Here is a 144,179-nt window from a genome sequence, read left to right as displayed (position 1 = left end):
GCTTCACATGCATAGTTATGCTTCCTCTTCTCCCTCAAGAGTGGCGGCTGCTGCTGTTGCTAACTGGAGGTAGTAGAGAAGGTAGGTAGAGAGATCTTGCAGCACTTTTGAGACTAACTGAAAGAAAGAAATTGGTAGTATGAGCTTTCGTAGACTTCAGTCTACTTCCTCAGATAGTGATTCAGAGTAGTAGTTGAATTCAGCTTGGAAGAAGGAGAAACGAGGATACACTCCCAGATGGCATGCACACTTTGTCCTTCCCCTGAGAGCATAGAGCAGTTGTATCATCATGATCTGAGTTGCCTTCCCTCCCTTTCCTGCCAATGAGCAGCAGCAGCAGCAGCAACTGCACCTGGGGCTTGATAAGTGTCAGGGATTGATTTGGGATTGAAGCGCAAGGCCATGATAATAGACTCCAAAGCCCCATCCAAAAAGGAACATATGCATGCATAAGCTGTACATATCATTACTAGAATGATAGTTATTGTATGACATATTTTGAAAGGATCATGTACAGTAAAATCAGCAGCAAACATTCTCACATGAGATCTTTTTTCAGACAGATCACTTCCACAGTGTATTACATTAGAGTACTGTGTGTGAGGCTGCCTTTGAAGACTATTCAGAAACAGCACTTAATTCAAATGAGAACTGTTAGGATGGCTTTAAATTGGTTATGAGACTCTTGCTAGTAGTTCAGAGCACTGGCTTCTAGTTCTAAATCCTACACAATGAAGGCCTGTTTACCAAAATAATTATCAGCTTCCATATAACACTGTCTGAGCACTAAGGTCATCTTTTAAAGCCTACCTCTTGGTTTCCACACTTCCTAATTTCATTTTTCATAGAGTTGTGAGGTAAATAAACTAAAGGTGTTAGATCCTGTCTGAACTTGGGAGCTAAACAGGGTTTGCCCTGATTAGTACTTGGATGGGAGACCACCAATGAATACCAGGTGCTGTAGGCTTTATTTCAGAGGAAGAAACTAACAAAAATACCTCCTTGTCTAAGAAAACCCTGTGAAATTCATGGGGTTGCCATAGGTCAACAGGAGACTTGAAGGCATGTACATACACACACAGAGGCCATCATACCCTCCAGCATTTCACAGATGAAAACCAGGATATGTGAGGCCAAGCAACAACAGAATATTGTCAAGATGGCAAAGGGTATTAATGAGGAAGAACACAAGCTAGGAGAGGCTGGAGCAGTTTGCTTTTCCCTGAGTTTACAAGAAAATACAATATTTCCCCCCTTCTGTCTTCTGCCCCAGGTGAGTAAAGTGCAAACTACTTTTGCACTTTGATCTCAGTTTGCAGCAGTTGAAGTAAGCTAACGACAAGCAGGTAAAATGAGAGGAGAAAGCAGCTGAAAACAGTTGGAACGTATGCTCTTCTAGTTCAATCCCCATCTAATGCAGCTATCTCTGAGAGCTGGCCAAATCCAATCTCTGCTTACAGTCCAACAGTTCCCATTAAAGTTCATAGATAAATTATTATTATTATTATTATTATTATTATTATTATTATTATTTTCTTATATCGTGCCTTTCTTTCAACATAGGGACTCAAGGTGGCAATGAACAGCTGATGCTGTTAGAAAGCTAGAACGTTTAGTGAAAATCCCCATTCTTGCCATGTGAATCAGTGGATTCCAGGTCTGCTTCTGAAGAAACAAAGAAAAGGTTTGTTCGGTCATGACAGTCCCTTAAATACAAATCATGGGACCTCTTAGTTGTCATTTCTACAATCTAAAGAGAACAGTAGCCTTCTCGGTTGTAGTGACCTGCCTCTGGAATACTGTCCCAAGGGATGTTCAGCTATGTGGGATAAAGCAGCTAAGCCTTTATTCTTTTAGTGGTATGCAAATACTATTTTTAAAAATCCCTAAGGCTGTTTAGAGCAATTTTTTTGTAATGTTAGCTCTGTTCTGCCAAATATTGCCTGTTTTAAATTCAGGTCTTGATATTATTAGTTATTGTGTGGTTTTATTGCTTCAGCCTTCATTATCCACCCTGGAAACAGTTGCATTACTGGCAAGATATATAAAATGAACAATACCGAAACACTTTGAAGTATGTTCAGTGTTACAAAACAAATGCCATTATAACTGCAAAAGGGCTGGATGAATGATGCTGATACGCCTGCTTTGGTGGATGGCTTTCTGGGGATGAGTATGGTAGCACTTGAGATCCCTAGGACAGAACAATATAAATGTATCTTCACATTTGTTGTGAACTGGGCCTCTGCCATGGGGCAGATGGGCTTTGGAGTCCTTGTTAGCATCATAGTCATGTTATAATAGTCATAGTCCATTTCTATTAATGATCTTGTTCAATACTTTTTGCATTGGCTTGGCATTCTGAGCCAAGAAAAAGACATGAAGCCTGAGTGCATTTTCCTTTGTTGCTAACTTGGTTGTATAGTTCTAAAAAAAAAAAAGAAAAGAAAGGAGAGATGAGTCATGCTTGCACACTTTTTCTTTGTTTGCTTCTGTACTGTATAACCCTTGGGAGTATATCGTCTATCAACCTCAGTGGGGAGAGAGTGTACTCCAACCGAGGTGCCCCATATAGCCAACAATGGGCAATTTGATTGTCAGCTGGGAACAGTCTGGATCTAGGTAGTTTGGGAGCCCAGTTATAGCACTGGCTGAGCAGAGATGCTGACCCCAATGAAAGGACTGGAATGCCTGTCTGCTATGTATCATCTGCTGCATCATTTACCACCAATAAAGCTTTTGCTACAGCAGTAATGTTTGTCAGTATTTGGCACTGAAAGAACTCTGGGGGGGTGGGTGGGTTCAGAATTACACCCAGTTCTGGCACAGAATAACATTCAGTTTATACATTCTTAAGAACTACTATGTATATGCTCAAGATACTGTTCTTAGGACCTTATCGCATGGGGTTAAAACCTCGGCTTACCTTTCCTGAATTCAGTCCTAATTTGGGAGGCAGCCAGGTATTATCACAAAGAAATCACTGCCAAATTGCCACCCGAGTCTGTCCTGAATGCAGCCCGGGTCCTGCAAGCTGCTCCCGTGGACATTTTTAGAAGCAAAGATGTACCTTCTTCCATAGCAGGTAACTGGCTAAGAGCACTGTGCAACTAACTGCTTTATCACACCAGGGGGCAAACAGGATTTAAACAAGAGTTAAACTAGAGAAAACCAGGAAATGCCATGTGATAAACATCAGGTATTTCCTGGTTTTCTCTAGTTTAACTCTCATTTAAATCATGTTTGCCCCCTAGTGTGATAAAGCAGTAACTGACTCAGCAGGCAACTGGTGCCAGTAGCCTACTAGCACTGGATACACTGGAAGGGCTGCAGGAGAACATCTATTAAAAAGAAAGCAGTCATGGCATTTTGAGCCTCTTTGAAATGTACACCTTTTCTCTTAGTCCATCCTCATGGAAACAAGCACTCAGTTTAACATATGAACATAATTTTTAATTGTGCTACTTGCTAATAATTCACCAAAACTTAAACTGATGCACCGTACATGATTTGGATAATAGTGGCAAGTTTGACTGCCTGGCTGGAGCAGAGAGAGAGAGAGGTGGGGGGAGAGAGAGGGAGAGATAGATAGAATGTGTATCTGTGTGTGTTTTGTGTGTATGTGGGTGTGCATGTGCATATGTTGTGTGTGGCTTCACACATGCAAAAACAATAAAAATAGCAGACAAGGTTTGTTGTTGGTATGACCTCAGAAAAACTATTATGAACTCTGGACTACTATGTATACTTGACTTATAAGATGACCTCATGTATACACTGAGGGCAGGTTTTGGGGCCAAAATTATGGATTTTGCCATAACCCGTGGATATGTCGAGGATAAAATTTGGAGGCTCCTTCAGTGTGTGTATGTGTGCCCATGGCAAGAGGGACTCTAACTGAGGCTTTTTGCTTCAGCATTTCAGCCTTTGTTGCAGCCTTCATTTCCCAGACAGCAGTAGCGCTGGTGGGAGAGGAACTTGTTTGCAATCAGTCCCTTAGGACTCTTTCTGCTTGGCTCAAGAGAGAAAGAAACTGCTCTCCCCACCACATGGGGGAATCTGAAAGAGCTGCTATCACATTACCATACTGACCTGCAAATAAATCGACCTGGGATTTGGGGGCCAATTTTTGGGCATAAATTTTTGGACTTATAGATGAGTATATACAGTATGTCTGCTTCACAAATACTGGCTACATTATGCTAAGTTCAGGCTTTGCAAATGCCCCCTAAAGTGCATGTGTGTGTGTGTGTGTGTGCGCGCGCGCGCATGTGCGCACACGTGTCTGCTTGCAGAGACAAAAACTCAGTCCCTTGCATGAAGGCATTCCTCTCGACACATCGATTTGTCTTTAGCGTTTAACCTTCCAGCATAGACAATATGCTACTCTAATTGCAGGAACTGTCAATCAAGGCATCAGATTGGTTCCTCTCCCACAGACTGAGGTGGCTCACTATCCAACTAGCCGCATGACTAGGAAGCATCTTGAAAATTCATTCCATATGCTTCGAATCTAATGTCACAGCAGGCTGTGTCTGGGGCAATGCACTGCTACAGGGCTTCCACAGAAAGAAATTAAGAGTCCACCACTAACAGCACAGCATTTAAAAGGAGCACTAGAGGCACAAGCTCTAGCTCTGTGGGATTCATTCTTTTCTTTGTTTCCATAGTTAGCTTGTGAAGAACCCAGCAGAGGCCCTTATGCTTCACTCAACTGGTGTTTTTTGAACATAGTATTTTGGAGGAAGGCAAAATGGCCTCACACAGTTCATAGCTGATGTTCTTTCTAATCCTTGGCTGAAAGATCCCACCTCGTGTGATGAACCTCTGCTGCTTTGTGGTAAAGCTGCCATGTTCCTCAGCCCTTCAGAGTTGACGATGAAGTGGCTCTAGATTCATCAAGTTGTGCAGCTCAGCAGTACTTGCAAGGATGACACTGCCACAAGGAAGAGCATCTGGTAACTGCCAGAGCCACAAAGCTACATGAGGCAAGAAGGGACCTTCTCTAAAACAGTGAATGAACAGAGTTACAGGAAAGCAGCAGAGTGGGGCAGATGGTGTAGAGAAGATGTAAACTCTTCCTGTGTTACGTAGTGGTGGCCCAGCACTCAGAACTGCAGAGTGCTGACCTTCTCAGGTGTATTGTATAGGCCCCTTGTACAGGGAGGATCTAGAGACAGGCCAGCTAGGAGTCAGAGACACAGAGAGCTTCCACTGCATCACTCAGGCCCTGGTTCACTCCACCTACGGCCAGAAGGCAGTTTTTTACCACAATGTTGGAGCAGGCACATCGTGGGGTGGGCATAGGAGGTAGGCTCTCCCATTTGTTCTTCCCAGGATGAAAGGCCTCAGCTGATTCCAGAACAGTTGGTTGGTTTCCTAAGGGCAGGGAAAACAGAGATGGAGAGATAAGATTATACAGAGAGAGAGAGCACAGAACTCTTCTTCTAATGGGAAGCATGAGATTCCACCATCTCCCCTCCTTTCCTTTCTGTTGAGTTAGAATCATAGGCGGGATACAAACCGCCGCTTTGCGGTGTTCCCCCGCCGGCGCCATTTGCTCCGTGCGGGAGCTGCAGCAGCCAAACCGCGCGGCTCCCGCGCGGAGCAAAAAAGAAGCTCCATTTCGGAGCTTCTTTCCGCGGCGCACTGATGACGTCGCGAAACGCCAAGGGCTCATTCGTGACGTCATTAGCGCCGCGACACGTCTGGACGCTATGCGTCCAGTACGTAAAGATGGCGGCGCCCATGCGGAAGCACCGCCCCTTCCTAACCCTAGTACGTATACAATACGTACTATATGGCGGTTTGTATCCCACCATAGAATCATAGAGTTGGTAGAGACCTCAAAGGCCATCCAGTTCAACTCCATTCTGCCATGCAAAAATACACAATCAAAGTTCCCCTGACAGATGACTATCCAACCTCTGTTTAAAAACCTCCAAAGAAGGAGAGACCAACACATTCTTTCCACTGTTGAACAGCCCTTACTGTCAGGAAGTTCCTCCTAATGTTGAGGTGGAATCTCTTTTCCTGTAGCTTGCGCCCATTGCTCCAAGTCCTGTTCTCTGGAGCAGCAGAAAACAAGCTTGCTCCCTCCATAATATGACATCCCTTCAAATATTTAAACAGGGCTATCATATCACTTCTTAATCTTCTCTTCTCCAGGTTAAACATCCCCAGCTCCCTAAGTCATTCCTCATAGGGCATGATTTCCAAATGGAGTACAAACTACTTTGAATTCAAAAACTCCTTTTGCACTTTGAACTCAGTTTGCAGCAATTGAAGAAAGCTGAGGACAAAGGGGGAAAGGGAGGTAAGGGGGGAGAGAGAGAGAAACTGGGGCATTTTAAAAGCAACTGAAAAATTGTGACAGCAGAGGATTAATTGGGACTATCCCCAGTTGGAGAGTATGCTATAGAAGGACATCAATCATCCTCACCTAATCCTCCAGCTATGACAAGTCTCCCTTTCAAATAACCAGCTATGAAATCAGCCCGCCGTTTCTTCAGAAAGAATGAATGCTCAGTCTTCATCCATCCTCCTGAAAATCAACCAATTATGTGTTACATTAAGTAATAATAAGAAGAGAAGATGTCAGTATGTTTGACTGCAACAATATCATACTTTTAGCATATAAATATTTGGCCCACATGATTGAACAATGGCAGACCTGGTAACAGCACCAAGTAGATTTATGCAAATGTAAAGTCCCAGGACATCAGCAGGGCCCACCACTGCTGATGGTGGGTTTAATCACCTCCTCTTCCCATTATTTGCTTGGTGCAAACAGGAGGACTAAGCCTATATGAATAAACGTAATCCACTGCTATTCTAATTCTGCCAGAATGCAATACTATATGGTGGTGGAGTAGTCAAGCCACTTGGTGTCAGTTGTTAGATGGCCACACACCTCCAAGCTAGTAAGCCCTTGAAAGGGTCCAGTTTTCTAGGAGCACTACTGAAGGCTATCATTGGGATGGGCATCAGAGAATAATTCTCTCAAGGTCCCCTTAGAGGTGAAGCCAGGCCCTGAGTGGTGGGCAGCCAGTTCAAAATGTGTAATCTGATTCTATCTCATAACACTTGTCCACCTTAGCAAGATGCTAGTGTAACAATCTGATGCTACTACAAGAATTTACTAGGGCCATCTTCCAAACTATAAAAAGACACCACACTGTAGTGCCACTCCCATCAACCCACAGCAGCATGATCATGGTTGCTGGAAAATATATTATTTGTGGGCTGAAATCCTTTGGAACGTACCAGGTGGGAAAGAGAGCACAAGTATAAAGGATGAGCTCTCTCTGTTTTAGTGTTTAGTTACAGCACACAGAAAACATGGCTTCCTTGAATTCTTTGTGTCTATGTAAAGACAGGTCTCTCTCTGGGTTAAATCTGACTCCTGGACTCATTATTTTCACAAAAGGTCTTTTCTGTTTCCCTGTTATAGTGGATACGTATTCATATGCAGATTAGTTTAATACAAAGCACAGGATGAGTTAACAGTATAGTGGGAACAGCAGGTTTGCCTGGCACAGACTCAGGGCCCATAGACTTTGCTACTATTCTTTTTACTTCTGTAGTCCTTGAACATCCACTGTTCTGAAATAAGCAGAAAAGCTTTCATAATCCACATACATACATTGATAGCATAAACTGACTGATGGATTTTATTAATATTTATGAGCCAGCATGCAGTCTGGTTAGATACATCGAATGTCTGTAAAAACAGAAACAGCAGTGGATAGGAATGAGACATTTCCACATTTTGCTTCCTCGCATATTCACATATTTAAACCTGAAGCATCCACTCCCCCCACTGAATGCAAAGAATTTTATGAATTTTGGTAGATTTAAAAAAAAACAATACCAAAAACCCGAAACTACTACTACTATACTTAATAATAATAATAATAATAATAATAATAATAACGTTCTCCTCCATTCTGCAAAATATCTCAGTTTTAAACTGGCCAAACTGAATAGGTACAACTGTGCTCAGCATGGAGACCACCATAGTGTACCTATAAGACATACAAGGTCACCACTAATATGGTTGAATGCCCAACCATTCAGACCTTTAAGAGCTATATGCCCAGTCTTTTGAAAATGAATATACTTGCAAAATGTTGGACAAATTTTGTTACAAATAAAATGGGAAAACCCTCGCTCAAATGTGGGTCTTTATTACCATTACATGCTGCACCATATTGTCCTTTTTAAGTACTATAGTAAAGTCAGTATGGTGAAGTAGTATTGAGTATTGGACTAGAATTCTGGGAGTCCAGGGTTCAAATCCTTGCTCAGTCATGGAAACCCACTAGGTGACCTTGGGCAACTCCCACTCTCTCCATCTAAAAGGAGGGCAATGCCAAATTTCTTCTGAACAAATCTTGTCAAGAAAATCCTTTGACAGGCTGGCCTTTGGGTCACCATAAGTCACAGACCACTTGAAGGTACAAAGCAGGCCTGAATAACACATGGCCAAATCATTTCCTGCAGCCCGCATCCTCAAACTTACCCCCAACCTACCTCCACCACTCAGCCTTCTCTCAAGGAGATGGCTGGGCTGTGGAGAAGGAGGAATGGCAAGCACACGTCCACAACCTCAGCAGTCTCCTTGGGCCTGGGCTGTGGAGCAGTAGCATCACTGGGATTGGTGTCAGCTGGTGGAGAGCAGCAAAATGCCTTAACCTCCCCCCGCCCAGCCATACCACTGCCCCACAAGGCCCTCAGAGTCCCACATAGCTGCTGCTGTGCAGAACTCTGAGGGCATCTCCATCCCAACCCCCCAAGCCCTCTCTTTGGTCCAAAGAAGTTAACCTATTTTAATTTTGGCCCCTGCCTATTGCCAAGTTGTACAGGTCTGTACAATAGTAGTGGGAATTAGAGCGAGACCCTGAAAGAACTTACCTTGTTCAATGTCAAACACATCCACATTCTTCATGAATTTAGGCTGACGGTATAACCTGCCTTGCCGTAATCCCCCAAGGCTATAAATGTTATTCTCTGTGCAGACAAAGCTGGAGAAAGCCCTTTTGCTGGGGATGTTGGGAAATTTTGTCCAAGATCTGGTCTCCGTGTCAAAGACCTCAAAGGCATTCACAGCATATTTGGATTGTCTTCCACCTAGGAGGGAGAAGGGATCTTGTTCAGCCATGAAAAAGTCTGCCCTGCTCAGCATTTTTGCTAAAATCCCACAACCATCGGATGCAAGGTGGTCCATCCAAAAATGTCCAAGGGTCACTTTACTGCCTAACCAATTTTAGATTTCATCTAGATTAGATTATAATCCTATCTAATATATCTATGAATTTACTTTTTTCCCACCCTAGTACAAAAAGCTCCAAAGCAATCAAATTGTTTACTCTTATTATTGAGGATGCTTTTCCAAATACAAGGCAAAGTACATTGACAGAGTATCAATTCCTGCAAGAGGTTTATGCCCTGCTCATTGATTATCGATAACTGCTGATAGACCAAAGGCTGTCTATGTTGATTCGTTTGACATGGCTCACCATCTTTCTCCAGTTTGGCTGGCAACAGTTCCTTATGATAAATTAAACAAAAAGGTTATGGTTCCTTGCACAAGTTTCAAAATGTGATTTGATCACTCAAGTACTCTTTACATTCTGCATGGCTCACACAGGGTACAAATATTGTTGGAGAAAAGCACATAGAAACAATTCTCTCATCAAGCTTGCAGAATATGGGTAAGTCCATGCTGCAGGATGGGATGACCACAGAGAAAGAAAACTCATATAGTCTGTCAATGGGAAAGGAAGGAGATGTGCTGCAAACAAGATACATTTTAGACCCTGTTCTTTGACATACCTTCTCTCTATCATAGATGGCTGCCATCACCTCGACTTAGATTACCCCCCTATTTGTTTTCCTCTCCTGCAGTACAGGGAGAGAACGAGCAGGCAATATAGCTCATACAGAAAACAGTTTGTTACCTGGCAGGGCTACCATTGATTCTGCTGGGTCTGTTCTTAAACACTTAAAAATTACTTGAGGCTGGAATTTAATGTTTTATGTACTATAGGGATACTGAAAAACAAAACATCTGCACCAAGTTCTAGCTTTCTCTCACACAACATGTAGGGATTTGTGATACAATATAATCATTTTTGGACACTGACCAATCTTTCACACTGTTGCCAATGATGGGTGCAAGAGTGGGTCAGCTTAGCATTACACAGAGTGAAGCAGCTGATTTGGGGTGTCCTGAAAAAGAAGCAAATTAATATTTATTTTTCATTATAGGCTTGAATTCAGAGTATATTAAATGAAACTGGGTCCTATTGACATCAGCGGATCATGACTTTGAAATCAATAGGACTAATGTACAAGTCATTTACTTCTGACTCCAGCCCTGAGATGGGAAGTGATGCCTGTGGGATTTTCAGCCACATGTGCCAAAATAACTTGACTAGCCTAGAGGAGCAATTATCCTGACTTTAGCTGCATCCACATGTCTACGTTCTGTCTCAGGCAGCAAAATACTTTCGCCTAGCATTTAACATTCACAGTATCTCTTTATATTACAGACAGAATAGATATTTGTGTGCCGAAATATTTAGTGGGGTAGCATCCCAGCTAGGAAGAACATGATGTTTAATGGTATCTGACACCCATAAATTCACCAGGGGAAACATTTTCTAGTAGTCATTTTTGCCTGATGAATTCCTAGTTGCTCTCAAGACTGCTATTAAAGCCAGCAAACAGAGCCAGCAAAATCTGGTTCCTTAATCTTTTGGATAAAACTGGATAGAAATCTAACTGTATGTAGATGTTTGTACAGCCAGAAGGTAGAATCAAACTGAACAGCCTTCCAGAAACTATCAAGCATAAACAAGAAAGAAGTCTTATGACACTTTAAAGACTAACTGATTTATTGTGTTATAAACTTTTGTGTTTATGCAGCAATAGATCTGTTAGTCATAGGGGTATCACAAGGTTCTTTTTGCTTCTGCTGTAATGCGACTATTCTTCTGTCGTAGTCATTTGGAATAAACTTTGTAAGGCTAAAAATAAAAGCAATTGGAATTGTGGCACCAAAGTGTTTGTTTTACCTCTGAATAGCTTTTAGAAAAGTGTGAGAATCAATTGCATTTGCTCAAAAAAATATACATTTGGGGGCAGTGCTATGTGAAATATAAAACTTTTCATCTCAGAATAATCAGTTTTCCCCTTTAAAATGCCTGTTTAAAATGGCTGGCTGTTACTTATATTTTTTTTTTATAAAAAAGTTGATGGATCTCAGTATTATGGATGCTAGACCATCTCACACAGTCTTTGCTTGTATTTAGCATTTTCTGTCTACCTACTGATGTACTGTAGGCATACACTGGCAAACATGTCAACCAAAGCACAAGGAGTTTGAGCACAAGGAGTCTGAAAATGAAGTGGATTATAATCTGCCAAAGAGCATGAAATTAAAGAGGTACTTGTTACCACAAAACAGAGTGTGGTGGCCCCTTCTAGCAGCAGAGTTTGGACTTGATTTTGGACTTCTTTAAAGACAGCAGAATTTGTAAGATCATACCATTTTCTTGGGAATTTGTTACAACAAGATGAAGGAGCAGACACCATCTTAGATAGCTGTAAAGGGGCACTGGAGGATGGTACTGTCAAAGTATACTAGTTATATTGGCTATATATGAATGGCCTGTACCAAAAGTACCATGTCTCTGCATATCACACTAGTGCACACTACTGCATATCACACTGTTGCATCCTTGTCCTGTTTATTAGGTTCTCAAAGGCAAAATGAAATTCAAAACATCCACCGGATGGCACCAAGAGAGTTCGGGGGGGGGGGGGGAGGGAGAGACTAAGTGCAGGATTGTGAAGAGATGGCCAGTTATTCTTTTAATGACAGGAAAGAGGCAGTTAACACTGCAGAAAGAACTTCTTTTCAAAACAGGAAAAATGTTCTTGGGTATATGCTGCTTTGAAAGTTTGTCCTAATAACATGAGTCTTTCATAACAAGATATGTCATTCATACCTCACTTACTTCTTCTTTGCAAAATAAGTAACTATACAAAAATGTGCTTCTTTTGCAAATTAAATATTGGTCACAAGATCCAGCTACTTCAGGTGCAATGAATGTTGACTTCCCTTCCTACTGAATTTTGGTTTCCTTTAAAAGAAAAAAAGACAGACAGGCAGACTTATCACATTGGTTATTAAATTGATTTACCTCTCTCCAATTTAAAGCTGAATTTGGGCAGCATCCTGATCTTATTAGACTTTATTGCTGCCAGATCAGGGTGCCACCTGAATCCAGCTTTAAACCAGATAGAGGTAAAATGATTTAATAACTAATGTGATAAGCCTTACAGTACATAAAACAAATGTGGAATAAATGGCAGCTACATACCCTCCAACTGTCCTGATTTGGCAGGAGGAGTCCCAATTAATTCTCTGTCACCCAACATTTTCAGCTGCTTTTAAAAAATCCCAGTTTCTCTTTCCTCCTTCTATTTTCCCTCTTTGCCCACAGCTTATTTCAGTTGCTGTAAACTGAGTTCAAAGTGCAAAACTAGTTTGCATTGAGTCAACTCAGCAGCAGGGAGAGAAGGGGGATGGCAAAATCTTCCCCTTCCCATCCCAGTAGACACAGGCAAAAGCAAACTGCAGCAGCCTCTCCTAGCTTTTTCCTAATTAGCTACGTCTTCCTAATTTGTCATTTCCATCACTTTTCCCCACATGTCCCAGTTTTTGTTTATGAAATGTTGGAAGGCATACAACCTGGAGGATGGGATGAGAACTGCATGGCCCTCCAGATGTTGTTGGATTGTATCTCTCAGCAGTCTTAACTAATAGCTATGTTAAGCAGGGCTGATGGGTACTGCAATTCAACAACGTGTGGAGGACCACACAATCCCCACTCTGCAGCAGATCTTAACCTAGAACAGAGATATGCAATGTATGGCTCTCCAAATAGTGTTAGATTCTGCACCTGCCCTTCATCCTAGCCAGCATGGTCAATACTGAGTGATTATGAGAATTGTAGCCTAATAGCATTTCAATCAGGATAGGCAAATGCAGCCTGGGGGTCTCATGCAACTCCCAAAGCTACTTTTGTACTCACATTTCCCTGCAAGCCCTGGTATCAACTTATACAGATTTCTGCAGGCCATATTTTTAACATTCCTTTTCCTGGTGTGGTTCACAAGTTGTGTACTCCTCACCTACAACACATGTCCTGAAATCCTAGCTTACTCACTTACTGACCAGTGTTGGGCAGACACCAGACACTGATGCAGGTGAAATAGTACGAATAAATCAGGGACGTAGCCAAGGGGGGGTTCTTGGGGTCCAGACCCCCCCCTTCCATTAGAAAAATGAATGGTGTGTGCTGCTGCGCCACCGCACCCAAGCCCCATTATAATGGTGGCACTTAGTCTCGATCCCCCCTTCCTAAAATCCTAGCTATGTCCCTGAATAAATTCTTCCAGAACAAATCCAAATAACGCCCCCCCCCCCAAAAAAAAAAAAATCACAAAAAACTATAGAACAGATTTTGCCATTTCAGGAGTAAAACACTGGAAGAGACATGTCTATGAGGGCCAATTGTGCCCACACCTAAAAGGGGAGAGCTCCAGTGATGAACCTATTATTTTCCTTTATTTTGTACAATCAAACCAGCCCATGGACTTCAATAGGGTGTAGTAGTTTGAGTGTTGAACTAGAACTTTGGGGATCCAGGGTTCAAAACTTCACTCAGTTATGGAAATGCATTGGGTGACCTTGGGCAAGTCACACCATCTTAGCCCCAGAGAAATGCAAGGGCAAACCTACCCTGAACAAATCTTGTCAAGAAAACCCCATGATAAGGTTGACTTAGGGCTGCCACAAGTCAGAAATGACTTGACGGCATACATGTACTTTTGAAGAAATAGTGATCTGGAGATCCAGCTTCCCTCTGACATTACCAATCCCAGGCAATCCCAGAAAATGCACTGTATATTAGAGGGGCGATGTTATAGGCATGAAAAGGAAACTTTCTGAATTTCCTTGAGAAGACATGAAAGGGTTAAGATTAGATTGATGTCCACTGGTCAGTCACATGCATAATAGTAGATCAGTTACATGAAAAATGGTATTTTTAATGAATAAATAAAATAATGTGTTAATCTTTTAAGCCTGTTTTAACTTGTTAATGTGTTCAATATGTTTTTCTCCTTGTATATCATTTTAATATTGTTTTAAATTATAAGAATTAATTCTGCCTATACATCACCCTGAAATCTTTAGATTGAGTGCAGAATAGAAATAGTGAAATAAATTAAAATAAAATATAAAAATCAATGGAAAGGGCCTGAGATCAATTCTTACCGAGCACATAGATCTTAGTGCCCCGCAGGAAAGATGTAGCAGCATATCTCGGTGTTGGCATGGTTGCCAGTGATACCCAAATGTCCTTTAGCATGTCATAATGCTGCATATAATTGTGTGGGCGTAGGTCCACTCCCATTCCACCTGCTGCATAGATCCTGTAGTCTGGAAAAGAAATCAAGTGAAAATGACAAAAATTCAAACACAAAATGAACTTCTGAGCTATTTATTAAAAGCTATTTATATTATATTTATTATTTATTAAATAAAGCTGCTTCGGGTCACTTTGGCAGTGTGCTATTTAAATGCTAATGTGTCCTAAGAGGCTGGAAGTCACACCAAAGCCATGCTCCAGTCCTAAGGACTGGAGCACAGCTTTGGCACAGTTCCTCTTAAGATGCGTGAGTCATTTAAACAGCATATCTCCAAAGTGACCTGAAGCAGCTTTATTTTGGCCTGTCTGTTCAGGCCCTCAGCAATCTAAGAAGAGCTTGCCTCACTCTTCCCACTCTGTGTGGGAGGGGGAGGCAGGAGTATGACATGTAACACACAAGTTAGAGTCCTGTCCCCCCAACACACACACATGTACACCAGACAAATGAGGAACCCAATGCCTGCCATATTGAAATAATGCATAGTGAAATAAGAACCTGAAATATTTATTGTCCAAAGGGGAACTGGGTACTGAGACTCTTTATTCCAGGCTGAAATAGAAAGTAAAATAGGTGTCCAATAAACCTGAAGACATGGTAACCAGAGCACACCCTTCCCCGAAACATGCACATGTGTGTGTGTGGAGATATATGGTCCTTGGCCTCATATGACCGCCTGGGTGGTCTCTTGGATCCTCTCCTCCTATAGTTGGCAAAAATGAGATTGAAATGGACAATTGTAGCTTCAGAAGCCTACACAGGAATTGTCCATTTTAATGCTGTTATCCTCAATATCACTTTGTTGAATTTAAGGGGGCAACCTGCAGATGTCTTGGAGTAGAGCAAATGAGACTTCATCGCCTCCCCAAATGCCCACTTCATCCTATAATTGTACTTTTTATCAGGAAAAGCAGGATGAAAAGCATTTTCCTTACTAAAGAAAAATACTAAATAATGTACATATCTGCTTTAAATAATATGAAAATATAAAGCATGGAAATTTATGGCCCTAAAGACATTGTTGAACTATAATTCCCAGCATTCCTCAGCATTGGCTATGGTGGCTGGGGATGATAGCAATGGCATAGGGAGGGCCACATGATTTTATCTGCTGGGAGTTTGTTAACACAATTTTGCAAGCACCACTTTTTATGAAAAATGCTTGCATCATCAAAGGCTATATTATCAGTATATTGAATTTATCTGTATAGCAAGAGTTATGGTTTCTTTGAGCATGGAGAGTAGCTAAGAGAATAACGGTGAGTAGTACAGCATTTTGTTCCAATACTGGCTTCAAAAATCCATCCATTCTATTTGAAGTAGTTCAAAAGCAGCTCTTTAAGAAAGGCACAGAGCTGCAGTTAAGGAGATGGAATGCCTTACAAGAGATATACTGCTTTCTGGACAATGACCTTCACTTTCACAGTTCTTGTGCCCTGCTCTGGCAAAGCCTTTTAATCTGCCTCATCCACTAGAAAGCACGGATTCTTTTGTGCTTTGACAATGAGTAAAGCTGTTCCGCAAACAAAAACCAACAAACAAGCTGTCCTATATATTTGGCAGGAATAGAGAATGTGCCTGTCTGTTGTTGCTCTTTTTTCTTTTTAACAAGCAGAGAGGAGGTCAGTGAAACAGATGGTGCACGCCAATTACAAGACACATTTCGCAGCCAGTCCTAGACTACACTGTTAAAAATCACCTGACCTCACCCCAGAAATTCAGAGATGGTCATTCCAGCACCTCAGGCACAAGAGTCAAAGCCAAGCCATATTCACAGTGAAGGGGAAATTGACTGATAGCTTCTCACTGGCTAGATCTGTCTCTGAAGAAGCAATATACTTGACCCCACCAATCAAATTGCTTGGAAGGAATACACAGGGGTGGGGGATACTTCTCTAAAAGCCAATATTATGTTGTCATCAGCCCTTTTAGTAAAAGGATCTCTCTTGCCTTTCACTGTCACAGAGATCCCCATCGAAGCTTCCCTCAAGGAGTTTCGTTTCTTCCACTTGCCCTCATCTATGTTGTACATTTCCACAATCTTCAATGGCATCTGGTTAGCTCCAACACCTCCGATCACCATGATTCTCTTGCCCAGTGTAGCTACAGCAACCCCAGCCCTGGCTGTAGGCATTGGGGGAAGAGAATTCCATTGGTTCGCTTCAGGGGAGTACACTTCAAAACAGTCCATGGGGATGCCATTGTCATCACAGCCACCAATGGCAAAAACCTGACCCCCAGCCTCAACCAGGGAGCAATAGACTCTTGGGCTGGGCAGGGGTGCAAGAGTTTTCCACTGAAAATCCTTGATGCTCGGCACTTCCATCTCAGGGACAAGACGGCATCTGTTAGGTAGTCTTCTTAAACTGTGACAAAGCAAAAAACAAACAAACAGAACAAAGTCATTCATATGAAGAAAATCAACTGGAAACTGAGATTCTAAATAATTAGAGAACTAAACAAGCAATGCATCTCTGTTCTCATGGCCTCCATCAGCAATATCCTATATTCTTTATATCCTTTACCAACTCAATGCCTTACAGATGTGTGAGGCTATGATTTCTACCATCCCTATCCAGGATAGCCAATGGCCATGCAGGATGGGGATAATGGTAGTTGCAATCCAAAAATGTGAAGAGATTCAGGTTGAGGACAGGATGTTCTATCTGCTCGACATATACACAAAGCAGTGCTCATACCTTTCCTTGAGTCTCTGTTAATCCTCCATTTCTGCATCCCCTGGCTCCTGCTCCTAAACAAACAAACAAACAAACAAACAAACAAAGCAACCAGGTTGGTCTCCTATGTTTCTGTTTTCTGACATCCAGACATACCAGATCCTTCCCTGCTCCAAAAACTTTCCTTCTGAAAACTTTATTTCCCTTGAAAATCCCACTGTCTGTCTATATCATCCTAGACAAGCTACAGCCACATCCTTCCCATCCCCCATATCCTGACTCTGTCTTATGCAGCAGAGTGCAGAGCTGTAAGTGTGCTAGAGAGCAGCCCATTAGTTAGGACACAGTCAGAGTCACAAGCGCCTATCACAAGCCAAGGGATTATTTTTTGCTCTCTTCCACTGAACAGCTGACAAGTATGTAGATGAGAGGAATAAATGTAGGAAATTGGAGCACTGTATTGTCCAAAGGGAGGAAGCTGCTCCACTAGCCCCTCATAAATATAAACAGATCCAGACCACCACCCCCACAGGTTTATTGCAGAACCTGATGTATTAATTTTTTTTTCTGTTTAAAAGATTATGCTTGCCTTTAAATGATGTTATTATCTGCTTCTCTGACTTCCTGAAAATACTACAGTAGCCACTCATTCCTAATTCAAGTGTCCTCATGTATATTGACTGAAGGAAAGGTTTTACACATGTATAACACTGGATTACAGTGCTACATAATGTAAACACTCTTTATTATAGTGGAGGGCTCCACTTCATCTCCCATGGCTGCCACAAAGATCCATCTTATCTCCGATGTTGTTTAGTACCTGTATAATGTTATTGGGCAAGGAGTTTTGAGTTTGCATGCCAAGAATATGCTGAGGACACTCACCTCCCCTTTTTCACTGGAATCAGTTGGTGCTGGACTAGTGCCTGGATGCTATAATAGGCTAAATAAGGGCCAATCAACTGAAGCTGCATCCCCATAAGAGGAATTGAGGACTGCTGGTTCCCAGGCCTGGGAACTGAGTAAAAAACTTGCTGTGAATTGAATTGCGTTCTCTATGATGTGTCAGGTATAACTCTTGGATCCAGCTCTGACACTGAATACCTAGGTAGACTAGAAGCTCAGAAAGCCAGGGGCCAGTGTCAGTCTTTCCAGACAAGGCTAACTTGATCACACAACATATGCCATATATGTCCTGATTAGATTATTGTAATGCATTCTGTTACTAGCAGAAAATTACACCTAGGTCAAGAAGACAGGCAGGAAAGAATGGCTCGAAGCTGCTTCTTCTGAGAGCTGGCTGAGACCTCACTGACCAGACTGGCCACTCTCAAGTTGGCTCACATGTGCAAACCATGACCACATGGTGTGGGTCAAACTGTGCTACTGGGTATTGTGGGGTTTTTTGTAACTCCACCCCCAACCATGCCCACCATCGCACAAACACACCCTGACAACTGCCTGCTGCCTAGATGCCAACCCACTGGAAGGTTGCCACCTTTAATCGTGCACACAGTTGCACCACCGGGACAGTAGTAATGCACAATCATCCTCCTCACATGCCCCCTTCACCTTTCTTCACCCAGCGCCCCATTTTGTACTTTCTGGTTTGTGAATGTTGTACATATATCCATTGGAGGTGTCACACTTTCACCTTTTTGCATTGCTTCCCCAACCACTTGGGTACTCCAGCTCCACCCTTTTTAAATGTGCACCTGCACTGGTGCATTTATATGCAGTTTTAGGGTTAGGATTAGGATGGAGCATTCCTCTGGGACTGGTCTTGTGTTGGGGTGTTTATATGCATGGTCGAAGTTGCACACTTTCTGGGCTAGAGCAGTTTATTTCTGCTTTTTTTCAGTCCAGCTTTTCCCCTTAGGGTGGCTGTGGCACTGTTTCTGGTTGCTTTGGGACATGTGTCATCTAAATGCCATGCCCCCAAGGTGGCCTGAAACTGTTTCTTTTGGCTTGTCTATTTGAGGCCAAACTATTGAGGAAAGTCAAGGGAAAAAATGAAAATAGCAGGGTTATAATTGAATATTAAGGGGAAGAAATGACTGTTGATGATTTTCATTACTATAAAGTGGATGATGGAGGCATGAAATACCCAAAGACTTTATTGAATGCAGGCTTCTGGTATGCTTCATGCTGCTGTCTCATGCTCTGTTGTGGATGCTGTGGTGAACAGGAAGAGACTGTACTACAGGCCAGCTTTGTAGCAGTTAGATATATTAAAAGTAACATCCAATTACTTTTGTTAAATGTGAAAGCAAAGTTACTGTTTTAAAATGGTAACTATAACAGAAGAAGCTAGTCTAAAGGGGTGCCTTGGAACTGGAATAAATCAATTTCTAAAGGTAACCCATCCCAACTCACACATTCAGGTAAGAATGGAAGTGATCAGGACCTTGAGTGCTATGTTCCTGCAGCATGCAGACATTTCTAAAAGACCTATTCTGTTTGCCTAGTCAGGGGATTCAAAAAAGAAAACTAATTTTTATTGTCTTGGGAACTCTGTCTAATGATTAGAAACTAAACTAGATGGCTGCAGGATTTCCTAAAGCTAGCAGCCATCACAGCGGATGGGAGCCCATAAGGCCACCTGCTTCTCAGACAAAGTGAGCCAAGACATTAGAAAACTCAAAATCATTGCTCATTATAACAATAAGATAACTTCTTTCAACAGGGAAGAATACAGGTTGAATCTCCCATATCCAGTATTCTGAACTCTGAACTATTCCAAAAACCAAAAACTGTTTTCATGAGTGGCTGAGACAGTGACACCTTTGCTTTCTGATGCTTCAGTGTTCACAAACCTTGCTTCATGCACAAAATTATTAAAAAGATTGTATAAAATTATCTTTAGGCTATGTGTATAACGTATATATGAAACATAAACTAATGTATGTTTAGACTTAGGTCAAATCTCCAAGACATCTCATTATATATGTTTATGCAAATACAGGTATTCCAAAATCCCCCCCCCCCCCCCCCAAAAAAAATCTGAAATCAAAAACACTTCTGGTCCATAGCATTTCAGATAAGGGAGACTCATCCTATATTGATTTCTAAGTAGCCATAGACTGTATTATAGTTTTTAACACTGATGCGTAATAACACTTATAATAGTATAAACACATTCAGTTTTGTTGTTGTCATCTTCTCATTTCTATTCAGGTTTGGTTTATATTTCATTTTATTTATTTATTCATTTATTTTTGTCCTGCCTTTCTCCCAAGTTGGGACTCAAGGCAACACACAAACACAAACACACACATATACTGACAGTAAGGGCTGTTCGACAGTGGAACAAACTCCCTTGCAGAGTGGTGGAGTTGCCTTCCTTGGAGGTCTTTAAGCAGAGGCTGGATGGCCATCTGTCGGGGCTGCTTTGATTGAGATTTCCTGCATGGCAGAATTGGGTTGGACTGGATGGCCCTTGTGGTCTCTTCCAACTCTATGATTCTATATGTTGTAAGCCACCTTGAGTCCCAACTTGGGAGAAAGGAGGTGTGTGTGTGTGTATAATTAAACATATTAAAACAGCACTTTAAAAACAATTAAAATAATCCACTTAAAACAGTAAAATGTTTTAAAACATACAAAGGTTAAAATAGTATTTTGTTCAGTTATGTCTCATTGCTTCATTCCTCCCTTCCCAGAGTAAACAAGGCTGCTCCGCAAAAGAGAACACATTATAAAATTGTGTCTGTTGATTTATCACTTCTCTGTTAAAAGCAAATAAAATATGCCCCCTCCGTGGCCATTTTAAAACAAAATGGAATGTTTTCTTTCTTTTTAACTAACTGAGATGTATTGTGCTGCTCCATCATATGCTGTTATCCAGAAACCAATAAATACAATCACAGCTCTTAGCTTTGCAGAGTCCTTAAGTCCCAGGGTACATTTTCAGTTCTTGACAAGTGGTAAGCTATCCAAAAACACCATAATGGCAAAGGCTAGAAATGTACCATGTAAAATGCAAAGTCAGTGGAAGATCAGATTTTTCAAGGAATGTTCCTAAATTATACTGGGTTAATCCAGATGTTTATCATGTGCTAAACTATGAGAATATTAATGCAACTATTGGAGGTAAACTACTGGTAATTGTTATCATCCTGCTAGCCAAGAAGCATCTGCACCAAATCTAAGGTAACTCTCACCATTACTCTGGTAGAGCATTAACAGATGATCAGTTTTCCAAGCGGTTACATGAATAGGTTGTCAGCTTTCCAAGTGGCTACTACAGGATAGTAAATTGTTATTTAGTGGAGAAATCATATACTATGTGATAAAAAGGCTAGAAAACAGCTTAATGTGAGCTGGACAGAAAGAAGATTCACTATTATTCATTCTTATGTTTAAAAATAGGGGAAAATAGTAGACGAGGCAGAACTTTGTGGAATTTTCTCCTGATATTTGATGTCTCAGAGTGTTGTGGAGGAATTCTGTGACAAAAAGCTGTGCAGAAAACATGTTTCATGAGCAAGAGACCTGTTTTCTGCACAAGAAAAAGGGTTGGGTTTTTTTTGGGGGGGGGGGGTATAAAACATGTTTTTCTTTGCAGAATAATTCCTCAGCAACATTTTGGGACAATCAAATATAGGGAGAGATTACTCTGGAGAGGTTTTTTGTTTGTTTGTTTTTGTCTGCAAAGAAAAGTATTGCACTTGTACATTAGCAGGGGAGTCTCTGTAGTTAGGGATAGATTTAAAACACCACAGCAAACTCCACCCCCAGAAATATTGGTCCTATATTCATGTTAATTCATGTTAAGGGGAGCCCTTGTGAACTAGGAGGTGATAACAGAAATACTTTAAATACCGTATTTTTCGGCGTATAAGACAACTGGGTGTATAAGACGACCTCCAACTTTTCCAGTTAAAATATAGCGTTTGGGATATACTCACCATATAAGACTACCCCTCTTCCAACGCACACCAAATAAAAATTTAAAAAATCAGATTTGATTTCAATATGGTAATTTTAATTCAAAAGCTTATGACATGCAGGTACTTAGCAGGAAACCTTGTTGTATACAAAGCCTGCTTGGATTGGTCAGCTCTCCCTGCCTGCCCAGCCCTCCCTGTCTCCAAGACTATCTGAACAGTAGCTGCTTTCATATGATTGCCGCATACAGCGGGGATGTGGCCGTGGCCGTTTTTGAGTTCCCCCCACCATTTGCGGCGACCGCAGATTCTCCAGTCCGGCTGGGAAGTTTCAGCACCTGCCCTATAAGATGACACCCAGCGTATAAGATGACTCCCGAATTTTGAGAAGATTTTCCTGGGTTAAAAAGTAGTCTTATACGCCAGAAAATACAGTAATAATACCTTAAATAATGTTAATGGACAAGCATGTTTTAGAAAATATGTCTGATATAATGTGTAATTCTCTCTGAAAGAGCCAATCCTAAGCACACTGACTGAAAAGTATAGATAGACTGAAGTAGATGCAATGTCAAACAATTAAATGCCAATTAAATCTCAAACAAGGTGAACATTATTCCTACATGCCGTAGGTTTGGACTTGATAACTCTTGAGGTCTCTTCCAACTCTGTGATTCTATGATTGTAACTTTTCCAAAGCAAATTGTAGGTGCAGAGAAGCTGATCCATTTACTTTTGAAAAGCCAGTCAAACAATTGGTAATTGTGTGGTTGGTGCAGGGATGGAAAGAATACAGTATTTGTAAATATATAAATCTCAGAAGAAAAGTGGGTAGGGAACTCTGATGAGGAGACACCTGGATGGATGAGAACTTGCACAGTTTGGGAGTTATTCTTCTGGAAAAAAACGCATGTGGGAGCTTTTGCATAGAAGAAGCTATTTTCTTCCCAGAAATGTTATTTTCTGCACAGGACACAAGTTTTCTACACAAGAACTAACATATTTGCATGGAAAATACAGTGCGCCCTTGCCATATGCGGACTTGCCATACGCATACGTGAGGTCATGCGGGCGGTAAGCCCTAATATGGTAAATGGGGTGCGTGCCCAGGCCGCGTGCCATGCCACGCCCCACAGGATCATGCCCCATTCAAATTTGCCTTATGCGGGGAGGTCCAGAATGGATCCCCCATGTAAGGATCAAGGAACACTGTACACTTTTCTATGAAGAACCCAATGTTTAGATTGTTAGCAAAATAACTCTCAAATTGTGAATAGCCATGAAAACTGCACTGTTTCTGAGGACTATCACAGCAGAATTACAGTCCTGCTAAATCAGACCAATAGCCAATCTAGTTTAGCCTTTTACCTTTACTAGCGGAGCACAGGAAAGTTACCTTTGACTACAACTCCCAGAATCTTCCAGCCAGAAGTAGAATAGCAGCCTACTTTACAGGCATGGTTTAAATACAACATGTTAATTTTTATCCCAACTTACTTTATGGTACAGGTTTTGTGGGTATGGTTAAAAGAACATGACTCAAAATCAAAATAGTACCATCAAAGAGGAAGCTCCCAGCAATTCCTTAACTAAAATGGCTCTGCATCTCTCTGAAACTGGAGCTCTGGCATCAGCAGTATATCTTTCTTGCACAAATCAGCCAGCTGATGCAGTTTAATTTAGCTTGTGTGTCTGACATTTTCTGACCTCGCATCAAATTGAACAGTTCCCCTGCCATGGCAACCATTACGGAAAAAAAAAAAACAACCAACTCCCTTTTTACACTTGGGAAATTCCATGTAGGTAATATAAATGCTTCCAGTATAAGGAGAAATTGTGAAGAATGTCTTCTTGTTGTTAACTGCCCTGAAGTTGACTTCAACTCATGAGAACCCTGTGGTTGAGACACCCCCAAGACTCCCTGTCCTCGACTCAAGTCCTTCAGGTCCAGGTTTCTTTGATTGATTTTTGTGGGTTTTTCAGGTTATGTGGCCATGTTCTAGAAGATTTCTATGAAGAAAATCTTCTAGAACATGGCCACATAGCCTGAAAAACCCACAAAAAAACATGGATCCTGGCCATGAAAGTCTTCGACTTCTTTGATTGAGTCTGTCAATCTAGTACATGGTCTTTCTCTCTTCCTACATCTCTCCACCTTTCTTAGCATTATTGACTTTTCTAATGAGTCATTCCTTCTCATGATGTGTCTGAAGTATGAGTTTCTCAACAGGGTCATATTGGCTTCTCAGGAGCGTTCAGGCTTAATCTGTTGTAGGACCACTTGTTTGTCTTTTTGGCTGTCCACAGTATCCTCAGCACTCTTCTCCAGCACCACACCTCAAAGTTGATTCTCCTTATGTCAGCCTTCTTCAGTGTCCAGTTCTGACATCTGTACATGGTGATGGGGAATACAGTGCATTGGACTATCTTAACCTTAATATTCAATACTATGTCTTTGCACTTTAGAATCTTGTCTAGTTCCTTCATTGCTGCCCCTCCCAGTCCCAGTCTTCTTCTGATTTCCGATTTCTTGACTACAATCTCCATTTTGATCAATGACTGATCCAAGGTAGGGGAACTATTTTACTATTTCTATTTCTTCATCATTTAAATTGAATTTATGTAAACTTTCTGTAGTCATTATTTTTGTTTTCTTAATGTTCAACAATAAGCCTGCCTTAGCACTTTCTTCTTTGCAGTTTTCTTCTAGTAATATAGTGTTGTCTGCATAACTTAGATTGTTGATATTCCTTTGTCTGATCTTCACTCCACGTTCCTCCAAGTCTAACTCTGAAATCAGAGAAAGGTCTGACATATTTGTCTATCTCCTTCTCACTAGACCATCTTGATTTCCTCAGAGGTTTTTATGGTGGTCTTGGCTGTACCTTGTCTCCTAATGCTATTTTTTAATGTCTAGGTTTCCTGTTTAAGATATGACAAGATTTCTGTTTGTTTACTCCTGGCATCAGCTGCACAGCCAGTTATATGCAGGGACAGACTCAAAGCTGAGAAATTTTCCTTTTTTGGATCATAACACCAATAGTTTTTCAACTGGCATATCCAGTAGCCATACTGGCTGGGCATTCTGACAGTTGTAATAAAAAAAAAGTAACTCTTCCAAACTCTGGCCAGGTTTGAGGGAGCCCTTGGCAGTGTCCCCTTTGAGGGAGCCCCACATGTGCAGTGGTAAAAAGAAAGTCAAACAAAAACTTGGAGTCCCTGTTTCAATTTTCCACCATGTCCTTGATGCAACATCATCCCAAGGCATGGTGGGAAATTAAAACAAAGGTTTGCTCCCAGACCCAGCCATCAGTGTAGGGAATGAAGGGCAAAAGAGCTATTAGTGCAGTGGTGGACTTTGCCAGGATCCTAGGGCTTTGACAATTGGACGGTGGTACATTTTATTGCTGGGTCTATACCATATCTTCTAGCCATTATGATTGTATACAACCTTCAGGATGCATGTTTTTGCATGTAGGCTATTAGGGAAAAACAGCAAAAGAAGTACATTGTCCTCATGTTCTGCTTCTGGACACTTCCTAGCCAGCTGGTTGATTCCTAGATAATGGAATGGCCTGCCGAATGAGATCCGTCACATTACCATCTTAAACAACTTTTAAAAAGCTGTTAAGATGGATCTCTTCTGGCAGGCCTTTCCTGAATAGATAACCAGCCACCAAATAAGTTGAACTTGTTGTTTTCTGATTTCTGTGACAGCCATTGTTGATTTGTTATTATTTTAATGTACGCTTTAATCTGTAAACTGTTTAATTGTATTTTAGGAGGGGGGGTATTGGGATTGTATATTTTAATGTGTAAGCCACACTGGTTTTGTTTCACAAAGAGGCGGGATATAAATATATTATTATTATTATTATTATTATTATTATTATTATTATTATTACCACTATGGGGAACAGGAGGAGGGTCTGATCCAGCAGAATATTTGTATGTTCTTACTTGTATAGGAGGAAAGACAATAAAACAATGATTAGAGGTAGTCTCAAATGAAGCTTGTAGTGTATAAGTGCCTTGTTGCATTCACAGAATTTTATGGGCAGCCCTGACATAGCTATTGTCCACTTGTAATCCTCCTGAATTTTCCAACTGCTCACCCTTCCTTCCTTCCTTCCTTCCTTCCTTCCTTCCTTCCTTCCTTCCTTCCTTCCCACCTTCCTTGTTACCATAGGAAATATGTGAAGGAGGTAATCTTTCTGACTCAGAGTGGTGGTAGGAAGTGCCTGAGGTCCCCCTAAGTCATTTGCTTCCTGAAGGAAAGAACAAGATACTGCACTGCTGCTGATGTACAAAAGCAAACTAGAATCAATCTCATGTCAACCTGGCAATATGACAGTGTTTTCCACACACCTTGAGAGAAATGGACTAGATTAAGAGATTCAAGGCATGCTTTAGGAAACACGCTGTTCTGTCTTTCAGCAGAACACCAAGGACTCAGGGATCAGGAGGAATTGGGGAGGGCCCTGTCACTGCTGACCCCAACATTTGCTTCCAGATGCAGTAGCCTCATTGTGCCTAATGGTACAGCCAGACCCTGAAGTACATCATGCCTTTTTAACACCTAGAGAGGGAAAATGTAGACAGAATTTTAGAAACAGAGCGTGGAGACAAGAGCTACTCTAATTTAGTCTTGCTTTGTTTATTAAATTTCGGGATATGGCGGGAGGCGATGGACACTGCCCTGAGCTCCTTCTGAAAAGGGAAAAATAAAATATAAGCAATATTACCAGTAGCTGTACAATTCTGTGTCCTCCTGTTTCCATTTTTTCCCCTTCTTCTTTGCAGTAATCATTTGGTTTTGTGCTATTCTTAGTCTTCATTGATCTGGAAGGAAATTTTAAGGAAATGTTGCACAAATCCAATTAGGACAAATGAACTACTTTAAGGGAAAAGTGTAGCTGATCTACATAACTTTGTTGTTAACTGCCTTTGAGTAGACTTCAACTCATGGTGACTTTTAAATGGGACACCCCCAAGGCACCCTGTCCTCACAGCTCTGCTCAGGGCCATAGCTTCCCTGACTGAGTCCATCCATCTGGTATGCAGTCTTCCTCTCCATCTACTGAACTTCCACCTTTCCTAACATTATTGTCTTTGTAGTCTCATGATGTGTCCGAAGTATGACACCCTCAGTTTAGTCGTCTTGACTTCCAGTCAGAGTTCAGACCTGATCTGTTCTAGGACACATTTGTTTGTCCTTTTAGCTGTCCATGGTATCCTCAGCACTCTTCTCCAGCACCACATCTCAAATGAGTTGGTTTTCTTTCTATCAGCTTTTTTCATTGTCCAGCTCTCACATCCCATACATGAGGATGGGAAATACAATGGCTGGTCTACAGAATATATACCAATGTATATAAGGAAGCCCCAGTGTTCAGGATAAAGCTATTGTGGTAATAGAGTGGATGCTTAACTTTCTGGCTATTTTAAACATTTATTTATAATATTTCTGCCCCACTATCCATTGCCTAAATGCCCAAAGGCAATAGATCCCATCTGATCTTGGAAGCTACGCAGCATCAGCTCTGGTTAGTACTTGGATGGGAAACTGTCAATGAATACCAGGTGCAGTAGGCTCTATTTCAGAGGAAGAAACTGAGAACATCACCTCTGGGTATTCTTTGCCTGAGAAAAACTTATGAAATTCATGACTTAAAGAAACACACACGCACACACCACCACCACCATCACCATTCATTCTATGATACAAAAACAGTTTACAAACTACAATTAAACAAACAAGCAAAAATCCCACAACTACAACAAACACCCATCAAAAATGCACAATATATATAAAATATATATATTGTGTTCAGCAATACAAGCTGGCTTTAGAAACTAGTTTATAAACCAGTACTGAAGCCACAAGATTGTGAATTTGATCCCAACGCTCCAAGGTTGAATCAGCCTTTCATCCTTTCATAGGTTGGAAAAATGGGTACCCAGCTTGTTGGGAGCAATTGACTTACAGATTGTAAACCACTTAGAGAGTGCTGAGTTCACTGTTAAGTGGTATAGAAATGTAAATGGCATTGCTGTTGTTAAAATAGCTAAATAAACACATATGTTTCTACTAACAAAAAAAAAAGTATATAAAGGCCTCCTTCAGAATACTCAGCTGTTTATCCAGCTATGTCCTAAATATACCAGGTTTATGGCTCTTGTTTGTTGCTGGTTGTAGTGTAATATGTCACTTTTTTCTCCCTTAATCTCTGCCATCCACTCCATGAACTCAACACCTCTGTATATGCTCCTCCCTCATTATCCACATTCTCTCTCTTGCAGATAAATTCTTCCTTATTTATTCATTAATTATATGGCATATTGGTTAAAATGCCAATTCTGACAATTGGAAGATCATAAGGTTGGCAGTTTGAGGCTTGAATGCTACATGATGGGGTGAGCTCCTGTCACTAATCCCAGTTTCTGCCAACCTAGTAGTTCAAAAGCATGCAAATACAAGTAGATAAATATGTACCACTTTGGTGGGAAGGTAACAGTCATGCCAGCCACATGACCACCAGAGCAGTCCTCAGACAACGCTGGCTCTTCAGCATAGTAATGGAAAGGAACACTGCCTCCTATAGTCGGTTACAACTAGACATTCATCTCAAGAAATTACCTTTATTTTTTTGACTACAGTGCTAAAGTGTTATAAGGGTATGCTACTTTAATACTATAACTTTATAAAGAAATGAGTGGTGGTGGAGAGAAATATTAATCTGATAATCAAAAGTGTAATGTTGAAATAGAGGACAGCAGGAAAGCTCCATGACAAAGGTCACACATCCATTCCAAATGTCATCAGGACTGCTCAAAAATATAGTGAGAGCAACTAAAACAATGACATTTGCCAGTCTTGAATCAGAAACTCCTGGTACATGGGGCGGAGGGACACATCCTCTATAGTGGGAATAAAACATTGCAGCTAGTACTGGAATTCCAGGAGAAAAAATGGGATAGGAAGAATGCAGTATGGATATTTTAAAAAAACAACACACAACACCCCCCCAACAAACATGCCCTCCAACTGTTCTGCGTTGTCACAAATAGTACCAATTAATCCTGTCATCCCACTTTTTCAGCTGCTTTGAAAACATCCCAGTTTCTCTCTCCTCTTCCCACTTTCCAAACATTTGTATGTCATGTACAAAGTCTACCCTTAAACTGTTTGCTGTTGAAACTGCACTTTGCATCTTGAAGCCATGTGATAAAATCTCTACAATTAAATAAAACATGTATAGAGATAGCTAGAGTAGGTCCAGCTATATCCTTGATTTTAAAAATATTTTGCTTACAGCAGTTAGCTGTTACATTACACCTCCATCCCATTATAAGACACTACACTTGCTTGTATCCCATCTTTGAAACTCCATTAAGCCACAAATGCTGTTAGGACTATCTAAGATTAACCCATAATGCCAAACATGACTATAGATAGAATAGATGCTATTAATTTTAGTTTAGTGCAAAATGTACATTTTCCAAGCGTTTGATTTAACTCTAGCAAGTCCATTTCAATATTCTAATTTCAAGAGATAGTTTGTCAGTTTGGTCAGTCAGAAGGTACAAAGCCATATTTGTGGCTCATCATGCCTGTTGTGATACTGATATTTCTTGCAATGATAAATCTTTTAGGAAATCTGGACAATGGCCCATATGACCTTCTCAAATTTTATTAGATTCATGGCTACGATGGTCAGATTTTCAGGATCTACTTCATTAGTTGTCCTATTAGAATACTGATATTTATCAACAAAAGCCTGAACATGAGAATCAATTTGTTTATACCACATTTTGGCCCTAAATAGCAGTTTGAATAACAGTGGCATCAGGCAACAAAAATTAAAACTAAGGCCTTTTAAAAAAATTAATGCATGAAGTGTTTTTAAATCTATCCTAGATTGAGAAGTCTGTGATCTGGGGGGCGGGGAAGAGGTATAGATATGGATATACACACTTACACATACACAGGCTGGAAAGCAAAAATGTAAACAGGAGACCATAGAGAAATTAAACACAAAAAATAACATTAAAGCATTGATGTAACTATATAATAACAAGAGAAGACGTGTGGTGAGATGTTTCCCAGTGCCACAGCTTCAAGATCTGAACCTAGGCACCTGAAACATCATGGGAATATTAACTGGAACCTAAAGTTAAATGCATGCACCAGAAAGAAGCTGGAAAATATTATTCATGATTTTATACTGCCTGCTCCAGTCCCTGTTAGAGCTTTTGAGAGAAAGAAACATCTGCATGAAATTTTGAAAACCCAATTTCTCATCCACCCCATCAAAGGTTTGTAACCCCACTCTCTTTTGTTATCTTACTATTCCCACTTGGCTTCTGGCAAATATCCCTGGTTTAAGAGTTTCATAACTCAGTTTCTTGGGAAGAACCACTATGTCACATCTGGTGTGGAACAGGAGAATCATCTGGATGAAAAGACAATTATCCTCTTTGCAAGCTGCCCCTCGCTATTTCTTGGTTTAAAACCTTTAATCGTGGAATTAATTAAACCATCATACTATGATCATGAACTGAAATAAGTAGTTTGGATCTTACAATCTAAGCACTGTATTCATCAACTACGAGGACCTAACTAATGCAAGAACTAGTTTTAAAAACAAAGAACTTGGCTTTGGCTAAAGAACCAGCTGGGAAATAGAAAACGTGTTAGCTCTTTATCACTGCCTCTCATTCAATTGATTAACAATTTAATAATTTAATTCTGGGACTACGTTAATGGCAAAATTCCAATTTAGATCAATTGCTTTAGTTAAAATATAAATTTTGTTAAGTTGCCTCTTTAAGTTAGAAAATTTACAACAAATGAAAACTTCATTGATTTTGATTTATTAGTTCCTATTTCTCTTATCAGGTTGCAGGATGGGAAAGATCTCTGCCTGCGGCCTACAAGATCCTCTGCTTGCCAGTCAGAGAAACAGCTCTTACAATCTGATACTCTTTGGCAACTTTACATATTAGCATACATGTTTTGTCATATATTTCTCAAGACTAAAATATTTCAAATACTGAGCTCAGGATTTTTGTTGTAAAGCAAGCCAAGTCTAACCAAAGACTATCGCCATGCTTCGAAAACAAATCTTCTTATATTGCTCCCTGTTCTTTTCCTTTGGATGGGATGTAGTCTGATGGATTTTAAATTCCTTCCAGAATTTGTCTGATAATCTTTGGAAATGCAGTTCTCACAGAAAAAGGAAAACATTTTACAGTAACACCAAACCCTTTCCTGATTTTATTTGCCCTTTTTATTTTTTCTTGACACTACAAATATTCTCTATAACATTCTCTACACATACAAAGTCAAAGTCAAATTGTTCTTTAATGAATAAGTCTCCAGACTATTTCAAAATGGCAAACATAAAATTCTACACACACAGAATTCACTTGGCATGCCACCCAGACATGTTGGTGAAATGATTGACACAATATCATATCATGTTCTTTGGCATTTAGAAGGCATCTAGCATGAGATGAACATAGTTGCATGTTCCTCTTTCCAAGTAAGCACATCCTCATTTGTTTAGATGATGTACCTAAGTGTATGCAGATTGTTTTTAAAGCTTACATCAGATTCTATGGTCCAGAAATGTGACAAGCAAGTCCATAAACCAATCTAGGAAGATCTGGGCAACTAACAGTATGCCTGCCAATTTCTAGTGCATCATGACCTTAAGTTTGACACTATCAAAGAAATAATGCCCTAAACTGACCCACAGCGCTTTTTTCAGTAACCATTATGATTAAGCTCACCCTAAAATTTATGCTCAGAAGGAAGATATTCTCCAAGTAAAGCATAAATAGAGAGAGAGAGAAAGAAAAAGGGATGGAAGGAGAGAGAGATATGTAACCTAATGACCTCTAAGGAACATTATTTTTTTTATCTAGCTGCCAAAAATGCTTCAATATGTCTTTGCATTTTCAATTTGAAGCAGCAGCTATATATTTTGACAAAATGAGACTTGTTTTGAGGCAATAATCAGCAAGTTTCATACAAGAAAGTCCAAATTTCTATATACAGCAAGTCTCAGTTTTTCTCTCCTTCTCTACACATCCCCTCTCTCCAAATCCAGTGGCATATAATTACTCACATACATCTGTGATGGCTGTTCCCTGAAGGATGCCGTCCTTTCTAAGTGGGAAGTAAACCCCAAGGAGATGCAGACTGTATGTTGGTAAAGGAGGAATAAAGGAAATGAATCACCCAGCTGCATAAATCCAGCTTTCCTAATATTCACTTTTCGTTATAGGAGCTGATGAGATATAATCGGAGGCGGAGGAATCCCCATCTGCTGGGGTGACCTGTATTTCCTCAGTGCTTAGACTAGAGGCAGCTAGAGGAGTGAGTGTGTGTGTGTGTCTGTGTGTGTGTATGCACGCACTGGATTACAAGAGCCAGAATAAGCCTTTTATGGCTCCCATGCTAGCACAGGAAGTTTTCCAATAGGCTCTCACACGGCAAACTGCAGGAAGCTGGAGTGGGGGGACTCATTTGGGAATGCAAGGCAGGGATGGGTGAAAATGTCAAAACCACTGATGAAATAAGTAGGAAGGGTTTTCAGAATCCAGGGTACCTTATGCACCCCTAAAGTAAATAAGTACAATGTCCAGATGACAGTCATTTTTGTTCAGATAAGCCCCTTCCTGAAATCTAACTGTGTTCTGTTCTGTTCCTCCCCCTGCCCTACACGTTCAGCAATAGTTATACCAGCTCTGCACTTAGATGACACAGAAGCTTTTCACCTATGCCTCAGAGCTGTACCCAACACAGCTCACATCATGGAGAAGTATAGCATATCATTCTTTCTTAACAGCAACAGAGTTATGAAGGCCAGGGCACAATGACACCTAGAAAACATAAGCCCTTCATTTCCCCTTAGCAATAAATGACTATACAGCTGGCATGAGCAAGGTGTAGATGGACTGCAACTTCCAACATTACCCCCAATGGCTGTGCTAGGCAGGACCCCTGGGAGTTGCAGTCCAATTTATGGAGAGTTACATATTTCCTATTCCTGCTATGCAGCCTTCCTCTCTTACTTCTTCAGTTTCAGCACGCAGGCTGAGAAAGTATCTGGCTTACAATAAAGATAACTGAGTTGTAGGTCACTGACATGCTTCTTTGAAATTGCTTTGCCAAGTGTCCTGTGAATTGTTCAGTTCACCTTGAGGCTGTTGCACCATGCTGGGCAGTAATACTGTACAGAAGCAGTAGTCAGGAGTCAGAAACCCCACATCAAGATGGCAGGCTTTCCCTGAGGCTAACGGTAGTCTTGCACAGTATTGGCTTCCCCATAAATGCAGAGAAAAGATGCACTACTCATTCCACAATAAAGGAATATACCTGTCCTGTATAGTCACTCTTTAGCTATCTTTCACAGTTTTAAGGAACATGGCAGTGTGGTATAATGTTTTGAGGATTGGATTGTAACTCTAGATACCAGGACTCAAAACCCTGCTTGGCCATGGAAGCCTACTGGGTGATCTTGGACAAGTCACAAACTTTCAACCCCAAGGGAAGTCAACCCCCCCCCCCCCCGAGCAAATCTTGCACAAAAATCCCCCAAACACCTGTGGTATTTTGCCTTAGGGTCACCATAAGTTGTAAATGCACACCACAACCATCACCACCAGTCATCTTTCTATTAAGTGTATGGATAGCTATCTATCAAAGATGGGGGGTCACCTTCAGCTCAAGGTCCAAATTCAATGTCAGAAAAGTTTTAGGAAGCCACATTTCAGTGGTGGGTTGGGCCAAGGGTAAAAGAGGAAACTCAAAAGTCTGATTTGTCAATGATTTAGCAAAAAGTATTTCAACCTTTTATAATGAAGAAAAAGCCCACACAAATGTTAGGAGAACCCTCAACATACTATCACAAAGATAAGAGGGCACGACCACCTGAAATAAACAGATCTTCATGAAAAGTATCTGCCTTGGCCATAGATAGAGCTGGTAGTTGATCACAACAAAACAATATTGATATGAGATTATAAAGATGGAAAGGCAAGAATAGTCATTTTTTAAAATTTCTCCATCTTTGCCTCTTCTTTTTGTTTTAAGAAATAACCTTGTTCATAATTAAAGTCTACATAGCTAACTGTACAAAACCCAATTTTCTACTGCACAAAATATGTTCAGGTGCATATTAGAATAACACCTGGATACTGGAAGCTACAGTCCAAAAAGTAACTTTTCCAAGAGACACTGCAATTTGCCCTCCATCCCTGCAGATAGAGTAGTCTCTTCCTGAGAATCAGAAAGCTCTCCCTCCACTGCCATGAGGCAGTAGTACCTTCTCCCCAATACTAAATGGCAGAAACAATTGACTAATTACAATATTAGAAAGGTTTTTTAAAAAATATTCATTAAAGAGATTGATAGTAAAGGTTTGATGGCACTTGCTCAAATTATTCATAAAGCAGTTTGCGTTTAGAGTTAATGGGAAAATGTTGAATCATATTTTACAAAAATATTAGATCATGTCTCTTATTAAGGGAATTATATGCAGCCAACTTTATTAAAACCTGTCAGTGTTTGTAGTGGTTCTGAATAAGTGCAAATAGATTTCATGGCAATCTGAAATCTAAAGTTTGAGAGCAGGGGCCCAGGAAAGGATGCATACAAGATGGCTGTTATGTTTTTTACTGATGCAGCTGTCTCCTGCTAAGCCATTTAACTTTTCACTAAGCAAGTTGGGCAATTTTCTGCATGACGTTTATGTAGAAAAAGCCATACTAGAAGGTTAGAAGAGTGTAAGTGGCAAAGAAAGGGCTGTGATTCAGAAAGCCTTTGGTTCAAATGTCACCTCTGCAATGAACTCACTAGCAGTGGTGGATAGTGGAAGCAGTAGGGATCTCTCTGCAGGTTTGTCAGCTGCCAGGATTTTTGGAGTCGGGCACAGAACTGTTGTAGGTTGATGTTACACTCCACTTCCTCAGTGTGGGATCTTGGTCAAGATGTGCTGACATAAGTCATTCTCTATCAACCTCATCCCATCTGCAAGACAGAGATAAAGTGGACCAGAGTTGTCCCAAAATATCTGCTGTCTGAGGCAAAGGAATACACCAAGAAAATCCCAATCATCTACTCTCTGGCCCAAGTCAAGCTATATAATACCTAAGGCCAGTCAAACTATTTTGATATCTAATGAAGAAACTCCCACAAGCATCCTCCCCTTGGTGGTAAAAATAAAGAAACAAATGCAATAATAATAGATTAAACAACTAATAGCTTACTGTGTTTCTATGACATTTGGAACTGGTGCCTGGGGGCTGCCACACTGCATAATAGCACAACAGGCCTTGAAACTTACATACTGCATTGCATTCCCTTGTGTTATTTATTATTTATTTATTAAACGTATATATCTCACCATCTGCCTGGGTGATAGGCAATTAAAATTTCATAAAGTTACAACATCATGAATACAAAAAACACAGCTGCAAAGGGCGAAGACAACTTTGTTGTTCATGGTAAAAAAAATTATAAGATAATAAATGGGTAATAATTTCATTTTTCTGCATGCCAGTCATGCCGAAATTAAAGAATAGTGAGTTCTTCCAATCTTACCTTGACTGAACCTGAGAACTGTGTTATTTTTTCTGCGCTGTAGCAGCTAGAGTGTTGGACTATGGCAAATGAGACCTTGAGTGACCATCTCACAGGTGGCTTTAGTTACATTCTCTCAGCCTTGTTGTTAACTGCTGTCAAGCTGACTTCCATTTATGGTGACCCTATGAATGAGAGTCCTCCAAGTCACTCTATCATCAGGTCTTGAACATTTGGGGGTAATGGGTCTATCCATCTGGAATGTGGTTTTCCTCTTTTCCTACTGCCTTCTACCTTATCAAGCATTGTTGTCTTTTCTAGTAAGCCATGTCTTCTCATTATAAGTCTCAATTTAGTGATCTTGGCTTCTACACAGAATTCAGCCTTGATTTCTGACAGCGGCCTCTTGTCCTGAGTACAGGTTATGCATCAGGACAATCAAACACTGTGGCATAGTCTTTCATGATCTGTACAATTAAAGGCTTTTCCTCTGAAATTCTGTGGTGCACTCCATTATTCAATGTATGTTTGCAATTTGCAATATGTTTGCAAAATGCTCCCTCCTTTCCTGAATCCAGCCTGAATATCTGGTATTTCTCATACCATATAGGTAAAAGTCTTATGGTTGTTTATATGCCTGTACTGCAGCCATTCACTCAAAACCACAAGGTTGCGAGTTCAAGACCAGCAAAAGGGCCCAAGCTCGACTCAGGCTTGCATCCTTCCGAGGTCGCTAAAATGAGTACCCAGACTGTTGGGGGCAAATTAGCTTACTTGCTAATTAGCTTACTTGCTGTTCAACGCTATGATCTTTGGAATAGCAGTATATAAATAAAAAACAAAAAAAATATAAATATGCTTGTTGTAGAATTCTGAGTATCACTTTGTTTGAATGGGAAATTAATGCAATTGACTTATGGTAAATGCAATCCCTAGCATCCCCTTTCTTGGGGATTTAAATGAATATTGGGTGTTTCCAAGCTGTTGGCCATTATTTTGTTTCTATGTTTATTGACAAATTTTAGTTAGAACTAGAGTAGATTCTGTTTCTGTGGCTTGAAACAGCTCTATTGGTATGGCATTTGTGACTGGTGATTTATTTCTCCCAAGTGCTTTGAGTACAGCTTCCACTTCACTTTCTACACCTCTAGGTTTATCTTCAAATGGTTCTTCCTTGAATGAATCTGTCACTCTTTCATCTCTTTTATATAGTTCTTCATTGTATTGGTTCTATTGGCTTTTTGTTTATCCAGTTGGCGCTTCATATCCATGGGGGTTCTGTTCTACCCCCCCCCCCCCCGTAGATGCCAAAAACCGCAAGCCATCAAATCCCATTTTTGTTAACAGTGGCATTGCCGTGTGCATGCACTGATATTGGGGGAGAAATGGGGAAGAACCATCCATAGATGCTACAATCCAAGCTCATGCACAGAAAGGGCTGACTGTTACTTGGTCATGGAACGTATTCCCCAGACGGTCATAGAGGATCCTCACTCTTGGTTTGATTTCTCAGAGTTCAGCCTAACTCATCTCAAAGGTTAGTTGTTAGGATAAAGTGAGGAGGAGAACCATCTTCACCACCTCAAGCCCCTTGAAGTGTTCTTTGCCAGCTTCTCATTCATATAATTACCCATTCCTTTCTTTACCTGGAAAGGAACAGGAGTAGCAGCCACTGCCAGTGTCATTAAAGGAAAGAATGAGTTTTCCATCCTCCTCCACTAGTCCCATGCAAAGATTATCACTGCAGTTCCCAAACACCATGGCAGGTGTAGTTTTCCTAGGTACTGTAGCAATTGTGGACAAGGAGGAATATTGAGGGTGCAGGGGAATGACAGAGCTTGGGATGGGCATAATTTCTTCTCTGGCCAGGATTTTAATTTGAGCCACAGAATAATTCTACACCTTGAAAAGATCTCATCACATTTGAAGCAAACGTATACAACCTTCTTCTCCACATCAAGTTTTCTAGGATCTCAAGCTTGGAGAGGTTTGCTGGAGTGCAAATATATTACTTATAAATGATGGTGGCAAACCACTGTAGTTCACTAGATGTTTTGGCAGATGCTGTAATCAGTTTGGAAAAAATCCTTTGCCCAGTCTAAAACAATCTGGAGAGAAATGGAGTGAAATGTCTTATCCTTACCCTTGAGTAATAGTATTATTTGTTTCTAATACCAAAATAAATAAATAAATAAATAAATAAATAAATAAATAAATAAATAAATATGAAAATGGCAGGGACATCAAAAGAAGTAGAGAGCCCATGGGTCACAGTGGGCATCCACTGTGAGGGATGACTGCATTTTACACACCTCTGCTGTAAAAGCTGCTCTCTACATTTTAGCTTGTATAAACAAAATTCAGTGACAAAAGTGCTAAACAGTACTGGGATTGGTGAGTATGTAACTCTTCGTTTATATCAGTGTCACTGGTTCCTTGTCTATTTCTATGATTCATTCAAAATACTAGTTGCTACTTTTTAAGCTCTAAGTGCCTTGGGAGCCAGGATCTCTCTCTTTGGTTTCTGTTGTCCAATATCATGCAGTGAACCACTGGACTAATCAGAGATGTCCTCAACTAAAGATTATTTCTTTCTTTATTTAATATCCCACCTTTCCCCCAGGGTGGGACCCAAGGTAGCTCACAAAGGAAAATCAACTAAAATCCACCAGTAGACCTTAAAATCAATTAAAATAGCTACAACTAAAACAATATAAAATTATTTTAAAACATTGAAAAAAAATAAAAATAAAACGCACATCCCAATTAAAAAAAATCCTCCCTGGTGCAGTTACCTATTAAAAGCCCATTTAAACAAAAAGGTTATTGCCTGCTAGAGAAAGGAAAACAGGGAGGGGGCAGCCTAATTCCCATGTAAGAGAGTTCCAGAGGGTTCATCATGACACCTACTACTTCATTCATTATTTCACTTTCCACTGATCCTAATAAATGGGGTATCAGTGTGGTGTAGTAGTTTGAGTGTTGGAATACAAATCTGGTGACCAGGGTTTGATTCCCAGCTTGGCCATGAAACCCAGTGGGTGACCTTGGGCAAGTCACATGCTCTCAGCCTCAGAGGATGGCAATGGAAAACCTCCTTTGAACAAATATTGTCAAGAAAACCCTGTGATAGAGTCACCTTAGGGTCACCATAAATCAGAATCGAACTGAAGGCACACCACAACAACAGGCTTTTCACTGCTGTTCTTTGTGCATGATCAACACAGGAGCAGAGATTATTGGATTCCCCTTAAATGCCTCACAATGTGTTCTCCTTACAAGTGTGGCCATGTAACAGTACATTTCTGCACTTTAGAAAATTACCACTGCACTGTGGATTGCTCCCATCCTTATCTCATCTCATCTGCTCAATCGGGGGGAAGATTATCACACTCCATGAACTTATTCCATTCTTCTCCCATCGTGAAGTATAATGGACCCGTCATTTGGTACTAACGGGAGTTTCCTTGTTGTTTCTGTGTTGTTCTTGTATGTGAAACCTTCTCCAGAGTTGTAGTTCAAAGGATACTCAAGGAAAAGATTCTGATCACCTCACCAAACTACTGATTCCAGGATTCTATAGGATGCTAAAATATAGTTCAAGTATTAGCAAACAGATACAGTATAACTGTGCCACATGAAACAGTCCGGCCAGAGAGAGGAGAAGGAGAGGAGCTGCTTGGCAGCCATTTTGAGACCGTGTGCTTGAGACCGTGTGCTCGTTGCTGAAGGGGAGGAGCTTCTGTGAGTCACATCTGTGAGTCACAAGGGGGCGGAGCTAGCAGACTAGCTTTATATACCAACTTCCAGAGCCTTAGTTTTCTTAGTTTCTTAGTTTTCTTAGAATCTTAGTTTTCTTTAACTGAACAACTCTGCTCAAGTGGCATCAGGTTAGAATCGGATATTGAAACAGAACCTTCCCTTTAAGTGTAAGATAGCAGCCAGTACATTCCTTTAAAGAAGAATTCCCAGTAGATTGACTGTTATACTCATTACTAAAGACTTTGCAGTATGGACAACGACGGATCTGCTGCAGTCACCTGCAACTCTTGTGGGATGTTTCTCTTCTTGCCTACAGAAGTGGAGAACTTCACATGCACCAAGTGCAAGTTGGTAGCACTCTTGGAGGAGAAAGTGCAGCAGCTGGAGTCCAGAGTAGCTACACTTCAGCAGATTAGGGAACAAGAGGATTTCCTGGACACAATAGAACTAACCATCTTGGATGAGTACCACGCAGAGGAAGATGCTAGGGTGGAAGAGGTCACTTGCCAAACAGAGGAGGCAGACAGCTGGAGGAATGTCACAAAGAGAAGTAAGCCAAGAAGGAATTGTTCGGGGAGCTTGCAGCTAGAGAATCGATTCCAAGCTCTTTCCCTTATCAAGGAGGATGAAGAAGAGCAGCATGGACAGACTTCAGGGACGGAGCAGGGGAGCCTGAGAGTCCCACCCGAGGGAACAGTCGCTGCTAAGCCTCGGAGGAGGCGTGTGGTCGTAGTGGGGGACTCCTTGCTGAGGGGTACAGAAGCAGTGATTTGTAGGCCTGACAAGATGTCTCGAGAGGTGTGTTGTCTTCCAGGTGCAAAGATCCGTGATGTGACAGAGAGGCTGACAAGACTGGTCAAGCCTACTGACCAATACCCCTTCCTTTTGGTCCACGTGGGAACTAATGATACTGCAAGACACAGCATTCAGAACATCAAAAGGGATTACGAGGCGCTTGGTAGGAAGCTGAAAGGAATGGATGTACAGGTTGTCATCTCGTCTCTTCTGCCAGTTGAAGGGCATGGTCCAGGAAGGGAGAGGAAAATAGCAGATGTGAACAACTGGCTTCGCAGATGGTGCCGCCGAGAAGGATTTGGATTCTTCGATCATGGGCTGCGGTTCCATGAGGAGGGACTTCTTGCAACAGACGGGTTGCATCTCACGCCAGTTGGAAGAAATGTTTTTGCCAACAGTCTCAAGAACTTGATCAGAAGAGCTTTAAACTGAGTTCCGAGGGGAAGGGAGACAATATTAAGGAAGGCGAAAGGGATGGCGAAAATAGTCAAACTGTCACAGAGGAAACAAGGCAAACAGTGCAAGGACCCAACAGTGGGAGGCAAAAAAACTTGCACAGGCAGCAAGTAAAAGGGAACCATGGTCTGCGATGTCTCTACACTAATGCACAGAGCATGGGAAATAAGCAGGATGAACTCGAACTCCTAGTACAACAAAGCAAATATGATATAATAGGCATCACTGAAACCTGGTGGGATGAGTCTCATGATTGGAATGTGGAAATAGAGGGGTATAACCTTTTTAAGAGAAATAGGCCAAACAAGAAAGGAGGAGGAATAGCACTATATGTCAGAGATATTTACACCAGTGAAGAGATCCTGGACATCAATCATGGAAGCCAGGTGGAGAGCATCTGGATAAGAATCAAAGGGGAGGGAAACAACAAGGATGTTACAGTGGGAGTCTACTACAGACCCCCAAGTCAGACTGAGGAATTGGATGATGCCTTTCTAGAACAGATGACCACACACTCAGAAAGGAGAGATGTAGTAGTGATGGGCGACTTCAACTACCCTGATATTTGCTGGAAGTCAAACTCAGCAAAATCCTCAAGGTCTAGCAAATTCCTCGTTTGCCTGGAAGACAATTTCATGGTCCAAAAGGTGGAAGAGGCAACAAGGGGGTCAGCTATTTTAGATCTGATCCTAACCAACAAGGATGACTTGGTTAATGGGGTGCAAGTGGTGGGATCATTAGGTGGAAGTGACCATGTTCTCCTGGAGTTTGTAATACAGTGGAAAGGAGAAGCCAGGCATAGTCAGACACGCATCCTAGACTTTAGGAGAGCGAATTTCAGTAAACTTAGAGAAGTATTGAGGGCGATTCCATGGTCAGAAACACTAAAAGATAAAGGAGTTCAGGATGGATGGGAGTTTCTCAAAAGAGAGATACTGAAGGCACAATTTCAAACAGTTCCAGTGAGAAAGAAAAACAGGAGGTGTCTCAAGAAACCAGGATGGATGACTAAGGAACTTTCAACTGAGCTAAGTTTGAAACGGAACATGTATAAGAAATGGAAAAAGGGGGAAATCACAAAAAAGGAATTCAAAGAAATAGCAGGCATGTGTAGGGGTAAAGTCAGAAAAGCTAAAGCGCAGAATGAACTCAGGCTTGCTAGAGAGGTTAAGAACAATAAAAAGGGCTTTTTTGGATATGTCCGCAGCAAAAGGAAGAAGAAGGAAACGGTAGGGTCACTGCGTGGAGAAGATGGCAAAATGCTAACAGAAGACAGAGAAAAGGCAGAATTACTCAACACCTTCTTTGCCTCAGTCTTCTCAGAAAAGGCAAAGGGTGCTCAACCTGAGGATAATGGAGCAGAGGACAGAATAGGGGAATTTCAGCACAGAATAAGTAAAGAGATAGTAGAGGAACACCTTATTAATCTAAATGAATTTAAGTCTCCGGGACCAGATGAACTCCATCCAAGGGTATTAAAAGAACTGGCAAATGTAATATCGGAGCCATTGGCAATAATCTTTGAAAACTCCTGGAGAACAGGAGAGATCCCAGCAGACTGGAGGAGGGCAAACGTTGTCCCCATCTTCAAAAAGAGAAAAAAAGAGGATCCCAACAATTATCGTCCAGTTAGTCTGACATCAATACCAGGAAAGATTCTGGAGCAGATCATTAAACAGAGAGTCTGTGAACATCTAGAAGGCAATGCCATAATCACAAAAAGTCAACATGGGTTTCAGAGAAACAAGTCATGCCAGACAAACCTAATCTCTTTCTTTGATAAAATTACCAGCTTGGTAGATGAAGGGAATGCTGTGGATATAGTATATCTTGATTTCAGTAAGGCCTTTGACAAGGTTTCCCATGACATTCTTGCAAACAAGCTTGTAAAATGTGGGCTAGACAAAGGAACTGTTAAATGGATCTGTAATTGGTTGACCGGCCGAACCCAAAGGGTGCTCAACAATGGCTCCTTTTCATCCTGGAGAGAAGTGACCAGTGGGGTCCCACAGGGCTCTGTCCTGGGCCCAGTGCTATTCAACATCTTTATCAATGACCTGGATGACAGAATTGGGAGCATACTTATCAAATTTGCAGATGACACCAAATTAGGAGGAATAGCTAATACCCCAGAGGACAGGATCAAGATTCAAAATGACCTGAATAGACTAGAAAGCTGGGCCAAAGCTAACAAAATGAAATTCAACACAGAGAAATGTAAGGTATTGCACTTAGGGCGGAAAAATAAAATGCACAGATATAGGATGGGTGACACCTAGCTGAATGAAACTACGTGTGAAAGGGATCTAGGAGTCCAAGTAGACCACAAGTTGAACATGAGTGAACAGTGTGATGCGGCAGCTAAAAAGGCCAATGCTATTTTAGGCTGCATCAATAGAAGTATAGTGTCTAGATCAAGAGAAGTAATAGTGCCACTGTATTCTGCTTTGGTCAGGCCCCACCTAGAATATTGTGTCCAGTTCTGGGCACCACAATTCAGAAAGGACATTGAGAAACTGGAGCGTGTCCAAAGGAGGGCGACAAAAATGGTGAAGGGTTTGGAAACCATGCCCTATGAGGAACGACTTAGGGAGCTGGGGATGTTTAGCCTGGAGAAAAGAAGGTTAAGAGGTGATATGATAGCCCTGTTTAAATATTTGAAAGGATGTCATATTGAAGAGGGAGCAAGCTTGTTCTCTGCTGCTCCAGAGAACAGGACCCGGAACAATGGATGCAAGCTACAGGAAAAGAGATTCCACCTCAACATTAGGAAGAACTTCCTGACAGTAAGGGCTGTTCGACAGTGGAATGCACTTCCTCGGAAGGTGATAGAGTCTCCTTCCTTGGAGGTCTTTAAACAGAGGCTGGATGGCCATCTGTCAGGGATGCTTTGATTTGGATTTCCTGCATGGCAGGGGGTTGGACTGGATGGCCCTAGTGGCCTCTTCCAACTCTATGATTCTATGATTCTATGATTCTATGAAAGGAGCCTTAGGGAAACTAATTAAATTTCTATTATGACATGCAGAGGTGGGGGTGCTCTAGACTGGAACTAAAACAACAATATTGAAAGAATTGGAAAATACATTGGAAAATAATTTTTTTTCAATGACAACAACGCTAGAGAAAGTGTTTAGGCTCCACTCAGCAAGCACCCTATGTTAACCATATAGTAATCATGTCAAAGCGTACTATGAGCCAGCTTTAGTGCATGGTGACAGCCATCAACTGTGGTCATTTTGTAAAAACATACAAATCTTAGGTTGTAGTTATTGTGTGCCTTCAAGTCATTTCTGAAACTTATGTTGTTATATGTCTTCATTTCTGACTCAGTGACCCTAAGGCGACCCTCTCACAAGGTTTTCTTGGCAAGTTTCTTCAGAGGGGTTTTGCCATTCCCATCTTCTGAGGCTCAGAAGATGTGACTTGCCCAAGGTGACCCAGTCGGCTTCTGTGGCTGAGCCCACATTCAAATCCTGGTCTCTCAGTGTCTTAGTCCAATGCTCAAACCACTACACCACATAGAGAAACCAAAATTAACAACTGACCCACCCTGACCCAACTCTTTAAAATCTGAGCTTGAACTTCTGTATATTCAGCCATGTTTGTACTCCCTGAGTCAATGCCACCTCTGTTTTTCCCTCAAGACACTCCTCATCTTTAATAGTACATGGCAGTCAGGTGCAATATGCTCCTCTCCACAGCTGCACCTTTTATAATTGGTTGATGCAGATGGGAGAGATTTCATTTCATTTTCTGAAAAATTAAAGAAAAAATGTAAATTCCTTTTTATATGGGGCTGAATGAATGTAATGTAGACACTTTGCCATCCCCGTTATGTTAATGATGGATTTACCAAGAGGCCATAGGTTATAAACAATTGCCAATATGCTGTTACAAAGCTGTTAGGAGGCAACTTTTGCCTTTTGTTTCCAGCCATGAGCCTTATTTGGAAGGAGTTGTGCAGGTTTTTTTTTAAAAAATGCAGCTTTGTTTTTAAAACCAAAGCAAGCCATTAGAAATGTGGAAGCCAATAAACAAGATGATTGCAGTTGTTCCATACAAGGGCAGCCTCCAGCCCCCTATCAGCTATTTTAATCTCCTAACTATCCAAAGGGAGAGTTTAATTTGCATATAAATAGAATGTTTCCAAATGGAACCAATCTAATGTTAAAATGCTAATTAAAGCTTCATTTGGTACACTAAAAAAAGCGAAAGAAACATTCTGACTCCATTTATGCATAATAGACAAGATAGCTCCTTTCTTTTACAGACTCTTGTCCTTCTAGGGCTGATGCAGGTATATCTCTGTTAAGATTTGACAAGATCTTATATCATGTACAGAGCATTTGAGCATGTTTGTTGTTTTGTACCTTCAAGTCATGTCCAACTTATGGCAACTCTAAGGTGAATCTATCACAGGGTTTTATTGGCAAGATTTGTTCAGGGTGGTGGTGGTTGTCACCACTTTCCTTTCAGGCTGAGGAGATTATCCCACTGCCTTTTCTCCCAGCCTTGACACTGGCTGAAACTTTTAAAAACTTTTTTAACATGGGTGTTATTGCACACCTCCGTGCCCAGTCCGGAGGCATTCTGTATTGATCTTGGCCTCCCATACCTGATCTGTACTTTTCTGGCACTTTTTGAAAGTACAGATCGGGTATGGGATGCCTCTGGATTGGGCATGAAGGCATATGATAGCACCCATTTAAAAAAAGTTTTTAAAAGTTTCAGCCCGTGCCAAATCTTGGAGGAAAGGCACTGTGATAATCTCCTGAGAGAGTGTGACTTGCTCAAGGTCCCCCAGTGGGTTTCCATGGCTGAGCAGGGAACTGAACCCTGATCTTCTGAGTCCTAGTCCAACATCCAAACCATAACACCATGCTAGCTCTCCTTGATTACCAGATTCTCACTGAAAGTGATGGGCAACATCTTGTAGGCACAAGAGTTGTACGTACACACTAGAGTAAAACATCCCAAGCTATCTGATGGCCAGCTGCTAGGAACTTGTACCATATTTGTGTCCACAAGTGTTTCTTTTTCTCCTGGAAACTCACTAGGGACCAGCAGCCAATGGCTCATTAGTCCATGGACCACTACTTAGAGTAGCACTGCACTAGAGCTCTCAGATCAGCTAACATTTTTTTTTTTTAGAATTTACTAGTTACATTTATATGCCACCTTTCTTTTCTCCTCCTCACTTTTATCCTCACAAAAATTCTGGAAGGTAGGTCAGGCTGTGAGAATGACTGGCCTAAGGTCACCTTGTGAGTCCTGTAGCTCAGTGGGACCTGTAACCTGGATTTCTCCACTTCTAGTCCAACATGCTAATCACCATATTTTCTGGCTTTAATTAAAATGTGTACAAATAGTTCAATGATTTATATTCTAATTTACTGAAGTAAATATTTGTATTTATTCAAAATCTTAGTTGCTTTTCTGTATGGAATTCAGGACTTCTCCTATATTGCTGGGCAGTTCCTACAGACCATTTTAAAAGGGCCTCTCTTTGTGTCATCCCCTCCTTTAGAATCAATGAATCAATCACTTTGGCCAAAGACAGACCGCACAAAAATGGTGGTCTGCAGGCACCTGTTTTAACTCCAGAGGGACGCTGTAGCCACCAAACCATGTGATGTCCATCCAGAGTAAAAAGAACCTGGTTCGTCCGGGTTCTTTTTGCAGTGCCCAGGTTATGCCATGATGTGTGGATGCTGCACATCCCTTACGTCAAGATGGCAGCGCCCGTGTGGATGAGATGCTGCCATTAGGCCACCGCCGTTACACACTAGGGTTCCAGACTGTGCAGTTGCTGTGCAGTCCAGAACCCTAGTATTGCCGCTGCCACGCTGCTTTTGGCCCATCTGCATTGGGCCTTTGTTTCTATCCCACCATTTCCCAAGAGTGCAACACATAGAAGTTTACAGAAGAAAGCCATATACAGCTAAAATGCAAACATACCAAAAGTTAAGATTAAAATAATATTAAACCTGTCATTGTTTTCAATTCATGGTGACCCTAAGGCTAATCCATCATGGGGTTTTCTTGCCAAGATATGTAACTACCTAGTTAATTAAAAGAATATAAAACATTTATTTAAAAGCTAAAACAGAATACCCATAATATAAAATAATCAGCTCACAAAGGCCAGCTGGAATAGAAAATTCTTCACTTGATGACAAAAGCACAGTTTAGAAAGAGGAAGCTTAGAAAGGAAGTTCCAGATTGTAGGACAAACCACAAAGGTGGCCATCTCCCATGGTCTGGAAACCAACAATAGGATTCAGGCCACAGTGTATGGTTGGATCACCAAATTTCTATTACAATATACATACATACTAGCTGAGTTCCTCTTAATCCAGGATTTTTAAAGGAGAGGGAGAAATGAAAGACTAGTACCCAGGACTTAAACTTTACTTCCCACAGAGTTGTCAGGAAAATGAAAAACTAGTTTTTGGAACTTGGAAAGTGGAAAACAAAGCACAACATTTTCACTTCTGCAGACAAGAAAAAAACTCCACCATGAGAAAACCACCTAGAAAGATTACTTTTGTTGGTTTATTTATTTGTTATAACCAGCCTTTCTCTCAATGTAAGAACCAAGGCAAAACATATGTAAACAGCACCATTTGCACTAACACTAAATGCAGGAATCTACACCTGGCTCCACACCCTACCAGAATTTAGGGTATGTTTTCTGCAATCCTATTATCCTTAGTACTGTATTCAGTGTGTTAACTTGGTTTAACATTTTCATGTATGCAGAGATTTGCTTTATAGGACTGAACCTCAGACATTCATAGTCATGCAGTGCATTGCTTTCCCAGTCTGCTTTGCGGATTTGATGAAGATGGTCACTGCCAACTAGTCTATCAGAAGCCCCAGCAATTACTGTCTCTTGGCAAAAAGAATGCTGCCCACAATTTTAGTGGGCAGGCTGTACCTTTAGCTACACATGCTGCTGAGAATAGAGAAAACTAGCTGTATCAGAAAATAGAGGCTCTCAGTGACTGCCTTTCTGTGACATTCTCAAAAACCCACATCATTCTTGTGCATTGTTGGTAAGGCTAGAAATCTCCACCACTACACCTCATACAAAATAAATTGGAGCACCGATGCCCAGTTCTGCAGCATCTTTAACTGTAGGCCACACATGTCAGAGGATCTTACAAAGCCCTTGTTTGTAGGATCTAATTTGAGCAAATGTTGAAGACAGCTCAAGTTCTTGACTTCACAAGGAGCTAGCTCATTTCACTTAAAACATATAGCTCAGTGTTACAGTCATTTGTGTCACGGGAAGAGTTCCTGAAAGATTCATTTAAATGGGCTTACCTTATCACGGAGAAGACACCGCCCGACTATCAGCTGCAAAATACAAAAGAAGGGGCATAACAAGATTGGGAAGGAAGGAGGAACTACACCGAATAAAGGACTGACTTGCTGGGGAAGACAATCATCTCAAGCACAATACAAAAATCCAAGGTATTCAGAGCAGGATTGATGATTTCCCTGTTGCCCGGCTTGTAGCTGACAAGATGGATAAGAATGGATGCTTAAGAGCCATGCTTATATAATACCAGACTCTTGATAGAGTGAGATAGAAAGGCAGAAGTTGGCTTTGTCTAGCTGGTCCTTTTCAAAAGGGAATAAAGACACACACTCATAGTCTCCAGAGCATCCACTACTAGCTTGCCGAGGGCTGAAGAAAGGGAATACAGTGTTGTGTGGAAAGAGACTACTAACAGTTAATGCCATGGAAACAACCCCATCCAGGAGATTGAAAGAGTCAGACTGTTGAAGGAATAGAAAGGGGGTGGGGGGTGTATTTTACATGACAGGGAGAGGTTTGTGTAGAGCTTGTTAAACTGAAATATGATCAGAAGTGCCACATATAGCTGAGAGGGAAGACTCCCAGGGCTCCAGTTTCTACTTGGTTCTCACACAGATGGACTTTGCTTTATTGTGACATTGAGACGGAGCTAAATTTGTTGCAAGATGCATTGGCTGCATGCTGTGCCACTAGTTCTTGCAAAACAGGCTGTGGGAAATCTATGGATTTAGGAACATACGGTTAAATTATAGATAAATTAACATCTGTGGGTTAGAGGCCAACCACACAACTATAATGATTTTTTTTACAGACTAGCTTTGGTTTCCATGGGAACAGGGGCAGAAATGTTCTTTGGACTTGTAAATTAAACATAGGTTGAATACTCTATGTTGTGCATGACTTCCTCATTGAACATGCTACTTTTAATGGTACAACTGGTTTCCAACATAACAGTACTTAAAGAATAAAATGTATTTCTCCCCCAATTCCTGCTACCCAATGGGCAGAATGTAATGTACACACATACATCTTTCATTTCTGCTAAAATGGGGCTATTCTGGCATAATTTCTTGTAAGGATAATATCTATGGTCTGGTCAGAGCATTTGAAATGTACTATATGCCTGCTGTTTATTTATTCATTGATAACATGGTGCAAAAATACTCAACTTGCATAATTCATGCTGGTCACAGAATTTTGATTCTCCAGCAGCAAGTCGGTTTTTTCTAGGTTTTTTAAAAAGATTATTACAAAGGACCTATAAAGGTATTTTACAGCTCACATTATTTTAATGGTTTGGCTGGTGTTAGGAATATTTACAGGACCGAGGAGTGAAACTTTTGGCTATTAACTTAGGGTATATAAAAAAGAAAAACAGTGAGATAAAGTAAGGTGAGGTAAGACATGACTCACTGGAAAAGACAGTAATGCAAGGGGAAAGAGAGAGTAGCAGAAAGAGAGGAAGGCCACGTACTAGATGGATAAATTCAATCAAGGCCATGGCCCTGAGCCTACAAGACCTGAGCGGAAGAGTTGAGGACAGGAGGGCTTGGGTGTGTCTCACTCAAGTTGACTCAAAAGCAGTACAATAACAGCAAAGATACTGTATATACACATATATAAGTCTAGAAATTTTAGTCAAAAATTGGCTCCCAAAACCAGAGTCAATTTATCCATGGGTCAACGTAAGTACTGTATTTTAATTCTAATATAAAAAAGGAACCATCCGTGGGTGACAGGCAAGAATATAATCTGTTCTGGAAGCACTAATCCCCCCTTCCCATTCTCTGATCCATCCAACCTTTAGCGTGAGCACAAACAGTTTTGCCTGCTGGAATTTTGTAAGTTCTTTGGCATTGTTTTCCTTAGCTTCATCCTTTAGTCCTTTGTTACATGCCCCTAAGTTTTACTGTTGACTTATCCATGGGTCATATCAAAACCCATAATTCTGGCTCCAAAACCTGCCCTCGACTTATACATGAGGTCGACTTATAATCAAGTATATACGGGTAGCATTTATTCCGGTATGGCCTTCCTGCTTCAGAAGGTGAGGCACAAAGAGAAGCAGAGCCAATTTTTACATGAGACCCACTGGCTACTTCCAAACTGCAGCAAATTCCACAACTGGGAAGCAGCTGGTCATACCAAGAGCAACAACGAGTGTAAGTTTCTTGAGCCCACCTGATTCCAAACACCTTGTTCTGAGGAATTTGCAAAGAAAGGCATTGTAGGTGGAATGGCTGTGGAAATCTCCTACGCCAACAAAGCACTGGCAATATTTGAGGGAAGGACAACCTCAGAGTGAGGCATTTGGGGCCCAATAAGTGATAGATGGAGGAGGCAGGGACAAGGAGCAGGAGAGATGGCAGCAGATGTTCTCCTGCCTCTGTTAGGGGGCATATTGTATCACCTATGACAATTTTAGTGCTGACAATTCAGGTTTTCTGTAGATCGTTTTGTTTCTTGGCAACAAGAAAAATCATATTTTAAGATCTCTTTGCTGGAATCAGAAGTAGATGCACTGCTCCAGGCCGAAAATCTTGACAAACTGCTTGTATTTCTTATGATCCATGAGAGAGGAACAGCCATACTGAGATTGTTTTACTCTTATTATTAATTTAATAAACTTATTTTCTGCTTTTCCAAAGGAATGCTCAAAGTCCATGTACCATGAAGTACCATGGCCCGTGGTACAGAAAACCACTGAAGGGTCTAGCAGAATCAACAGGGGCGCGCTTTGTCTGCCTACCTAAAGTTGAGCCTGAAGTGACTGAAATGGGTCCAGATAAACAATTTCATTTAGGAATTCTTGAAACATAAGACAACCTGTAAACAGCTCAAAAAAGAAAGAAAAACCCATTCCTATATTTTCATTCCTTCTGAATATAAAACTCCTATACCATTTAAACATTTTTCTGCAGTCCTTTTGGCTTCCTCATAGTGGTGCTGTTAGGAATTTATCTCAACGAAAGCCTCTGTTGATTGACTTCTTTCAACATGAGTACTGAACAAAAGTGAATTTTAATTTTGGACTGATCTAGGGTTATGTACAGCATTTTAATTGACAAATATGGTTTGCACAAGATTATTCCGATGTGAGTTACCTAGTTTGCACAGTGTAGTGAAAACTAATTCCAGAGCATAGGCAGAATGCAAACAAAATTACAAAAAAAGAGCATATTTTGTGGGTGCTGCTCACTCAGGGATGACTTTTAAAGTCTTGTAGTGGATCTTTCCTCTTTCTGTTTTGCTTTAGCTCAGAGTAAAGGGATTGGCTGTAAGCTTTTCCTCTTGTTCTCTTACCTGAGAAAGTAAGTCCATCCTTGTCTTACGACTTTATCCATGAGGTTTGAGTAGTGGAATTACAGCAGGATAATAGTGTCTGTGGCCGTACCTTATCACATGATGCTGTGTCTGTGCACTAGCTGATTTGTACACTGTCCTTTGCTGGAGTGCACTTTCTCATTGATGGGTGAAACCTGTCAATGCCTCCCAATTGTGCTGTTTTTCCACAGATGATGCATTTGTGAAAAGTTTCTCCAAAGCAATTCTGATATGTGGACAGTCACATCATAAGAATGGGTGTAATTCTGCTCCTCTCCCCCTCCTCCTTGTTATTCTCAAGTAGGCTTTTTTTTTTTTAATCATTTTATTTTACTTAATGGAATGTCATGATTGTGCAATTGTGATCAACACAGACCAAAATTCATGCTAGGAAGGGATTAGAGCAGGGAGGCAGGGCTTTGGATGCCATCATGCAGAAAGCAGAGGCCAAGACAGATGTTGCACCATGGCAGTTTGGAAGAGCTGTGACTGTCCCTGCTACAATTGTGGTGCTTTATGAGGCTGGTGTGATATAGTCCTCAGTGAAACAACTCCAAAGAACAGGAATGTTTCTTAGCACCACTGAAGCCAGGACTGACTATTGCCTGCTGTGTTATGGAATCTCAAGTGAGTCCATCACAAACGCTTTCACAGTACCTGAGGCACAGTCGGGGAGAGGGATTCCCTCTCTCATCCCATTACCATTCAGTCTTGAGTATAAACACTCTTATATGCATAATGTCTACCTAGAATTGCCTTCCATACGTTCAGTGCTGCTTACTCCCAAACAGGTGCCATATGATAAATCCCATGCCGCTTTAGCTACACTTGAGACGCTTAACTTAACAGCTGTCTTAATATTTTAATTTTTGTGTGTGCTCAATCATTTAGTACACATTCCTGAGAGGGCTCAACACTCTACAGGAGTGTTAGTAGTTCAATTTTGTCTGACCATCTCAAAGGGGCTCAGTCCCTCCTTAGACTTAGGGTGGGCTCAAATTTTGCCCCTGTTTCCCATTCTGGAGTTTGAGCCAGCAGCTAAATTTCTCAGAACTCTTCCTTGGGTAAGCAATTTTTAGTCTCATGCTTGGCAAAGGTAGAAATTCGGGGACTGAAGGTAAATGTTGCTTGGTGGAATAGAATTATATTTTGGAGGGGAGGAAAGATCCCATTCCTCCCTGCTCCCATAGCAGCAACACCCCAGATGGAAAAGTCCTACAGCCTGAAGTTTCTTTTAAAACTGAGTGTAAGGCTGTTATGCAGAATTAATTAGGCAGATGGTGCTAGGTTCAGAATGGATTTCTCCTGGCACAAAGGCTGCAGGCACAAGGAAACAACAGCTGTTCTCTCTTTGGATATATGAAGAGTATTTGAATATACAGTGAGCCCCTAAGGGATTGAACTCTTAACTAGAAACTTAGGAAAAACTGGTGGATGTTGATCCATGCCCATGAGACAGAGCACAATATAAATCAAGGAAATAAAGAAAAATCATATAAAGGTAGTAGTTTTCTTAGTTCAAAGCATAAATGGTCACATTAATTAAATAACAAAAATTGAGAAACCCAATTTTGAGCTACCTCGTTGTTGTTGTTACTATTATTTAGTTATATTCTGCCTTTCTCCCAATATAGGGAGTCACATTCAAAACGGTTAGTCAGGGAGTTTCTATCTCTGAAATAAGTCCTACATACAAAGATCTACCTATGTATAAGCAAGGATCAAATTAGGAACATAGAAGATAGTGGAATAGAATTTCATATTGTTTATTTGTTTAATGTTAACAGTAGCCATGAGGAATAAAGGAAGTTCAAGGTGGGACAATGCTAGATTTTACTTATGTTCTGTGCCATTTCCCTCAGTTTAAACCTCCCATTTCCCCCAATTTATATCACAAACCAACAATAATTGCCCACAGGAATATCATATAGTTCTGTGCAATACATATATGGCTTTTAAAGAGGAAAACAAGATTTTCATTGAGAAAACAACAAAGTCACATTTTCCTTGTACCATCTCCTTTCTGCAGTTCCCTATGACTACCATTTTCATTTTATTGCATAATAGTAAATCTTGTCTATATATATTAATATCACATTTAGTTTATGATGACCCTTCAGATCTTGGGAAAATTAATCCTTTGGACTACAGTTCCCAGAATCTCCCAGCCATCAAGGCCACTGGCCATGCTGGCTGGGGGATTGTAGGAGTTGCAATCCTCCTTCTTTGGAGATTTTTAAACAGAGGGTGGATGGCCATCTGCCAGGAATGCTTTGACTTCCTGCATGGCAGGGGGTTGGACTGGATGGCCCTTGTGGTCTCTTCCAACTCTATGATTCTATAAAAAGTAACTTTGCTAAGTTTCATCACAATAGTTCTGATTAATATCTGAAAAAGAATTAACAAAATATTTGCCTTTATAGCAAATATGAATGATGTGGCTCTGATAAGAGACTGTACAAGATAGTTCAACCTGGTACTGATGCTCAGCTTAGAACATATCCTTTTATTATATGAATATAATGTGTTTATCACATCCAGGTAGATCTCTTTTAATGAAGTAGATGTGCATGACCTCTTTAACAGAAAATTTGGTACTAGAGGCAGGAATAACATGGAAAGAATATGGATAGGTTCCTGTACCACAAAAAAAAAGTTCTACATGTTCAGAAACGTTGTATTCAATACTAACAATATGTACTTGTGAAATAGAAATACAATCAAACAGATCAGGAAAGTCTTGTATAATTAAACAAAAACATATTGAGCCTTCTAGAGACTACTTCTTCCAAAATACAACTGGGGATTACTTTTTCCCCACCACCCTCCTCCAAATTTTTGATTACCATTTTGGTGGACTCACTTAAGAGATCTATAATATATATGTGTGTGTGTGTGTGTGTGTGTGTGTGTGTGCTGGGAATAGGTGATGAGGCCAGTTTATCTGCTCTCCCCTTTTATCTCTGTTTTGCTGTTCATGCATACTCAGTAAGGGATACTGAAAGTAATGCCTCTTTACCTTGCCTATTGTAAGCAGGCACATACAGCTACAGTAGAATTGACTAAAGTTAAATCATATTCTTTCCTAGCACAAGCTTTATTGTGTTGTTTACTGCAGTTACACAGCTACAACTTGGCACTGAAAGTGTCTTTCTCCAGCCTTTCTTTACTCTCCTCCCAATACTAATGCTGCTGAAGAATGTCCAGCTAGACAGGGGATGGGGAGGAAAAAGGGATTTGGGCATGTAAAAAGATTTTATAAAAAGGAGCTTCACTATTACAAGCTTTGATATTTGAGTTATTGATGGATTTACCTGGGGACAGTTTGGCATGCTTTCATTGGGGATGGCATACTATGTCAGCATTCACCCTAGTTTATTTTAGTAATAATCAATTCTGATGAACAGCAAAGCATAAGGCATGCCTATTCTGGATTACAAAGTGGGATTACTCTGTAGATTACACACAACAGGAGGTGGGACTAGAGAGCAAAGAAAAAAGAGTTGACAGTTTAACAGACAGTTATTTGGACTTGATGGAAGGGATGAAGTTGGAGGCTTAAGTTACTAGAAAAAGGAGGAGAAGAGGGATAGGTATTTGCTTTCTGAAATGCATTAATATAAATATGGCCCAGTACATACTGGTGCTTTGCGCCAGCCTGAGGCTGATTTTAGGGCTCCGAAGGGCTGGGCGTCCATACGCGTCCAGCCCTATGTTCGACACCCATGCACCATCTTCCCGAGTAAAACATCCACATGGGGCGCGTGATGATGATGGGTGGGCGTCCGAGCCCCCAAACAGCGCTCGCCGGAAGTGTCGTCATCATGGCACACAAGTGCCATTATGATGCCCTTAAAAAGAAGCCGCCTAGAACAGCTCCTTTTTAAGGAGCACATTGGTGCCATGCCGTGTGGTTGGCAGAGCACCGATGAGGGGCAAAAACGGGCAGTCTGTATCCTCCTATGTCCCCATGTTTGAAACCTACAGTACTAACTTCACTCACCAGGTGGCATTATTGCCACCTTATTGCATTGGTTTAGAATGGCTATAGTTTGAGTCTGCCACAGCAGTGCTAGGTCTATTCCTTCATGGGCATGGTGTGCACCAACCCGTACCTGCAAGGAGCAGTAGCCATGCCTAGGGATCCCAGTCACTGTGATGTCATTCAGACAAGATGGCTGGAAAAGGCTGGATCCTGTTGGTAGCCCCTACTAAAGTAGTCCCATTCAGTGGAAAAGAGATTACACCTAAACATTAGGAAAAACTTCCTGACAGTAAGAGCTGTTTGACAGTGAAACACACTCCTCCAGAGTGCAGTGGAGTTTCTTTCTTTGGAGATTTTTAAACAGAGGCTGGATGGCCATCAGTGCTTTGGTTGTGGATTCCTGCATGGCCGGGGATTGGGCTTGATGACCCCTGAGGTCTCTTCCAACTCTATAATTCTATGAGTTAAGTTTTGTATAAATCAACTCTTCTATAAATGTTATTGATTTAATAGGTTTATTCCAACTCTATGATTCTATTAGTTATGTATTGTATATAAGTCACCTCTTTTATAAATGTTATTCATTTAATAGGTCGATTATAGTTGAGATTACCAATGAGCTTCAGGCAAATTCTGACGCTACATCATTTTACTTGAAGACTTTGATTTACTGAATTACAACTATTAAAACCCAGGTGAAGATGGATACTTTTACTAGCTCTAGGATAAGATTAAAACATGCTGAGGACCAAAACTATATCAGGTTTAACAACATAAAATTACAAAACCAAAACCTACATTATTCAAAGAGATTTTTGTTTTATTTCATTTCTATTTCTGATTTCATTTACAGTCCCCCTCAGTCAGGGTGAGCACAGCGTGGCTCACAGGTTGCATGAAACCCCAAGGCCTTTTTGCAATTCCTAGGGATTCCTGCACCATCCACATATCCTCAAACATTTAACAGATTAAAATGGGAATAACCAAGTCTTTTAATTGTTACTTCATTTTACTCAGCCACATGTCTTACAAATTCACTTCGTTGTTCCCATTTTAATCTGCAAGTGCAAAAGTTATTAATGATGAAGAACACTTAAAACTAGTATTTTAAGCAGCAAACCCCCTGAATGTATACATTGAATTTAGCGGGGGGGGGGGGGGGACTATATTAGTACATATAATATAGTGTGTGTGTGTGTGTGTGTGTGTGTGTTTGCACAGGCACCATGATTATAAATACTTTTGCATTAATATAAAATCAACCAGACCCTAGTCAGAACAGCAGCTTTCTCTCAGATTCAGGATCACTGCAGGAGCCCTATGTACATACCCACTCTATCTGCTCAACACACATTATACGTCAGATTCATATCTATCCCAATTCTCTCATAAAGCACATGTGACTACCTTGAGGTAAAGACAGCCCCTCAGTTTAACCTACTTCAGAGGATTAAGATAAAAATGAGGGGGAGGGGGGTTATCACTGATGGATTTTTATTTGCATTTGTTAAATGGCCAACACAGCTACCCCTGCATGTTTTCTTTAGCTATAGGAAGTAAATAGATTAGCATTAGTTCATGTACATATAGCTGAAAAAGTGTTCACAAACAATTTGATGCATTCCAGTAGCCCTTTAGGATGTTACATGGGTTACGATACTGTAGCAGTGGCATCAATGGGTGGGTGAGAGGAGTGAGGACTGCACCAGGTGACACCCCAGAGGAGAGGTGACACCAGCTGGGCTCTGCTCCCACTGTGGTAAATGGAGCTGAGGTAGCGGTGAGAGTGGCGGAGGGCAGCAGGGAGCAAGACAGAGGGAGGGGTAGGCCATTGCCACCACCCCCTGCACCAGGTGTCACCAAGCCTGGTGATGCCATTGTACTGTAGACATTTATTTGGGAATGTTTTATTTGTTGTTGTTGTGAGCCTTCAAGTTGTTTCTGGCTAATGGTGACCCTAAAACCAACCTATCATGGGGTCCTCTTGACATGATTTGTTCAGAACAGCTTTGCTATTGCGTTCCCCTGAGGCTGAGAGCATGTGACTTGTCCAAGATAGTATATTCTACTGAACTCAATAGGGGTGGCTTACCTCTGAGATAATATGTACATGTATAATTGCATTGTTAACATAAATGAACTGCTGCTCTATGGAGAAAGTTATACTATCCTTCCTTCCTTTTTCTTATAACATATGTTATTTCCCTCACTCCAACTCCAACACAGATACCCACAAGTGTTCTCATATTCACACATGGGTAAACAAACATCCCCACCTTTTCTTAAGACTCCTGCCGCAGGCTCGAATAGAAATTGAACTGTTCCTGGCCTGCTGCTGACTTGCTCCACCTCTTTTTTTCCTTGCAGGGTTGCTGGATCAAAATGTTAATGTAAAGTCGAGCAATACTAGAAAAAAAGCTCCCCTGCCAAACAAATTTTAATATATTTTTCATACTCCGTTGCTATGAAATGATTTCTCAAAACCGCCAAAGGTGTCAGTTTCACTACAAAACATTATTACTTCATGTAGATTAATATGATTATAACTCATATCCTAATGCTTTGGAGGTTTGAGACAAACTAGATGGAAGAGTGAGCATGCACAGTCCCCACAGTAAGTTTGAAACAAACTGGAGACGAACACATACAATCCATACAGCCATAGCCCTGTGCCCACTCCAGACACAGTCCACTGTGTTCTGCATGCCCAGACTCTTTTTGGTGGCAGAAATTCAAATATTGCCAAATGTAACTGATCAAATTATAACTGACCAAGAAGAAATCTAAAAATCCAAATGAATTTTCTGATGACAACCAAATTTTTAAAAAGCCAGATTTTTGGAATGTGAATTTTAAATAGCCAATCCAGCAACCCTGCTTCCTAGTTCAGTCAGCTTCTGCATCAAGGAAATAAAAGAGCCTGCCTGCCCCTACCTTCTTCTGACTGGTTGGTAGTTGTTCTCCTTCCCCAATACTGCTTCCAAACCACATTTAATTTTAATTTTTCATTTAAGATGCCCTCCGCAAATAATCAGATGATTTAATGCTGGTGGTAGGGACAGCTCATAGTACAATTTTGAATCTGGGATTTTTTGTCAGAACTGGCAGAATATTACAACTTCTGACAGTTCTGATAGCAAAATATTTGGCCAAACATGCACAACAGCACCAAGCCTGCTTCAAGCCGATGTAGTACTAAATCAGGTGAGAGTCATTTATTTTATTTTATTTTATATTGCTTTAAATCTTTTTGGTGGAAAAAAATGGAGACCGGTGAATGCAAGACCAGAACAGGAGCGAAATTCCACATATGCCTGATGCAGCCTCCCAATCCTTGGAAATGCCTCTCTCCTGCCCTAATCTGTATCTTATTTAGCCCATGCATAAATCCAGCACTGGCTATTTTAGAAATCTGTCTGTCTGCTTTAAACTGTATCTGCATTGATGATCAATGAGCTTTGCCTTGAAATTTCATTTGCAATGCAAAGGTCTGACTGTTAAAAATGGAAAAAGAAGCAATTGTAGCTGATGCATCAAGTCTTTTAACTGTATTTTGCTTTACCGTTTTAATCCGCTTGGATTCCTAGAGATTAAGTGGAATATAAATAATAATAATAATAATAATAATAATAATAATAATATCATGACTTCTTGTTCATCATCCTTTTTCTAAAGCAGATTGTGAACTATTGTACACTGTGATCTTAGATTTGTCTACTCCAAAGGAAGCTCAACTGAGTTTGATGTTTATTCTCCATAAATGGGCATAGGGCTGTATGTTGAACAATCTTAGGCAGTGTCTCAATTTCAAATTCAAAACAAGTGAGGATTTGAATTCTTTACATATAAAGCAGAAGCAGATCATTGTATAATAATCCATCAATCCTAATGGTTGGGGAACTGCTGTTTTTATCCAGTTTCTTAAAGAAAGGGCAGATTAATGCTTCTCCAGTGCTCTGGCAGTTACTGCCACTACTAGTCAGGTCAATATTTGAAGATGTGTATTGAGTTGAGAGTTTCTGGCTGGTACATAGCCTAAGGGAAGAAGTTCACCAGCTGGGCATGACCAGTCGATAAAACACAGGGAGGCATCATTTCAGAGCAGACAGCTGCTATGAAAAAAAAGTCCAAGCCTAAGAAACATAAAATGCATACACAACTTCACAGTAGATGCAGTTTAGGTGCTTAGATACAGAATTGCTTTAACCACTTGGCATTCATGGGATGGAAAAGAACGCAATGGTTTTCCAAAGAACTTTTGTTAGCTTTTGTTGTTGTGTGCCTTCATGTCATTTGTGGCTTATGATGACCCTATGATGAGGTTTTCTTGGCAAGATTTGTTCTGAGGAGGTTTACTATTGCCTTCCCCTGAAGCTGAGAAAGTGTGAATTGCCTAAGGTCATTAAGTGGGTTTCATGCCTGAGTGGGAATTGAATCCTGGTCTCCAGAGTCATAATCCAGTGCTCAAACCACTACACCATCCTGGCTCTGTACTTCATCCTAAAAAGAGAGCCCAAATTTACCACATATACTTTTAAGTAAAAAAAGTCAAAAAATTGCCCCCAAAACCTGGGTCGATGTATACACAGGTCAAAACGGCAGGAGGAAGAGCAAGCCTTTGACCCCCCCAGTCTCTTCCCAGGCAGGCTATCTCCTTAAGTCTGACCCTTGACTTATCCACAGGTCCTATGAAAATCCACAATTTTGGGCCCAAAAGCTGGCCTTGTATTTGAGTATATGTGGTATTTCTCGTTTCATGTAGTTTCTGATCAATGAGAGGAGAAATAAAGCAGACCCTTAGCCAAGCCAATTCATTTAATGTTCAAGAGGCCAAGAAATCACTCTAGAATAGGGGTGGCAGTCACAGTCTTCTGGGTGACTGAATGTACTGTTCATAATAGAAATTATTTTTTTTTCACTGATGAAATTTTTCAGAGTACTTTGTACGCTGACCCTGTTTAAAGATAACTACAAATAAAATTTTGGGGCTGATTCTATTGAGATCTAAAGCTCTGCTAGGCAATTGATAACATCCAGCTTGTTCTGCTACTACATTAAAGCAGGCCAGGAACTGATTTAATGTAGTAACAGAACAAACTGGATGTTATCAATTCAAAACACCTGAGCCATGAACACACATTTTATTGCTGTTAGCCAGCATGGTGTAGTGATTTGAGCATTAGACTAGGACTCTGGGAGATCAGGGCTTGAATTCCTGCTTGGCCATGGAAACCTACTGGATGACCTTCAGCAAGAAGTCACATTCTCTCAGCTCCTGACTAAATCTAAGAAAACCCCATGAGAGGCTCACCTTAGGGTTGCCATAAATCAGAAACAATTTGAAGGCACACAAAGTGGTCCCAGGTGACGACTCTCCTTCAACCATCTACCAAAATATGAGGATATGGGTCTACCTTAAAGTGTTACTATACGGTACATTGTATGAATTATTATAATGTACACAAAACATGATGGACCATCTGAAGTGCTCCATAAATACTATGATCAGTGATATTAGGATTACATATCTTGTTTTGTGTTTAAGGAGATTATTAGTTTCCAAAGGAAATAAGATATTACTTGCTAAATGAAGAACCCAGGAAACTATCTTGTAAGCAAAAATCATGATCACCAAAATCATGTTGATGTCATCTTTTTAATTTTTTTCTCTTTTAAATGATTTTAAACTGTTTTTTATTTTAATTGCTTTTAATTTTTATTGTAAAGGCTTTTTTTAAATTGTCTCTGGGAACCGCCTTCGGTCCCACTCCAAGAGAAAGACTGCATACAAATGAAACAAACAAATAATGAAGACTTCTGGCTCTTCCAAGATGTTAAGCCCATGTAAAGGAACGGTTAAAACATATACACCTAAAATAGTAGACAATCCAAAGCAAAATCCTATATACAGATCGGCAGCAGGTGATTTCAAGTACAGTATATGGGGCAACATTATAATGTGAAATATAGGACATATAGCATATCCAGGGGTAGCTGTGTTGGTCCTGTAACAAAGTACAGTAACATTCATAATCCAAGAAATAACATTTTAAGTTCCATTAACAAGACAGAGACACTCCTCTTGAGATCCATGTTGCCTCCCGGAGTACCCACATGACCAGGAGGAGGAGGGCTGACTTGCATTAATGTCCTTCCACATTACCTGAACTGAGCACAGCTACATTTTGACAAGATGGCTTGTGATTAACGTCTTCATATTTTTTTTCTCTCTTGTATGACTTTTTACCTTTGCCTGATGAAGAAGCCAGTGGAGTTTCGAAAACTTACATGCATTTCATGCCTTTTAGTTGTCCTGATAATGGTATCACTGTTTTGTGGATTTTAGATGTGATTGTACTTTACATGACATATGTGTAAGCAGAGAGAAAGACTGATTTAAGAGTTGATAGGTCTTTAAAAAAATTTTTTTTAAATGTATGGAATGTAGGCAGGGCTTGAGTCGGAACCAGACAGGATAAAAAAAACCAGCATCTTGTAAAAGTTACAGACCTGCTGTTAGGAGCCACTAAGGCTAGAACTGAGACATTTGTTACTATGTAACTCTTACCCTAGCAGTATAAGCCTACAGTCTGGAACATCTCTACTGGCAGTAAAGGTTACTAGACTGCCTCTACCCATCGAAGCTATTGGCTCTCCTCCTAACAGGAATAGGAATGAATGAGACCTTGGCTGGATTTGCATTTTATTGCACTTACCAGTTCATACTTCTTGAACTGGAATGCAGGTATATGGTAAGTTTTTCAGACTTCCTTATATAGCTTTGCAAACATTAACTGTTTGCAAAACCAAGCACAATAAGGAAACATGCATGCAAACATGGTTCATTGATTTAGGGAATATTTATTTATTTCACTTATTTTGTATACCACTTTATTCCCAGTGGGACCCAAGGTGGCTCACAAAAAGAGTCAATTAAAATCTTAAATCTAAATAAAAATGTAAAAACTAAAAAGAATCTCATAGTATTCAAACAATATAAAATCATTTTAAAAAACATACAAAAGTTTAACAATAAAACACCACCTCTAGTAAGAAATCTCCCTGCAAGCAAATATGCAGTAAAAGCCTGCTTAAACACAAAGGTCTTGAGGAGCAGGACAAATTAGTCTCCTGTGGAAGGGCTTTACAAAGTGTGGGAGCAGCCAATGAGGTTTTCTTTCGTGTCCTCACCAAGCGAGCTTGCAATGGTGACCCACCCAAAAGCCCTCTCCTGAGGATCTTAAATTTGGCAAGTTTGTACAGGGAGATACAGACTTTCAGATAGTCTGGATCTAAGTTGGTCATGACCAGCACTTTGAATTGTAGCTAGAAACAAACCATTACCCAGTGAAGCTCTTTTAACAAATAGGTTATATGCTACCTGGTATGGGCCCCAGGTCAGGATTAGGGCCACAGAATTTTGGACCTGCTGAAGATTCCAGTGTTTCCAAAATCAGCCTCATGTTTTGTGTGTTATAATAGTCCAAATAGGATGTAATCAGGGCAAAATATTGCAAAAACATGAAAATTTGGAAGTTGTACAAAATGCGCAGAATTGAACATATGTAAAAATACATGTTTAAGGAGAAAAATGCCTGAACAATACACTTTCATGGCAAGTTTTTTTTTAAATCAAAACTGATGCTGAAACATGACAGAAGTACTGGAAAAAATGAGATAATAAATGAAATCAGACTTGACAGAGTCAACCTTTCCAAAGAAGAGCAATACAAATGAATTTAGACTGGGACTTTTTCTGGATAATATTTTTTCTCCTGCTCTGAATTTTGTCAACTCCTAGCACCTTAATTTTGACTGTACAGAGGCTGTCTTGATCCTAACACCTACAGAATGCAACCCATTTAGGCAAAATGAATGACTACTGAATATGCCTGCATGCTCTACTGAGATTCCACTCTGATTTTACCTCCTTGATCGATCAGAGACAAAAAATCTTGTTAGTGATGCTTAGCCATGACCAAACTCCAGGCAGCTTCACAAAAGTTCTGAAATATATAATTCCAGAATGACCCCAAATAATGGGAATATGACCTTGTTTTTTCCATGTCTTCCCAAGGCCTTCAAAATTTTCTGGAAGTGCATCAGCTGGCTAGAGGAGGAAACAAAACCAGAAAGTATGGCATAAAGCATTGCAGCCAAGAGAATCAAGATTATCAGTTGTTAAGAGGTGGGGGCAGGAAGAACAGAGAAGTGGAAAACAAAGCTCAAGCTGCAAAAGGTAAGTGGATGTGATAGTCTGAAAGGTATGTGGATACATCCTAAGGGCCACAAAGGGGATTCTGATAGTCCACATTAAAGTTAAAACAAGGGCTTCTATCCCTGATTTAGATTCTTAGAAATCAATGCATCCACCACAGAAAAGGAGAGATTTTGAATTTCAGCACTCAGTCTTCCTTCCCCTGGGCTTTCTGTAAACTATTACAGGGTTATTCTGCAATATCATTTTTATAGGCATGTTAGGGGATATCACACCATCTCTCATTCTTATTTCTAAATCATATGTCAGGAGGTAATCACAGGAAACATTCACTGAAGGAGATGAATGACAGCTAGATTGCTGCTTGTGCCCCCTCACTGCCACAGGGTAAAATCACAAGGTGTGTAATTTGGGAGAATGAGAGAAAAGATGTGTAACAAAGCACATTATTGGAGTTTGTAGAAATTACAGAGAACTTTGCAGTCTAAAATACAAAATTTGGCACAAAGCAACTTTTAAGTTTACACCATTTGAGAGTTACTTCATGCTTTTAAAAAAAAACCAAAACACCACCACAATTATAACAGCTGCAGTTCTTCAACTCAGTATTTCAATTCTGTTGCCAATTAAAGTAAGAACAAGATGAACTAAACTTTTTCTTAGTTATTTTCATGCTTCATACATAAAAACACATATATGAGGAACTTTGCTCCAACACTTTAAAGAGAATAATATTATTCATAAGAAGGTGTTGATGTTTACTCAATTTTTTTTCTAGAAACCAGTCTGCAGTTTTTGGACTACATCTCGCCTGTATATTACAACCAATGGTACATACCTGCCTAAAATAGAAAATGGGTTTTGAAAGATCACTGAGAGTCATAGTCCAAGAGTAATGCTTTCTATCTCTGGGTACCAAAAGATCACAATGCCAGGCATAAGAAAAGAGGTGCATTAAATCACTTTATTCGTTAAGCACATGAGTCATGGCTGTGTCTACATACCTCATCAGGCATCAGCAGTTCTGTGCTTTTGCATTTGATTATCTAGTAGGCTAGTTTTCTGAGACCACACACATAGCCTATTTCCCACTGGGGACAGTATACAGACCAATTCTGTATAAAAAAAATGTTCCTGATTGAAATAAAGTATCTGGCTATGCACTGGGGGAGATGGTCTCCTATAAGGAGTTGCCCTGCAACTTATTTTCTGTTTATATACACAATAGGACAGCTGAATCAATCCTCTATTATTTTTGCTACCTTTTCTTTCCACATTTATGATCTTTACTAGTTGTCTCATCAGGTTTTAACCAACTGCCTTCTAGTCAGTGAGATTTCCTGGCATGATATAAATAGTGGAAGGCCTATCATTACCCTTTAGAATGAAGAATGGCAGAAAAGGCCAACTGAGAAATTTTCATTAAACCACATAAGCAAATTCCTACCTATGAGCTGAATTGTGAACCAGTGTCAAGAAACATGCTGCCAGATGTTGCAAGCCAGAGAGACTGTGATGCATTTTAAATTCAAAGCAAAGAAAACGTACATTGCATATCCGTGTTTGCTTTTTAATTAGCTATCCAAGTTGCTTATTCATAAGCAGCTAAAGAAAATGACCACCTATGGTCTTTCAATGCCATCTCTAAAGGATGAAAGATGGTCTTACTTTCCCATGATGAATCTTGAGAATGGATTAGCTACATTAGTTTCCATAGTTACATAAACAAAAAGAAGGAAAATGAAGATAGCTAACACTGCAATCTTTACACGGGTTGGTATAAGTTCTTCTTCTGGTTTCTCAGACATCACCCGGGATTTTCTTTCAGAAACTTGCTTCACTGAAGGAGGATTCACTTGTACTGGTCTTCTTCTAGTACTAGAAGAGCAAGAGACAATAAAAAATCCAGGTTGAAATATTATCTAGTATTTCACAAGCTTTGGGATTTAGTCTCATACCAGACCAGATTCTCACCTAGTGAGAATATTACAGAATGTCAAACTGATGCAAATTAGAAAGACTATTTTGTGGAAGAAAATGTTACCATCTCGACCCCAAGCTAGGAGCTATTTTAATTGAGATTAACTTGGTACTTTTTAAAAAAATTAAATTTATTTAGGGAAAAAACACTAAGAAAAACCATACATATAACCACAAACACAACACTGTATATAACAGTCAGACATACCACACAGCACACTTACAAAGACTTCCATTTACCCACCCCACACCGATTTATATATACATTCTTAATATTCTGTGTATCGTCTTCAAAAACAAACTCTTTAGATCAGTTTACCTTCCCTATCGCTACACGAATGCCTTAAATTATAATATAATAATATAAATTCAATAATCTTACTCCTTTTCTTTTCTTATTCTTTTCCATTTCCCCCCCAATCTATCCATAATCGGGATGTTTGGTCACTTCTTTTTTATATATACTTATATTTTATCCCAGACTTTTGTATTGGTTTCCTTCATATTTTCATTTAATTTTTTTGACATAATATCTGCTTCCAGCATATCAAACAGTTTAATAACCCATTCAATTTGTATTTCTTTTCTTGCTTTCCAATATTTTGCATATGCTAACCTATGGTAGCTGAGTTAACATATAAAATATAATTTTATCATACTTTTTCTCAACGTTTTCTTCTATCATATTTATAAGTACAACTTCCGGACGGAATTTCAAATCAATTTCTAAATTTTCCTTTATACCTCCATATATCTCCTTCTAAAATCTTTTTGCCTCTACACAGTCCCACCATAAATGAAAATCCTTTTATCCTCCTGCATTTACAACATAAAATTTCTCCATTTCCATTTATTTTACTTATTTTTTCTGGAGAGAGGTGCCATCTATATATGATTTTATTTAAAAAATTCCCTACAGGATGACAGGACCTAGAGTTTTGGCCCACTGGTGCCTGCCTTTTTCTCTCTCAACATGTAAGTTTATTAGGATAGACATGTCAGTCTAAGATAGTCAATCTTTAATCTATCATATTATAATCTTTCCAATCTACTTCATAATCAGATTATACTATAAGTACACATGCATCCACCATTCTACAAGCATCATTCACTTTTTAACATTTCACAGAATTTTTCACATCCCATTTCCCATCAAATAAAAATAAGCAATATTTTGCCCATACTCTTCAAGTTACATATATTTTTGATTTCTTCCAATTTCTATCAATTCTACTGAGTATTGTTTTATCTGTGCCTTGCAGTGTTGCCTGGTACTGCTAGGCCATAAACAGTTTCTCCTCTGACTTTCAATATTCACAAAAAGAGGCGGGTTACACACCGCCCGTTTGGGGCGGGCTGCACTCGCCCCTTTCCCCGGTGTATCGGGGCCTCAGCTGCCAGACCGGCAGCCTCCGAGGCCCCGGTCCGCTGCTTTGCAGGCTGCGGGGAAGCGGCAAAAGGCCGCTTCCCCGCAGCCTGAAAAGGGGTGTCCTTGGGGCTTGAAGCCCCAAGGACACCCCGCGGCGGCGGGGAGGAGAAAGGGGCCACTTGGCCCCTTTCTCCCTTGCTTCGCTGGGCACAGCCGTCTGAAGGCTGCGCCCAGCAACGCAAAGCGGCGCCGCAAACTAGGAAGGAGCTCCGAAACGGAGCTCCTTCCTGCTCCGCACTAAGGGCGCACTAAGTGCCCTGGCGTGGAGTGAGGACATCATGTCCGCGCCGCCCCATATAGAGGCGGCGCGGTCGTGACATCCTCATGGTGGCGGCCGTGTGGAACGGCCACTGCCATTTTGTGCACGCAGAGCGTGCACTAGGGTTAGAGGGGTGTGGAAGCACCGCCCCTTTCTAACCCTAGTATGCGCTCCGCGCGTACTTTCCTGCCCGTTTGTAACGGGCCTGAGTACTTCAAAAAGAATTATTTCACAACACATTACAAACCACAATGCAGCCTCTAACTTATTTCCAAGAGAAAGCGAATGCCTACTGATTTATACAGCATGCTTGTCAAATCTCTTTAGGTAACCTTAAAGAGTTTACCTTACTCCTACACTGTTAGCATCAGGATAGCCATAATCTATGTGTTGGGTATCATTTATCTGCAAAAGAAAAGAAGGTTTATGAACAGGTGAACTTGCATTACCCTCCTATCTATATATTATGATTTTTTTCTTGCAATGTAAAGCAGCTACCTCCTTTTGGGGACTTGGCAAACTTCTCAAATATGGATACTAATGTGTTGTATTGGATAGTATATTTTAAGGGTGTTTAGTTCTTTTATCAGTTTAACTAATTCCCTGAAGATAATTAAGGGTGCCATATCCCTCTCATTCCTAATGATGACTGACATCAAACCCTAAAAAAAAAAGGACTAATAGTTTATCATTCATTACAGTCTCCCAGGAGACAATTGCAAATGTGTTAGTTCATCTTGGAGAACATGACACACCCCAAGTTTTATACACATTTTGAAAACTACACTCCTCAGAAGTCCTTTCAGAAGAGGTGGCTTTTCTTTGAGGTGTTCAATCAGAAATAGCTTTCAACAGGGAAGATATCTTGTTTTCTAAATGTATTGTTCCACCCATAGATACCCAATTTTCTCTAAATTATTTGCTTCTAAATATCTTTGCAGAAAAAAACATGAAAGTTATCTGCATGACATCTTTATCTGGTCTTAAGGTGTTCAATGAAACTCACAGCTATAATATGAACTACATATGAGATAAGCAGACAAATGACTTCATATATAAGGTCATAAACACAGCTATGCCTGATCTCTGATCTTCTTTGGAACCAAGTAAGACAGAATTCATGGTTTTAAAGCTATTCCAGAAAGCTGCTAAAAATCCACATTGCTACTATTTTTTAATATTCTTTTTTAGTCAAGGAATTATGATTGCCTATATATTACAATCAATGGTGCACACCTGCTTAAAATAGAAATGGGTTTTGATCTTAAAGCTATTTAGAAGCAAACAATGTACATGCTATTAAAGTTGTCAAGTTACCCTACAACTGTGCTACAACCACTTGGTTCAGTTCCTAGAAGATTATTATAGTCTTTGAAGAAGTAAGTCTGAGACAGATCAGAAAACCAAGATAAAAAAGGCAGGCCCAACTCCATCAGGGCTAGCCAGAGCAAAAAGAAGGGCCCTCCCTCCAGTCCATCTGCCATGGTCCAGGCCTTAGAGGGAGAGAAGAACCACTGGACCTGATCCCCCTCCCCACCACCATTCCCTTTTTTTAGATTGTAGGCCTGAGGGCAGGGAAACATCTGAATAACTATATGTAAGCTGCTCTGAGAGCCTTTAGGTATAAATACCATAAATAAATAAAATAAAATAAAACTCTGTAACTGAGACTTCAATCTTAAGGCATAACAGTCTTAACCAGAACGATGACTTCTATTCATTTTAAACCTTGGGACTTGAATGTGAATAAAGAATACAACACATGGTGAAAGCTAGTGCTCTACAGTGCATTTTAGGATCAGTAATGGAAGTGAAGTAACTCATTTTCTTCCAGTTTACTAATAAAATACAGACAAGCTATGATAAAGAGAAGTGCTTGGCAAAGGATACAGATTAAAAGAAAAATGAAAGAAAATCAAAGATGATTGTGGCAATCCTTTATCTATTAAACTTTCTTTGAATTTACTGGTCCATAATTTACATGAAAAGCAATAATAAAAGTAACAATAAAAGCTTGCATTTTGTTAAATAAGCCTAAAAGGAAAGTATAGGTAAAGTATTCCTTATCCAGAATTCAAAAATCTAAAATTGTTCACATGGGTGGCTGAGATAGTGAAGACTGTACTTTCTGATGGTTCAGTGCATACAAACTTTGTTTCATGTAGTAAATTATATTGAAAGTAGTTTTTCTCTCATCCAGATATTTGCTATTTTTTGCTAGTATCTTGTATCTCTTTGTTATTGATGTTCCTTCCTATTTTCACACCTTGTTCGAATTTAATCCTTCTTTCAACATACTTTGTTCAGCGTTTAGATTAAACAAGTATAGTGATAAAATTCAGCCTTGTCTGACTTCCTTGTCAATTGAAAACAAATGTGCTTCTCTATATTCTGTCCTGACAGTTGCCTCATATCCAAAGATTACATAACAGGACAATTAAATATATAACCCAATTAAATCAATATAACCTCATGCAATACAATTCAATAGGACAAACAAATGCAATGGCACTCCCATTTCTTTTAGATCGATCCATAATTGTTCATGATGTACATGGTCAAAGACTTTGGTGCTGCGCCCCCAGAAAGTTTTTCAACTTATTCAATATTAACAGCTGCTGATTTTACTGTTGGCAGTAGAAATGTGAAGGCTGCTCCTCAAAAGGGCATTACAAGCTATTGCACACTTTCCACCAGAAAAAAAAAGACAAAGCATGAAACGACAGGCAAAAGTCTTTATATACAGGCCTGCTGAAATATGATTTAAATTTGGTACACATTCATCATTCTGAAGAAGCTGAGATTGGAATGAATAACTCTTCATTATTTGTCCTTTAGACAGAATGACTGGCTTCAGAGCTTTAGCTTTGAAATCATAAGCCATGACCACAAAAGCCCATAGGAAATGAGTTTCAGAACTATTTTTATTTCTGCCCAACAGCACAGCAGTTAATAGCCATTCAGAGAAATCTCTCTCTCTCTCTTTTTCAAGCTTTCTGACAAAATATACATTTCAGTCAAGGATATTATGACCTAAACCTTTTTGCCAGTAACAATGATTATATACTGTGCGTGTGTCTGTGTTCATTCAAGTTGCCTGTCAATATATGGTGAACCCATGAATTTCACAGCGTTTTCTTAGGCAAAAAATACTCAAAAGGTAGTTTTGCCAGTTCCTTCCTGTGAAATATAGCCTACAACACAGCTGGTATTCATTGGCAGTCTCTCATCCAAGTATTAACCAGAGCTGATCCTGATTAGCATCCAAGATCAGATGGAATCTGGTGCCTTTAGAGTATTTTGGCCCTCTTGACTAAACCTGTTGTTGTTGTGTGCTTTCAAGTCATTTCTGATTTATGGCACCCCTAAGCCTCAATTCAAGAAGAAGCAAGACAGGTGACAGAACTTGTGAAATATTTACAACAATCCAAGAAATACTATTTTCCCCAAAATAATTAAGGACCTCAGAATACTACTTTGTGTCATATCATAATACTTTTATCTGGCCTATCTTGTTGAAGAAAGGGCTTAACACTATAATATTAGTATAGCATTCTGCAAAATAATGCGAAGAGCAAGTTGTAACGTCTTCTTGCCTAGATCCTTGCAGGTAAAAAATAAAAAAGGAGATTCCAATTTTAAAAGCCAAGTAAATTCCTAATTTTCCATGAGCAGGATGAGAAATTATTTAATCATTGTTTCCCAAAACCTACAATACAAAGAGCAGATTCAGAATGTTCAGTAATTTTGTTCAAGAAAAGAAAAATGCAATAAATTTCAACAGTCAAATGACAAGAGAAATATAAAATCTGATACAATGAAGTTATGCACTGTAAACATGTGACATTTTATGTTGTATTCTAGAATGTTACTTTCAAAATATACCATATTTAGGCTAATATTTGAAATATAACTACATTATACACTGTTGCAACAGTACCTTTTGTTTGTAGTTCCTTTCAGGACTACTACCAACTTTTCTCCTTAGTCCTTGTGACCGATTCAGTGCCACTTTACCCTCTGGCAATATTTCCTGTAGCTGTTAATAAGCAATATTATATTAATTAAATAACAATGGGCAGAATGACAAGATAAAAAGTGGCACATTTACATTCATGTTAAAGATTACCTGTCATCTCTGATCAATGTCAGGAACATGTGATGCACAAGTGCACTCATTTACAATTCATTGTCCACTAAAATATATCTGTTTGCAATAATCCTTTCGCAACAGTCACATAACTCTTTTACATTATTAGTCTAAAAAAGATGTGCCTGATCTAATAATCCAAGTGGCTTTGCCAAAATTTGAGTTCTGTCCTTAATTGTCTAATTATATGTCTGCAGAAACTCATTTTCAAGCAACCTGTCAGCGTAAAGAATTTGTACAATGTGCTTCTCACCCAACTATTTTCACTGATAGTTCCCAATTAGGCTCTACTATGTGTGTGTATGTGTGCATCCATCTGTTTAGTGGACGGAGTTCATGAGAAAGGGAGTACAATCTCAACTCCCTTTCTGCTGCTTAATGCCAAGTTTATAAATGGAGAAAAAACAGCCATAATCCAGGACTTAATCCTGGATACGCATGCCAACCTGTTTTACAGAGACATCACTGGATGAAGCAGCAATGGGATAGGGGTAAATTCTCCATGTTTTGTTCTGTACAGCAGCAAGCATTGCCTACTAGTAGGACAGAAAGCAGAGTTAGAATGTTCTATTTTGATTCCATCTCCCTCACCAGATATGCTGGATGTGAGTCTATATGTTTGAAGGTAGATGGCCAAAACAGAATTGAGATTCTGTTGGTTTTCCACCCACCCATTTTCTTGAAGTGACTGAATTGATCTTGGATTCCTCACAGATTGCTGTGTTGGGGGATTTCAACCTACATATGGAGATTGCTCTGTTGGGAAAGAAGATGAAGACTACATGTCCTCTGTAGCAATCATAGGTCTGTCCCAAATAGTACCTGGTGTAACCTATGCTGCTGGCCACACTCTAAACCTAGATTTTTGTGCTGGGTACAGAGGAACACAGAGGAGGTTTATACAATTCTCTTGCCATGAACAGTTATCCCACCAGTTATTTGATGGGATTTAGATTTACTGGGACTAGGAGCCTATGAAAGTGTGGGGAGCCAATTAAGATGTCCATCCAGGATTGAGATGGTCCAATATGGATTGCTGCTGGCTCTTGGGGAGTTTCATGCTGCCAGGGCAGGTGATTCTGTCAAATGTGGTTGGTCCCTAGAATGAAGAAATGCCCAGTGTAGAGGACACAATTGTCTCTGAGCATCCTCTCTTAGAGTGGAGTGAACCCCCTGCTTTACTAGGGAGTTGTGCTTTCCAAATAAAGACAAGAGGTCATTGGAAGGCCTACTGCATGGTGATGGTACTCCTCTGGTACCATGGCATCTGTAGATTCATTCAGTAGAGTTCTCTCAAGTGGTTAGGGTCTTCTCAAGTTTGCTCCACCACTTGACAGAATATTGGGAAGAGTTTGTCCTGTCCCAGTAATGCTGCTGAAGGACACAACTCAATGCTCCAATCATTCTTATTTCACACTTTTAAAGTTATTTTTGTACATTTGACAACGTGCATGGCTATGTTATAATTTCAACCCCATTTTAAGAAAAGAGCTTATCCCAAAGGATGAGCAGACATTTGTACAGGGGGCACATAATAATATGCCCCTAAGTATTGCATGAAAATAAGTTAAATAAATGCTGGTGTAGTTATAAATAAAAAGTAAAATTATATAGGTCTCTTTTACATTCAGAAATTTATTGAAAATGAGGGATGGCATTGTGTTGAGCAGATGCAACAGGGAGGGGTGATTATACTCCAAAGGAACAAACAAAGCAATAGCAGGAGGCACTGGGAGAGAAGCAGAAGGCTGTGTGAGAATTGCAGCAATATGGAAATACATCTGAGAGGATTTGAAATGCTAATGTTGCAACCCATATCAAAAGCAATCATATCAAAACCATATCTTTCTATTGATTTTGGATGGGGAAGCAATCGAAAGGAAGCAACATTAAATGGCACAATATAAATCAGAACAAATCACCAGTCTGGATAAGACAAATGTGTTGTAACGGCACAGGAGTGGAACTCTGGAGATAGAGACTTTATTCCACACTGAGTCATAAAATTCACTTGGTGACCTACTCATTTATTTTCAGCATGACCTACTTGGAAGATAGCTATGAGAATAAATCAGGAATATACACGTATACCACCTTGAACTCACTTGGGGAAAGGTAAGATAAAGGTAATAATAATTTTTTTACATAACATCTTCAGACAACCCAAACAATTCAAGATCTACAGATGCATCAGCCTAACTTAATCAAGAGTAACTGCTTACTTCTGACACTATTTTGGCCAAACTGTGTTCAATATCAGATGATAAGAGTTTCTTTTGACGTTGTGCAACTTCTGCAGCTGATTTCTAAGAAAGAAGGGAAACTGTTAAAACACAGATTGGCTCCATATCTGCATAGATCACTATCCATAGTTTTCTTAATGTCTACAAGCTGATGTTCCCCCATCCCTTAAGGATAAAATTCTCTCATGCTCTTTTCTCAAACAACAGTGAGAGCCCTGCTGAAACCAAGAAATAAACATTTTTATGTTGCTTTAGGTAAACAAAGAAAATTAAAAGATGATGGTGCATGCTCCTGTCCTACAAGACATGTAGGGGAAGTTTCCCCCTCCTCAAAAGGAGGAGCCATAGGAACTGGCTTGCAGGTATTAATTCTTGAAAGTTCTGAACAATTTATTTCCAGATAATGAATATGTAACTGTGCTTTCCAGAAAATCACAAAGAACCACCAGCTCTTTACAATATTAAATTAAATAACACTCACTGGTAATTTGGAAGAGAAAAAATTCTTCCACCTGCAATTTGCTGGCATGGATCATATTAGTAACTCCTGTGTTACCGAGTGACTCCTTTAGAAATACAGCAACACAAGCTTCAGATGACAGAGAAATTTCCCCTGACTTCAGTTAGCAAAGCAATGTATTCCAAGTGGCCCCAGTCCCCCTTGAATCCTGGAGCTGGCCTCAGAAGAAGAGGAGGAATGAAGAATAGTAGGACGCTGGATAGGTTACTGAGGAAATTGTGGAATCTAATATGCAAGTTTTAGAGATTTGACAAGCATGTCTTAAGCATCAGGTAAATTTATTAACTACTACCCATACAAAGTGGTTGGATCTGATCAGCACTGACATGTGAGGTTTGCATCTCCAGGGAGGTAGAGCAGGATGACAAGGACAGGTTGCTTGTCTGTAACTATAGTTCTTTGAGTAGTCATCTGTGCCCTCACACAAATGGGTCCTGTGCTGGTGCAGATCCATCCACAGAATGTTTCATAGCTGAGTACCTTTTGGCAGTAACCTCACCCCTTTGGGTGTCAGCATAAATAGCATATAAAGCTACTCCCCTCAGTTCCAATGTGAAATCTGCAAGGAAGGAGGGGAGGTGGGTGGGAATGTGTGAGCATACATATGACCACTCAAAGAACTACAGTTACAGGTAAGCAACCTTTCCTCCTTCTTCGTGGTCTCTCACACAAATAGGTGATTAGCTAGCTTACCAATGGAGGTGGGCAAGTGAGCCAAAAACAGATGAAAGTGCTGCCTGACCAAACTCTCATCTGTCCATGCTCCAATAGTTCCAGATAAAGTGGTCAGCTGAGCCCAGGTAACCATTCTACAAACTTCAGGCAAGCAGATGTCCCAGAATCACATCTGAGAGATGAAAACTGCACAGGTTGCGTGGGATCTGAGCCCCAATGGTTGAGGCTTGTTAGTGAGGTAGTATGCCAAGTTGATGAAATTGATGGCCCATCATGACAGTCCCTCAGAGCAGAGAATAGTATACTGCCAGTATACACCATACTGCCCCCTTCAAAAGTCATTTAGAAAGTCTATGTGACTTTTAGAGGGAGGCAGTATGGTGAGTATAGTAGGCCAAAGCCCTCTGTACATCCAAACAATGCAAAGCATTTTGCCAGCTGGAATGAAGGATCCTGGTGGAAGGCCAGCAACACAATGTCTTGATTATGGTGGAACCAGATCATCTTGGGAAACAATGCAAGAACAAAATGAAGCACCACCTTGTCCTTATGGACAATGATATAGGGCTGGTCCAAACATAGAGGGCAGAGCTCACATGCACACTTAGCCAAGGTGATTACCATCAGGAAAGCTGTTTTCTGAGTCAGGAGCTGGAAATTGATAGTGGCCAAGGATTCAAGAAGTTTCTGCATGAGCAGGGATAGGACTGCAGAGAGGGACCACAATTAGACTAGGTCCCAAACAGGTGGATAAAGATGAGAGAGACTCCTGAAAAATCTCTTACCCCAGCACTGGAATAGAAAATGCAGGCTAATGTGCTAATATGGCAGCAAGGTAGACCTGCAGCACTCACAGGGAGAGGCCACTCTCTTTGAGGTGTAGTAGAAAAGCATCATAGCTCTCTGATCAGTCAGCATTGATAAGATACTGGAAGCCTTATTAAAGGTGCTGCATTCATGCCATTTGAGCACACAGAAGCATCACATGGAGGGATTACATGGCACCAGGAGAATGAATGTGGTCATCTAAACCCTTGGAGATGCCAGGCCATCAGGCGTAGTGTTCTGATATCTGGATGTATCACTTGAACCTCTGCCTTAGTCAACAGGTTATGCAAAGATGCCAGGCCATCAGGTATAGTATTCTGACATCTGGGTGTCATACATGACCCTCTGCCTAGGCAAGAAGGATTAGTTAGTATGGAAAGTGAAGGTAATCCCAATAGGGAGACCAAAACGAAGGACCTTGCACTGGTACATCCTATGCCTGACCATGAATTACATAAGTTAAATAAATATTCATATGTGAACATGGAAGTAGGCATCCTTTAGAGCCAGAGAAACAAACCAGTCCCCTGGTTGAAGAAGAGAAAGAATGGTAACAAGGATGATTATTCTGAAATTCCTGTAATGGATGCAGTGGATTATCCGTCTTAGATCAATGATAGCCCTCAGCAAAGTATCCCTATTTGATATAATGAAATACCGGGAGAAAAACTCACTAAAGGACACATGTTATGCAAGCCACTCAATGGCATCTTTTTGGAGCAGTATTGATTGTGTAGCCCAGGAAATTCATTAAATCTGCTCCCATTTGTTGAGATGATGTGAAATGAGTGGTAGTTAACAGACAGAAAGACAGTGGCACAAAGCAGGTGGCCAAAGGTGCTGCTTGGTTGTAGCACATTACTTTTTTTAGGTGGTTAAGATGGCTGGTACCTCAAGTGAAGGAATGACACTGTGAAGATAGTAGTGATTGTTGGTTTGGTGACCAGAATCCAGTAAATAATGGTAACTGCAATTTGCACCAGCCTGGTCTGGCCAAAGCCAGTCTTCTTAGCTATTGTGCAGACTTTTCTGGGGGTGTTATTAGCCTTGACCCTTTTGTAATTAAAGAGACCATAAAGGGGAGATGCTCATTGTCCTTTTAAGTGTCCCTAGTGAAGCCTGCAGATCTATGCCAGGCACACCAACAAAGACCTATGGATGCTGCCATTGTCTTGGCTGCACGGTGTGCTGAATAGAAAGCTGTATGATCTGCCTTGCCACTAGGTTCTTGTGGTCATCAGGTAGGTACAGAATAAAAGATAACATCTTTTCCAACAAAAAACTGTTGTTATTTGGCCATATATGCCTGGTAATTAGCCACCCAAATGGCTAATGCTGCAAAACAGTATAATTTCTGTCCACAGATCAATGTGATGGCACAACGTGCCAGGTAGAGTAGACTGGGACTTGCTAGCCAATTTTGATAGCACTGCCTTGACAACAATGGAATTTGGTATCAGCTGAGTGAACAAAACTGAGGTGCCCTTTCACTGCACCTTACAGAGGCTCTCAAGGTATTCAGAAGTTGGTAGCACTGATGACAGTTTTGACCACACCTGTCTCAAAGTCTCCAGCAGGGTTGGAGCTGCATTTTGTACATCAATTTTTTTTTTTTTTTGAAGACTGGGTCCAGGTATATCATGGTCTGAGACTTTACCTTAAGCTCGACGGATACGGCCAGCTGTAGAATGAGGTCTATGTAGAATCAAAGATCTTCTGATGGTGACACTGGAGATGTGTCACCCACTTCCTCAAGTGTCAAAAAGGAAAGCAGGAACTGTGATTGAGGGGTCATGTCAGGTAGTATCTCATCTTCATTGTTCAAGGAACCACCCTCCAAATACTCCATATTGAACAGCAAAGCTGAAGGGCTTGAGCCACAAATGGAGTTTTGTGGGCCTGATATGAAATATCTCAGTCTCATTGCTCAGCCATTGGTACTGTGTGGGCTTCCTGATCTGGTTGATGCACTGTCGATGCCAAGAAGCTTAGAGAGGTCTCAAAACCATAGAAACTGTAGACATAGCCATGTTTAGGCTGTACCAACAGGATTTCCTGGAATTCAAAGGGGCTGGAATCCACCTCAGAGATACTTCGGGTGACTGAGAGCAGATTAGAGGGTCAGCTGTGCCACCAATGCCAAAGGAGAGGCCATGGTAGAAGGAGGTAGATGGATCCTCTAAAACTGAAGTCAGTGAGTGCTTCTTACAAATGGACACAGTATGCGAAGGATGATTGTTTGCAGCTGCGTTGACAGTTTTCAGAGCTTAGTGACGTCTTAGCAAATTGAACATGAGTTAATACAGTGACCCTCATCAATAATTTAATTTGTTTTATTTATATACCGCTATTCCAAAGATCATAGCGGTGAACAGCAAGTAAGCTAATTATCAAGTAAGCTAATTTGCCCCCAACAGTCTGGGTACTCATTTTAGCAACCTCGGAAGGATGCAAGCCTGAGTCGAGCTTGGGCCCTTTTGCTGGTCTTGAACTCGCAACCTTGTGGTTTTGAGTGAATGGCTGCAGTACAGGCATTTAACCACTGCGCCACCAGGGCCCATCTAGACAGAAGAAAGATTCTGTTTGTATGAGGAATCTCCCCCCCCCCCCTTGGAGCTATTTATGCTGGTGCCCAAAGTAGTGGGGTACTCAGCTGTGGAACATTCTGTGGATAGATCTGTGCAGGCGCAAGATCCATTTGTGTGAGACACGGAGAGCATAAAGTTATGTCCCTTACTTGGAATATACATTTACTAGACCAAGAAGCAAAATAGCAAATTCAACTATTAATGCTGAAGATCAACAGAACAATTCTACTGCATGGATATGAACTTATTGGTCCCTTTCCTAGAATATATAAAACTCTTCCAGGTTACCAGCTGCAATTCCAACTGACATGCACTTTCAATCTGTAAAATAAAGCTGGCTCATTCTTAAATACTTGAGTAAACTAGTTTGCATTAGATTTCTTAGGACTCTAGTGCATTAACAGAAGCCACAGAACAAGCACATTCTAATTATGTGATTGGAGTAATTGCTTCCTTTGTCAGGAGACTGACACAAAGAACGACAGTTAATATTAGTTCATAATTTCCTGCATTTAGTTGCAACCATAAAATATTCATGCCTTGGGTTACTTACATTATCAAGCCCTGAGGCACATTCAGCTGTCACTCTGAGGTTGTTTGTTTCAAGGACTACTTCTGTGGTTTGTCCTTAGTGAAAATAAAAATGAAACAAACTCAGTAACTTTCACTGAATGATCTATCTATACCATATTACACAAGACAATACTTTCAAAATATGGTTCTCCAAATTCAAAGCTCTGAAGTAGTGAAGTTTGAAAGCAGATTTTTAAAAACAATTCAGTTTACTGCCCACAGTGCTAGGTGTTGATCAAAATGTCAGTTTGCTAGATGTGTTTCCAATATATTTTCATGCTCATTTACCTTCTTATTTGCTACTAGTCTATATAGTAGACTAGTAGCAAATAACTACTACTACTATAGTAGACTAGACTATTACAGTGGAGCCTTTTCTTACACAGGGGCAAATTCCGCATAAACTCAAGTCCCATTCAATAGAATGAGGCTTGTGCTCGCAGCGATGCGGTGAATGTCATTCATTGAATTGCAGCGCAACTTCCGCATAAACTGGAAGCCACGTATGGTGTATGGAGAGGGCGCTCTGTACTTATTTCCCATTTCATTATTACACAAGAGATCAAATTTCTGTGAAACTTTCCAAACTATTATACATTCAGCTAATCTGTTTTTTAAATGTTTCAAATCTAGGTACCTATTACCAATTAGTGCACATGCTCCTGGAAGCAATGTTAGCCGTCCTTATCTATGGGTTTTTTTATCCATGGATTCAAGCATCCATAACTTGAAAATATTCCAAAAAAGTATACATTCCAAATAGAAAACCTTGATTTTTCATTTTATATAAAGGACACCACTTTGCTGTGCCATTATATTTAATGGGACTTGAGCATCCATGGATTTTGTTATCCACAGGGTTCCTGGAACCAAACACCAGCAGATAACAAGGGCCCACTGTACATGTAATAATGTGCACAAGTGAAGTCTGAAACCACATACAGCAAATTGAATCCTAATAATCAACTGTTCAGAGAAAACAAGCTGGATGGGGATCATGATGACTTGGAGGAGGGGATATGTGCCATTCCAGCATGAGATAGTACTCCATTTTGTGATCTCCACAGAGGCAGTGTTTTTTTAAAAAAAATTAACGAGTGGTAGGAAGACATCATGTACTTGCAACAACTGGCTTGAAAATAACACCCTACTCCATTGCTATAAATCTAAGCTATGATTTTTAAAAGGACCTTAGGATTCTACTGTTAGCATGTGACCTGTTTCAAGTTTACTTCTATTACCTCAGTTGCTGAAGAGATTGTTTGTTGACTTCCAACACTATTTACATGTGTAAAAAGTCTGTCATCACAGTCCCTGTGGGAAAACTCTGATCCTTCTAGTTCATGGATAATTAAAAATCTCTGTACGGAAATCTCAGGAATAGCATTATATGTCAGGGACATTTACACCAGTGAAGAGATCCAGGACATCAGTCCTGAAAAACTGGAGCGTGTCCAAAGGAAGGCGACTAAAATGGTGAAGGGTCTGGAAACCATGTCCTATGAGGCACAACTAAGGGAGCTAGGGATTTTCAGCCTGGAGAAGAGAAGGTTAAGAGGTGATATGATAGCCCTGTTTAAATATTTGAAGGTATGTCATATTGAGGAGGAAGCTGACTTGTTTTCTGCTGCTCCAGAGACCAGGACCCGGAGCAATGGATGCAAGCAACAGGAAAAGAGATTCCACCTCAACATTAGGAAGAACTTCCTGACAGTATGGGCTGTTTGACAGTGGAACACACTCCCTCGGAATGTAGTGGAGTCTCCCTCCTTAGAGGTCTTCAAACAGAGGCTGGATGGCCATCTGTCAGGGATGATTTGATTGAGATTTCCTGCATGGCAGGGGGGTTGGACTGGATGGCCCTTGTGGTCTCTTCCAACTCTATGATTCTAATTAATGTTTGCTCAGGCATTTGCCCTGCTAAATCAATAACAACTCATGTAATTTGACCCTGTGTTCATTTTCTAAAATAAATGTGAGTTATGGGAACAAAAGTATGCAGATGAGCTAAGGAAGAATAAGTACACATATAGAGTGAGCAGGGACACACATCTCTCATCACATTTATGTATCAGTATAAAATGCTTATGTGTGGCTGCAGTATGGGAGAAAAGCAAGCAGGGCTATCATCTGTGCTGCTGAGAAGGCAGCCCCAACAAATTCATCCTAATATCAATGATCCCCTAGTAGTAGTCATTCCATCATGCTGAGGTGAGGGGGAGAAGGGAACCAGAATCACTCCAGCATTTCATTCTGTCTGCAAGGGAGGGTTTGTGCCTGATGCCAAAGCCTTTGCCTTTTCTAAGATTTTTCAACCAACTCCTCTTCCTCCTGTCAGTCCTGTGAACCTGGAGGAGAATTCAGCTGGCTATCAGGCATCTGCTCCTGCTGGGGAATGTCTGCTTCATCTTCTGAGGAAGACAGACTCTGGGGGGGGGGGGCATGATACCTCTTCTGCTTGAACTGTTTCCATTCCATTCTGTTCCAGATGGTTGTTGTATGAATTCATGGTCAAGTCAGACACTAGAATGCTCTGAATGAGGCTCGGCACAGGATAACCCAGTTGTGTGTCACAAAGATCATGAAGAAGACTGAATATTCCTTAATTTAATCTTACCTCCCCAACCACTAAAGAGATTCTTCAGAGATACAGGCCTAAGCAATCAGATTTGCAAACCAATCCTATATTTAATTTTTAAACCAATAAAAAACAAAGTATGCTAAATGTAAGATATGTATGTGAGGGAAATCATATGCTATGACAAAGAATGATTTTCACCATTTGAAAGTGCACCCCTTCTAAAACCATTACTAATACATAATCCTAAACTTGAACCTAAGAATTATTGCCTTAGCTTGCTTTTTTACCCCCTCTCTATACATTTTCCATTGGTATTGTGTCCTTTTTTATATTGTAAATGGTTTTATTACTGATCTTTGGAAACAGCTCCAGCTATCCTGCAGTCCTGGGTTAGAGGTCACTTGTCTCAGTCTAGTCCAGTAGTGGCTGCCTGACCACAAGGCCTTAAGGAACCTTACAAGCAAGGTATGAGGGCAAGGCATTGTTTGTTCCTTGTTCTGATGTTCAGAGTGATTTAATATCACACTACAAAATGTGAAAATGTCATTAAATTTCAGCTTGAGAGTTCATGAATACATAAGCAAGCAAGTTAAGAACACAGTTTTGGATATACAGTATATGCACTGGCAGCAACCCAGATAGAATTAAGAAAATACTCGCAATAATAATTCGATGGATACACAACTGCTTGTTCAGGATTTTTCAATACATCTTCAGGCTGCCCCAAATTTTCTGTTCTCAGGAGCTACAAAAACTGCCCCAATCAACCATTCTATTCTGGTAAAGAAATCAGAAGGCTTAGCTTTCTTCTCAGTAAGTTCAAAGGCTGTTTGAAAGCAGAAAATAGGTTTGCCTTACAGCACTGAGTAACATTTCCAGGATTCCAGTTCAGATAAGATAACAGGCAGTGCCAAAATCTTCTCATTTTCAGTTCAGACTTACTCATTTAACTATTGAGCTAACTGCTATACTAAAGACTGGATGAAGGAAGATTTTTTTCAGGCTGCCCTTCACAGAGGTCTGTTAAGAAAATTTGGAACTTTTAAAACTTACTCTAGTTGTCCACCCACAGGCTCCAGCTGTTGGGGTGTCAGGGATTGGATGTTATGTGAGAAGACAGTAAATAGCTCCTTGTGAAACATCCAAAAAAGACATATGTGCACATAAAGTCACGTTTCATGTATTTATGTCACCAATAAGATTCGGCCTCTTTGCTTGTTTCAATTATTTTAATAAAAAATATCAATCATCATAAGGCACCTTCTTTCAGTCCTATTTCTATATTGCACCCACGTTTTTAAAAATATGGGGCATAACTGCATTGTACACATATTTTCATTTTCTAAAAACCAGTGACCAAAAAAACAAGATCAGGAGGTTGATGACATGTACAGTTCTGCAACCTTAGAAATGGATTAACCAAGGCAACCTGTAATCACCAATAACGAATCTCTGGTTTGCTCATATATATCGAGTGAGACCACTGGTCAATCTAGCCAAATACTACCACCTTTAACTAGGAGCAGATCTTCAGGGTTGCACTACTAGCCCTACCTGGGCATCCCTTGGGGTCTTTCATCCAAGCAGTGAACAGTCTCAAGCCTGCTCAACTTCCAAACTCAAATAGGATTACATGTATTCAGAGTGATGTGGGTGTCATATAAAGAATTCCTCTGAAATTAATTAAGCAGCTTTACCATTTTTGAATAAGGCTTTGATATTTAAAAGTAGCATTTGCATTTGAGGAAGGGAACCTGCAATTAGTCAGCATTTGTTTAGAAATATTCTTTACAGTACCAACTCTGAAGAGCCAAGCAATTTTTAAGCTAAATGGGTCTTTGAAGCATAGCTGGAAATGGCAAGAAGCAGCATAAAAAAGGAAGAAAGGAGAGTTTGGCCTCAAGTTGCAAATTTCTTACTCTAGTAGAGTGGTGGGCAACTGAGAAAATAACTAGAGGGGCACATTAGCCCTCCAGGACACCCTTCACCGCAGATATTTCTGCAAAATAAAAGAATAAATAAACAAATAGCTCGCATTATAGGGGACATGGGACCCCCTTTTGGGGCTTTCCTTTGGGCCCATGAAGGGCATTATCAAACATTTTGAGGCAAACAAGATTTGTTTTGAAAAACTTTGTTTTGACTTGGGGAAAGGGGTCCAGTGGAGATCCAAATGTGGTACAAATACCATCTATACCCCCAGAGATAATTTTGGGGCATTTGGGGAATAAAAAATGTTCTTAACTCAAGGGGTGCACAAAAACTGCCCTGAGGATGGCATTTGGCCCATGGGCTACACTTTACCCACCCTGATTCTAGTGCAATCCAGAGAGAATTGTTTTGAAATCCAAGTAGATTACACTGAAATCTATTTTCACCCTACATGTTTTTTTTGTTCCACAAGGATTTGCAAGATGGTTGAAGTGTACATTTCTACTGCTGTACCAAAGGTAATATAAAGTCATTATTATTAATGTCAATAATGATCTGATAACAGATTAACAATTATGACTAATTATGTATAATGTACCACTCATTCACAACCTTTCTTAAAACATAATTTCATCTGCTGAATCCTTACCTTGTTCTCCATTTTTGTTTTCAGAATCATCAAGCCTGCTCTTTTCCCCAGATGCTATGGTTGGTCCTTGCTTCATCAACTTCAGCAGCTTGTTTTCATAAATAGCCCTTGTGGAAGCTAAAACAAACAGGCCAGAAAACAATAACTTTTAGATTCGGCTTGCAACACTTCCCAGCGCACTAAAATTTCAGGAACTTTTATGTTCTCAGAAAGGTTGATAACCAAAGAGCTAAAGGATATCTTATACGCCTCTATGTCCCACTCTCTCATCAAAACGTCAAAATAACACCTACAGCAATTCTAGCTATTATTATTATTATTATTATTATTACTATTCACTTATATCCTGCCTTTCTCCCACTACAGGGATTGAAGGTGACAATCAACACATTTAAAGTAATGCAATTTCAAAACAATACAATAGCATTAAACTGTATAAATATAAAAATTAAAAAACAGTTAACAATTTTAAAAGCTAAAAAAGCCATGCTTTCAAATGTAAAATATGTTAAAAACTCTATGCAAACCTTAAACCCTAAACAACTTTTAAAGTCCAACCCTTGTCAGTTTGAAAAAACTGATAGCACAAGAATGTTTTTATCTGCCACTAAAAGGAGAGCGAGGATGGGAGAGGAAGTTCCAGACCCTGGCAGCAGCCACGAGAAAGTCCTCTCTCTTGTTGCTACCAAATGAGCCTGAGAAGGTGGTGGGACAGAGAAGGGCCTCTCCGGAAGATCTCAACACTTTAGTGGGCTCATAAAGGAAGATACAGTCCGTCAAATAACCTGGACCCAAGGCAGTATAGGGTTTTATAGGTCAAAACCAGCACTTTGAATTGTGCCTGGAAATGGACCGACAATCAATGGAGCTGTTATAACAAGGAAGTTGTGTGCTCCCTGTAACCAGCTCCAGTTAACAACCTGGCTGCAGCTCTTTGGGCCAGCTGAGGTTTCTGAGCATTTTTCAAAGGCAGCCTCACATAGAGCCCATTACAGTAATCCAAGTGGGATGTAACCAAGACATGTACCATTGTGACCAGTTAGGACTATCCAGCATCTACCAAACCACTTTCAGCAATTTAAATCTATTAGATCTAGTACTGTCACCAGGTGCAACATAAAATTTCAAGTGTTTGAACATTGCCTTCATATCCCCTGTTTGGTTTTCTCTTTTGCAGGCTACACGTACTTGTTCATTGAACTCTACTTCTCTTTCATACCACTGACTACCTTCATTGCCCTCTTCTAAACCTGCTCTAATTTGGGGAAGAAAACATGTAATTCTCTAGCAATTGATGATGATTTGCAAATCCCTAGCCAACATACTGTAGTAAATGTTGAAAAATGGCATGAGTCACATTCCAACATAATTTGCATGACCGTATATCCCCATGTTCTGAACTGTATCATTTTCTTATACTGTGGTTTCCAAAACTGGAAACTTAGTAGTATTTCTTATAACTTTAAAACTATCATTTCATCAATTCAGACTAAAATTTCATTAGTGTTACTGCAGCCACTTCACACAAAAGACTCATATTCAGTCTTTCATCAGTTTCATGTTGAGGGGTTTTAATTTGTTTTATAGCCAAACAAAGTTACCTCTGTCGATATTTACCCTCTCCTTCAGTGCAGAACTTTGTATTAATCTCTGCTCAATTTCATTTTGTTAGTCTTGGATATTCATTCATTCAATAAGTGTTTGTACTAAAGGTCAAAGATCGAGAAATGACATCATTATCAGTTTCCAAACCTGAGCTCCAGACTGCTCTATGTTTAGAGCCTGCAAATATTTGGCAGTGGCTAACCAAGGGAGGCTGACAGTAGTCTTTTTTTAAAGGTATGCATTAAATATTTTGCAGAGTGAAGGGTAGGGTTTGGAGTCATTGGAATTAGACAGAATAGTTTGCTGCATTTTTTTTACTGTTGTTGTTTGCCTTCACATCATTTCCAACTTACAGTCTCCCTATGGTGAGGGTTTTTTTTTTTTAGCAAGAATTGTTCAGAGGGCATTTGCCCTTCCTCTGGGGCTGAGAAAGTATCACTTGCAAAAGGTCACTCAGTGGATGTGCAGCTTTTTGATGCCTAATCTGGGTTCTCCTATTGCTGTTATTTTAGTTGTTAGCACAGCGAATACACAGGCTTTTTTACATTAATTAAACAAGATGTGTATTTTGGAACATCTTCAAAATACCCTGAGTCCACAAAATAAGACAAGTTAAGAGTCTGAATAAACAAATGCATATGTTCTACAAAAAGAGCTGAGCATCCTGCCCTGGGGAAAAGAGGCATTTCAAACTATTTACACCCACCTAGTCAAAGTTAGCTTGTTTTGAGAAGCAATTCATCTAAGACAGAAATCACTTCTCTCTACCAGCAACATTTCATTTTAGCCCTTACCCACAATATTGGGTTCTGCTGACCTTTGTACCCCCTCCAACTGGTTTGAATCATCATTAAAATGATGCTTACGTAATATTGGTCCAGCATTGATTCCATATACAGAGAGCTGTTCCCGCAATTCAGTGTCATTCAGAGCTTGAACATCCATCTCATCTTTGGGAGCTTGATTTACAGAGTCTTCTTTGGTTTTAATGCACACATCAACAGTAAGCTTCTCCATCTCCTATTGATACAACCTATGAAACAAGATACAATACTGGCTAAAGATTTTGTCTTAATGGTACACACGATTTAACTGAACTGCTGTATCTGGATTCCCGCCAATGTTGAAATGATTTTCAAATGACTTGTCAGTACCACCAAATGAACAGTATAAAGATTTGTAACATCAAAACATTAATAAAAATAGAAGACATCAAATTACGTACAAAGTGACATATTCTTTCTGAAACAGAATCAAAATTATGTATGTGTCTATCTAATCAAACTATGTATTTTAAGAGAAAAACAATAATTTGCAGCTGGACAGTAAATAAAGCCGACAAGAAAAAACCAACTTAATTGAAATATGGTGATAGACAATAGTTCTGCATATACCATAGATGCCCCAAAAGCCAAATCAATGGATTTAAGAGCAAATCAAGACAGAATTCTAACTGGAAGCCAAAACGACTAAACAGGCTATAGCAGTTTGAACGTATCATGAGATGACACAGTTCACTGGAAAAGCCAGTAAAACTCAGTAACGTTGAAGGTAGAGGGAAAAAACAAAAGACCACATTACATATGTTTCTCAGCTTAAAGAGATTTGTTCATAACAGGGTCTCTTGGAGGTCTTGCCCACTCCTGTACTAGAGAAAGGAATTTGCAAGTTGAAACCAAACCCATCTTCCTTTTTTTCTATACTGCTGTCTGCCATCTCCAGCTATGATCCAAAGATCTCATTCATAGGGATGCCACAAGACAGAGCTGACATGATAGCACAAAATAACAAAGTGGTCTAGTCTGTTGCAGTAAATAAATAAGAATCTTGTGGCAATTTAAAAATAAAATTCAAGCATGAGCTTGTAAAGGTAATTTATAAAACAGTTATTGATTTTAGAAATATGGTTGATGGATGCAGATTTATATTGTATGTTCTGGAGTTGGCCCAAACTTCAAATCTATTTGGTACAAATGTTACTTTAAGTAAGGATACGGCTTATCCTGCAACCTAATGTGCCACCAATGTTGTTAAATAGGGGGGAAATTCCACAATGATGGGCTCCTCTATTGGCACAATGGTCAGGAAAGGCAGTGTTTCTTACTGTTCTTCACATTTTTTTTCTTTTTTAAGATCCAAATAATATTTTGCCAGTTTGGGAGGTAGGGCATTTCTCCTCCTTTTATGCAACATTGCATTTTTAAATATTCTGTTAAACAGATACATTCATTAATCACTTGAGTTGAGAAAATCAACATGGCTGTATCCAATCCCTCATCTCTTTGCTTTTTCAAGATCTTTCACCCATCTGCATTTCCCTTCTCTTCCCTCCATGCCCTCTTTTGATTTTTTAAAAATAGTGACCTGCAATTATGCTATTGCTGAGCTTGGAAAAACCAACCCTCCCTTCCCTTGCTGCTCAATTTCATTTGGGACTGAGGGTGCCCCTGAAAAGCAGAAGAATGCAAGATCAGAAAGAGGTGAGGAGGGGGCATATTGAAAGATTTCCTCCACAAATTCAGAAGAAATACGACTTGTAAAATGCTTTTGATCTTTTCACAAATTTAGTCTTATGCAGGGGTAGCTGTGTTGGCCATTAAGCAAATTCAAATAAAAATCCACCAAACAGTGGCCTGGTACAGACCGCCGGAAAACGGTGGTCTGCAGGTGTCTATTTTACCTCTGGAGGGATGCCACAGCCGCCAAACAGTGTGTCATCCCTCTGCGGTAAAAAGAACTCGGTTCTTCCGGGTTCTTTTTGCGCCTCCCAGGTTACATCGCATGTGTGCCAATGACGCACTCGTGACGTAAGAGACACGCTAGGAAAGTGACTAGGAAAGTTTATTATCTGGCAACCCTGTCATGGGGTTTTCTTGGCAAAATTTAGCCAGAGTTTGCAATTGCCTAAGGCTAAGAAAGGGTGACGTGACCAGAGTTTTCATGGCTGAGCAGATTCAAACAGTGCTGCTGAATCCAACACTCAAAACACAACACCATGCTGGCTCAACCAGTATATATTGCTTGTATTACAATATTGCAAGCTGGGGGGCTTGTTTGAACTCCCCACCCCACCCAAATTACTTGCTCTGAGAAATCATCTTCCCAAACTTCATTTTGCATCCCTCTTTCCATACACAAACACACACACACACACACACACACAGACCCAGTATGTTGTGAAGATAGGAGGAAAGAATATAAATACCATAATAAATAAATAAAATATGCAGACGACACCATACTACTAGTAGAAAATCTCACAGACTTGGAACGCTCACTAAATAAAGTCAAAGACAAAAGCAGAAAGGCAGGCCTAGTGTTGAAACATAAAACAAAAATAATTACCACTGAGGAGTGACATAAATTCAACCTCGATAACAAGGAAATCAAAATCAAGATTTCCCATATGTTGGATCAAACACTGATCAGATCGGAGACTGCAGTCATGAAGTCAGAAGACTAGGAATGGGAAGAACTAGACAAGATCCTAAAGTGTAACAGATATACATCTGAGAATTAAAGTTAGAATCAACCAAGCTTTCATAGTTTTCCCCATCACTATGTATGGATGTGAGAGCTGGACTGTGTGATAAGAAGAAAATTAATTCATTTGAGAGATGTGGTGCTGGAGAAGAAGGCTGAGGTACCACGGATGTCCAAAGAGACAAACAAATGGGTCCTCATCTCCTCGAACAGATCAAACCCGATCCCTCCCTGGAAGCCAAGCTGACTCAATTGAGACTGTTATTTCATGATAAGGCAGGGCTCACTAGAAAAGGCAACAATGCTGGGAAAAGTAGAGAGATGTAGAAAGTGAGGAAGGCCTCAGTGGCCCCCAAACTGTGCTCTTGAAGGGATTTTGGACTTCAGCTCCCAGAATCCCAGACTATTGGCCAAACATGGCTGAGGCTTCTGGGAGCTGGAGTCCAAAATCTCTTAAAGGGCACAGTTTGGGGGCTACTGTCAAAATGGACAGACTCTTATTAGGGAGGCCATAATGGGTATGAAATAGTAGTGGAGGGCAAGGGGGTCTTGGAGATGCCTCATCCACAGGGTCCATTCCAGGACAGTGTACAACAGCAATCCAATTTAAAACACCCATAGATAGGTCTGTCCCTGGCTTAACACTCCACCAAATGAATTATCTGAGGAAGGAGACTCAGGTCCAAAACACACTGCAGAAATAATAATCCCAATCTGAGACCGCTTCAACTCCTCTGGCTCAATGTTATACATTTTAATGGTCTTTATTTTATTTTAACGTGTTATATTTTAACTTACAGCTGTATTAACTCTTTAAATTGACTTTTTTAATTTATATATTTTCATATTCTTGTGCTGTTTTTAATTGTATCGTTTTATACGTGTTGTTCGCCACCTTGAGTCCCTATGTTGTGAGAAAGGCAGAGTGTAAGAAAATGAAATAATAATAATAATAATAATAATAATAATGTTTTATTTATAGACTGCTATTCCGCGATGATCATAGCGGTGTACAGTAAAATAACAGTAATAATGCTGCTAGGGAATCCTGGGAACTGTAGTTCTGTGAGGCATTCAGCCTTGTGAGGCGTTTTTGTGTAGTCTTGTGAGGCATTGTGTAGTTCTGTGAGGCATTTAGCCTTGTGAGGCATTTAGCTTTTTGTGAGGCATTGTGTAGTTATTTAGCCTTCTCTGTCAGAGAGAGCTCTGGTGCCCAATAAACTACAATTCCCAGGTCTTCCTAGCCCTGAGCCAGTGCAGTTAAAGCGGCCTCAAACTGGATTATTATCTCTGCAGTGTGTGTTGGACCTAATAAGGCTGCATCCACACTGGAGAAATAACCCGGTTTGGGGCCGCTTTAACTCCGCTCCGCTCTGGGCCCCACAACAAACTCCAACTCCCAGAATTTCATAGCAGAGACGGACAAAGAGTTAAAGCGGTCCCAAACCGGGTTATTTCTCCAGTGTGGAGGCGACCTTTGAAAGCTCCTACAGCCACCTCATTTCAGTCTCTCTCTAGACGCTTAAGACACCCATCCTCTGACTAGACCCGCTCCAAACGTGCCTTCCTCGTTCTCTCCCCATTCTTTATACAGTCCAGAGCGTCCTCCAAACTCGTCCTCCAGACTCTCCTCTGGTGTTCCTGACTCCCTTTTGCCTTCCTGGGTCTTTCTTTCCCGGCTCGAGGCTGTTAAGTCTTCACGCCTCACGCGGGGGGCTGGTCTTCTTGACGACCCCTTTGTTACGTGTCGCCTCCCTCACACGTGACGCGTGTCACCCGGCTTGTAAAGTGTAATTTCAAAGATACAGCCATGTTAGTCTGTGGAATCAGTCTGTGTAAAGAGATCTTGTAGCACTTTTGAGGATAACCGAAATAAAGAAGTTGCCAGCCTGAGCTTCCCTTGCCTTGAGTCTACTTCTTCAGATGCATACAGTATACAGGGGCCTATTTGGGAATGCCTAAAACCTTCTTTCTTCTCCTCGTATTCTCAATCCCTTCAATTTAATTTAAGGTGTAAAATAAATCCCTCCCCTGGAAAGGATTTTCGTGACCCCGACGTGATTCGAACACGCAGCCTTCTGATCTGGAGTCAGACGCGCTACCGTTGCGCCACGAGGTCCTCGGGAAGCCGCTTGGAAGACAAGCGCCAAGTCTCTGCTGCCTGCGCCTTCTAGCTCTTTTTTCCCTGCCTCTTTTCTTCGCGCATGCGCCTGATGGTGGCGGTGGTGTTGTGTGTGCGGTGTTTTTGCACATATTCACCGTGTGAGGGCGCCTTGTGTTTCACCTTTTGGCCATTCTTTGCTAAAAGCGACAAGAAACCACACAATTATTGTTCTTCTATCTCGCTCCCCCCAACAAACCTAACCACTAAAGCGCCTCAGATTCATCCGCCCTCCCTCCCTGATTGCTTTCAATCTGTCATTTTGAGTGACAGGCCCTTCGTGCCCAGCCAGCCAATCCACGAGGAGACCACGCACCTTTTGGGCGGAGCCTATAGGGAAATGAAGCGTGAAGTAAACTCACTCCTCCGCCCTCCCGGGTTGCTTCATATTAAGGGACAGCCCCTTCATGTCCTGCCAGCCAATCACCGAGGAGACCGCGCCCATCCTGGGCGGAGCCTACAGGAATATGAAGGGTGTGAGGTAAACTCACTTGCCCGCCCTCCTGAGTTGCTTCGTTTTGAGGGACAGCCCCTTCATGTCCAGCCAGCCAACCCCCATAGAGACCACGCCCATCAGGGGCGGAGCCTATAGGGATATGAAGTTAACCCCCTCGCCCGCCCTGCCGGGTTGGTTTCAAACCGTCATTTTGAGTGACAGCCCCTTCGTGCCCAGCCAGCCAACCATCGAGGAGACCACGCCCCTCCTAGGCGGAGCCTATAGGAATACCAAACATGAAGCAAAGCGGCGAGGCCGCCTTCCCAATTTGCTTTCAAACCGTCGTTTTGACTGAAGCCCTCTTCATGTTCAGCCTCCCAACCACCATGGGGCCACATTCAAGTTAAATGAAGGACATGACACAAATAAAAGCCGAAAACACTGACTTAAATATAAAAAGACATGCTTCTTGGTCAGGCTCAAAATGGAGGAGAGATGCTGGCTAAGCGTCAGGAATAAACTTCCAGAACACAGCCGCACAGCCCGAAAAACAAAAGAAGCCCTACGGTTTTAGGGTTGTTGTTTTTTGGTAGGAAGTTGCTGGACCCAAATTTTGTTAATGAGGCTAAATTTGCACCCTTGAACTCCAGTGCAGCGGTGAGAGCATTGCACTGTGCCTCTGAAGACCAGAGTTTGAATCCCCATTTGGGCCATGGAAATCCTTTGCGTGACCTTGGGCAAGTCACACTCTCTCAGCCTCAGGGGATGGCAATGGCAACCCCCTCTGAAGAAACTTGCCAAGAAAACCCTGTGATAGGTTCGCCTTAGAATCCCTCCTCAATATGACACCCCTTCTCATATTGAAAGAGGGCTATCATATCACCTCTTAACCTTCTCTTCTCCAGGCTAAACATCCCCAGCTCCCTAAGTCTCTCCTCATAGTACATGGTTTCCAGGCCATTCACCATTTTAGTCACTCTTCCCTATAAACCTGCTGGGTGACCTTGGGCAAGTCACAGACTCTCAGCCTCAGAGGATGGCAATGGCAAACTTTGAACAAATCTTGTCAGGAAAGCCCTGTGATCGGTTCATCTTAGGATCTCCATGAGTCATAAAAGACCTGAAGGCACACCACAACAACGGTCTCGGTGACGGAGATGGCAGTAGGAGAGTCACCCATTCACAAAATTTTACTACTCTGAAGATACAGTACAGGCACACCTCAATTAACAAAGTAGATCTGTTCCTGGACATTACTCCTTCAACAGAAAATTTGGTACCAGAGGCAAACATGTTTCAGCAAGGTTTTTATTTAAAATTGACGATATGCACATGTGAAATGAAATAGCCAGGCCTGTTAAAGTAAACAATATAATTTTGAACCTTCTGGAGACCTCCTGAAGGTTGCTTCCAAAACCGTTTTCTTTTACCTGGCTCCACTTTTCTAACCGTTTCCATCTTGGTGGCCAAACATATATCCTCCCAATGCTGATGCTGCTAAAAACATCCAGGTAGACAGAGAATGAGCAGGGGCCGGGGTGTAAAAAGACTTTGTGAAAAGGTGTTTCTTTGTCAGGCTTTTTGAAGTAAGGTATCCCTGTAATAGTATAAAGAGAGCTTACATCTGAGCCTGAGCATATTTACCATATCTACTCAACTACAAGTTGAGAAATTTATCTCCAAAATCTGACCCTAAAATCTTGGGTCGACTTACATATGGGTCAATACAGTAATACAGCTTAGAAAGGCCCTGAAAGTGGTGTCTTCCTTCTTTACATCCTTTGTCATAGCCCCCTTAGTTTTAGCCTTAATTTATCCATAGTTCATATCAAAACCCATGATTTTGACTCTAAAACCTCGCTTGGCTTATACATGAGGTCAGCTTGTACACGAGTAAATACAGTAATTAGAATTATGGGATAAACTTTATTGATTTCAGTGAGACCCCAGTACAGCCAACAAGGAATCTTGTACCAACATGAAGACTAATTTATTATCACATGAGTTTTCATGGACTAGAATCATGGAGTTGGAATTGACCACAAAGGCCATCCAGTCCAACCCCTGCCATGCAGGAAATGGACTAGAGTCCATTTCTTCAGGTATAATGTACTGTACAGTCTCTGAAATCCTGTGCATACAGTATGTGTAAACTGTTTTAGACTTAGGCACATCTTAGCCCATTGTAATCAATGCACATTTTAACACACCTAACTACATAGGAGAGCTGCCTTACAAGACAGCTGTAACAAAGTGGACACTGCTGGCATAGGATCAGTGTGTAAACTGTGTTAAGGCCTGCCATCCAATTAAGAATTCATAATCCATTTATCGCATTAAACCAATATAAGGGGGAAAACATACTTAGAGGGTTGTATTTAGGCGTACAGATATATTAAACAGGTATCATTCGAAACAGAATGGCTCCTTTCTGTGTGGGTGCAGGATGACCTCCTGTTCTGCTACAGTTTCCCAAGTACTTGCATTTAAAGAATTGATTGAAGTTTTAAAAAATGCTTCCCAATTAATCAGGGAGGTATATTTTAGTCAGTTACAGTGAGCCCTTGGTATCCGCTAGGATTTGGTTCCAGGACCGCCACATGGATACCAAAATCCATGGATGTTCAAGTCCCATTAAATACAATGGATAATAAAATGGTGACCGTTATATAAAATAGCAAAATCAAGGTTTGCTTTTTGGAATTTTGCATTCTTATGAATGCAACAGTCTCTTTGGGCATATCCCATGGAAATGCAAGATATAAATTAAACTAATTCATCAATCTGGTTAATTAAAGATGCTAACCCTGGTATTAACAAACTTTGGTAAAAGTAAAGGTAAAGGTTTCCTCTTTGACAAGGTTGTCAAGCCATGTCCTACTGTAGGGGGTGGTGCTCATCTACGTTATTAAGCTGAAGAGCCAGTGTTGTCCAAGGACTACTCTGGTGGTTTTGTGGCCAGCATGGCTGCACGAACGCTGTTACCTTCCCACCAAAGTGGTACCTATTGCACGCTTTCAAACTGCTAGGTCAGCAAAAGCTGGGACTAGTGATGGGAGCACACCCCATCATGCAGCACTTGGGCCTTGAACTGCCAACTTTCTGACCTTAAGATCTTCAGAATTAGCTTCTTAATCACTAAGCCACCGCATCCCTAAGTAATCTTGAGTATACAGTCATCCCTCCATATTTCTGGCTTTGATATTTGCGGATTTGCTTATTCACGGATTTCATTAATATGTTCTCTCTAGGACTGTCTAGGTCCTCCAGTGCAACTCTGTGGTCAACTTTAACTAAAGTTGTACTGAAAGACCATTTGTAGCTACTCCAGTGCCATTCTATGATCAGTGTATGTTGGACAGTGACCACAGAGTTGCACTGGAGGACCTAGAGATTCCTAGAGAGGTGTCCTCTCAGGTAAAAACAGTGTTTTTGTTATTTGCGGTTTTTCCATATTCACAGGGGTCTTGTTCCCCTAACCCTAGCGAATATGGAGCGACAACTGTATTCCTAAAGATGATTTATTCTCATAATTCTTTCCTGAACTTTCCAGCTGAAGTTTCTGTAAATGATGTTGCTGACTCCTTCTCTTCCCTTGTTATTTTCAGTGAAACTAAAACCCTGAAGCGTTGGTCCTCCTGATCTGAGTTCTTTTTCATCTGCGATGTAAACCAGGGGGTGCTGTGAAGAACTGGAGTTATGGAACAAATGAGATTTCCAAAGAGGTAAGGAAAAGCCCTGCAGATGGCACTATTTCATCTTTTTCTTTTCTTAGCTTTCTCTGTTCCCAGCTCATATAGCTTCAGGCAGTGCAGAATGAAAAAAGCAAAATATATAATCATGTATTTCACATATTTGGATCAAAACTATCAAAATAGTTATTTTTAAATTGAGTACAGCCTGCTGCTGACTGGCTGCTTTAAAATTAAAACTTTTAAAACTCTGGACCAAAGAAGAGACCTATGAAAATTGCTTTATATGTAATGTGAGAAGCTAATTGAGCAAACAGAGATGCAGTCCTACAAATCCTGGTGTGGAAGTTTAATTGAAATCATGGCTTCCACATATTTTATTTCACACTGAAGTGTTATCTCAGCCATTATTTATGGAGTTCAGCTCCAATAACATTTTTGTTCTATGTCTTACCGGTAGTTATAATTTCTGTCCCACTTTTTTCCAAAGAGCTCAAAAGAATATCCATGATCTTTCCTATTTTAATCCTTATGACAAGCCTGTAGAGTAGGCTAGGCTGGGGAACAGTGACCGTAATAAAGTTATCCAGTTAATATTGGTCTTATCTGCACTGCAGAAATAATGCAGTTTAACACCACTTTAACTGCCATTGCTCCATTCTGTGGGATTATGGGATTTGCCGTTTGTTGTGGCACCAGAGCTGTCATACATAAGAGAAGGCTAAATATCTCACAAAACTACAAATCCTAGAATTCCGTAGCACTGACCCATGGCATTTTAAGTGATATCAAACTCCATTATCCTTGCAGTGCAGATCAGACCCTCTTTGACGAGTGGATATTTTAACCCAGTTCTTCCTCTCCTGCTCCTGTGCTCTAGACATTGCTAGAGGGGACATAGCTGGAGTGTAAAAGATGCCATTCTCAAGCATCTTCAAGTAGACCTTGCAAAGAATATTCTCTGAAACCCTAGAAAGCCAATTTTAGTTGGTGTTGAAATACTGGCTAGATGAATTCATGGTCTGAATCAGTACAAGACAGCTTCCAGAAGAGAAGGGCTGCTTTCACCAGGGTGCAGCATCTCCACCCAATCCCTGTTATATTAGTCATTAGAAATGAAACTCCCATGAATGCCATCTAATTCAGTAGTGTCCACTATTAGAAACTGTTGCTAATATTTGTTTTTTAGTTATTTATTTAATTTAATGTATTTATGTAATTGATTTTAGTTATTTATTTAATGTTTTAAGTTGTTGGTTTTTTACTCACCTCAGGGGTCATAGTAGGTCGAGAGGTGATAAATCAATGCCATAAACAAATCAATATTGTCTAAAATAAACAACCCAACAGCAGCCCTTCAAAGCTTTTGACAGGAGTTTTTCCTCATTCCTTACTGGAAATCCAAAGTATGTCAGTATATACAGATGGCTATTTTTTATATATTTACTGTAATATAGCTGGTCTTTTGCATTCCATTTATACCCTTTTTACACTGGAGGCACTACCAGCACACCATTAGGAAACACATTTGGGGATACTTTTAAAGTATAGTAATCTATACTTTACATGGTTTGTTACCATGGAAGGCACAGTTTGTGTTTTCTGCTTGTTGCCCAAGTATCATGGACTATCTCTGTTGTCAGGGCTGTGTAAATTGTACCAAGTTGGGTAAATGAAACCCTACTACATAGTGGAGTTGTGCAGGTTAGCTGAGCCATCTGGGGAAAATGTAAAATAGAAATTTTATAGGATTTTTAAAAAATCCCTGTGTTGTTTTCATTGGACAGAAGAATGAAGAGGAGATTGGACTGCTGGGTTTCTCCACCATGACCTCATCTCTATTTCCCTTTCAACCATTCTTTTACATTCTATATCTGATCATAGATGACAAGTGATATGTTTACTTTACTTTCAATTGTTTAAATATGTGGTTGTTCAAGTTAGGAGTGTAACTCGTTGGTTTGAACAATAAACAAAGCAGCAAGGGGGCAGATGTAATTTGTAGACTGAAGAGACATAATAATAAAGTCTGTTTATTACTGCAGTCAACATTTCTGCTCTCCTTAGCATGCTTTCACATTTACAGCAAAAAAGTGCTTATTGCAAGTGCATAGGTCTGAAAAAATAAACAAAGGAAGGAACTGAAGTCAAGTGATTTAGCTTGTTCCAAAACTGGCATCAGGCAGAACAGGGAATTAATCAGCCAGGAGACCAATCAATAGGCAAGTATTTCAGTGAAAGATACAGACATGATGGGCATCTATAATTTATAACACAACCTTGTAAACCACCTTGTTACAGCAAAAGTCTTCTGGACTCCACATATTTACCACCCAAAGATATCTGTTAAAGGCTGGAACAAAGTCAGCTATACCATGAGAGTTTTCCTGATTTGATTGTAAGATGCTCTGCTCCACTAGCACTGAGAAACATTGGAATGTATAGAACACACTCAGCAGACTTGGTTTTCAGTTATAAAGTGAGTGGAGCTCTGCTTTACCTCTGCAAAGGGTTTCAAGCTGTATAGATCTATTGTTTTGGTTTCACAAGGTTATCTTCACATTGCCCAGCATGACACCGATGAACCCCACTTTGTATTCATGTCCTTAATAATATCTCATATAATTCAAGAATATTAGCTTGTTTAGCACCATTTTTTTCACATATGTTTTGCTCCCATCACAAGGCTGGTATAATTATATGGTCATATATAATTTGGGAGCTTTGTTTGGATATGCTATTCAGTGTAGTGCCAGTTTGCCGAAAAGGGCCTGGAGTTACTTAAAGCATTCACATAATCAGAGAGTTATATAAACAGATTTACAGATAGATACAATACTTTTACAAATGTCACAAATGGACTTACAGAAATACAGAAGTTCTAAAGCCACAGTGGGAGGTACACAGTGAATCCAGATAACTAGAGGTTTAGAACAACAAAGTACCTGTTGTATAGGATTTTAATAAATATCTGTTACATATATTTCAGTTTCTTCATCTCTGCAAAGTAAATAATTGGATAAGAGTTAGGATATCACATAGATATGACAGATTTATCACAACCCTTCCAGTGTAGGAGTGTGAACAGATTAATCCTGAAAGATAATACTATTGAACAGTCCTCTAGGGGAAGAATCCTAAATTACAATTATATTTCTCCTTGTAAAGTGCACTTGATTATTGACCATATAAATTTGATTCTTTATCTTATTTTATAAAAAGCCTTTCTTAGCAAGGACAGATAGGTTCCCATAAAACAATAAGAATATTATTGGGTAGAGTTATTTAATGTTACAATTGCATTTGCAATAGCAATTATTTGTTTAAAAATATAGTGGAATATCCTTTAAAAAAAGCAGTTATTTTAGGAAACAAGATAGCTCATATATTAAAGAAATATTGTCATCATCACCTGGCTCTGAAGATACAGTTTTAATATAATCAGAACTACAAGATCTGTTCTTTAACAACAACAACAAAATCCTCACAAATATTTATATCTCTTAGGGGTACTGAATAGCACACAAATAATCTATATAGCAGATTCCATTCCATGTGTATAAATAATCATTTGTCCCTCTTATTTGATGTACAATATAATAAATCAGTATGCATGGCTTATTAAGGGCATCCACTTTGCAGGAAGCTGAGTTGACCTGTCTATCCAATATAGAAAAAGTCATTTATTGATATCATGCAAAATAGATAGAAATAGCTGGTTTCTATGGCTACTGAGACTGGAAGACTCCAGAGGAACATTTCTATTTAGGCTCTAATATAATGGAATCTGGAGAGAAAAAGTGGGGGAAGAAATAAGTATAGGCTGCATCAGGATGTGTTGTGCCCTGGTGTTTGCCAGCCTTCAGATGCAAGTATGACTCCTGTTTCTTATTGACAGGAGTTGGAGATCCAGTTTAAACAAACCATTCATGGCACAGCAGAGCAAGTGCTTTCTGCATGATAAGCACATTTACATCAACAGCTAAAAATAGGCATAACATCTATTTTCATCTGCCATTATGTCCAGGGGTTTTCCCATTAACTCAAGCCTGAAGCTTTTGAGATATTTCAGAAAAATGCAGTTTGAGCAAAGAAAACATGCCATGGGAGATTTATAGTCTTCAAAATAGGTTCAAGGTTTCCTAAGCAGTTATTCTGCACCATGGGGAGCAGCTATGTAAATAATATACTTAAGCTTTCCTTCTCCCAGCCGCAGAGATGTACCCTCATATGACCCAGCTGCTCATCTCTCATTAATTATCATGCAGTTTGATTGCATTTGGCTCTAAAAGTTGTCAAAATATCACAGAAGGAAAGGTCATAGCAGGATACAGCAAGCAGCTACCACTGATCCAAACAGGTGATTTTTAATATAATGCTTGATCCCCATTGATTATGGCAGTGGAAGAAACTGGCTGTCTTTTATAATGAGATTTTCAGAGGTATACAATTCTTCCAATTTGTTTTGCAGAATATCATGCCTTTGCCAAGTTATCTTTCTGCCATTGCCCTATCTCACTTTATTGCTCCCCTTGATGCTAACAGTGCTTTCACCTGCTTCTTTAGCTTCAAAGTGCAATATTCCTTACTGTTTTTGATACCTGGAACACAGCTTTAAATCTTGGAAAATTCCAGTTTCCACTGGGACATTCCTCAAAGGCAATATATAGTTCCTTGATACGTCCCCTCACTACTAAAGTGAATGCAGTTGTCTGTGTCTGAAAACAGTGATATAAAGAATCCCCATATCCTGATCCTCAGTTGCTGAATGTACCTGTGTCATTAAATGTGGGAATACTGAATATACATAGCGGTTATTGGAATTACCATAGCATTAAGTATGGACTGTTATAATTAGGTCTTTATGCAGCATAATGCTTGGAATTCCATCCCACTTTTTTTACCAGTATATATAATTCACACTAAGCTTGCAACCCAATGCTTGCCCTTTCCTCATTGTTGAGAGCAACTCACTGAATTCATGAGGCTTACTTTTCTGAAATCATGCATATGATCACATGCCCTCCAACATTTCACAGATGAAAACCAGAACAGATGATAAATGTTATTAATGAGGAAGAACACATAAGCTAGGAGATGGTACAGCAGTTTGCTTTTGCCTGAGCCTACTATGAAGGGCAAGATTCCACCCTCGCCTCTCCCCCCCCTCAGAATAATTGAGTGGAAACTATTTTTTGCACTTTTAACTCTGTTTTGCAGCAACTGAACTAAGCTGAGGACAAAGGGGGGAAAGTGAGAGGAGAGTGAAACATATATTTAAAAGCAACTTTAAAAGTGGAATGACAGGGATTAATCAGGACTGTTCCTGCTACATTGGAACAGTTGAAGGGTATGGAATCATTTGATTCTAATAGACTACAGTTGGATATAAACAGCAAACTGTAGGGAAAAATATAGCAAAGCTTGTGCTTACTGACAATACCTTGCTTTTGAATAGCACCCTAGATAATTAAAATATAAAATGTTATCTACAAAGCTGTTAGCACTATTGTTCCATATGGGATCTTGCTTGCAGTCATATAGCAACAACAAGAAAGTTCTCTTATGCCTTCATAACTACCAATACTACTACTACTACTACTACTACTACTTCTTCTTCTTCTTCTTCTTCTTCTTCTTTCCTTCATAACTTCTCAGCAAATTGCCAGCTTTCATAAATAAACTTTTGAGTGCTTCTTTTACCTACCTTGCACATAGTGGCTTGTCATGCTTTCAGATCAGCCCAAGATGTGTACATCCAAGTATCTCAAAACTTTTTTTTTTTTTTTTACTGAGGCCCACTTCTAGATGGCATGTATTCTTGGAAACACAATTGTGCAGTCATAATCTGGTGCACACTAGCTAGACTCCATAATTATTTCAGAGTAAATTTAAGACTATACCTGTACCTACATATAGGCCTGGTACAGATGGGCAAAAAGTGCCGTTCTGCAGGTGGGGTGAAGGCTGAGTGTCCCCATGCTCACAACCCTCCCTGCACTGCCCAGGCGTCATCTTGGTGTGTGTCCATTCAGACAGCACTGCGCCAAAGGGCCATGATCAAGTCACCTGGCAGCGGCTATGGCGCCGCTTTGCAGGCACAAAAAGGAGACAGAAAAAATGGCTACTTTTTTGTGCTCTGCAGAGGCTGGATCATTGCAGTGGTGTGCGTTTGTCGCAGCACCGATCTGGGGCATAAAGGGGCGGCGTCTCGCCACCCCTTCCTGCCTGTTTGTACAGGGGCACATATATATATATATATATATGTGTGTGTGTGTGTGTGTGTGTGTGTGTGTGTCTGTAGATATTGTATTAAACAGAGTCAAGCTGAATCACTAATCTCTATATACATAACTAGTATTCTTAGGTGTAACTGTGCAAAGTGAATACAGGTACATTCAATAAACAGATCATGTACAACTGCTGTTCTCATAAATCAGAGATACAAAATCAATACAGCACACAATATTGCATACTGCATACCTAAATAAGCACAGAATTGTGGCTTATAACTGTCTGGAAGCAAACTGAATATTTGTTACAGTGGCAATTCCGGAAAGATTTGGTTCATGCAATATTTTCTATGGATTATGAGGGCGGGGGAAGAACATGATTGTAATAAATATTTGAATAATGGCATGAGCAGCCTGAATTTTGAGAAAATCCTTAGCCAACCACCTAAAATTTAGAAAGTTTCATAAATGTAGTAATGATAAAAGCATTGTCCTTGGGAGTAAGAGTCAGAGCACATAGGAACTAGCTAGAGGCAACACAGGTGGAAAATAAGAAACAGTGAGAGGGGTCTTCTGAGAGAAAATATTCTGAAGAGCCAAAACATCATAAACATTTCAGTGAGATCTAGCTCACTCTTTCTAAAACCTGTATCTATTGACACTGTAGAATAAAGTGCTTATCATGACATCATCCTCAGTGAAATAAGTACATCTGTCATAACAATTTTTAAAAGAATAATTCCAATTCTGGATAATATTGAAACGCAACCATTGTACAACTTGCAACAAACTTAATGATCAAATAGATTTTTAAATTGCCAAAGTCAGTGCCACAAAAATTATTGTCCCTATTTCACAGTTTTAAGATTCTAGTATTAATAGTGCAATTGTACATAACAAGGTATATTAGCTTGGGTGAGACAGTCTAATTTTTTACAGTTTCATTTTGCAAAGGCAGGTGCTACAAAAGAAATCTGAGTGATTTCCCTTTCCTTGCTTTCATTTCCATTCTTTGTCCATATCCTGTACCTTCCTGCTTGCCATGTAAAAGTGTTCTTTACCGTAAGCCAGTTCAGTGACAGTTTTCTTGCAAAATTCACTCTGTCAAAAGATCAGAACAAAGCAGAACATCAGAGAAAGCATCTTCACACTTTTTAAAAAAACTTCTACCCTACAATTGTCAAGTAAATTAAACATTTGGAGACATTCTAGCTTTCAAAAGATTTATATATGTACAAATAATATATCTCTGTGTTCAAAGATACCCTAAAATAATGTTCTGGATTGTTGTTTTCAGGGTTGAAATGCTTCACTTACTACTGACTAAAGGTTGAACAGACAATCCGGTAAAGCTGCCTTTCAGGTGGCATGGGGGTGTGGCGTTTAGAAACAACAGGCCCCCAAGATGCCTGGAAGCCACCCAGCTGTTTAGATGTGGGTGGCTTCAGGGAGTTTGGAGGGCCTGGCATTTTAGACACCACACACCCAGAAGCCAACTGCAGCAGGGCAGCTTCAATCCGTCCCAAATAGGAGCGGATCTTCTCTGCTCCTATTTGGGCCAGATTCTGGTCGGATCAGAGCCGCAGCACGTTCTTGCTGCAGCCCCAATCCAGTTTCAGTGGGGGTGACTTGAAGCTGCCCTGTTAGAGTGGTTTGTTTAGTCCCTAACTCTTCCCTCACACCTATACCCATTATTTATTTATTTTGATTATTTATACCCTGCTCTTCAGCCACAAAGGCTTTCAGAGCAGTTTACAAATTGATAATCTGACAATTTTCTGCCCTCCAGTTTATAATCTAAATAGGAAGGGGAAGGGAATACTGAGGGGCCTGAACAGACAGGCTAAAATAAAGCTGCTTCAGGTCACTTTGGAATATGCTGTTTAAATTATGCATGCAGCCTAAGAGGCCAGAAGCCATGCCAAAGCCACGCTCCTGTCCTAAGAACTAGAGCGCAGCTTTGTCGCAACTTCTGGCCTCTTAAGATGTGTGTGTCATTCAAACAGCATACCCCCAAAGTGACCCAAAGCAGCTTTATTTTGGCTTGTCTGTTCGGGCCCAAAGTTCAGCAGAAACTGCTGCTTCTTTTCTCCCTCCAAGTCCAAAGTAGTGGCAGTTGGGATGGAGGGAGGGCCTTTCTTCCCCTTCTGGGCCCAGACATGATGGAGCCATACCTGCCTCTTTTTCTCTTTCTCAGGCCAAGGCAGTGGCAGTTGGAGAGAGGGCTCTTCATCTGCTTCTGGGCCCAGGCATGATGGAGCTCTCTTCTGAGGTGATAGCAACAAACTCATTGTTGATGCTCTTTCATTTCAGAGCATTTCTTTGAGTTGAAACTCTTTGAGTTATTACTATGATTTGTTCTAGATGTGACCAGGAAATTGCATCTCTGATGCATGTACCTGAACCCATAAAAGGCACACCTCTGTTCATATACTACACAGAATTAATACGTTCTAAAATTGGAAAAGTAGCAACTAGTATGGGGAGCACGTCTAAGCTGTATGGTGATTTTGAGATGGCAACTAAAGCCTGCTCATGTAATTCTGGCAACATGGATGAGGGCTATATCAATGTCAGCACTTGATTAGGAGTTCTTATACAGCATAGTCTGGAAGTACATATAAATGGAAAGCTGTGATAGTGCATTCTGTTTATACTGTTCTACGTATACTGCATGGGGATGGAAAGGTTGGGCTTCTTCAGGCGGTATGAACACATACAGAAAATATTAGAAAGCTGGTCTGCAGAAAATATCAGGTGTTACCAATACATATGAAACAAAGCAACATTTTAAGAGCAATGGAGACTGTTTGGTACTGCCTGCCAGCCAAACATATATTTTTTGTCCTGGAAAACTCATGGAAAAAAATAGTTATGCAATTTTCAGACTGGTATAGGTCTGGGGTGTGCAAAGTGCAGACCATGGGACATAGGTCCCAGGGCCTTTTTTGTGGCCTCCAGGGACCAATACACACACACACACGAATGTCCCTCCATACACGCAAGTGGGTTTAGAGGACATTTCCACCACATTTTGCAGCCCAATTTAACCCCAAGAGAATCCCTTTGTAGATCCCAAAATATAGTGAAAGTGCCGCATAACCCTCTAGAGGATCCGGGTGGCTACTGCCGACAGAAGCTGCTCTTCTCAGCAGGAGCGATTGCAAGGAGGAGGAGGAGGAAGAGGATGATGATGAAAAGGATTGCTAGGAGGAGGAAGAGGAGGAGGAAGGCAGCAGCGGTGGCAGCTGCAACAGCTTCAGGTACAACGTGACTTTCTGGAGGGGAGGAACCCTCACTTTTGGGCAGCTGCACCCTGGCCTGGCGGGAACTCCCTCAGCTGCCCGAGGGGGTTGCAATGGAGCTGGGACCCCTGCAAGTGTGTTTGGTAGTTAATGGTGGCACAGCCCATGTATGCATCGCCATTGGGGACAACAGGAGCTTGCCATCCGCAGATACTGTAATCCATGGATGGTAAGCCTGCAGATAATGAGACCCCACTGTATACTCTGCTGTTTGCATCTTGTTAGATGGGTGTTCCACTCTTTCCATTGAAACTAAGTCTGAAGTAAGAACAGATAGGGTACTGGCATCAAAAGGGCACCTCTTGCTCTGACAGCCGTATCGGAGCAACCCCATTGTTAGATAAGTTAGGTTATTTTCGTAGCTTGACTTTTGTTTGTATTTGAACTTGTCAGAATCTTGTATAACTGTATTCTTTCAGCTCCATGGCAATAAAAAGAAAGACAAAGAAAATGTCTTACCCTGTAAACATTTCAGGCTGATTCAGTGAGGTCAATGACTGAATGCCAGATGAATCCTCATTGTGGCTTCAGACAATTATTGTACTGCTCTTCAGAGTTACAAGTTTGAAGCAGCTCAGGAATCTCCTACAGCAACATCATTCCTTTGTCTAGTATGTGACAAAGATAATTAAAATCTGTCTTAATTTCTCCTTTTCTTTTTTCAAATAAATAAATAAAATCAGCCCTCCCCTCCCTCACATGACATCATATGTAGCTCATCATTGGATATCTTTGTGGGACAGATATTTCAAATACCCTTGGTACATGGTATAAGAATATAAAGTACTGTGCAAGGAGCCAGACTAGTAAGTCCTATTGAAAAGAGATCATGTCTCCAGTATGGACACTGTACATTGTAAAGCTTTACTGCTCTGTTGCCAAGCTGGTCTTCTGGCAGAGATAGAAAAACTAGAATGGTTTAAAGATGGTTTATCTGTATGTCTTGCTGCAGAGCAACAGCAAGACCATAAAATATCAGCACTAACTTTATCACACACCAAGCTTGCAGTATCCTGCCCTCATTCCTACCATTAAACAGAGTGAAGCACATGCCTCACACAACAGATGTGGGTGGGAAATTTTTAAAAGGTGGTGGTATTCTACTGCTATTTGAAAAGCTGAGGATAAATCTAAATGAGATCTCAAATATTTCTTTGTCTGAAATAGGCAAGGGAAAATTCAAATTACTGTGGGAGGGCAGATTGGGACTGTAGCAGCTAGAGAAAGGGAGTTAATTTTTTTTTTTAAAAAAAAAGATAGTTTTCTTACAAATTTGGATCTTAAAAAAAGAATAATCTGAGTCATAAATATCTACAGTCTCTAAGGCTCAGTGTAATTCAAATGAGGAAACTGCAGAATTGCTATTTTGCCTAGGTATCTTCTAGATCTTCAGTAACATTGATTTTTGCACAGAAAAAAATGTTTTCTGGACCTCTAAAGTCTCTAGAGGGGGGGAAATACAAAGAAATAAATGTAATCAGAGGCTAATGTCTTTTGCATTTTCCTGTTCCTACTGCCAACACTGATGAGAGAGGCTATCATTCACATAGTGGGTTCATCTCTTCCTGCCAGTGCATCTTCCTGTTCTAATCCATCAAGCTCCATGGGAGAGCTGAAAGGGTGAGGGCAGCATCTCTCTAAGGAACATACAGCTAGAATCTCTTTCCCCCAAGACAAACACACTAGGCTCTATAGGACAGGGTTGGATACCTGCACATAAGCACAAACAGATTAAAGGGGTAACCAGGAATGGATTTTTCTATAGAATAATGACTGGGCTGCTGTTCAGTCCTGTCTTCAAAACAAATTATTTGGATCTAAAATCTTTAATTCTAAGAGCACGTCTTTTGTATCAGACTCCAGTTTGTAGCATTCCAGATCCCCAAAACAAAATAAAAAATTTCACAAGCTTAAAATCTGCCCATCACACACACTAAAATATACATTCGTTCCTGCAGCCCTGCCATTCATTGAAATTTCTACATCTGTGGGATAATTTTTAAAAACACAAATGTGCTAGTAGGTAATACACACATCAGTTCCATCCCCCCCTTCCCACAAGAAGAAAGACCTGTGGATTGGCTGGAGGATTGTCTTGCAAGGGGGCAGAGTCCATGAAAGGGAGCCTAAAGGGATAATAATATACCAAGTTACTGTAGCAACAGTTTTCTTCCAACTCAATACAGTTGAAAATAATACACCAAGGGAATGTTTTCTCTCCTCAAACAGCTGTCTCTTGCTCACTGCTGGCCTCTTCCTTTTTCCTCTTCATTTTGCAGAAGCCATGGAGCCCACAAAAGCAAGCAAAAGTGAACTGGGGCATCCCCTAGGTCAGGCAATGGCCAGGAGCATCCAAAAGAAATCTACAGGTGACAAAAGACAGAAAATTGATGTTTTTACTTCACCTTCCAAACAAAACGTTCCTTACTGGCAGTTTACAGGAATGTTCCAAAAATTTGCTTCCCTCATCTAGAACCTGTACAAGAGAGATACACCATTGCTCAGTAATAAGAGTACATGTCCTGCATTTAGAAGGTCTGAGGTTTAGTATATCATATACAATCTGTATACTGTCAGTGATTCTCTGTCCAAGACATTTTGCTACATAAGACAAAACACAACAAAATAAACCTGAGCAAGTACCCCTGCCATCCCATGGGGGGGGGGGGGGAAACTGGGCTGGCAGGTGAATCCTTTGACATGGCCAGTAAGACAGCATTTTCCACTGCACCTGAAAGCAGCAGTTTAGCTACATGAATGCAGCACAGATCTTGCTGCTATCAATCACTATCTCCTACCTGAAGCAATCATCTCTCTGTCTGATAGTATGGCCAACCCTGCTGCCAGAGATGCTGGGGGAGCCACCACCACTACTATACTAGGGAGGATATCACACAACTGAAATTGGATGTATCATCCAATGTCATCCTGAATGCAATCATGCGTATTCACATTATTGTGCGAAAGGTTACCACATGTGATTGTGGGCAGTCCCAACGCACTCCGAATGCAATCACGTGTCAATCTACAGTTCGGTGAACTAGCGAAGTCACAAACTCTATTCCTAGGCAACTTCGCACTCAGTGTGCTGTTTGGTGTGATGTGCATGTCTCCTTTGGTCCTTGTTCCCCCCCCCCAAATCTGGAAGGGGGCTTCCCATGAAGCCACGCTGCAATTCCGCTTCAATTTTGCTTCTGCTTGTCCTTCAGCATTGCTGACGGGGGCTTCTGCCTGCTAACTAAGAGGCATGGACTGGGAGCTACTGGATAACCATTATATTCACGTTTTAACGTGACAAGAGTGAATATATGCTCGTTTTAACATGAATAGAGCATTTTCTTTCAACCATTCTTTCCGCCCCCCAACCTCTTTTGTAAATTGTGGGGTTCCTTGGTTCCTCTCTCTCACTTGCCTAAATATGCTATGCTCCAGTCATCTGGAGTCTCACTGACCATGTGCAAGGGTGCCAATTCGCAATTAAGAACCCACCGATGTGATGACTTACTTCACACAGAATCTGGTCGCATTCGGGGAGGCCATTACAGTGAATTTAAGGTGTGATAAATAATCACGTAATTGCGTGAATTTTCAAATTGACCTCGCTATCTTCTTTTTCGAAATTGAGAGCCTCCCATCCCGTGTGATATCCTCCTCAGTTAACAGAACATCTGACCTGACAAAGAGCAGCAGCTTATATTCCTGGAACATTAGCCACTGTTGCTTTCTACACACTAGAAACCCATCTTTGGAGATGCTAATATTTTTGTACATAATTTTGTATGGGAAGGATTTATTTCTCAAGTGTTTAATATCAAAAGTATGGTTTTTGACAAAGTTTACAGATGTATGTGAGTCCTCATATCTCTACTATTAGAAATTAAGCACTGCCTGACTTGTCTTCAGCTCTGTCATTCAACCTTGCTGTGTTCAGTTATGGTCCAATGACTTGCCTGTTCTTTTTGTGGTACAGTTGCAGCTGCAAGGCAACTCGTTTATTTCTGTCTCCCTTTCTCCATTTGTAATGTATGAATGTTTTCACTGTTCTTATTTCATACATTGGCCTGGCAAGCTCTTGTGGCAGAGGATAAGACTCTTAACCTTAAGGCTGTAGGTTTCAGCCCCACATTTGGCTTGAAGATTGATTTCAGAGGGAAGGCATCACATATTATAAAAATCCATGTGAACAATTTTCAAAATGTATAATGAGACATATGTAATATGCTTCATTGTACATTCTGAAAATAGTTCATACAAATATCAACATAACATTTCAGATTCTTCCACGAGTCTTCCCCTGTTGATCCAGTGTTGTTAAAGTACATCCTGTAAATTCATGACTCCCAAAGCAATAGAGAAACAAACATGAGCACAATAGCTTGTAGCTGCGCATTGAAAATGAAAAAGCAGAGTCTAATGTGTGTATTTATGACCTATGACTTAGGAAGAAGAAGGACTGCCATTTCTTGACTCTTTCTTCAGCTATAGCTAGAGGAAAGGATTCCGTGGCCAGCCCAGTCAGATTCTTTACATAGAAAGTGGGTGTTATCCTTCACCTCAGGCAACAAACAAGGATGCCCCTTGAACCAAGAGCTTCAGGGCCAATTTTACCATGATGAAAGAACATGGCAAATTTATGTCTTTGGACTATAGCTCCGAGAATCCTCTAGCCAACATACTGCTGACCATTCTCACTGGAGCATTCCAGGAGTTATGCTCCAAACAAGCAATATTTCTAAGTTCTGGTAACATGGATAGTTGCAGCAGGTTCAACAAAGGATATCCTTTTCCTGAATCCACTTTTGAATCCGTTGTTTTTTTTTAAATGACCATTTGTTTTCTAGGGCTAGTACTGGTTTTTGTGGTCATGGAGCCTTCATTGAAGGCCAAATGATTCTTTGGCTCAAGCAAAGGTTGTCAAGCAAAACCAAACACAGCAAGTCCAAATGGCTTGTCTGTGAACACCTCCTCTCCCGCCGCAACTCTGCTGAAGTGAAACATTCCAATCTGTGGATTACCTCAGCCAGATGAAAAAGAAGAAGCGAGAGCCAAAATCCCGTTTGAGATGGTTGCTTTTCAATAGCTCGGCTAGCACTTGGGGTATGATTAAGCCCTCCAAGGTTACAGGGAATATTTGACTGACCTTCCAACTTCAAACACAGCCGCTCAGCATTCATTAAAGAACCCTTCACCACTTCAGAACAGTCAGTTCCATGCAGCAATGAAAATTGCATCACTCCCATCCAGTAACCTGGGAACCGGAGGAGACTAGCTTTGTCCTCTCTGCTTCAGCCTGACCTTGTCTTTGGCAGTGACAGACCCTGACTTTAGAACAAAGCAGCTTCAATACATACAAACCGCAAAAATGCATGGCCTGTTTAATTCACTTCTCCAGCTGCACATTCCCCCTGCCAGCTGTCCTCCGCCCCCACCATGCCACCAATTTCTCTTGACAGGTTTCTGTATACCTGTCTACCAGCATTCTGTTTAAATAAGAGCCCTGATGCTCTTTCCGAAGCTCACAAAACAGTGACTACAGAGACTCCTTAATGAGCATTCCTGACTGCAAGGTTTTTGAGCAGTCTGCCATCTTTTGCACATCTCTAGGCTGCTTTTATTCTATGCATGGAAGGGGCTTTTCTCAGGTAGCGGTCAAGAGGAGCAAAGTTCAACTAAATCAAGCTGTCAGATGGCAGCCACAAAGTGAGCTCATGCCTCACTTTCTAGCTGCAGCTTTGCCATTAGTGGTTTTTGTAGGTAAATAACATTGCTAGAAGGTGTTAGAATAATACCTTGATCAGCATCAGGCTTCACTGTAGGAAGACAAGGACAAAATAAACGAAGTCCTTCCGTATATAATGTTTCTTTGAATTTCCAGTTGCTGAAGTTTTGCTTTTTTTCTTTAGGATCTCAATGTTTAATTGTAAAGCAACAGTGAGCAGATGAATTTATAGCTTTAGTGAAAGCAAGACACTTTAAAAAGAACAAAGTAGAGGAAGAAAAATAAATATGACAAAAAATAGCAAGAATATCACAAATAACCACAGTTTGTTTATTTTTCTAGAGTTATGTTTTTCTTTGGATGATCATATATCTGCTTAATAATCTATGAATGGATCTTTGCCCACATATGAATGTAAACATGTACACATAAATATACTTTAAAATGAAATATAATTATTGTCCCCATCTCTGTAAACTATCACAATTATTGTACCTTTTATGAAAGTTGTATAAAATTTATATTAATAAATACAGTACATGAAAATGCTTGGTTTGCATTTAGTGTATGTGTACGCCTTCAAGTTGTCTGTCAACTTAAGGCAATCCCATGAATTCCATAGGGTTTGTTAGGTAAGGAGTGCTTAGAGGTGTTTTTCCAGTTCCTTCCTCTGAAATATAGCATTCAGTTTGTGTGTGTGTGTGTGCGTGTGTGGTGTGCCTTCAAATAATTTTTTTACTTATGGTGACTCTAAGGTGAACCTATCATGGAGTTTTCTTTGCAAGCTTTGTTCAGAGGAGGTTTGCCATTGCCTTCTCCAGAGACTGAGAGGCTGTAACATGCCCAAGGTCACCCAGTGGGTTTCATGGCAGAGCAGAGAATCAAACCCTGATCTCCAGAGTCATAGTTCAACACTCAAACCTCTACACTGTGACTGATCGTGACTAAATGAATGTATACTATATTTACTTCGGTGAAGAGATGCGGGGGCTGGCTCTGATTATTTAATAATCTGATGAACTTTCTTAAGAGAGGATTACAAGTTGTCCATAACAAGATTCTGAAATATGTGCTAGCTATAAATCAGACATAATTCTAAATAAAGGTATATAAAGTGGGACAAAAAGCACTATTCATTAGCAGGGTTGGGGAGGGACAGGTTTTTTTTAAACCCAACCCAGGTTTGTATTTTTTGTGTTGTTCTGTTTTTTGTTTTAATAATAATAATAATAATAATAATAATAATAATAATAATTTTATTTGTGTTTCCCCGCCTCTCCCAATTGCATTGAAGCAGGGTTACAGACTAATAAAATCACAGTACATATAATTAAAATTCTCTAACCCATTATAAAGATTAAAACCAACATATTAACTAATGGTTAAGAATAACCATACAATACACAATACAGTACATCGGAAATTAAGCAGCATCTCAATTCAGGGGCATGTCAGTCATTATCTTATAACATATCTGGATATGCTTGGCGAAATAGTTCGGTTTTCACTGCTTTCCTGAATATCTCTAGTGTTTTACACTGGGTGTTTTGTTTTGTTTTGCTGTTTTCTGTTTTGCATTAATGTGTAGAACTACACCAATGTAGGACTAAATCAGAAAATTAAGTAGCAAAATGCAGTTCAAATGTTACAGCAACTAGCTTTAAAAAATGTTTTTTTTAAAAGCATTCTTTTAAAGCAAGTTGTTTTGGACTTCTGTTAATTGAAAGATTTGTTTCCAAATGCCATTTCTTACATTAGAAAATAAAGTTATTAAAAAGAAGCAACTGACACTGAATACTAGTCTAACAATGAACAACTGCGAATAAACTGTCAAAGTTATAAATTCAGAGAGTCACTGTTGTTCCAGTAAGAGGGTTGGAAAATAGCAATAATAGCCTCCAGGTCTGCCAGACACCACTGAAACACCCCAGAAGAACAGCCCTCCCAACCAAGAAAACTGTTTGAAAGCAGCCAAAAGCAGAAACTGGAAGGATCCTCTGGTTTTGTTGATGTCTGCTTATTTTGCAGCTGGGGGGGGGGGGGGGCAGTGGCAAAAATTGCCCACATTTGATATATCTGGTGGAAGAAGAAACCTGGGAAGATCATGAACTCTGTGACAGAGAGTGTTTTGCATTCAGAACCTGCTGGTCCAATATCCGTTATGTTCAAGTAGAACTGGAGAAGTTTTCTATGAGAAACCTAGAAAGGTGTTGCTGCTAGATTTATTTAATAAATTTGTTTGCCACTTTTCTCCCAATATGGGACCAATGGTTTGACTTAGTGTAAGGCAGCTTCCTATGTTCCAAAGAACCTGGTTGCTCCAATTCAGTCCCTGCCATGCAGCCATCTTATGCAAGCAAAGCAGAGGGAGGAGGATCAAGTTGGTTAAAACTTCAGAAGGAGTTAGGGAAATTTGCAGTCCGTTTCGTACTGAAGAGGTTTCTTGTCTGATACTTGACTTGTAATTATGTAAACAAGCACTGATGCACTGCATGCGGCACACATATCAGCATGGTTCATTTGTGCTTCCTCCCTTTCATGTTGTTTTATTTAGTGTCCAGATACACTATGTGCTACCTGGACCTTGAAATAATCTTCAAATGCCCCTCTGTGGGTGTCCCTGCCAAATGAAGTGCAGCTGGCAGAAAGGACCTTTTCTGTGATGGCAGCATGCTTATAATATTTTTCTCCAGAGTGTCTTGGTGCATGAGAAGTGGGTGGATAGGGTTGTGTATTAAATGTTGCTGTATCAATTAATTTCTATGTATAGTTGTGAAAGTTGGACAGTGAAGAAAGCTGACAGGAAGAAAATCATTCATTTGAAATGTGGTGATGGAGGAAAGTGCTAAAGATGCAATGGACTGCTAAAAAAAAGAGAAATGAATGAGTCTTAGAGCAAATCAAGCCTGAACTCCCACTAGACGCAAAGATGATTAAACTGAGGCAGTTATACTTTGGACATATAATAAAATGATGTGACTCACTGAAAAAGATGATCATATCTGGTAAAGTGGAAGGCAGGAGGAAAAGAAAGAGACCACATTACAAAGAAAGCCACAGAGTTTGCAAAACCAGAGCAGGGCATTTGATGACTGAGGCTCCTGAAAGTCTCTTATTCACAAGGTCCCCATAAGTCCAAGTTGACTTGATGGCAAATAACAACAACAATATTAATTCAGTTCTCTGATGCTTGTATTGTTATGGTTTATAGATGAATGTTAATATTTCTTTAGATGTTATTGTATGTTGCCCTGCATTGGACATCATGGAAATAAATGCCTATAAACTGGAACACAACACTAGATGACAATAACATTATGTGCTTGCATGTACACGTGTGCACACACTTGCATATGTGTGTCTTCAGGTCTCCTGCTGACATATGGCAGTCTTATGAATTTCATGGGGTTTTCTTTGGCAAGAAATTCTTAGAAGGGGTTTGCCATTCTTCTTCTGCAATATAGCTAGCCTATAGTACCTGAAATTCCTGAGTGATCCTCCATCCAAGTAATAACCAGGCCTGGCCCAACACCAGTGAGGACATGGTTTCTTCAGCGTATTTAGGACTCCTTATTTATCATAAATGCATCTGACCTTCTTTTCTAGAAATGGCAGGTCATACTCCAGGCAGGTTATATCACAGCTAAAACAATCATATTGCAGTGAACAAGCAATTAAAACAAAAAGTATTTAAAGCATTCATATGGGAGGAAGCCCCATGTGTGGAGAAATGAAACTGTTCACTGGTGAAAACGCCAGACTAAACCTCTTTAGGCAAGCAGTTCCACAATATAGAATCATAGAATCATAGAGTTGGAAGAGACTGCAAGGGCCATCCAGTCCAACCCCCTGGCATGCAGGAAATTTCAATCAAACCATCCCCGACAGATAGCCATCCAGCCTCTGTTTAAAGACCTCCAAAGATGGAGACTCCACCACACTCCAAGGGAGTGTGTTCCACTGTCGAACAGCCCTTACTGTCAGCAAGTTCTTCCAAGTTCTTCAGGTGGGGCCTGACAAAAGCAGAATATACCCCCTGGCATGCAGGAAATCCAAATCAAAGCATCCCTGACAGATGGCCATTTAACCTCTGCTTAAAGACCTCCAAGGAAGGAGACTTGAGAGTGTGTTCCAAGGGAGTGTGTTCCACTGTCAAACAGCCCTTACTGTCAGGAAGTTCTTCCTAATGTTGAAGTAGAATCTCTTTTCCTGGAGCTTGCATCCATTGTTCCGGGTCCTGTTCTCTGGGGCTGCAGAAAACAAGCTTGCTCTCTCCTCAATATGACTTCCTTTCAAATATTTAAACAGGGCTATCATATCACCTCTTAACCTTCTCTTCTCCAAGCTAAACATCCCCAGCTCCTTAAGTCGTTCCTCATAGGACATGGTTTCCAGATCTTTCACCATTTTAGTCGCCCTCCTTTGGACACGCTCCAGTTTCTCCACCTCCTTTTTAAATTGTGGTGCCCAGAACTGGACACAGTATTCCAGGTGGGGCCTGACCAGAGCAGAATACAGTGGCACTATTACTTCTCTTGATCTAGACACTATACTTTTATTGATGCAGCCTAAAATTGCATTGGCCTTTTTAGCTGCCGCATTGCACTGTTGACTCATGTTCAACTTGTGGTATACTCCTAGATCCCTTTCACATGTAGTTTCATTCAGCTGGGTGTCCTCCATCCTATATCTTCGCATTTTATTTTTCTGCCCTAAGTGCAGTACTTTACATTTCTCCACATTCAAATTCATTTTGTTAGCCTTGACCCAGTTTTTTAGTCTATTCAGGTCATTTTGAATGTTGATCCTGTCCTCTGGAGTATTAGCTATTCCTCCTAATTTGGTGTCATCTGCAAATCTGATGAGTATGCCCCCAATTCTGTCATCCAAGTCATTGATAAAGATGTTGTATAGAACTGGGCTCAGGACAGAGCCCTGTGGGACTCCACTGGTCACTTCTCTCCAGGATGAAAAGGAGACATTGTTGAGCACCCTTTGGGTTTGGCCAGTCAACCAATTACAAATCCATGTAACAGTTACCTTGTCTAGCCCACATTTTACAAGTTTGTTTGCAAGAATGTCATGGGAAACCTTGTCAAAGGCCTTACTGAAATGAAGATATACTATATCCACAGCTTTCCTTACATCTACCAAGCTGGTAATTTTATCAAAGAAAGAAATCAGATTTGTCTGGCATGTCTTATTTTTCTGAAACCCATGTTGACTTTTTGTGATTATGGCATTGCCATCTAGATGTTCACAGACTCTCTGTTTAATGATCTGCTCTAGAATCTTTCCTGGTATAGATATCAGACTAACTGGACGATAATTGTTTGGATCCTCTTTTTTTCCCTTTTTGAAGATGGGGACAATATTTGTCCTCCTCCTATCTTCTGGGACTTCTCCTGTTCTTCATGAGTTCTCGAAGATTATTGCCAATGGCTCCGATATGACATTTGCCAGTTCTTTTAATACCCTTGGATGTAGTTTGTCTGGTCCTGGAGATTTATATTCGTTTAGATTAACCAGATATTCCTGTACTATCTCTTTACTTATTCTGTGCTGAAATTCCCCCTTTCTGTTTTCTGCTCCATTTTCCTGAGATTGAGCACCCTTTTCCTTTTCTGAGAAGACTGAGGCAAAAAAGGTGTTGAGTAATTCTGCAAATGGCAAGTGAATATGGAGAAGTGGCTCTATTCCTAGACAGCTTCATACAGGACAAGGCAATATCAGAAATACTCTGACCCCAATTCATGTAAAGCTTTCAAATTCAAAGCTAGTAGTTTGCATTCAATTTGAAATCAAATTGGTATCCAATGTATGTGTACTTTTTTAAATTGCAGATCAGGTATAAATAAAGATGATGATGATGATGATGATGATGATGATGATGATGATGATGATGATGATGATTCTGTTGCAAAAGAAGCTGTGGTAGGGATGATAAGCTCTTTATATTATCCCTGTATGAAATTATGTGCTAAGGGGAGAGGGCTGAGGAATAGTGTACCAAAGTATCTGAAGCACATTTTCTTGCCAGGAGATCTGGGTGGTCTGAGTGACAAGACTCCCAATTCCATTAGGGAGCTATTGATGTATTTAGGGAAGCTTGTAGCATGGAGCCTTTTAAAACTGACCCTCCATTTTCCATTCAGGGGGCAGACAATGATGAAGAATAGAGGCGGCACAGCTGAGTCAAATGTTCCTGTTCTTCTGGAAAATGGAGAAAAAGGATCTTTTAAGGAGTGAGGAATAATTAAAAAATAAATGAACTAGTGCTAGCCGAGTGACAGAGGCCCTACTTGATTTGCAAAATCTAAGCATGTTTCATGGCCCAGCTCTGCCCTTTCTATTCAGGGGAGAAGATCCTTTGAATAGAACCCTCCGCAGCTCAGAAAATGTAGTGAGCATTAAAAATGTAAAGCCAGAGAATTCTCTTTAGTCATTTGCTTAACCTCAGGCTGTGTTTGTCACTGTCAGAGTGATGAATTGGGAGCTGCCTGAAATCAGCATGCTCACTTTAATAATGTCACTTTCCCCAAGCCCTAATAAATGTCTTTCTGAACCAGCTGGACAGAACCAATTCCTTAGACCAACAATTACTGATTTTACTGGGGTTTTGCTCTGCTTAACAGTTAGGACCCTGTTGCTGAAATTGGAAATCTTTATCCTTTTTGCACATTCTATCAGCAATGAGGAGAGATGTGATCCAGTTTGTGAAAGCCTTCTCCCAAGAATTGGGGCAAAAGGCAATGCTGCCTCAAGAACAAAGCAAGGGGCTTGGCTGGTTTTCAAATTCTCTTTTTGTCTACCTATACAATAGGTGCAAACTTAGTCAAACCCAAGAGTAGTCCTCTTCAAATTAATGGGATTTAATCTTGATTAACAAATTCCAGTGATTTCAATAGCTCAGTTTTAAGTTAACCATAACTTAGGTACAATTTACTTTTACAAATTTATTCTAATTAAAGACTAAATCTACATCCAGCCCAGTATATGCTGGTGAATAGATTCTTTTCCAGTATGGCTTCTTAGGGCATGTCTATCTTAAAAAAAAAAAGAATAACAAACATTTAAATACAATCAGCCTAAATTAGATGAGCTTGTTCTGAACAAAGCATGAGTACAGTCAGCTTTCTATATCCATGTATTCTTTATCCATGGATTCAAGTATCCACAGCTTGAGAATATTCAAAAATATATAAATTGCAAAAAGTAAATTTTAATATGGCCATTTTATATAAGGGATACCATTTTACTGCACCATTGTATATAATGGGACTTGAACCTCCACGGATTTTGGTATCCATGGAGGATCATGGAACAAAACACCAGTAGATACCAAGGGCCACATGTATTGATCATATAGGCATAATATGTCATTATATGAGCTAGAGTGGTGTAATAGTTTGAGTGCTAGACTAGGACGCTGGAGGGTTCAAATCCCTGGCTAACCTTGGAAACCCATTGGGTGACCTAGGGCGAGTCCTCTCTCAGCTCCAGAGGAAGGCAAGGGCAAATCCACTCTAAACAAATGATGCCAGAAAGACCCTGTGATAGGGTTGTCATAAGTCAGAAACAAATTGAAGACACAGAACAACAATGATATTGCCGCATATTCAGAAATTTGCTTTTAGAAATTGTATTGTTTGTTATGGATATTATTTTTATAAATAGCCATCTGGTGGTAAAAACATTGGCCACCTCTAGTATCATGACAGATGATTCATGACAGGGCCAAAATAATGATATTCACCTCCTTATTTAGCTATTTGTAATGAAGAGCCCATCAATTTTGGATAATAAGATGTAAAGCTGTAGCTTGTCATATATAGATGAGAAAAGCTGCACCTATAGATATTCCTCTCCTGTCTATATATCTATGCAAGATGAAAGACTCCCTCTGTCATTTGCAGCTGGCCTCTTTTAATAAGCTACTCACAGTCAAACTGCCTTGACTTTGTTCAGGAACAGTGTTTAAAGAAGGGCTGGGCAACACACAGTCCTCCAGATATCATTGGTGGATAATTCCTTACCATTGTCAACAGGCTATAGGGCAGTAATTCCCAAAGTGGGCAGCATGCACCCCCAGAGAGTGGTCAAAAGATCCAGGGTGGTGGTGAGGGGAAAGGGGGGTAGTAGGAGGCTTTCAGTCAAAGTACTGGTACTCAGAAAAGACAAGGGAAACCAGTAGCGTTTAGGACCATGGTGAAGATGAGGATTGCAAGACACTTCTTTTCAGTGTCCCTTAAAACCACTACATAACCTTGTCAATAATTCCATGTGGTGATGTCTCTTGTTTTTCACCAGCCCACACAAGCTCACTCCCTCAGCTGTGTCTTTCACTGGTGGTGGAAGGAGCTGTTGGAAAACTCTTGTGAGGTATGGATGCAGGAGATAATTTCTATGGGTGCTCAGAGTGGCACCATTTTGGAACAAACTGAAACAAGGGGTTACAGCACATGTCAGTGGGGGAGAAGCAGTGGCAAAAAGGAGTTTTCACATTTGGGATCATGCTTAAGCTTTGCGAGCTTTGCTGGGACTTGGCTGGCAGGTTGGAGCTGCTCTTTGTTCATCAGACAGGCTGAGAGAAGAGATAACAGAAGAAACAAGTGTGTGTGTGTGTGGGGGGGGGGGGGAGAGACACCTGAAGATGTTTGGGGAAGACATGTCTCTCCGGAAGAAGAGGCCGGTGTATCTGGAGTTGATTCTTGGATAGGGTCCTTCACCTTGGAGCGGCTCTTATAGATAAAATATCTCCTTTTCTTCATCCACACCAGTCTCCAGTCAAAGGCATGTGGCCTCTGCAAACCCCATACACACATACTGGATGTGCTTCTGTTTGACCCAACAAAGAAGGATTGAGAGTCCTTCCTCACCAGGGAGAAACTTCTCCCTTTTCACCTGGTCACCTTGGGAGCAGCAACCAAGCCGCTAGCTGAGCTATGACTGAGAGGCCTCTTGCCTGCACTGGCCTTTGCTGGAGGTGTGGCATGAGTAAGAGGCTTCTCAGTTGCTGATCACTCAGCTGCCAAGGTGAGCAGGTGCAAAGGGAACAGCAGCTGAGCAGCCAATTGAAGAGCAACCAGGAAGCCTCTTGCCTAGGCTGGCTTTTGCCAAAAGGCTGGCACAAGCAAGAGGCTTCTCAGTCGCTGCTCAGCCAGCTGTTCAGTTGTTGTTCCCAAGGCCACTGGGTTCAAAGGGACCAATGACCAAGATTGGTTGTGCTGAATCTGCAGTAGAACTGAAGACTTAATATCAAGAAATATGAATGGAACAGGGAGGCAGTAGCTAGAAAAAGCTGGGGGACCACTGCTATAGGTATTATGCCACAGCATCTAGAGGGCCACATGCTCTTCAGCCCTGGAAAGATGGATGGAATGGTGCAATATCCAAGCTAATGTGGGGATGGTCATTAAATTTCTCAGCTTAACGTAGGCTGAGATCTGTATTCAGTGACAAATGGGGAGATATTCTCACAGGATTGTTTGTGAGGATAAAGGGATAATTCCCATGTACATTGCTCTGAGTTCCTCAAAGGAAGGGTGAGATGCATTTTTGGCTACAAATCTTCCTTTCCCCTACTCCTCTTTTTTACTTCATTTGTTCCTTCTGTTACTGTATTACTTATGTGTAAACAGCCAGCTGAAAAAAAGATATAGAGAGCACCCAATTGCTGCTTTAAAAAAACCTAAGAAGAAATAAACTGAATTGGTAAAGTGGAAGTACTGTCCCTTTAAAAGGAAATAATTTTGCATATACAGCTGGTGTTTCAGGCTGCAGTGTTTGCAGAGAATTACTAATTAAAACACTGCTTCTGTAAAGTATGCTGATCTCCTTGATTCTAACCCCCTCCCCTCCTCAGCCCCCATATACACACAGTTAATTTGCTGCAAGGAAAGAAACATCACAAGGGTCCTCATTATAAAAATTTCACTGGCTGCAGCTAATGGTTGTAATTAATAGGTGCAATAAATTTCAAATGGCCAGCTATGGTGTTCATTAGTTTCAACCTGAGTCAGCACCAGTGGGGTAGCCTGTTACTTAATAACTCATTTTCTAACCAAAAGAGAGACCTCAGTTATTCTATGGTTCAACACAACCAGAGCTTGAGATAGACAAAGAGAGAGAGAAAGAGAGAGAGAATAATTTGTAGTACTGTATATGTCTAGCTTTGGATCTACTGGTTTGCCAATTGTATAAGGAAAATTCAATACTTATTCAGATGAAGTAGTCTAACCAATGGCAGCACTTTGAAGTTGCTGGGTTGCCTTAAAAACGTCTCCAGAGTAATTATATCATTAATTAAAAATGGGGACAGCACATTTGTAAATTATTATCTGCAAGAAAACAAGGTTAGACAGATCTGAGACACTACTAAATAAAAAGCAATTAAGTAATCTCATTTGTGTTTACTTGCCTTTCCAAATAAGAGAAAGCTGCATCAGTGTTAGCATCATCAATGAAGTGCTCCTTACTGTTATCTTTAGACATCTCGGGGAAGCAGGACTCCTGCATCACTAAGCGTAAATAATATATTGGACCTGCAAAAGAATGTTGCAGTATGTAAATGCTTCTGTTTAGTTCTTGCCAATCAGCTCTTCCTTCTTACAGAATACTCCATTCCAGAGGTTGGAAGCCACCAAAGGTCTCTAGGACTGCATACAGTCTGTTTTCACACACTCACCCCTTTCCCCAAAACCTGAAGATGTTAGAAAGGGTTATGGGGTGGGGGAGGGAAAGCTGTTTGAGTCATTAAACTAACTTTATCCCAGCCCCAGAGGCCTTTCCGGGTTCAACTGGGCATTTTTAAGCCAAATTATTTTTCAGACAGGGAATGGACTAGGGGTTTGGTAAGGATCTCAGAGTTCAGGAAGATACATAGGAGCCCTTGTTGAAGCATCAGAGGCTCATGATCCATAAACTGCCATCCCTGCTCTACTCTCTGACTCTCATGTGGTCTCAAAATTTCTACCCACCCTGTTAGTCAGTATTCCTTCTCAGTCCTCACTGGGTTAGTGGGAAGGTTTCCAAATTGTCTTTCTACCCCCAAACTTCCCTAAGCTTACTGATAACAGCCTCTTATACTGGTTTGGCTGCATAAGGATCCACCCTTGCCTCTGAACCTTGGAAACAGAAGCCATGCTAACTCCTGGAGCATTTACAACACTTCTTGAATGTTCAGAGTAGCTTGTTTAATTATCTCCATATTCCTTGTAAAAGCTCTAGAAAGGTAGCTGTTATTACCCCAGTATTGCAGATGGGGTGTTCAGAAAGAGGCTGTAGACTGAAATAATAGCAGAAGTGCCACACATCTGGCACTGGAGGTAGCCTTGTAATCTCTACTGGTGCAACAGACAAGTCACTGTCAGCTTGACTCAATTCTTCTATGACACTCACAAACACCACCACCCCCCTCCTTTAACCCAATTAAAAGTAACTTCCCTTGAGATCCAGGGACTCTGTTGCTAATGGAATTGAATTTTATTACCTCTTTTTTATTGCCCTTTGTCCCTAGTCCTCACATGGCCAAGAAGGGGAATGGCCCCTGCCTGCATTGAAATCCCTTAATACCATCTTTAACTGACAACAGAGTAACATCTGAGACAGAATGTAGGCCAGTGACTCTAACACTGTCACAATTTTTCACCATTTCTCAGCATTATGATTGCAAATAGTGTTCAATGCCTTAATCACCATAAATTACACATATATCTACTGGTGAAAATTTAGCTAACCTTCATTGTACTTTTCCATGTATGGTAATGGTTAAGTAAAGGTTACCTTATTTTTCCAAGCATGACCTGCCTGCTAAACATGGTTGATACTATGATATTTAGGGTGGCCACAGATCTTATTTTGCAGAAGATACTTGTCCATTAGATAGCTGCCTGGCAAAGATAAGCCATCTATATGAAAGCATTCAGTATATAAAAAAACCCTGCAGTACAAGTCCAGTTTATTAATAAATAATTATAGGAAAGACGAGCAGGAACTTTGAAGCTACCCATCAACTATTCTCACCTGGACAGCATATGGAGCAGACTTAGAGATCAAAGTTTTCCCCACTAAAGTGAGACTCATTCTACTTCTGTTCTGATCAAATCATAATGGTTACTTCTAGATTTGTATTTGTACATCTAAGGCGCCTTACAGACGCGCCAAAGTGGCGTAGTAGGGTTGATTCGGTGCATATTCGGGTTGAGAAGGGGCGTCCCTTCTGGATGCCCCTAACTCTAACACAGACTGAGTCTGTACAAAATGGTGGTGCCCATTCCACACGGGCACCACCATCTTGATGTAGCGGACGCATTGTGTCCGCACGTCGCGCAGCACATATGACCATTGAGTTCTGAAAACGTTCTGTGGCAGAACAATCTGGGAACAGGACTCATTGCATAAGAGAAGTAATAACGGGATAATAACGTATCGGAACATATTATATTGTACAGCATCCCCTTTGAATGGGTGCTTTTGCCAAGAGCGTTCTCATATCATACTGCTGTGGCGCATGCACATTTCTTTAGCTGGGGCACGATGCCGTGATTTCATCACTCATCATCTTTTTACCTCAGACTACTTCCAATTGGACACTCTAGGACAGCAGAGGAGGAAATTGTCTCAGCCAATCAGGACACGAGGACTGACAGAACAGATATAAGAACAGATAAGATTACTGCACTAACTTTTCATGTTCCGGTATGATAACGTTCCATCTGTTTGAGAACTGTTTCTCATCGTTCTCACCCTGGAACGCTGTTGGAACACTTTGAGGTCTCGATGGGAACCAAACCGTGCAGTAAATTTTGCTGCATTCCATTCTCATTCAGTTCCCAGAACGTTATCATAACGCTATGCGATAAAGTTCTCATACTTACTACAGAGTTACATGGGACAGAATGGAACTTACCTCCTAGTAAACACGCATATGATACTGCTGTAAGACAAACTGATTTTCCCTTTATATCAAAAAGAGAGGAAGAAAACCAAGTGTAGGACTTTAAGAAGACTAAACCAGGTTTCAGGTGTGTGTGGGGGGGGGGGAGTGAGTAGGGGTAGAGGAGATTCAGCCCTGCTCCATCTAGGATTTTATGGGGTAATTTGACTGAAATTAAGCTAACTCAAGTGTTGGGCCTATGGGATTTGTCAAGCCTGACCTCTAACACTTTTCACCCATAATTTGAATACTGGATGAAGCACTATAATACTCATTTAGCCAACTAATCAACAAAGCTCTATACAAACTTAGAGGATTCCTACATTTCCATCGCTGCAGTCATGTATAAATGTTGTAGAAACACAGAACATTTCTTTTGGCATCTGCTTTGCTAAAAGAAAAATCGATACTATAAGGAATAGTGAAACAAATCAGAAGGGACAAGGCTCTAACATACATTCCAAAAACTTGCTGATAAACTTGTTCAGAGCCCTCTGCTTAATGACCAAATATTTATTGGGAAAAAGAACCTTGGCGTTAGTTCCCCACATCTGTTGATATAAGAATACAGAAATTATCCTTACAAACAATGTGCCAGCCTCCTGTGTCTGGAACATAAATAAAGGATATTGGATGCTCGATATTTAATTAAACAAAGAAACAAATTATCCTTGTCTATTAGATTAGCAAGAGAAGCATTGCAATTACACAGAATTAGAACATGCAATATAGACCTTCTAATGCACGTGACCTAGGGAAATTGAATTGCCTAAAGTGGAGTAACATCGAGTATGTAACACTGAAGATTTTCACACGACATCGTTATATCATTCCTTTATCATCCCAAAGTGTAGTGGAATCGTCATAACAGACAGACGATTCAAAAAGATTTTCACATGAGGCTGTTAGTGTTCTTAAAACATTGATATATCAGAATTCAGCAATTCAACTGCTTTGAAATCGTTTTGGAATCATTTATTGCTGAATTCTGATATATCAACGTTTTAAGAACACTAACAGCCTCATGTGAAAATTTTTTGGAATCATCTGTTATGACAATTGCACTACACTTTGGGGTGATAAAGGAACGATATAACGATGTCGTGTAAAAATCTTCACTATCTCATTACGCCCAATTTTTCCAGGCAAAGCATTCTCTGAAGATGCCAGCCACAGATGCTGATGAAACGTCAGAAAGAAACTCTGCTAGAACATGGCCACATAGCCCAAAAAATCCACCAAAAATATCTCATTATTGCCTCATACTTAGCATGTTTTCTAAAATTAACTTATTGTTCGGCTAATAGAAAGACTATCATATAATTCTTTGCTCTTTATTTCTTTTATCAGGGACCTAAATGACTGCTGTTTAGAACTAGACACAGAGGGCCCATCTACACTTGGGGGCAGGGAGAAAAGTCCAAATGGACAGCTCAGAGTCACCCCACACCTGTCTTATCCACAGCAATTGTCTACACCGCTCTTGCTGTGTTCTGCCATTAGCTTCCACTGCCACAGCCTTTCCCACGGCTCCCAGAGCTAGGACAGATTCTTGCTTGCCAGGAGCACCATTTACATCCCCCCCCCCCCCAGAACGATGTATGTATGTATGTATGTATGTGTATGTGTGTGTGTATATATATATATATATATATATATATATATTCCTGCTTGTGAGGCACCTGGTGCCTTATTGTGACCTCAGAGTGCCCCATCAGGAGTGGCATAAAAGAGAGAAATTCCCAGATTGATGTTTTTTTCCTCCTCGGTTGATGCCACTCCTGACAGTGTGCTCTGAGATCACAATTATTTATTTTAACATTGTTTCAGGTGGGGAAGGTAAATGATGGTTGCCTTCCCCATCCAAATCCAGCATAAATCGATGGGACACATGCAGGAAATAACTGGAGTTTCCTGGAAACTCCACAGCAAACTATAAAATCCTCATTAAAGCATTTTTACCTCACCTTTGCTAGTGATTGGGCCCTGGATCATGTGTCCTGACCATGACAGATTTGGGGGAAATGCCATGTTCATATGTCTTGATCAGCACAAATTTGAGGGGAATTCAGGGTTTGTTTGTTTTTTCCTTCGTGTCAGCTGCCAGAGTCAGCTATCTGACAGTTTTTATATTTCCAGATAGATCTTCAACTACCTCTTACTGGCCTGCTGCTCAGCAGAAATAAACAGTGGATGATAGCAATTTGTATGCTATGGAAAAGGCTTACCTGCTCATCAGTTGCACATCAGACACCTGTTAAGGCAGAAGTTGTGTTCCCTCCCCCCCCCCCCATCAGTTAGCAACACTGGTTATTCCTCTGAAAGGTTACTGTGGAACAGACACACACACACTTACTTATAAGCACAACTAGCTCTTTAAGGTGTTATTTAAATAACAGAGTTGCAAATTCAAGCAACTCCCCTATAGGAGGGGCAAACATTTCAAAAGAGCTGGTTCTCAATCCCTTTTAGTTATGTTGACCATATAAGAGCCTGGCCTTCAAAAGCTCCTGGGCCCCCATTGCAGCTGCCCTGATCATTAGGGGTACAATTGGGGAGGGGGGGAGAGCCAAAACAGAGTTTCACATTCCATAGGGGTTTTGTTCCAATTCAAGCTCAGCTAAAGGCAAACGGGATTTTGCTCATTACTTTCCCAGCACAAGAAAACATTTTGGTTTGCAACAAAGACGCTGCTTAAATGGGTTCTTTATCCCCTGCCGTCCCTATTCCTATTATTGCTAGTTAATTAAGCACTGGCCATCCTGGTCCCACTCATTCACCACTATAAGCAGTACAATAAGACAAGCAGGTGTGTGGTATGACCTTTGCTGTTAGCATTGGAATGCACAAAGGCAGTGCCTGCAATAGTAGCTGAGAGATGCATTTTCTAGGGTAGTTGTGTCAGAATGAAGTCTCAGATATCATATGCACAGATATAATGTGCCCTAATGAAAGAGCCAGTTTGCTGTAGTGGTTTGAACATTGGATTATGACTCTAAAGACCAGGGTTCACACCCCTTCTCAGCCATGGAAACCTGCTAGGTGACCTTGGGCAAGACACACTTAGACTTAAAGGAAGGCAAAGGCAAACCCCCTCTAAACAAATCTTGCCAAGAAAACCCCATGTTAGGGTCGCCATAAGTCAGGAATGACTTGAACAACAACAAGGAAAGAGGAGGTTGAGGAGAGCCACCACCCACTTACCATTTCAAATATTCTGCCTGGACATGTGAATATGTACCTATTCAATCACCTGTTTGTAAGACTGACAGCTTACAGTCAAGGGTATCTCCTTTGTAGGAGCCAAGGGTATCTCCTTTGTAGACAGACAAACTTGCCAAATTTTGGTTTGCTGTTCCTTATCTTTTTGTTTCATCCCTTTTCTGCATCATTTTGCTTTTTTCATTTTGTAAAAGAGAGCAAGGGAATTCATACCCATTTCTATGTACATCTTTCCCCAAATAGCCATGTTTTTGTATATATTTCTATAATTTATGCATTTTACAAGCATTTTTCCTGTAATATAAAGTGTTTTTATATGTTGTGTTGAGTAAAATGTGTGTTTTAATGGGTCTTTCTACAGTATACTCATTTCCCCCCACACATTTTGATTGCCCTGAACTTTGTTGAAAAATTCAGGAAAATATATATATATCAAAGTGTATCTTAGACTGCCTATTGGCTTGAGAGTGCACAGTAAGTAAGTTTACTTTAAAATGTGGACAGAATTTTTCAGCGATCCTAAGCTCCTGATTGCAACATATGCTTCATTTAAGGAGGTTTTGCATATGCACATACCATATTAGCATTGCCAAGTGATCAGAAAAAAAATCATCAGTTTAGCTTGCAAAAATCAGTAGGTGAAACTCTTAAATGGCATGAGCAGCTAAGCACTATAAGCTGCTCTTGGTTGTGCTTTTTGCAGCACTGAGATAAATATTTTCAGCAAGTTTCTGTACCTCAAGCTACTGTCTTGGACAAAGCCAAAGAAACCAGTTGAAAAATTCATAGTCTCAGAGATGTTTCAAAACTCCCTATGTATGTTTGCTTGTGTTAAGCTCTGCAAAAGTATGTGTGAACTGGCTGTCAATATGTATTTATGTGCCTTCAAGTCACCTGTCATCTTATGGAAACCCCATGATTTTTATAGGGTGTTCTTAAGCAAGGAATACTCAGTGGTGTTTTTGCCAATTCCTTCCTCTGCAATATAGCCTACAGCACCTGGCCAGACCCTGCTTAGCTTCCAAGATTAGAAGGAATCTGGTGACTTTAGGATATTTAGATAGTCTTCTATAATATATGCTATCAAAATTCAGATGACTATTCTTTGGTTGATTATACTATACTGTAAAATTATAGACACTTAGGGGCTGTGCACATCAGCCATTAATGCTGGTTTGGGGGCACAGTTGGGGCATGGTGTCTACATGATGGATGACGTGACTCCGCCCACAGGGTGGCATGATGCCACATACCTCTCCACATGGTGTTTAACATCACGGCACTCCTCTGGCAGTGTGTTCACACAATACAGAGCCAAAGGGGTGCCTTAAAGCCATGGCTATTGCACCCTTTTCAGGCTGCAAGAAAGAGCCACTTTTTGTAGCTCCTTTTTGCACCCTCGAAAGGCCAGATCAGGGCTGGGGCGGTTTGCATAGCCTCTTAGTAGGAAATGCATTCATTTGTACTTTCTGGGTGGTATCTAACCTTAAAGTTGCAAAATGTGGTGACTTCTGCTACTGCATTCTACATGAAGAATTAGGACAAGCAATGCCTTGCTTTACAATGGGGGTGTGAAGTCATGGAGGGCCAAGGAACACCCCACCCCTAGATACATACTTCTGGTTTCTGATGAAACTCAAGAGTGACTAGAAATGAGAAGTAATGGGAGGTCCCGTGGTTTGTTCAGCTGACCATCATGCTTCTGAAGGCTTTTGAAGGCAGAATTTTTCATTTGTCTTTTTAAAAGCTGCAATAGGAAAGCCTCGCATAGGTTCCCAAACTTTTTTTTCCTCGTAGACCACTTTCAAAATTTTACTGGTTTCGGTGGACCCCCTGCTGCTACATTTCTACCATATTCCCAAAACTCATAAAAAAATGTGAAGATTAGACCCCCGTAGATCCCCGTCGAGTCTCCCATGGACCCCTGGGGGTCCATGTGGACCACTTTGGGAATCACTGAGAGAGTACACAAAAGGCCCCCATGACCTGTGTATGGTTTATAGCTGCACAATTTCTACTCCTGCCTAAAACAGATCCTACAGCAATTAGTGCATTAATTAATTAATTAATTAATTAATGATTGGCTGCAATGATTTTGAAACAGCTTCTGGAATAGCTTCTGGTGTGGCTTGGATAAAAGCTACAGTATGGGATTGTGAACAAGATTGTGGAGTGGCTTCGGAAATAATTTGTGAAAAGACTTAGGCAATGGGTGATACAAGTGGCACTAGAGCACTACATCTGACAAATTGTACAAAGACAACAACAGGGCTTGCGTAGCAGATATTTGGAAGGAGCAGAATTATACTTCTTTATGCAACCCACTGAGACATAAAAAAGATGCTTAGGACTGTGTTGCTGAAGGGTTATCATTCTTCTGCAGGCATATGTGGCAGAATGCATAGGAAAAATGAAGGGTTTCTGTGCTGTTAGCACACAACATACACTTTAAAAAGAAACCATCTTTATTTCCAGACATGCCAATGAAGAAAATTCATTTTTGTCTTCCTGAATGCCTTTCCGAAAGTTATTGCAATTGTATATCTGGCTGAACATCCCATTTTTTTCATTCTTTTTCTTTCTTCACCCTGCCCTTGGCTGGACACCTGCACAACCTGACTGCGAGAAAGTGCCTCTAATTACCTGTCACTGTTCTCAGCATGCCTAGTTAACGATTGCTCTGTGTAGCTTTCATGGAAATGGTTTTGCATTCTGCTCAGAGCATTCCTTACAATGGGCTGAAGGGTGAGGGAATTTTTGGCCCTTGTGTTTGAATGGCAGAGCTCTTTTCTTTCTCCTTTTTCAGAAACTTCTTACAAAAACTGAGCTGTAACCTGATCAGTGAAGCCACCTTCTTTTCAGCTGTGAATGGAGAGAAGAAGAGGCTCAGGAGAAGGAGAGATCAATCTCTCCACCCCTGTATATTCTTTTTCTAACAAGTCTTTGTCACATTCATCCAGCTCAACTTTGTTGCACCATGGTTTCTCTCATTGGCTACTGGATACAAAATAAAGATGGGTGATTTCTTTTTGAAGAGAGGAGAGATAGAGTTAAGGAATCTGTGTTTCATGCCGCTTTGCTGAGGTGCCCAAGAAAGTGGATTATTCCTCTGTGTAGCCCATGGCTTTTAGCCCTACATGAGTTATGAAAAGCAATCACATAGGAATAAAAAGCCATAGACCACAGCAGAGGGCTTAAGGAGGATAAGCTGAAAGCCTTTAGAAAATACAAAAGAGTAGGATAAAAATAAGACCCTCCAAGCTGGACTAAGTCTCCAATGTTCCACATCACAGAGGTTGTCTTGGAAATTTTACCTTGGTTAGTCATCCCCTCAGCACTTGATCCACTCTGTTTCCAGTCTACTTGTGGCTCATCCCTAATGAAATTTTCTTTGCCTGTTTGCTCTTATCCCTTAAAATAAACTTGTAGTGGCCTCATTTTGTTTTTGGTGGAAAAGTTTTCTTCAAACATGCTGTGTAGCCTTTAGCTGGATATGGCCTTAGCTAGGTGGCCAAAGGCACATGAAAGCAAATCATTCCCCCTCCTTAGCAGCCTGATCCAGGATCATTGGGAAGAGATTGAATCTCCCCCTGACTCCTGGAGGGGGGGGGTCTAGATTCAGATCTCTAGGGTAGGAGAAAGATTGAAGACCTCTTCACCCTTCCCAGTGATTGTGGTCCAGATTGCTGGTAATGGACTAGCTTTCACTTTCCCCACAACCCAACAGTGTTGAATGAATGGAGTCACAGGGATGATTGGGGAGAGGCTGAATACTATTATGATCACTGAGATGGAGATAAAGCCTCGCTCCCCAATTCTATATTGTTGATCTCCTCTTGATCCTTGCATGTTAGAAAAGAGGCCACACAAAGAAACTCTTTCTGAGCACCCTCTTTCTAGCAAACTTAGGCCTGTTACAGACTGCCAAAATAAAGCTGCATTGGGTCTCTTTGGAGGTATGCTATTTAAATGATGCATGGGTCCTAAGAGTCCGGAGGTTGCGCCAAAGCCACACTCCATTCCTAAGCACTGAAGTGCAGCTTTGGTGCAGCTTCTGGATTCTTAGGATGCATGCAGCATTTAAATAGCATATCTCCAAAGAGACACGAAGCAGGTTTATTTTGGCAGTCTGTAACAGGCCTTAGTTCTGCAGAGTGCATGAGGAGAGTCATCCTTACACACCTTCTTTCCCAGTACAACCAGACTATACAACAGCTGATTGGAGGACTAGCAGGAGCCCAGTTCTACTGAGAAATAAGGTCTTCAGAGATAATTCTCTTTACATAACACACAATATTGCCATGCAACAGAAATGGCCACAACACTGGAAAAAACAGAGGCCAGCAACACTAGTGGTGGCCTACTCTGGCAGCCATTGAAGATTACAAATTGCCCACCCCATCAGAGAATGAGGCCTGATATACCCAGCCAGGTCCACAAGACTTCTGCATTGCATTGACTGTTCAGCAAATTTCAGGAATATCTGGATCCAAGAATCACACAATCAACACACAATGCAAAAGCTGCCAGTGCTGGAAAGGCTATGCAAAAGACTCAGCAGAGAAAACTGATTGCAAGACACATGAGAATTTCATGTACTTCCGAGAACTTCAGGAAAATAAAGACACATGTCCTGCTCTGTTGGAAGAACAAGCAATAAAAAAGACTCACCCAAGATCATCCTGTACACGTCTCAGGGGCTTGAATCTTTAAATCTTAGTTGTCATATCTGATGTTTTTTGTGGCATTGAATTGAATACCTCAGGAAAACTGAGCACTGATTACATTTACCCCAACTATATTTACTCCAATGCAAATTAAGTTTACATTTGCAAACATAAAAAGCTAGAACTTACTTCAAACTGTCAATTTCATGACTCTTTATGAGTAAATCTGTTTGTTAAATATATTACAAAGTGGGGGAAAAAATCTCAAGTACCTGAAAAGCTCAGTACTAATATACTATATGAAAAACTGCCCCCCGCTCCCAGGAAACAAAAAACAGTCACAACTGGCTCAGTTTTGGCAACATTGCAAAATGTCATACACTGGAACTTGGATGTCCCTTCAAATCCCAATGTGAAGATTCACTGTGGTCCAGTTATTCTGTATTTGCATTATTTCTCCATCAATACATGATTAATTGGGTTGTTTCAGACATGTATACATTATGCCTATATAACCTCAGGTTTTCTTGTATGCCATGTAAGATGCTGAAAGACAGTAAGGCTCTTCTTTCAGCAGTGAATTATTTTCTGGACTTTTCCCAGAAGCATGAGTATTAAACAACTCTTTTTAGGAATGGCAGTGTGGTCCATATGCTCTATATGTTTGTTTGTTTTTTTAAAAAACAAATTTGGCTGGACCAAGTCCATGACCTAAAAATATGCTACATCCATTAATGCAATATAAGTCAATAGGTGGGGGTTGAGAGAGGGAAACAGTTTTAAATCAAGTGTACATTTCTAGTTAATGTAGGTTTTCATTCCATTTACAGACACAAGAAATGTGAGACCTGATAAAAGCATCCCTCATGAAAATAGCCTGAGATGAATGAATGCTGACATGTGGAGCTCTGAAAGGTGTACAAAACAAAACTTTTTTGTGGCTCCCAGACAAAAGGGATAAAGAGAGTTGTACTGAGTGTACAATTTCCGCCTCCTGCGTTTCAGGTGGATGGTCTCTCTCCTCAGCTGCCTTTTCAAAGAAACTTCTCTCGGTGCTCAGGCAGGGGAAACGATAAAGAAAAAAGAGCTCTTGGAATAAGGAAAATGCTTTAATTAGAGAAGAACAAAATCTCCCCAGTGCTCCTTCCTACGGATGGGAACAGTTCCTGCTCTTTAATGAATGTGTCTGCACCTTGTGCTCAAGATGGAATTTGTGGGCTAAATCTGCTGAGTGCCTATGTGGACTCAGTGCCTTTATATCAGTTTGCCCAGCTGGAGACCTGGCCCTCTGCCTTTACTTTTTCTCTCTGTGCAAACACTGCTCTGACTCATGCTTGCTCAACAACAGTACTTGTTTACTAACATACCAAAACCAGAGGATGGCTCATATGGGATGCAATTCCACTCCCAGAACTTTTTGCATTGCCTTCCGATACTGTTGTTTTAAAACAACTCTAAAAGCTTGGTGGGTTCTCCCCTTCCCCTCAGGTAGTGTACATTTCATGCTTGAATGCAGGGTAATTTTGTATTTCCATGGATATGTTTGTTCCCTATATTCAAATACCTGGATTCAAAATGTTACCATTCTCTTCTTAAAATAAAAGAAATGCGTAGGAAAACTTCTTACCCAACACAGGTCCAAGGTTCCGTGCGATCAAGTGTGCTACATACCTCCATATGAGCATTTATTGTCCACTATATATAGACTTGTTTGATGTGCTCCTGGGAAAAGATACAATAAGCAATATGCAAAATCTAGCCAGATTTCATCTGAATTACACCTTCCATCTATAGCTTTCCCTGATGTACGATAGCCAACATGATGCAGGAATAGCATGTTTGATTTAGACTCAGAAAGATTTGACTTCACAACCTTGTTTGGCCATAGCTATAGTTCAGTCTAACCTACTTTATAGGGTTGTTGTGAGGGTGGAATGGATGGAGGGCAGGGGAACTGTGTGCAATGCCTTGGGCTCTGGGGTTCAAGCATGGAATAATTAAAAACAAATAAATAATCCATTGCTTTCAGAACTGAACCCAACCCTTCTCACAAATTCATACTTGAGAATAAAATGGTCAATCTTCCATGCACAACACACTACCTGTATTTCAAATTTTATGTTAAAACTTAAACTAATTTGTTTGTTCACTCACATTAAGAGGTGATTTGGTTAAACCTCTGGTTGGAAACATTGCTGTGGATGTTCAATGAACTTTACCATGTATTCTCATATGGTCATGCATTCTTTGTGGCCTTTACACTGGAAAACATCCTGGACCAAACAGTAATCAGTTGTGCATGCTCTGTGTTTCAAATGATATATCCAGCTGTAATTCCAACAGCTGCCAAGTGGACATCTGTTCTACATGCCCACCTTCTCTTTTGACTACAACAGGCATTAATTGTGTGTCTCTGTGTTGTGTGCCTTCAAGTCATTTCCAATTTATGGTGACTCTAAGGCGAACCTATAATGGAGTTTACTTGGCAAGATTTAGTCAGAGGACGTTTGCCATTGCCTTCCCCTGAGGCTGAGAGCATGTGATTTGACCTCTATTTTCAAAGGCACCAAATCTAGCTTGCTGGTTTTGCATGGGCAAGAAGCTTATGTGGAATTATCTGCAGATATATTAGATGGATATACCTCCAAAAGGAGAAAACACATCACCCCTTCCCAGAGGATGCATTTAGCATTTGCTAATTTAAATGTACAGATATAAATTTGAAAATAATTACTGTCAGTCCAAGAGACAAAGAATACCTCTCACCATAAAGAGGTGAAGAGTGTACCTAGGAGACATGTGTCTGCTCATTTTACTAGCCACGTCCTGCTGACAGGCAGCTTTAAGGACCTTGATCTCCCTTCTTTATCTTTTAATCAGACTGGCAATGGACAACAATTATCTTTCAATCAGATTGTAAACAATGCTTTTCTCCAAGCTCTCTGTAGGACAACATAGGAACACCCTATGTTGTTGTCTCTCTTCAAGTCGTTTCCTACTTATGGAGACCCTAAAGCAAACCTATCATGGGGTTTTCTTGGCAAGATTTGTTCAGAGAAGGTTTGCCATTGCCTTCCTCTGAGGCTGAGAGAGTGTGACTTGTCCAAGTTCTCCCAGTGGGATTCATGGCCAAGCTGGGAATTAAACCCTGGTCTACAGAGTCATAGTCCAACACACAAACCACTATGCCATCCTGGCTCACGTATAAGAACATCCTATGTGTGTTACAATATACCTATTTTTCTCAGCAAAATGCTTATAGCAAATGAACCATGGGTTGCATGGCTACTTGCATGGTTCACTGTTTTCTCGTAGAATCATGCAAGCGAGATACCTTTGGAATGTTCTCTATAGATACTTCCCACTTCTACCAGTTACCAGTGGCATTCCACAGTTTTAGATTTTGGACTTAATTGTTGTGTGGAAGTCCTCCACCTCCTCTTTTAAAAAGAAGTTAATATGTATTACTCCACTTGGTCCAACATGTGGTAAACCAACCAGCTGTGCCATATTTGAGAGCCATTTCTACACACAATGCTGAACAGAGGGCCCTAGACCTCTGCCCCATAGTCCTATTCTGTGGGCACCATAATGTCCAACCAAGCAACTTTAGGGAGCAAAATTTTCTGAACAGACAACACTACCCACTCCATCTCTTCATAGTCTGAACATTCAAAGATGGCAGCAGTCAGAATTATTTTTGTGAAGGATGTGTCACAACCCATCCCTATCTGTCTTTGTCCATAATGAACAGCATCTGTGCTGTCCTACTTCCATCCTTTTCTGTGATAGTCCCAGAACAAAAACTGGCTCAGCCAAAGGAAGATATATGACAAGATTTTGTATCTTGATACTCTTAAAATAACTCCAATACACATAATCTATAGCTATGGTTACCCCTTGCACACGCACATGCACATGCACAGCAGAGACAGATACATGTTTATGATGGCAGAGCTTGGGAAAGGGTTGGATTTTTGGACTATCAGATCATATGAAATATGCAAAAAATCCTCTTCAGCTAGCCAGTTTCTTTGCTTAATATTTAACAGTAAATTTAAAAAGTCCATTTTCATAGGCAATACTTCAAACGTTTTTGCTTTCCCCACATCTGTAAATCAAAGGGGGAAAAATCAAAGGCTTAGCCTTAGAACATATATTAAACGTGTTTCTTTTAAACTATTGACTTATAAGTGGTCCACCCCAGACTAGCCATGCAAACATGTGTGTGCTTACTCTCATATAAGAGCACACAGGAGTCCTATGCCTCTTTACTTGTAGGGACCACTGAAAACACAGAGACTTACTTTTGAGCAACCATGCATACCATTGTGCTGTAAAAAGTTCTTACCAACCCTTGTGAAACCATCAGCTTTCATTTTAAATGAATTAAAAACAAAAACAAAAACCCTACATCCCAGAAAAAGTGATTGGAAGAATCTCACATATATCCCCAATCCCTCATACTTACACCCCTTTCCCAGCTTTTCCACCACTACTGACCCATTTTTAGCCTCCATCCCCCCCAGTCCCCAAAGGACTTGAGGCTAAGGCTCTGGCTACCAAATTGCAAATGATCTCACCTTCAGCAGACAACCTCCCACTGGGGACTGAGCTGGTGCCAAGGGAGGCAGCTTGGATGCAGGCCGTAAGTACAGCAACAGTAGCAGCAAGAGCCATACAAGCTGGTGGTTGGAAGAAGCCAGGCTGGTTTTGTCCTGCTTTCCTGAACCCTCTAGCAAAAGAGCACATTTCAGGAAGGAGCCTCTTGCTTGGCTGATGAAGAGCACCATAGGAATCCAGCAGGTGGCTGGCTCTGTGCAGTACAGTGAGGATGTTGATGTGGGTGTGCTTCCCACTCCGCCACTCCTTGCCTCCAGCCTCTGAGCAGTGTCCAACTAAACTTGAATTGCTTTTGAAGTCCCTGACCCCTCCTTTCCCACCAACCCCTCCCTTGGGGTACTTCCAGGAGTAACCAAACAGCTACTACTGTGCTTTATACTTGAAGAGATTCCACATCAAGGCACATGGATGTGATGGAGGAGCAGGGCAGTGTGTCGGGAAGCGGGGTGTGTGCTGAGGTGGGAGGAGATCAGGTATTTCTCCATTTTGGACTCTGGAGGGCCTTGGTAACAAAGCCTCTATTTAACCAGATCCTGTGAAGCAGAAACCTCTTGTATCTACTTCAGTGCCTTTGATCTCACTCCCCCAGTGGGATGTGTATTAGTCATGTCCCTCCTGCTAAGCTCTTGCAGCCAAGGACCTGGGGAGTGTGAACATTCCCCTCTCAGGGCTTCCTTCCTCCCTCCCCACCATCTCCTCCTGGTTTGGAAAACCTCTTCCTTAAGCGAAGGGATGGCAGAAAGGGCTCACCCATCCTTGTCTGGTCCCACAACTGCCACCCTTGCTATCTGAGCCTCTCCTTCTTCCACTCCACTCCCCCTTGCCCTCCAAACGCATTGCCTTCCCGGCCTCAAGGTTTTCAAGGATGAGATGCAGACACTTATCCTTGCCTTTTATCACTCGCCCAACCATTGAAGTGACAGCATCAATATTCCACTATGCCTTAAAGCCTTTCTTTTATTAGGAGCTCCCCCTCTCCCCTCCCCTGCGCTTACTGTGACTAAGCACCTTGCAAAATCCATTCAGTCCTGGCTTAGCATCCTGAGAACACTGAAGTTGGTGGATGCTTTTCTTTTCTTTCTCTCCAACCCCCCCCCCCCTCCCCAAAGGACTTTAACTGGCAGCTGGACAAGGGGCAAACAAAGGAAATATTTGACTGGATGCCTAGATCTTCTGGTACTGAATGTGCTTTTTTAACTCCTGTCTTGTGCCACTCCTCTGTCATTACTTCTTTATCTGCATGGGGGGGGGGGGTGTTGAGGAGACAGGCACTCTGGAGATGAGGTCCCTGGACTTCAGGCATCTAAAAAGACTCAGGATCCAGTTTGCTACCTGCAGAACTGGTTTCTAACGCTCTGCCTTTGCAGTTTTAATCCACAAACTCCTTTAAGTGAGCTAGCCTCTCTGTTTTCTGTTGATGGAAATACACAAATCCCAGAGAATCTTAGAGCCACTTGACAATCAAGCAGTAAAAGATATTGAGTTCAGATCTCTATGAAACTGATTGGATGACCTTCGGGTGAATCACTGGGCTCCTCCAGACAGGGCAAATGTCTTGGGAGGTCACACTATTACTTGCTTTAGTCTTTGGTATTGTTGTTATTTCAGTATCCAAATGGAGATTCTGTTGCCTGGGACTATTTTCCCAGCACCCACAGAAACATTTTATTCCCCCTCCCCCATGAATGGGATTTTTTTTAATTCTGAGACATATCAGAACCAAAGGTATATTCTTCTCTTTTCCTTTCTCTCTTAATTTTTTAAAAAAAATTATAGTCCACCAAACAGTGGACTATATTGGCCACCCAAAATACACAATAGTGTGGCAGACATAATGGAGTCTCCCTTAGCCTTGTCTGCATAACAAAATGTTTCATGGGCTCTAGTGAAGGTTTATGGGTGGGGGAACCTATGCTGCCTGAGGTTTAGTACTCACAGTGAGACTGGTGTACATGCCTATTCTGATGTGAGACCCATTGTGCTAAGTTGGATTTACTCTCATGGAAGTGTGCATCAGGTTGTAGTCTCAAGCACTCTGGGTTGCAGGTAGCTTCAGGCATACAGAGGCAGGTCACATGGCACATACATCTCTATCCAATCTATGGACCTTATCACACATGGGGGGGGGGGGTTGCAGCTCAGATCCGCAGTCACTCCTGTTCTAGCAATGCAAAGCGTGATTTTTTTTACACCAGATCCAGAGTCACTCCTCTCTACCAATTCGGATTGAGGTTAAAACGTCATGTTTTTCCACACCTGGTTGCCTTTCTGTTGTCCTTCCGAAGTGAGGGGCAAGCGAAGTCAGTTCGATTCCAAGCAAGTCACGTGATGTGGACTCAAGCAAAGGGGAGTGAGTGGACATTGTATTACCACACTAGAGCATACTTTGAGGGTTCAACGATTCAAATCGGCACCCTTGGGCATGCTCAGTGGGGCTCTGGACGCTGTTCTCCTTCCCTGCCCCCTCCTTAGATGTCATCCTTCATCGAGGTCTAGGAGAAGGCGGGGGATGATGGGATCGGTGGCAGGTTGAAGGAGAGGAGCAGATCGGGGTCTAGGAGCAGTCAGGGGATGATGGGATAGGTCACGGGGGTCACTGCAGCCAGGATCGGGATGCAGGAGCAGTCAGGGGATGATGGGATAGGTCGCTGGGGGTCCCTGGGGGTCCCTGGGGCCAGGATCGGGATGCAGGAGAAGGCAGGGGATGATGGGATAGGTCACTGGGGGTCCCTGGGGCTAGGATCGGGATGCAGGAGAAGGCAGGGGATGATGGAATTGGTGGGAGGCTGAAGGAGGGGAGCCGATCAGGGTCTAGGAGGACTCAGCGGATGCAAGGGATGATGGGATTGGCTGGTTGGCAGAGAGGAGGAGATGGCATGAAGGAGGAGGAGGGGGATGACGGAGCAGGACGCAGGGGCCAAGGGGGGTGGCATCGGAGTGCTTTTCCACACCAGACCAAATCGCAGTGCAATCGAAGGCAGCCTGGAAGTGAATTCTCTGAAGTCACTTTTTTCCCATTTTTACCAAAATGAGGGGTGACTTCAGAAACACTGCTGAAGCAATTCGCAAGGGGCTCCCATAGAAATCAATGGCGTCTGATAAAACAGTCAGTTTATGACATGAAACCGCATCATTGGAAGTGCAATCACTTCAGAAGTGAGCTGGAACTGAGCTACAACACCACCAGAAAGCTCCGTGTGATAGGAGTATATCACACGGAGCTTTTGGGTGGCTTCCCCCCTTCCCCCTTTTTTTGGTATATAGGAAGAAAAGGTGTAAGAAATGGTGAGGAAAATGCAGAGAAGCTATAAGTGGGAGATGTCATTATCTAGATCCTTGTAGCATTTAATGAATGGGGCAAGGCAACTGCACAATAAAAGTTTAACACAGAAGCACCCTTATCTTATAGCTCCAGGGCTTTTTGTTTTTGTTTTTTCTGAGACATCCTTTATTGACTTTTCTGATTTATCTCTTTTGGAAGTGGACAGCTCTGGGGTGTCTACATGGGGACTAAGGCCCTTAACCATCACTCTCCCTATGAACTGGACTACAAATCATGTCATCAGCCAGTGTTTCCATGGGCATGCTGGGCAATGTTGATGGGGTTTGATGCCTGGCACATATGGAGAACACTAGTTGATGAAGGCTGGCATAAGAGTTTTGAAATTCTGGGCATACATTTTCACTCCCCACTGAACCCAGCTGGAAATCTGCAGAGCTTATGTTTTGTGATAGTTTTATGATAGGGAATGGTTTTGTTGCACTGAAACAATGGTTAGGGCACTTTTCAAACTGCTCATATTACTTTGTTAGATCTCTTCCCACTACATTGGGATGGACAACTGCAGATTCCAGCTCCTACCAGTCTAGTCAGCATGGTCCATGATCAGAGACAGTGGTTAGTCTCACAGCTAAAGAGCCACGGGTTCCCTAATCCTGGTTTAAATGATTGAGAGTGCATTTCAGTCTACACTTATATAGATGTAAGTCCCATTGTGAGGGTATATATAGCCTCTGAGAGAGCACACAGTCATTTTCCATGACTGAGTGGGATTTTGAATCCTGGTCATAATCCAGTGTTCAAACCCCTACACCATGCTAGCTTGCATGGTGCAGTGCTTTGAGCACTGGATTATGACACTGGAGACCAGGGTTCAAATCTCTGATCAGTCATGGGAACAGGTTAGGTGCCCTTGGGCAAGTCATACTCCCACAGCCTCAGAGGAAAGCAAAGGCAAACCCCCTCTGAACAAATCTTGCCAAGAAAATCCCACGAAAATTTCACTTTGGGATTGCTTAGGGTGACTTGAAGGCACCCACCTGAGAAGGGTATAGCCTCTGAGGAATACATGCAAGATGAAAGAATATCATCACTTTAATTGCTGAGAATCCAGCAACCATGGCCTTCAATAATTTTGAGCATGTCTTCACAGCCATGAATGCTAGTAGCTTAAGAAAAGAAGCTGGGATTTTCAGGGAGCTCAGTTCTGTATTCCAAATACTACATCCTGTTCTTTTTATTTGAGTACAAAGCCCTGCTTAAATAGAGATGTAAATACAAAGTCAGGTGTGAGGAACCTGTGGCCCTGCATATATTCTACAGCTCCCCTCAGCTCTGACAGCATGACCAGTCTTCAGGAAGGATGGTAGACTAATAGCTGTCAGGGTGTGTGTGTGTGTGTGTGTGTGTGTCATTTGAAATTAATATATTTTATTCATGATATTTTAAATTTTATTTCTGTAAAACCATTCCTTCAAAGATCTCATATATAGTCTTTCACAATCATTTTATCCTTGTGACACCAGCACCCCCATAGGTTAGGCTTAGAGGCAATGAGCTCTTCAAGACAAGTCTAAAGAAGTGTTACTCATAATATATTTGGGTTTTGCTAGTTGTTGTTGCTCTAAATATTCCATTTTTAAGGGGCTGTTTGTAACAATTTCCTGGGGTTTTAAAGAAACTGGGGCATGGTTTGGTGAGGTGGCCCAACAGTAGGAAGGGCAAATTTTCTTTTCTCTCATGTGCGGGAGGGGAGAGTTACAGTCCTGTATACAAAAGTATCATTTTACTGATGCTCTGATTAATCATAACATTATAATTTACAAAACATGCAGGGGTAAGCTGTTTTGACCATTTAGTAAATTCGAACAAAAATCCCCCAAACAGTGATCAAATAGCAAGTGCCTTACAGAAGAAAAGTCAAGCAAGGCTATTACTCCTCTGTGCACAGTTAGTACCCGTAAGTTTTCCATGAAGTTCATAGATCAAAGTGTGGGTCAACCTTTCACAACTGTAGTGTCTGACTGAACATTTCTTCACAGGTCAGTAGAGCAGAGTTTTCAATAAACTGGAAATGCAAAATCTCCATGGTACCAGTGCTGTTGCCTGTAGAATATACACTCACAGCTGCACCACCCTCTACATGTCTACTAAGAAGCAACTTCCATTAAATTCAGGGGTCTTACTCTCAGACAAGTTCCTATAAGATTGCAAACCTCAGTTCCTTTGTGGTAAGAATGAAAGAAACAGAAGATGGCAAGAAACATGATCTGAAGGTATGAAAGTCACCTAGTTGAAACCCTGATACCATGTGCTCATGTTTCTATTCCTGAGAATCCACACACTGGGTGTCCACACTGAGGATTCCTACCATTGAATGTTAAAACCCAAGGTTTAGGCAAATAGTTTATCATATCCCATCAGCAGATTTTCTCTGGAAAGAAAAAAGGTGCATAATATCTAGTCCTCATGCAATTATGCTATCATATCTAATCCCCACTGAAGGGGAAAGTAGCCCATTAGAAATGATAGTAACAGCAATAGCATTTACATTTCTATATTGCTTCATGATGAACTAAGCACTATCTAAGCAGTTTACAATGTGAAGTTGAAGGCTTTTATGACTGGCATCCATAGTTTTTTGTGGTTTTTCAAGCTATGTGGCTGTGTTCTGGTGGCGCAGTGGTTAAATGCCTGTACTGCAGCCATTCGCTCGAAACCACAAGGTTGCGAGTTCAAGACCAGCAAAAGGGCCCAAGCTCGACTCAGGCTTGCATCCTTCCGAGGTCGCTAAAATGAGTACCCAGACTGTTGGGGGAAAATTAGCTTACTTGCTAATTAGCTTACTTGCTGTTCACCGCTATGATCTTTGGAATAGCGGTATATAAATAAAACAAATTAATTATTCCTGCTGTCTCACCAGCATTTGTGGCTGGCATCTTCAGAGAAGTTGCTGGCGAAATGTTGGGAATAAACTCTTCTAGAACATGGCCACATAGCCCGAAAAAAAACACAAAAAAACCCCTCTATGGTCTAGAATGTGTTAGCCAATTGCCTCCAACAAGCTGGGTACTCATCTTACAGACCCATAAAAGGATGGAAGGCTGAGTTAGCCTGGAGCCCTGCAGATCGAACTCACAATGTTATGGCTTGAGTACTAGTATTTAACCACTGCACCACCAGGGCTCCCAATCACCAGGGTTCCTAAATGATGACAGTCCTCTCTAGCACTAAATGAGCTTAAGCACATGCACATACACATACGATAGTTTCACCTGATTTACTTGACTTCAGACTAAAGACATTTCTTAGTGTCACCATGTCTTCAAATCTGCCCTGGAGTGTACAGTAATAGTTTTTTGTGGGTTTTTTGGGCTATGTGGTCATGTTCTAGAAGAGTTTGTTCGTGATGTTTCGCCAGCATCTGTGCAGATGCTGGCGAAATGTCAGGAAGAAACTCTTCTAGAACATGACCACATAGCCCGAAAAACCCACCAAAAAATATGGGTGCCGGCCATGAAAGCCTTTGACTGTACAGTAATATTTCTAAAATGGGTGAAAATGACAAGTAACTCAGAGGAAGTTTGGTGAAACTGACAAAATATGTTAGTTTTTCGAGAGAAGGGTTGACGTTTCTTTTCAATGGGGATTAGGGATGATGGCATAATTGCATGAGGACTGGATGACATATACTCATCACTCAATACTGATGTTAGCCAAATATGTTAGCCAAATAATCCTGAATTTTTAACAGAAGGGGGCAGGGATCTTTGATTTGCCTCTTCTCTCTGCAGCTGCCTGCACTACCTTGTCAGGAGACATGGTAAAGGATAGGAACAATCTCTCTCACACATTCACAGACCTCTTCCTGCCACCTTCCTCCATGGCAAATGGAGGTGCTATCTGGAAACACCATGATGTTTCATTTTTAAAGGGAGGGAGAGATGTTAACCATCTCCCAAGGACAGATTCCCTCCAGTCTCATCTCTGCTGCAAATGACATACAACCTATCATTTTCTTCCAGGGATCACAGAACTTTGACTGGAAGCCCCATAACTCTTGGCCTTGGAAGTAAATGAGTTTCCACGTGTCATTAGCAACTGAGAAGAAACCCTCTGGATCTAGTTTTGTGTCTGATCCAAGGTAAGTTTTTTGTCCTTGGAAAGCAGGGGATGGTCAAAGCAAACTAGGCTATATATCTCTATCTCTATCTATCTATCTATCTATCTATCTATCTATCTATCTATCTATAATTTTTATTGCATCATTAAAATCATTACAAAAAAAGGAAAAAAGACTCACACATCATACACTGATGAGAAAGAAAAGAATTACATCATATTGGACTTTCATACACTTATATATGATTACTGTCTAGTCTATTTCAATTTTGCCTATAAAAAATATCTATATCAACATATGGTTCTTCCGTATATTTGGCAATGATGGTCCTCTGATATTTTAAAACTTTCAATTCCATCCACTTATTTCCTTCCTTTCTCCCTTCTCGATTATTTCCTTTCAACAAATTTCCCGTCTTCTCCTTCTTCCTCACTCCCTTTGGTTTCTATACTACTCCTTTCTCTCTTACCCTTCCTTCTTCATGTCTTCTTACTCTTAATTTCACCATACAATCCAAATAGGTTTACTCATTCACCTTCTCTCTCCTACTCTCAGTCTACTTGCTCTAACCTTCAACCACTTACTTAGACTTTCTACTCATCTATATAATAATACATTAAAAATTTATTTGTGTTTCCCCACCTCTCCCAATGGATCGAAGCGGGGTTATAGGCTACTAAAATCAATTACATACAACAATCTTATAAAACACTAAATAGTAAAATGTAACATCAATAATTTATCTACTTC

The 144,179-nt window shown here is 40.7% G+C and overlaps 3 protein-coding genes, 1 long non-coding RNA gene and 1 other non-coding gene across 19 annotated transcripts; 1 reads left to right on the top strand and 4 right to left on the bottom strand.

Annotated features, from left to right (window-relative positions):
* Positions 1-3,229: 3,229 nt before the first annotated feature.
* Positions 3,230-48,363, bottom strand: LOC149315981 (kelch domain-containing protein 8A). Of its 12 annotated transcripts, none has more exons than XM_089514514.1 (7): positions 48,012-48,363; positions 26,818-26,914; positions 16,456-16,871; positions 14,354-14,518; positions 8,917-9,132; positions 6,443-6,544; positions 3,230-5,379 (listed from the first exon to the last, which is right to left on the bottom strand). In XM_089514514.1, the coding sequence occupies exons 2-7, from the start codon at positions 26,880-26,882 to the stop codon at positions 5,186-5,188; spliced, it is 1,158 nt and encodes a 385-aa protein (XP_089370640.1). In that variant the 5' UTR covers positions 26,883-26,914; positions 48,012-48,363; the 3' UTR covers positions 3,230-5,185. The 12 variants fall into 12 exon arrangements, with proteins under 12 accessions (XP_089370640.1, XP_089370646.1, XP_089370638.1 ...); XM_089514520.1 differs by lacking the exon at positions 26,818-26,914 and adding an exon at positions 17,205-17,257; XM_089514512.1 differs by lacking the exon at positions 48,012-48,363 and adding an exon at positions 32,209-32,293.
* A 15,900-nt stretch (positions 48,364-64,263) lies between these two features.
* LEMD1 (LEM domain containing 1) lies at positions 64,264-91,771 on the bottom strand. 4 transcript variants are annotated; one of them, XM_089514525.1, is made up of 8 exons: positions 91,509-91,771; positions 86,415-86,581; positions 83,944-84,060; positions 78,762-78,835; positions 73,577-73,660; positions 71,145-71,243; positions 67,551-67,609; positions 64,264-65,414 (listed from the first exon to the last, which is right to left on the bottom strand). In XM_089514525.1, the coding sequence occupies exons 2-8, from the start codon at positions 86,563-86,565 to the stop codon at positions 65,201-65,203; spliced, it is 798 nt and encodes a 265-aa protein (XP_089370651.1). In that variant the 5' UTR covers positions 86,566-86,581; positions 91,509-91,771; the 3' UTR covers positions 64,264-65,200. The 4 variants fall into 4 exon arrangements, with proteins under 4 accessions (XP_089370651.1, XP_089370652.1, XP_089370650.1 ...); XM_089514526.1 differs by lacking the exon at positions 91,509-91,771 and adding an exon at positions 91,134-91,218; XM_089514524.1 differs by lacking the exon at positions 91,509-91,771 and adding an exon at positions 90,595-91,125.
* Positions 91,079-91,150, bottom strand: TRNAW-CCA (transfer RNA tryptophan (anticodon CCA)). The gene has a single exon. It is a non-coding gene; the product is annotated as a tRNA-Trp (tRNA).
* An 82-nt stretch (positions 91,772-91,853) lies between the features above and the next one.
* Positions 91,854-143,444, top strand: LOC149315977 (uncharacterized). Its single transcript, XR_016280427.1, has 3 exons — positions 91,854-92,932; positions 95,237-95,353; positions 143,332-143,444. It is a non-coding gene; the product is annotated as an uncharacterized LOC149315977 (long non-coding RNA).
* LOC149315978 (uncharacterized) lies at positions 96,869-136,248 on the bottom strand. Its single transcript, XM_089514510.1, has 6 exons — positions 135,987-136,248; positions 133,075-133,125; positions 120,998-121,121; positions 110,648-110,828; positions 105,318-107,221; positions 96,869-102,654 (listed from the first exon to the last, which is right to left on the bottom strand). The coding sequence occupies exons 1-4, from the start codon at positions 136,153-136,155 to the stop codon at positions 110,804-110,806; spliced, it is 369 nt and encodes a 122-aa protein (XP_089370636.1). The 5' UTR covers positions 136,156-136,248; the 3' UTR covers positions 96,869-102,654; positions 105,318-107,221; positions 110,648-110,803.
* Positions 143,445-144,179: the final 735 nt, after the last annotated feature.

This window comes from Sceloporus occidentalis, unplaced genomic scaffold (assembly GCF_023333645.1).
Source record: "Sceloporus occidentalis isolate IW3139 unplaced genomic scaffold, rSceOcc1.0.p SCAF_3, whole genome shotgun sequence".
Classification (NCBI taxonomy): Eukaryota; Metazoa; Chordata; class Lepidosauria; order Squamata; family Phrynosomatidae; genus Sceloporus; species Sceloporus occidentalis.
Note: the sequence above shows the minus strand (reverse complement) of the source record. Positions and strands in the feature narration are given on the sequence as shown.

Coding starts and splice junctions, on each gene's coding strand:
- LOC149315981 (XM_089514511.1), bottom strand. CDS start 32,331: ATGCAGCTGGGTGATTCATTTCCTTTATTCCTCCTTTACCAACATACA. Junction 16,872..32,212: donor AGGGAACAGCCATCACAGAT/GTATGTGAGTAA, acceptor GCTTTGTCACAG/TTTAAGAAGACTACCTAACA. Junction 6,545..8,916: donor TGTGTTTGACATTGAACAAG/GTAAGTTCTTTC, acceptor GTTGATTTTCAG/GAGGATGGATGAAGACTGAG.
- LEMD1 (XM_089514525.1), bottom strand. CDS start 86,565: ATGGAGAAGCTTACTGTTGATGTGTGCATTAAAACCAAAGAAGACTCT. Junction 84,061..86,414: donor CAATGCTGGACCAATATTAC/GTAAGCATCATT, acceptor TGTTTGTTTTAG/CTTCCACAAGGGCTATTTAT. Junction 67,610..71,144: donor AAAGGAACTACAAACAAAAG/GTACTGTTGCAA, acceptor TTTCTTTTGCAG/ATAAATGATACCCAACACAT.
- LOC149315978 (XM_089514510.1), bottom strand. CDS start 136,155: ATGTGCTCTTTTGCTAGAGGGTTCAGGAAAGCAGGACAAAACCAGCCT. Junction 133,126..135,986: donor TGGGAGGTTGTCTGCTGAAG/GTGAGATCATTT, acceptor ATCTTTTCCCAG/GAGCACATCAAACAAGTCTA. Junction 110,829..120,997: donor GCTTTCTCTTATTTGGAAAG/GCAAGTAAACAC, acceptor TTCTTTTTAAAG/TGTCTTGCTTTCACTAAAGC.